The sequence below is a fragment of the Geospiza fortis genome, unplaced genomic scaffold, assembly GCF_000277835.1.
Source record: "Geospiza fortis unplaced genomic scaffold, GeoFor_1.0 scaffold12, whole genome shotgun sequence".
Classification (NCBI taxonomy): Eukaryota; Metazoa; Chordata; class Aves; order Passeriformes; family Thraupidae; genus Geospiza; species Geospiza fortis.
In genome coordinates this window covers 5,791,933-5,899,246 of record NW_005054323.1, presented here as the reverse complement: position 1 = coordinate 5,899,246, position 107,314 = coordinate 5,791,933, and the positions used below count along the sequence as shown (strand labels likewise).

The 107,314-nt window shown below is 39.3% G+C and overlaps 2 protein-coding genes across 6 annotated transcripts; both read right to left on the bottom strand.

Moving 5' to 3' along the window:
* Positions 1 to 8,679: 8,679 nt before the first annotated feature.
* CER1 (cerberus 1, DAN family BMP antagonist) lies at positions 8,680 to 10,411 on the bottom strand. Its single transcript, XM_005420869.1, has 2 exons — positions 9,884 to 10,411; positions 8,680 to 8,973 (listed from the first exon to the last, which is right to left on the bottom strand). The coding sequence occupies exons 1-2, from the start codon at positions 10,409 to 10,411 to the stop codon at positions 8,680 to 8,682; spliced, it is 822 nt and encodes a 273-aa protein (XP_005420926.1).
* A 6,353-nt stretch (positions 10,412 to 16,764) lies between these two features.
* On the bottom strand, positions 16,765 to 81,374 carry FREM1 (FRAS1 related extracellular matrix 1). Of its 5 annotated transcripts, XM_031056879.1 has the most exons (37): positions 81,217 to 81,374; positions 75,922 to 76,417; positions 70,757 to 70,851; positions 69,936 to 70,237; positions 69,237 to 69,433; positions 68,243 to 68,566; positions 66,756 to 66,864; positions 64,825 to 64,956; positions 62,995 to 63,339; positions 62,190 to 62,332; positions 61,425 to 61,621; positions 60,201 to 60,291; positions 59,003 to 59,170; positions 58,238 to 58,446; positions 57,552 to 57,645; positions 56,913 to 57,165; positions 54,992 to 55,189; positions 53,601 to 53,786; positions 52,419 to 52,615; positions 51,418 to 51,646; positions 49,698 to 49,842; positions 47,444 to 47,585; positions 45,992 to 46,187; positions 45,002 to 45,266; positions 39,663 to 40,077; positions 38,344 to 38,545; positions 37,748 to 37,892; positions 35,432 to 35,561; positions 33,993 to 34,065; positions 32,976 to 33,125; positions 31,552 to 31,790; positions 30,791 to 30,838; positions 30,358 to 30,513; positions 30,041 to 30,166; positions 29,258 to 29,373; positions 21,933 to 22,018; positions 16,765 to 20,564 (listed from the first exon to the last, which is right to left on the bottom strand). In XM_031056879.1, exons 2-37 carry the CDS (start codon positions 76,147 to 76,149, stop codon positions 20,365 to 20,367), a joined length of 6,531 nt encoding a protein of 2,176 aa, XP_030912739.1. In that variant the 5' UTR covers positions 76,150 to 76,417; positions 81,217 to 81,374; the 3' UTR covers positions 16,765 to 20,364. The 5 variants fall into 5 exon arrangements, with proteins under 5 accessions (XP_030912739.1, XP_030912742.1, XP_030912741.1 ...); XM_031056880.1 differs by lacking the exons at positions 16,765 to 20,564; positions 21,933 to 22,018; positions 29,258 to 29,373; ... (7 more) ...; positions 37,748 to 37,892; positions 38,344 to 38,545 and having other exon boundaries at positions 40,067 to 40,130; XM_031056881.1 differs by lacking the exons at positions 16,765 to 20,564; positions 21,933 to 22,018; positions 29,258 to 29,373; ... (8 more) ...; positions 38,344 to 38,545; positions 45,002 to 45,266 and having other exon boundaries at positions 39,755 to 39,929; positions 46,075 to 46,187.
* Between the last annotated feature and the right edge of the window lie 25,940 nt (positions 81,375 to 107,314).

Below are 107,314 nucleotides of genomic sequence, written 5' to 3'. Positions count from 1 at the left end.
GGCCGGCACGGCAGGGGTCTGTATGCTGAGTGTGTGCAGCGCCGGAGGAGCCGCTCTGGAAGGGTGGTCGACCCTGCCCGGTGGGAAACTCGATCAGCCGCATTTCCCCATGGCTGGAGCTCGCTGTCACTTGCTCGTTCCCGAGCACGGGCTTCAATCCGCATGAGCTCTTTTCCGTTCTTCATTTTTGCAGCGTCCCTTTGCAATCCCTGTGAAAAATGAGCCCTGCAGACAAGGCTTCTGCCTCAGTCTCCAGGCTGCTCCTAGGAGAATCTGGCAGCTGCCCCAGCTAGGCCTCATAGCTTGAAGTTAATAGTATAAAATAACACTAGCTTCCTTAAGAGACACTTTCTTTACCTTGTATACCACATAACCATGGTTTCACGGGGTAAGTGAAAGGCCCCAGCTCACTGCAAGGAGGAGGACGCCCCCCAGGGAGGAGGACACCCCCCACCTTGCAGATAAGGACCTCTTCTATCTCGTCTCTCAGAATCATAAAGCCACCCATGAAGAAGAAAAATGCCTCTGGACTATGAAGGAAACATCAGAATCCCAGTACTTTCAACGCCTCTGCCAAAAGCCTGCTGTTATCTGGTATTGGTGGTTGTAGCAAGACCAACTCCCGGGACACCTAAATCAAGAAAGAGTCAGCTGGATAGTGACACCATAGATTTATTGCTGTTTTCTAGAATAGCAGCATGAATGTGGGTTATGTGCTGAGTGCTCGAATCATGTTGTTTATAAATGCGTGAAAGGGATAAGAACCATTTGTTAAACACAACCATTTGTTAAACACAACTTCTTCATGCTCATGAATGAAGAACTACTCTTGTAATTCTCTGCTTTGCATCCTTGCCTCTCCCCTCAATCATCTCAGACCAGTTGGAACATTTTTATGACATTCAGGTCGCCTGCTGTGCTGTGTCCCTTGCTCACGTAGAGCCCTTACCTGTCCACAGAAGCCAATCGTCATTTTAAAAAGATAATTCAGACCTGCAAGGAATTACCTTTGGGTAAGAGCCACAGACAGCTTGTAACAGACAAAATTTTCAGTGTTCCCAGCTGGGAATCATGCCTCAAGCACCCATTGCTGATGAACATATATGATCTTTTGGCTACCTAAAGGTAGCCCATCTGTCTGAATGGCATAGTTCCCATTGTAAATTGACAGGCTCTTACCCTGGAGCAGTTTTCCTTCACAATGATGGATGAAATGGATGGAAGAGTAATGTTGTGAAGACTACCAATGCCAAAAACTCACCTTTATTACTGATCAGATTCTTCCTAAAACTTAATCATTATATGATTATTCCAGGGGGAAAAAAAAACCAACAACAAAACAAAAATTAAAAAAATATATTACACAGGGCAATTGTTAACATTTCAATCTAAAATTGCTGTATTTGTAGCAGAAACTGGAGGTTGTCTAGAAGAAGAAAGAAGCATGTTCCAGGTTCAGAGAAGATCAGGTCTTTCAGAACAATCCATATATGTCAGTAGGAGCAGGTAACACTGAAAATAATGGACTTATTAATTGGACTGTTAATATGTCTATTATAAAGGGGAAAAGAAAAACTGAAGTTGTTCTTTTAAAAATATTTAAAAATAACAAAAAACAGCCTCTGGCTCTATTCCATGACAAATTTCATATATATATATATTTATGTCTATATATAAAAGACCTAATAAGCTGTGAAAATTTTTCACTGATTTGAAGAATTAATTTCAATGGGGAAAAAAAAACCAAAACAAAACAATCAAGAAATTTAAAGGAAACTGTGTTCTTGGGAAGTAAAGTGGAAGTATAAGAAAAGAATAATAGTATGATTTCATATGGAATGAAAAAGAATCAGTCAGTAGTATTATCTTCCATTTGAATACCAAGCATTTGCATTTCTGCAGCGGTGCATAGGTAATGGCCAGTCTTTAGACCTGTAGTCCTGCCAGGCAGGTTATATTTTTGTCTATTCAGGAATGGGATGTAAACCTAGGTCATGGAACAAGGGCAGTGGTCTTTTCTGGCTTAGTCATAGCACAGCATTCCCCTTTTGTTAATGTTTTTTTTTTTTTGAGAAAGCACTTTGCAGGAGGAAAAGCAGACAGTTGTGTGCTGGACTTCCCAACTGAAAAGTCTTGACCTGGGGATATTACCTGACTCTTTTGCCAGAATATCAAATCTAAATAGATAGATAATGAGTCTTTGTGATTAACTACCTTCTGTGTGGAAAAACATGCCTATGAGTCCTAGCTTTGCATAATATGGATTTAAATAAAATCCAATATGGATGTATTACAGAAAGATCATTAGAAGTCTGCAAAATTATTCACCGTCTTCAATGCTGAATATTGCACAATGGCATAGAATTCCTCTTGGATTTTCTGATGTCTGTGTTGTGTTGTTATTGCTGTTTATAAATTACCACTGGAGCCACCAGCTGTCGTCCTATAAATTTTATTGGCACTCTGTAAATATTAAATCAGCCTGCTAAAATCAAGCCATGTGCAGTAACAGCTGAGGCTCTGTTATGGGGAACACATGCAAGAAAGAGGTGTGCGCTGTGACTCCCACGGTTCTTACAGCTTACAACCCCTTTGCCTTCTTGAGGCTGTTATCCAGGATTCATTTTTAGCCCAACTGTGCCACTTGACCAACATGCAGGAGGGACATTTTCTGTGCACAGATACATACTGAACTGAGAAGTCAGCCTTCTCAGCAGTATTCAGTTTCCTGGGTCCTTCTAAAATTTGTTGCTACCACATTTCTGCAGCAGCACTGCATTGCTCACTTACTTGTAAACCTTGGTGACATTCATAAAAACAGTTGTAAACTCTAAAATGGGAGCAGAATTCTTGATGTCATGAAGATCTACATCATGAAGAAAAAAGTCTGTGTCAGAGAAACAGCATGCTGAAACAAAACCTGTTGTGGCCCACAAGTCACTATGTGACATATTTAGGATGAGGCTGTAGATGTTAAAGGAAAATGTGTCTCAGGCTCCATTTTCTCTTTTACATAATAGCCAGAAAAATCAAAGACAAGGTATGTTTTCTGATCTGCCTGCCTCAATTGTAGACGTGGTGAAATCTCCTGATCCTGCAGCCCAGATAGATTAAGGGAGTGCTAAGGTAGACCAGCAGTAGTCTAATTTAGGGAGTTAATTTTCATCTTAGTTTCATCCTCACTCCTCACTTCAGTGGTGTGAGGAGTTCTGCTCAGATAGTCTCCATCTGCAGATGTCCTAGTATTAGTTCTTCTAATGACTCTCTTCCTCCAAGAGTTGCTGTTTAAACACCAGGCAGGGCAACAGACTGCTTGAATGTTCCACATCTCCGCAGTGAGGTGAGTTTGAAAAAGCTTCAGCAGATACAGCCTTGTTCAGAAGGCAGCTTAGGTACATGCCTGCTCAGTTTGAACACTCTGACTGTGGGCTGCAACCACCAGCAGAATGTCAGATTAAATGACTGGTAAAAGCCGTAGTTAAACCAGGAAAAATGAAAATGCCTCATAGAAACCCTTAGAGAAGTATCAGGCTTGTCCTTTTTTATTTATTATTGTTGTAATTATTATTTTTATAATTGTTATTATTATTGTTATTATCATTACCATTATCATTGTTAAATTAGTAGTAGTAGTAGTAGTAGTAGTAGTAGTATTTAGCTTCTGGTTAATTTTTAATTTTCAAGTGAAAATGCAATTTGCTGATGCCTTGGAGCCTGAGGTGCTCTAAATAGGACAATTTTGTTCTCAATAAGGATAGCTAACCTTTTATCAATATTCTTGCATTAGGGCCAGCTACAGAGTCTTTTCATCCCCATTCTTTCTCACTTGAGCAGAAGGATTGTGCACAGCTGCCAGGGAATGTCTTCAGGTGAGCTGAAGTTGGTGGTTACATACCAGATATTCAAGGAGTTAGGTTTAGCACAACAGAAAATGCAAAATATTTAGAATTCATTACTAATGTTTCCTGTTTCTACTGGTAAAGTGTCTGATGGAGGACCCAAAGTAGCCCCAGTTCCACACCTCTTAAAAATGCACCATCTGGCACAGCAGATACTTCTGAGTACATTGTGCAGGATCTGCTGCTCCAGATGGATCGCTGCAAATCTATGAGATGGGATTCATTTGAAAATCCTCACAGAATTAGCTGATGTCATTGCAAAGCCTCTCTCAATGATTTTTGAGTGGTCTTGGGAATCCAGGGCAGTCCCAACTGACTGGAAGCTGGAGAACATTGTCTGGTTTTTAAGAAGGGCGAGACAAAGAACTTATCTTGCAGAAGACAGAAACCACAGGGTCCTGTCAGTCTCACTTCAGTGCCTGATTATGGTGATTTTTCTGAGGGGTATTGAAATACACCTGAAGGACAACACAGTCATTGGTCACAGCCAGCATGGCTTCATGAGGAGACAGTCCTGCTTATCAAACCTGATTTCCTTTTATGACAAGGTAACACACACAGGTGACCAAGGAGAGACAGCTGATGTAATCTTTTTGGGCTTCAGCAAAGCTTTTGATGCTGTCTCTCACAGGATCCTTCTGGACAAAATGTCCAGCACACAGCTGGATAAACACATTATGTAATGGGTGAGCACCTGACTCACAGGCACAAGGGGTTACAGTGAATGGGGTGACATCAGGCTGGGGACCTGTCACTGGTGGGGTTCCACAGGGCTGCATCCTTAGGCCAGTGCTCTTCAACATCTTCACAAATTACTTGGCTGTAGGACTGGAAGGGATACCAAGCAAGTTCCCAGCTGATACAAAACCAAGAGGAGCTGATGCCCTTGAAGGCAGGGAGGCCCTGCAGAGAGGCCTTAACAAATGAGGGGTCTGGGCAATCACCAACCATGTGAAGTTCAACAAGAGAAAGCAGTGCCATGGAAAGGGACCTGGGGGTCCTGCTCAATGAAAAGCTGAACGTGAGTCAGCAGTGCCCCGGCAGCCAGGAGGGCCAACCCTGTCCTGGGGGGGCACCAGGGACAGCATCACCAGCCAGGCAAGGGAGGGGATTGTCCTGCTCTGCTCTGACCTGGGACAGCCTCACTTCGAATGCTGGGGACTGGTTTGCTCACCTCAATATGAGAAAGATACTAAGTTATTAGAGAGCATCCAAAAGAAGCCAGTGAAAATAGTGAAGGATCTTGGAGGGAAGGAGCCCTTATGATAAACAGCTGAGGTCACTTGTCTGTTCAGCCTGACTGACGAGACTGATGGGAGACCTCATTCTGGAAGACAACCTCCTTGTGAAGGAAAGGGGAGGGGTAGACATTCATCTCTTCTCTGTGGTGACCGTTGACAGCATCCAAGGGAATGGCCTGAAGCTGTGTGAGGAGAGGTTGAAGTTTGATATTAGGAAAAGTTCCTTCCCCCAGAGTGTGGTTGGGCACTGGTACAGCTCCCCAGGGAAGTGGTCACAGCAGCAGCCTGATCAGTTCCAGAAGGGTTTGGACAACCGCAGCAGTTCCAGAAGTGTTTGGACAAAACTCTCAGGCACATGGTATGACTTTTGGGGATATCTTATGCAGGCTCAGGGGTTGGACTCAATGATCCTTGGGTGTCCCTTCCAGCTCAGCATATTATGATTCCAGACATGATTATGCAGCTGGCAGAGAGCTTCTGTCTGAGTAAGGAGTCGTGTTTTGCTCTTGCAGCAAGGAGCAAGTACATTTAGGAGAAAGCACTGCAAGCAATTTCACTACCTGCCAGTAAAAGCTAGTCAGCTGTGGGGTTAGTTGTGAATGTTTCATAGGCGGTGAAAAAAGTACGAAGCACAGTGTGAAGTGCAGCTTCAGAGACTTTTCCCTAGAATATATGGTTGTGCAGAATTCAATAAAAGTTTGATGTAAACATGGTATTTGATGTATTTACAGGCATTAAAGCTGGTTGCGTTAAATGCACACTTAAAGGAATAGCCTGGATTGAAGATTTATTTTGCTAAAGCAGTAGGAAAAAAACAGCACTTCACTTATTTTCTACACAAAGCACACCCATTTGAAAAAGAGACAGTGGAACAAATAAAAGGGCAGAAGTGTAGAAACTCTGCTTGGAATTGATTAGAATTTTCAGAGAGCTCTGCAACTATAGTCTTGTTCTGTAAGTAAGTTTGCACAAGGAGTACTCTAAAATAGATGACGTTAGCAGCACTTATCGGCATAGCTGCATTGGAAAAGCTTTCATTACAGAACGCATGCAAGCTCTGAGCAGACACAACTAGGATCTGTTGCTATAATATTACTACTGAAAGCATCCACATAGTGATATGGGTCACACCCCTCACCTTTCTAATACGCAGTGTTCTGCTTGTAGAGGTAATCATTATGCCCAGAGAGCAAAATCTCTTTAGGCCCTGGATAAAATATATTCCTAATTTGGAATTTTTAAACGCTGAGAAATCTGATCCAATTAACACGTTGATTGATTTTGCAAAATACTGTGCTAATTACATGCAACCAGTCATTGCTGAGTTAATTAAACATGCATCCAAAAAACCTACAGCACTAATCTAATTAGCAATTACTACAGCTGTCATTACCTCTTTTCACCTACTTTTAAGCTGTGCAAATTCACACTAAGAATCTCATCCTGCAAACTCCTTATATGAATAGCTTTCTTTGACTGCTGTAACGCTTCAGCACAGAGAAGAAGCTTTAAAAATTAGGCTGAATACTTTGCAGTCCACAATATAGCTTCTATTCAGACATCATCATAATAAACTCATACTATATCCGTCAGTATTGTCAAAATTACAAGATTGGAAGATTTTTCTTTTTAATGGACATGTGATTTTACTGGGAGTGTTTGTAGGTCCTGCCTTCAAGTGATTCCTGCAAACCTGCAGGAAACCTGCAAACCTGCATTTCAGAAAACAACAAAAAAAAAAATTGGATTAACATTCTTATATATTCAGACAGCTTTAAAACATGTCAAAATTCTGAGTAAAACATCTCAGAACACTTGTTTTTTCAGATTAAAAAAATCATCAATAAAGAGAAAAAGTTTGAGAACTTTAATGCTGTGGGTTTCTTCCTTAGGCTTGATTTAAAATGTACACCAATTTTCACACACAATATAGGGATTATAAAACCTTGATATCTAGTTACTTGGAATGGCATCATATATAGGATATAAACGGCCATATATAGTTTTCACATCAGTCCTTCATATAAAAGAATAGAGAGAAGACTTGCTTGAGTTTTAGTACACAATTTTTATTATTTAAAAACAGGTTTATATGTAATGAGAGGTAACTGTATACTAATCTTTAGTTCGTTCACTGCAAGTGACCTGCAAAAGCAAACAGCTTCACATCCAGTATCAGAATATAATTCAGATGCAATTTTTAGTAAATATTCAACATGGGCCTTGGACTCCAAAGCCATGCTGCACATGTTTTCTGAAAGAACATTAAGATATTTCTAATTCCATTGCAGTTCAAGTACAAGGAATCATTTACCCCAGCCCTTGAATTTGACCTTGAATAAGCTAAGTCGGTAGTGATTTCCAATACCCTAAAGAAGAGCTTGGACAGTTTAACAACTGCGGCCCAGATCTGAGAGCAGATTTTCCAGAGGACTGAAAAAACTGGCATAGAAATATGCTGAACTCTTCTGCTGGAAGCTGATCTCTGTCAGGTGTGCCAGGTCTGCAAGAGAAATCCAGGGAGAAGCAGCTGGAAAGAGCCAGAAAACCAGCAGTTCAGCTAATAATGACTATTGCTGTGTTGCCTAGCATTAGACTCCAGTGCTTCCTAGCAGGGCTCTCCCAGCTCTTCCTGTAAAGTTGTTAAGGTATTGCTATAATGATAAAGCCCTCCTCAGATCTTCTATCACACAAATGCCTTTTCTGCTTTAGTTTAAGAGTTGAGAACATTATTTAAATTTTATCTTAGATTCAGTGACAATGTAAAAATTCATCAGACTGGAAAATGTGCATTGTCTTTCCACAGTGAATTTAAATAATAACAACACTGTATTTATCTGGGATGTTTTCTGTAGGAGTATGGCTTTTTTTTCTCTTTCTGCAGTTGAACACTTTAAGTAAAAATAAAGGTACAGAGTGAATGCAGGCATGTGGAAAAGAGAGAAAGTGGTTTCTATGGCAAAATACCCCTTGCCATTATCTGTTGGTGTAAATTGCGTGGTATATTAGTTTTCAGTGAGAGCTGAACTCCAACTGAGATCAATCAGCATGACATTAACTAGTCGCAGCTTTCTATGTACCTCATGTCCATTTATGTTTTACACTCTCCAGCCATTATCTTGCTGAAAAAGTAGACCTGGTTTTGTAGGAAACAGACTAAAATCTCATCTTTGTTGCCAATAGAGCTATATTGGCACTCCTCACAAGCAAAGGCAAAGAAAACAAGTCAACTTTCAGGTTTTGCACAGATAAATCATGTTAATTCAGTCTTTGTTGACTAGCATCCAAGAAACAATGACAGGAAGGGTGGAAAATGTTTGAAGTTTTCCCTTGTTAAACACCTTTACACATAAGCCCAGTAATTTCACCTCATTTTCCTTAACAGCCAAGGAAACATTTGTTACACTTCAGGTGAAGTTATTGTTGAAACAGAAATCATGTAGAAAGTCAACATTTTTAATGTTTTTTTTGTACTAGAGTGATGACTTGTTTTTCATTAGCAAATTCTTACGATCAAGTTAAGAGGTTCTTTGCGCAAGTTAATTGTGCTCATGTACATTTTCATAGAAGTCTGACAGTAGAGATCCGATCACAGGGTCTTTAATCTTCCGACTTTCACATTTACACTCTTCTACAATCATGATTTCTTTGACCACTGGAACAGAATCAGTGCAGTTGAGATCCAGGCGCTTCATGGAGAACTTGCTGGGCAAGCAACGAGAACAGAAGGTATAAAGATGATCTTCTGAACCAGGAACATGAAAAGAACTACATTTTCCAAAACACAGATTATTCTGCACTGTCACCTTCTCACAGTTGTTATGAGTAACACCCTGAAACAGAAAGCAGTTTAATGTTTTAATGCAGAAATGACCCCATGGACTTTGCTAGAAGGCATGAGCAAAAAAAGAAAAGGAAAAAAGGCGTGAGCAAAAAAAAAAAAAAAGGAAAAAAAAAAGCTAGTGCACTTTTTCCTTCTCAGAACAAATAGTACTGGTTTCTAGGCAACATCTGTATGTATGTATGTCTGTGTGAAATAAATTTAGTTTTGGGTATGAAAAGACATGGTCCTTGACAGATCATGGTTACAGAAACACTGAGAATTGATGGTGATTGATGGTGATTTACATGGAATACAGCACTTTTACATATAATGTTTGCTTGTCTTAATGTTTCCATGTGACAGAATGGCTTCATCTATGCATGGGACAATTTACCAGTTTTCTGAAATTTTTAGCATAGAGTTAGACATAAGCATCAGTTTTCTAATTAATACAGAAGAAGACAATCCTTGCTTAGGTGTAAGAGAACAACCAGTTTTTTTCTGTAAATACTTGTTCTGAGTCTCTATATGCATGCACACACACACACACACACGCATATATCTATACATATATATATTAAAAGAGAGAGAGGTCATAATTCAGATGTACAAACAGTTGAGATATATATTTATTGAATGGATAATTACTCATCAATTTCCTTCCTGCTTAGACCATGTCAAATATCTGTGCATAAAAATAATAAATAACTCCATAAAAATTGAGTCTGCGGCTTTCCAGTGCTGCAGTTCAGCAATTTGCCTCATCAAACTAAACTTTTTCATCAGAGTCTTTCAGCCACTTTCGATCAAGTGTTCTGAAGCCCTTTGACTAAGCCACTTAAAAACCCATGTCCCTTTAGTTGCTGATTACAAGAGACGGGGGAAAGGTGTGTTTGTTGATCTTGGATATTTGTTCTTACCTGGGCAAAAGGCAGGGTTCTGCAGTTTTCTTGGTGCATTTCATTGGTCTTGATTGGCAGGACAACCTCTTCAGATGCTGAATTTTTCTTTAACATGAAATGGTCCCAGAATTTCTTGGCATCTTTTCTGTAGGGAACTTCAGACTCTCTCTTGCTGGAATAATGTGATGGAGAGAGGTTTTCCACAGGAGAGGTCTCTCTGGATGCAACCCAGGTTCTTGAGTTCTGGTCTGCATGGAGTCCTGCACTGGGAAGTATGAATCGGGACATTTTTTTCTCCTCTTTCTTCTCACTTCCAGATGCTGTCTGTGGAATTGATACAAAAAAGCTTGGTACTTTCAGGGTCTCTTCAACTCCTACTGGGTTCTCACTTAACCCCTCAGGAGAACTTTGACTTTCAAACAGATTTTTGTTCAGGTAGAGAAAGTGCTGAAATGGCCCTCTGCTTTTCCTTTGCTGTGAATTTCTCTGTAGCTCTGTGGCTCCAAGACATGAGAGCACTAACATCTGAAGCAGAAGCAGTGACATGATCCTGGAAAGGGCAACCCTGTAGACCTGCTGCTTTTGCAGTGAATGTAGTATGCTAGCTTTATACAAGAAGAGATTATGGCAGCGGAGAGGAGGGCTCTGGGGGGACCCTGGGGGGGCTAATTGCATTCATTTACTGTAGATTACAATTATGATAGGGAAGTTTGTGCTAATGAAACTCTGCTTTCAATCTGAGTTATGTGTATTAGAAGCTCCTATCTGAAATCTAGTAACCCAGGATGTTGTGGAGGACAGAAGGAGTCAACAGGGGGAAATATTTGGATAAGGTGTCTAGTTTAGGCTGAGGAATTAAGTAAACATTTGAGGTTGTGTATTAGAATGTTCACTGTGGCCTCCATTGTTTATTTTGACTTTCTATTCCATACAGCCAGAGACTGTCAAAACAAGGAGTGTTATTTCATTACAGTAGGAAAAGGCAAGCTGATTAAAGTTTGCTGAAATCTGGAGACTGTGTTTTCAAAAGTTAAGTCTAACTTTGGACTTTCAGGTTTAGGATATGACCCAAGGTCTGCATGACTAACAGACTGCTGCTCAGACAGTCAGAGGAATCTGTCAGGAAGCACTAGTCCTCACTTCATCTTCCTCACAGCAGGTTTGCGGCTGCTGGAGTACAGACATGTCACTAGCACAAAGCAGAAGGTCTCAAGGTGAAGAAACTCTGCTTCCTGGGTTTTCAAAGATTCTCTTACATCCTGTTCAGGCACCAAAGCCACTCCAGACGTCCTGTCAAGTGATAATGATAAATTAATATTTAAATGAAATGTGTTAAAAATAGATATTTATGATTCTAGCTATCAAAGTCTCAACAGAAATACCTAAAAAGTCTACTAGACCTTAAAACAAAGGCATCTTTTGCATAATTACCATGTTATGCAACATGTAAGAAAAAATAATCTGCTAGAACAGCATATAGAGAAAAGCTTTGGGAGGAAGAAAAGTTATTTTCAATAAACACTGTAAACAGTGATCCCAATATTAAAATACAAAAAAGAAATTCTGCTCCAGATAATTTGCCATTTAGGTATGCTAATCTTCACACACTCCTGTTTCTATGAAACGCTATCAGTAGACTCTAAAGTTTGTATTATTCTTGAAAAATTGTGTGTACTAGATGCATGATGTTACTTTACTTTAATTTTCAAGGAATTAATTTATTGCTTAGAACTGCACTTTGATTCCACACATCGTATTTGTGTTCGCCAACAATTTGAACTGAAGCAGTTGACTTTTGTAGCTAAAATACATTTTATCTGATGTGAACTGGTAACAGTCACACAAAACTATTCAGCAATGCCTTTCAAACATTAAATTTTTGAAGCAAGATGCATATTTGCAGGTCATCTAAGGATGTCTCTGATGATGCACAGATAAAAATTAAGTAAATTTTAGAACTGGAATGATTTGACTTCCCAGACTACCTAAACTAAACTGGCCTGGGTGCAGTGCAACTGCTAACAAAGAATGTATAAAAATCTTAGTATTGACATGTATATAGAGATGTTTTGCTGCTAATGTTACATTATAGTGCAATGGCAATGGAAAAAGCCTCTTCAAGATCAGAATCCACTCCTGGTACATACCATTCTGTCCTGTAACATACAGCAAGAAGAGAAGCCTTTGAGACCTTCAGATGTAAATGTAAAAATTATTGTTTACAGAAGGGTAGGGAAGAAGACCAAAGCAAAGTGGTGTCAGCAACTCACTCTGCAAGCTGCTTGGCCACCCAAAGGCTGATAAAAGAGCTCTCTTCACTACTAGGTCAAGCCAGTTCTAGTTCCTGGGGTCCCGATGGTGTTCCCTAAGATCTGATGAGACCAAAAAGCAGCATGCCAGCTCTGGTTCTGCTAAGAAAGTCTAACACTGTTCCTTCATGCCTATAATAATATCTATGGCTGCTTTCCACGAGGCAAAAGTGGTAAGATATGGGACGTGGTACATCTGGGCATGGTTTTCAATATCTAAATACTACCATAATCCGTTTTGAAGTCGGCTGCCTATATATAACTGTGTAGAGGTAGCAGGTCTCTCCTTAGCCTCTCTGCTTAGGCTCTCAGGAAGGCATCGCAGCTCAGACAGCAAGCTCAGATAGTCATTCTGAAGTTAAAAATAGCACGCATTTGCAAGTCTCTTTGTGGTGACATTGACTGCATAGACCAATAATTGACTACTGGCATTACACTGGACACATAACCATTATGTTCCAAATAGACCTAATCTCAGCTTTCTACAAAAAAAAAACTGTTTCTTTTCTAAAAACTTGTTTTCCTGCCTGATTACCCTTTCATATAAGCATAACATGTTTTCACTGTTTCCTAGTTATTAAATCTTACAGCTATATGCAGCAGTGTCTTTCAAGCAGGCTTTAGTTTGCCTTCATAGTAGCAATTTATTCAGGACATTCTGTTTTCACTAGAAATAGTCACTGTGAATGTTTGCCCATCCTTTTAAAATTGTCAGGTCTATAGATGATAAGTGCTATGCAAATGCAAAATTGTATTATTCATTTGTTTCAAAGCTGGAGTTTATTCAGTCATTAATGGACATTATCTACACTGCTAGTTGATGCCTAAAAATAATTCTTGGGCAGTGCTTGAATTACTTGCCTTCTGTTGAGCTAAATAGTCTCATCATACCATGATTGATGATAAAATCATTAACATGGATTTTATGTATACAGTCCAATTCAATATCTTGTAATTTTCGAAACACATCTGATGTAGACAAACTTGTATCCAGATATATCTTTCACAGACCCCATATGAAGATCTCAGAACTAATGAATTATCACTATGCAGTTTATTCTCCAATAATTGTACTTATCAAAGAAGGCCATCTGTGGTCTTTGTTTTACTGAGTTTCAGGGAAGCAGATCACATACAGGCCGCATGGGAAATTTTTAATTATGAAAGCAAGAGTCTCTTAACAAGGTATGAGATGAAGGAACAGGCAATAGGTTTGTTTAGTTTTGTACTTCCAAATTAGTTACTCTACACCATGAACTCCCCTATGTTTGAAGTCCTCTGTTGCTCTGGTTCTTTCTCCGCTCATTTATGTTTTCCTATTAACATTTCTGTTTCTTTTCTGTGTTCTGGCAACAGAACTAAGAACAGCATTAAGTTTTCATATGGCAGCCAAAATGAAGGTGCTCACACTTTAGAACATTTTTTTATGGCTTCAGTGGGGCTAGTCCTTCCACATGTGTTGGACCATGTTCTCCTGGCTGTAGGTACATACAGAGGACACAAAGGGTGGTTCTGTCTCTGAATGGTACTGGCACATATGTACTGCCTATTTGACAGTGTATCCAATTCCAGACCCAGCCTGATGAGTTCTCCTGGGTCTGTAATTAATTGCAGCAGATTGCTAAGGCGTGGGACAGGGAGAAAGACACTGGGAAAACCTGTGGGACAGGGAAAAAGGAGTTTGGGCAAAGACACAAATCAGTGTCAGGAAGATGCATTTTCTAGATTGTTGTGAATAATTTGAGAGAGACAGATTATTCACTGAAGAATTTGACACCACCACCAGAATTTTTGTAATATAGTCCAAGGAAGATGCACACAAGATTTTTTTAGTTAATACAAAAATATATACAAACTTATCTTAAAATTTCTTCTATATGCATAAAATTATATTCTTTTGCTCACTCTGATTACATGCAATTCTTCAGATACCAGATTCTTAATCACAGAATCACCCATTCAGTCATTAGGGTTGAAAGGAACCTCTAAAGATCATCCAGCCCAAGCCTCCTGCCAAAACAGGGTCACCTAGAGCAGGTGACAAAAGAATGCATCCAGGTGGATTTGGAGTGTCGCCAGAGAGGGAGACTCTGCAGCCTCCCCAGGCAGCTGTTCCAGTGTTCTGCCACCCTCAGTGTAAAGAAGTTCTGCCTCATGTTGTGGTGGAATGTCTTGTGCTTTAGTTTATGGTCACTGTAGTTAAACCAGTTGCTAGGCACCACTGAAAAGAGTCTGGCGCCCTCCTCCTGACACCCACCTTGGTCTATTTCTATGTATTGGTGAGATCCCCTCTGTCTTCTCCAGACGAAACAGTCAGAGCTCCCAGAGTCTCACCTTATGAGAGAGAAGCTCCAGACCCCTGACCATCCTTGTGGCCCTCCCCTGGACCGTCTCCAGTAGCTCCTTGTGTCCCTGTGCTGAGGAGCCCAGAACTGGACACAGCACTCCAGGAGTGGCCTCACCAGGGCTGAGCAGAGGGGGAGGATCACCTCCGTGACCTGCTGGCCACACTCTTGCCAATGCACCCCAGGATGACATTGGCCCTGCTGGCCACAGGGGCACTGATGGCTCATGGACAGCTTGTGATCCACCAGGAGTCCCAGGTCCTTTTCCACAGAGCTGCTCTGTAGGAGGTCAGCCCCAGCCTGGCTCGGCCCCAGCCTGTGCTGGCACTTGGGGCTGCTCCTCCCCAGGTGCAGGACCTGGCACTTGCCCTTGTTGAGCCTCGCCAGGTTTCTCTCTGCCCAGCCCTCCAGCTGATCAAGGTCCCACTGAATGGCAGCAGAGCTTTCAGGTGGATCAGCCACTGTCCCCAGTTTGGAGTCACCAGGAAACCTGCTGAGGATGCATTTGATCCCTTCCTCCAGGTCTTTGACGAGTAAGTTGAATAAGTTTGGTCCCAGTATTGATCCTTTGGGAATACCACTATCTGCAGGCCTCTTGCTGGACTCTGCTGCACTGATCATGACCCTCTGAGCTCTGCCTTTAGCCAGTTCCTGATCCACCTCACTGTCCATTCCTCTAACCCACAATTTCCTAAGCTTACCTATGAGGATTTTATGGGAGACAGTGTCAAAAGCCTTGCTGAAGCTCAGGTAGACAACATCCACTGCTCTCCCCTCATCAACCATCCTGCCATGCCATCACAGGCGGCCATCACATTGCTCAAACATGATTTGCCTTTGGTGAGTGCTAATCCTGACTACTCCTGATGACCTTCTCTTCTTTTATGTGCTTGGTCACGGCTTCCAGAGTGATCTGTGCCAACACTTTTCCAGGGATGGAGGTGGGGCTAACTGGCCAGTAGCTTCTCAGGTCCTCTTTGTTGCCCTTTCTGAAGATGGAAGTGACACTAGCTTTACTCCAGTCATCAGGCACCTCTCCTCCATTATTTTTCAAAGAAGATGCAGTGTGGGCTCAGCAACAACATCTGCCAGCTCCCTCAGCACCTCTATGTGCATCCCATCAGGCTCATGGATTTGTGGTTTTGTCTGCCTAGCCAATCTCCAAACAAACCTTCAGTGGCCAAGGGCAAGTCTTCTTTTCTCCAGCCTTCCTCTCTTACCTCCAGGGTCTGGGATTCCTGAAGGATGGCCTCAGCTGTGAAGTCTGAGGCAAAAAAGGAATTCAATTACTCTGCCTTCTCTATATCTTCTATCACCAGGATTCCCACAATATTCCTATAGGTCTCCCGTACAGCGTCTCTCTTTTTCCATGTTCCATAAATTTCTTGTTTGAGATTTGCTAGAAGCTCTCTGCTAATCCCTGTAGATCACCTGCCACCATTGTTTGATTTCTTGCTCATGGGGATACATTTGTCTTGAGTTGGGAGGAATGCTGAATACTGACCAGCTCTCCTGGACTCCCTTGTACCTCTAAACCATGGGATTCCTCCTATTAGATCCTGTTGATTGGGACTACTTCTGATTGAAAACAATACATTACCTCAATGCAAAAAAAAAAAAAAGCCTTGGAAACAAGAGCTGTTTTGTTCATATCATTTAAGTGTACTGATACTGAGAACAGTATTTAAGGGGCACAGAGTTGTCCATACTACAGTCAGCGTAGCTTCTGAAAGGGTAACAAGGGAGGACAACTTCCTCTGAAGAAGACTGAGGTTTCTGAGGGACAAGGACTTTTTTCACATCCTTCTTTAAATCAAGAATCATATTGAAATAATTTTTATAGAGTCACAGTCTTGCTTGAATTCATTCTTCTTCTTGTATATCTGCTTGCAGACCTATACCTTTTCGTAGAGTTATTTCTCAAAATAAGCAGCATTTTGTCTTTTATGTGGGGTTAACTTATGGTACAAATGTCCTTATAGCATTCACTCAATAATAGGTCCAAACAGAAGAAAAAACTGATCAGAAGCTGATCAGAGTAAACAGTAGGTATATTATGCTTAGCTATAAAGTCATTTATATTATAAATTTATATTATTTATATATAAAATATAATATATATCATATATAAATATAATTTATCTTATTATACATTTATATTATTTATATTAATAACTAAAGTCATTATAAATAGAAAATAAGTTTTTGTGCAATTTTGAAATTAAGAATTTCATATTCAATAAAGTATATTGTTGGGTTTTTATTAACACACATTACAGAGTTAAACATGACAATATATATAGTGTTTTGAATGGAAGAATTACCATAGCACCAATCTTGCGATGTAAATAATGCAGAATCACCAGCAGTCACTGAATCTTATGCATAATTCTCTCAAAGTTATTTTGATAATTTCAGTGAATAAAGACTTGAAGACATTCAATAAAGTATCCATATGTAGGAAGAAGATCTGGAAAACTTTTCTAATACATTTCATACTAAATACTTGATAAATATAAAGTTAGTAAAAACTCAAGTGTTTTAGAATACTTTGGTTCAGAACAAGTGCTCCTGTGACCTATTGCCTATCCATTTTTTCCACAATCATTGGCTTTGAGTTAACTACCTCCCTATCAAATTTGTTTGAAATATTGACATATTTAAGAGATATTTGACAGGGAGTGAAAGTGGTTAAAAGTGACAAGCACACACAGTGCTCACACAGCCCATCCCTTTATAGAAATCTAATGTAACTGCTAGATTCTTTTCACTTAGCATCTTGGTTCTGTTGCTCTTGGGTATGGATTTATGGATAGTTCTGGTGAAGTAAATCCTTTGTTTATCCAGAAAGTGTGGCATCCATATGTGAACACCAGAATTTATGTGCTCCTTTTTCTTATTTTCAGCCTTTTGAAATACTCCTTATATCACTCCTTATAGTGCTGATCCCCTAAATACTGATTTTTCCAGGAGTTTACTCAGCATCTAATTCAAAAATGCCGAAGATGAAAAAATCCCCAAAACTCCTCAGAACTGTAGGCCCATCCATTTCTAAACTTCTTAGAAGCCATAATTTCCTATGTAAACAGAAAAAAAAATATTTGTGCCTTCTCTGATTTGAGTATGTTTTGTTCTTTGAACTCTAGTATCTAACAATGAAATTAAAGATGTAAAGATCTGTGAAAAAATACCTATTTAAGGACAGGAAAAATAAAATTTATTACTTAAATGTTTGGAACAGTTAATTGTATTGGGAAAAAAATCTGCAGCCTTTCAGGGCAGAAATATACATGCTCTGCAATATAAGAATTTTAGTTTCATTAGTGTATTGTTTTAGATAAAACTAAGCCAGTAAACTCATGCAGTTTACACAACTAAAAATCTTGTTGTGTAGTAAAATCATCATGCACAGAAATCACTATAAAGTAGTTCAAATGAAGTACAGAAAAGGGAAAATTTCCCCTACTCTCACAAAAGCAAACCTGAGGTCACTGTTGTGTCAGATGACATGAGTCATTTATTAGTTACTGATCGAGTAACAAGCACCTTTGTCAAAATCCCCACTCTGTTGATATCATTAATGCATTAAATAATTGGGAGAGGTATTTGAATAATCTCAATAGGCTTTATCAAATTAGCACCAAAAAATTCTACATCTTTTATTTTAAAAAGGCCCTAAAGAAATAAAAGTTTATGTCTCAGTCAATTTTCACTGAAATTCCAGAATACACCACTAAAAGATACTGAGAGTGCTTTTTTAGATGCTTTGTTTTTTTCTGTAATGAAAAATTTCAGGAATAAAATCAGGTCTAAAACCAAATATTCAGGAGTACTTGGTTTGGAGACAAGTAGCATATCTATGTTGACCTAGAAAATTCCTTAAACAAAAGAGTTTCTATCTAGCAAAAGTGTCTAAAAACTTCTCATAATTATTATCTTTAAAAAATTTTAAAAAGAGAGAAATCCTGGAAATATTTTTGTCTGCATCTGTTAATAGCAAGAGAAAAGGTGAGGAGGTTCTGTCCCCAGTATGTTTTTTCTCTGATTCTGCAATGCACCCGTATTTATTGGGAGCAGTCCTTTCAGGGAGGCTCTTTCCTATATACAAAGCTGCTCACATGCTGATAAAACTTGTCGCAAGCAAGGAGGAAGGATGAGTAACCCATGCATGACAAAGGCAAAGAAGAGGAAGATATAACCCCTGAAACAGTGTCCTTTAGCTCAGAAAGCAGAGGTGATTCTGATCTGTCTGTCCTTTGCAGGACTGAGAAATTGCTATGAGTAACCCAAGAAGGAGGTTTTGCAGTTCTATTGCAAAACTGATCCAGAGGCTGGCTGAACAGATGAGCAAGGGGGGGATCAACTGCCAGCAGCAGGCAGGCAGATGGGAAGGATGAGAGTTCATAGGTGCAGGGCAAATTCACCCTACTCACTTCCAAACCAACTGCCACACACTGGCTCCCATTGAGAGGACCTTTATTTTTTTTCTTTTTTTAGGAAGCCTATGCTTGGATCCTCATTTCATTTTTGTTTGGTTTTTTTTTGATTGGTTTTTTTTTTGTTTGATTGGTTGGTTTGGTTTGGTTTTTTATTGTTGTTGTTGTTCTTTTGTTTTGTTTTGGGTTTTTTTATTTGTTTGGTTGGTTTTGGGGAGTTTTTTTGGTTGGTTGGTTGGTTGGTTGGTTGGTTGGTTGGTTGGTTGGTTGGTTGGGGGGGTTTTTTTGTAATTTTAAGGCTGGCAGTAAAAGTTTCCAAAGCAAGCTTTTGACATTTCAAATATAAATCTACTATAATGTTACAAAATGTTTATAGTGCAACTATATTTTTCTAAAATAAAAAGTTCTGGCCAGCTGTTTTTTTCCTATTAATTGCTGAGTTTTAAGCCATCCTTAGAAATAAATCTGGATTTTTAAAAGCCTCAAAATCCCTAATAAGGACTTAGATTAATACTTTTCAAAAGCCATAGCTTCTTTACTACAAAATATGTCTCATGATTACATTGGTTTATACACACATATAAATCCTGTTGATGTTCATGTATCAGTGAATATCCCCAGATAATATCCTAGGATTAAGTTTTCATGGTTTTTTTTAAATAAATCATCATTTGCTGTAAGATTTGATTTAGAGATGTCCCATTATTTAATTATACTAAAAATTACAACACCATCCTGTAGTTCCGGGGAAAAAAACCAGAAAATTTTTGCTTAGGAATGTGAAACAGATGCAACTCTGTGTGAGCAGATCCATTAGGTTCTCAAGCTGGCCGTGGGAGGTAGAAGAAATACAAGGCTTTGCTCCTGTTAGTACTCTGTCACCAGGCAATGTCCAGCCATTGGTACTTTTGTAAGATGTACTTGGGTATCCACCAAACAAATTCCAGTACTTACATGATATCACTCACATCATCACCCAAAAGATCTGGTTTTAGGCAACAGTCTACCCTTATTTCCAGCCCCAGCAGCATTCCTCTTTGTGTGACTGTAGAGTAAAACTGCAGTTCATAACCCTTCCTTTAAGAGCCAAGCAAATCAATTGACAAGGTACTTTCTTTAAAGGAAAAGTACATTTGAACAGAAGTGTGATAAAAGCCTTGAGACCCAGCTCTTTGGTATAAAAATACTCCTAAGTAAGTGACAGATCAAAGTCTTTGGGGAGATTTCAAAACCTTAACCTGGGCTTACTTTTTGCATCTGATCTCTATACCTTCATTAGTTGCCAGTGCATCTGCACCTCTGGCAGCATGTAAAATAAGCCTTGCTGATGATTAAAATGGTTTTCTAACACAGCTAACATACTGAAATAGCCTGAATGTCCATATTCTTTCAGAGGCATCCTCCATCCATTACAACTTTCTTGAACATATATAGCTGTTTGGTTTGACCTTCTTGCAGTCAGTTGCTTGCCATTTTCCTCGCTTCTGCACAAATACACAATTTCTTCCTCTCACTGAAAAGTGGTAGGAGCCTCTTCTCCAGTTTGTGTAGGTTACAGGCTCTCCTCCATTCCACTCCCAGTGTCCAGGATTGACTTGGTCATTCAAACCTGTGTGAAATCAGTAAGATCAAATCAGTGATGTTTATTGTCACTGGAGCCAGATGCCAAGAGACTCATGCGGTTCTATAAGTTGTTCTTCATTAAAAAATGCATACAGTTGCATGGTGAGAGAAAAGAAAACATCTGATAGAACACAAGCACAACACAATTAGGATTTAATTAGTCCACTTGAGTCACAGTTAGTGCCATATGAATAAAGGAAAGTACACTTCTCTGCGATAGTGTGTATCTAAAATGTTTTTTTCTCCTTTCATCTATTGCATGTCTATGACCTCATAGGCTTCTCTTTCGATACTTGAAATAGCAAGGAGTCTGGGCAGCATCAGATGCCTTCAGATTTCTTCTGAATATAAAATTCTGCAGATCTTTATGGACCTGATTTACACTGTTTAAATTAACAGTTGTAAAACTAGTTTGTGTTAATTAGTACAATAGAAAACATATCTTTTCCCCTAGCCTCTGAGTTACTAAGACCAATAGGCATGGCATAATTTCAGACATTACTCGTCTTCTTATGAGACCATAATTGGCATAACAACCTTGTACTCTTTATCTTGGTCAAATAAGTTTATTTCTTTCAAGTTAGCAGAATTATGATACCATTAAACATGATCCAAAACTAACTGTATTTTTCTAAATTAATTTGGCATACCTAGTAGGTCCATCTCAGCAAATTACTAAGAGATGATAATCACAGTTCAGAATCAGAGAGAAAGAACAACACTGAGGACAGTGTAGCAGAAACAAGGTTAGAAAAAAGCAGTAGCACTAGTATATGAGCTAAGGCTGTCATTCACAGAAAGGAGGTACTAAGAAGACCCATCCAAATTCTTTCCATTTCTCATTAAATATTAAGTGCCTAATAAGAAGTAGCTAAATCTGAAATGATATGATGAAATATTCTTTAGCTTATCATCTAATTAATTCATAAGATTTCTAACACAAGACAACACCATTAAATTATGAGTAACACAAATAATCATCTAAGTTAAAACAAAATAAAAGAAAAAGCTAAATTAGGGATAAATAAAGTAACAGTTGAAAGAAAGACAAGATAAACAAAATTGTAGGAGCTGGAGCTATTTTCATTAGCTTGTGTCAAAATAGGAAAGATTTCAAGGCAAAAACAGTTCGGCAACAGACATCATGATAAACACATCTTTTTGATAAAGACTTATAAAAGTAACCAGGTAAATGATGGCTTTTTGGTTTATGCCTTGCACTGAAATAATAAAGCAGCAGAAATATGAGAACAATACAGTGTTTGAAAACTGGGCTTGAACTGCTACAGCAGTTTCTGCTTTTCAACATGCACAGGAACTGCAATCTGCAGAGGCTTGCAGCCAATATACTTGCCTATCCAAAAGGGCATCTTCCCACTGAAGTCCCACAGCCACTGCATGTGTTGTTCATTAGCTACACTTGTTAGACTCCCCAGGTACCTAAGCTCAACGAGAGAGGGCAGAGTAATTAGCATTCCACAGAGTGACAGACAGCTCCCATCAACTTATCAACAATGGGTGTTGATTCTACTATAAAGTAAATAAATAATGAGTCACAGGAAAACCACAATTTACTGGCATGAAGGAATAATTACATGAAGATGAAGTTTTAAAATTATGGATTACCTGGGGAGGAACTAAAGTCCTAATCTGGTTTCTCTAACAGAAAAATTAAATCAGTTTAGCAACTGAAGGAAATGTATGCAGGAAATATGTGCCTCATACTCAAAAAATGTGTTTTAAACTATTTGCACAATTATTGATACCTTACTTTCCATAAAATAATAAACTTCCTACAATGAAATCCAAGCCGCTGAAAGATACAACTTCATCTATTTGGTAGTAGAGCAGGAGATATCTTTTTAAAATCATATTTTGACAATACTGAAGCTTTGAATAATACATTTAAGTGGTAATGTGGTTCTGAGAAGTAATGATAGAATCACAAAATCATAGAATGTCCTGAGTAGTAAGAGACTGACAAAGACCATCAAAATCATGGCCCTGCACATGACAGCCTAAGAACCACAAAATGAGCCTGAGAGCATTGTCCTAACGCTTCTTGAACTCTGTCAGGTTGGTGCTGTGACCACTTCCCTGGGGAGGCTGTTCCAATGCCCAACCACCCTCTGAGAGAAGAACCTTCTCACTATGTCTAATCTATATCCCCTGTCACAGTTACACACACATCCTCTAAAATCAACATTCGGGTTGTTATATCATTCCCCCCCCCGCCCATTTCCTTCCTCTGCCTCTATCCCAACCCTTTATTTTTTTGCATTTTCATCCTTTTCAATTTTGGGTTTCAGCTGAGGTGTTATGTTTCTCCATCCTCCTGTGAACCTGTACTCAGTAAATGCAGGTATCCCGTGGGTTCCCCCAGTTGTTCATCACAAGAAATTTAATTTAGTATCTGGAAAGCAACACATTCTTTAGAGGATTGTCTGCAGTGGGTACGCATTTAGTTCAAATTGGAGAGAAGTTCTGGTTTGTATTAAGCAGACTAATTTCTGAATTAAGTCAATACATAAGCTCTGCTCTGCATTTGTACTTATAGTATGCCAGCTCCAAAGGAGGATTTGCAAACTCTAGCCACTGAGTGGCCTTGCCACTGAGAAGTCTTGCAACCAGTACCAAACATACAAGCACCAGCAGGCTATTCTTAAGCCATTTAGAGATCAGGCTAAATCTTTAGGCATTAAGAGACAAATGTCATTCTTCACATTTGCTGGGAACTGTCAGCCATCAGTGGCTCCACGTTCTTATTTATCCATCTTTGTGTCTGCATTGATATATCACCTTTTTACATGTCACACCTGGTGTTGCCATCCCTCTGATGCTGAACATCTGGTGCTGACGTATATTTTGTCCCATGTTTCTGACTGCTGCTCAGTCTAAAAGTGATGCCAACCCCTTCAGCCTCCCCGAATATCCTGGCTGACAGTTGATAGGGCCAGAGCAAACAACACTGTTCATAAAAACATTTTAAGAGAGGAAAAACAGACTTTTCTAACATCAGAATAAGTAAATGGTATTGTAAGGATTTTACTAATTTCATTACTTTTGCCAGATAACAGAGACAGAAGATCACTATTGCTCCAGATGAAGTGATAACTCTCTTCTTTAGGAGCTGGGGCAGCAACCGGGCCTGAAGAATGGCATGGCAGACTTGAGCTCACTGTGGAGACCATGAGCAGATATTAGATGGAAAGCCCACCATTAAGCATGCTGCCTAGTTAAAGATCCATGCCTGGAACTCCATTCCCCTTATTGCCCTGTATGTCTTCTAAGAGTACTGATCCCATGGATTCCATATGATGCCACACAAAGGGAGCAGGAAAAATTTACATGAGAAGAATCCAAAGTAATAGTCCGCAATATTCTGCGCAGTCCATACTGCACAAAATCTGGACCATTCCTTAATCTGGGTCCACAGGGCCAGGACATGAAATAAATTCATTGTGTTTCTGAGGGGGGATGCTCCTGCTGCAAAGTCCTCCTCCATTATCCCTGCAGGCCAACCAAAGCAGGAGGGGATGGAGCTGCCCTCTACTCCATGCTGCACAGTGCATCTGCCAAGGCCAGCAGGTCAGCTGGGTGTTGGCCCTTGCCTGTGCAATCACAGCTGCCCTGGGGCAGGCACTGTGCAGTAACAATGGGCCCATCAGGGGCACTCTGAGTTCCTGGGCCACCAGAGAACAGCATATAAAGGTTCACACTGACACCTGTGTGCACTCTCCTCACCTAAAGGTGCGGCAGAACAGCCTCACAACTGTCGTGAAGGGGTCAGTATTGTGCAACCACTGTGGTAGAGGCCCCCAAAACTGCACCCAGTGAAGGTGTCAGCTGAGCTTAGCTGTGCTTGTCATCAGGGTGAGATGTGCCTGTATGTCCCAAGGGTTCCACCCTTGGGGCAGGCTTCCACCCTTCTGGGCCAATCTGCCAGGCACAGAATCTCTGGTGAGCTAGGAACAAAGCTGTTACACTGACAAACACTGTCAGTAATTTTTGTACTTCATCTTCTTCTACAGACAGAGTCCAGGAAAGCAGGCATAGCTAATTCAGGGTGTCCTCCCAGGCTAACTGCTTCAGCAGCAGGATTCCATTCTGCCTGCCAGTGACTGTGGCTGCACTGACCAAATGGACCTGAGAAGAGGTTTTCACAGCAGTTTCTGTGGTATCACTACTAGGTGAACAAGAAAAAAAATAGAGCATTTTATCTGAGTTCTGCTTGAGGACACTCAAAACCCAAGAACTAAGTAATTTACTTTAGGTGAGCATAAAGCATCATGCACCAAAAAGCATCAATATGTGTCAGTAACTGCTCTATCATTTATGACATACAGGCGTAGTCTGAGCAATAACAGTTTCAGACTTCAATCCACATACCAGGGAGAGACTTTATCACTGGAAAAGGAAAGCACTACAATAATTATAATTTAACCTAATCTTTTCTCTATAGGAGTGTTTTCTAAGTACAGCTTCACAAACACATTACTGAAGAGAGAACAACTGTTCTAATTGTTTTACCTGTTTAGGGGGGTTGTGTATTTTAGGGAAATGCAAACCATCCTGAAAGAACAGAGCACTTCCATAATGTTACTCACTGAACCTTGAGGCATAGGATCAGACACCGGAAATTACAAGATAATGTTATTAATGGAGTGTGCATCTAACACTTCCTAATGTAAATTAGTCAAGATAAGGAGTTATTATGCCTTATTAGGGATTTCATGCTCAGATTGGATGACATTACGTACCCAGGGGAAAGAAAAAAAACCAACAACAACAAAAAAAACCAAACAAAACAAAAAACAAACAAACACCAACCAAAACAAACCACAACAAACCCACACACATCACTTTTCTCTGTTCTAAACCATCTATTTAAAATTGTTCCTGCATGCTTTATAATTTTTGTTATTGAGCAAAGAGCATCCTTTATCTTAGAGCAGTTGCACAAATTAAGGAAACATTTTGGATAACCATTGACCTTGAAATATTATATGGAAAATACTTAGCACAAAGACTTTACTGATTTTCTATTAAATTGCCTGATACATTTAAGAGTCTTGTACCATTTTGGTAAATTTAATATTGGCAAAAGCACACTTGACTAAGTATGAAGGTCTCCATGGGACATAACATTTTATTTGAACTGCTGTAGTAAATCCCTGTCCTATAGTGATGTTGAAGGGTGTGGGGGTGACTGAAAGACTGTGCTTATCTCAGTCTTTTGTTTGGTCACCGAGGGAGTCATCCTGATGCCTTGAAATAGGTGTCTAGTGTTGCTTACAACACCTCCTATCATTCAGAGCATTCAGATGAAAGTGGCAGACATGATGCAGAGCTTGCAGGAGCCCTGCACTTCCAGACTGAGAGTTGAAAGCCAGACAGCATACACAAGGCCTTTAAAATTACTCTAGGTACCTGGATTCCTCTGCTGGAGTCACACACAATAATATGAGTTAACCAGTCACTTAGAGAACCAGTACTAGAAGAGGACTGATGTTCCTAGGGAACACTGAGCCATCATGAATCTATTACTTTAGATATGGTTCTGCCTGTAATTCTGAAGGACTGGGGCCACATGTAGCTGTTCAAACAAAATAGCATGTGCTGCCTTACACAGCTAGCAGTAAAGGACCTGAAACCTAATAACATTTGAGCTTTAGTTAAATGTTCAACTTCAAAAAAGATAAAGGTATAATATGACTAACAAGGCAAAAGACGCAACTGTGGGTTCTGTCTATGCAGTTCTTCATCCCTTCAGTGGCCGCAGTGAAACCATCTCACACACAAGTGAGCCCTGCTGTACTGACCCTTGGGGAGGACATGTTCCTACTGGATAAACAAGAGCTGTGGCATAAATCATCAAAATTGCTTCTAAATCAGACTGCTGTGGGATCACTCAGCCATAATATCCCCCAGATGCTTCTCTTCACATTGCCAAGAGTCTTTTATGCATACAAACAAAGCTAGAGAAATGAGTTCTTAAACCACCTTTCCACTGAATTTGAGAAGGGTTAGAAATAGTGCAAGATTTTCACAGCAATTAACTGAGATTTCCCTGTCCCCCATCCCCAGTTAACACTGATATATAGAAACTTGCATCAAGACAAGACTTATTTTTGTCTGCTTCTACCCTTGAACATGGAAACTAAAGAAAAGGGTTGTATACCACCTGTAACAGATGGATACAATGAATGTCAATATAAACTCAAACAGGCCTGCATTAGCCCATGCATATGTAGTTATGTCTAGACAACAACTGCTTCCCCAATAAATAACATTACTGTGATGGAATAGAATCATAAACTCTCATGTTGGAAGGAACTGCAAGGATGATCTGGCAAAAGGACAGTCCAGACAAGATGGGCCAGCACTCAGTCTAGTTAAACCTTAAAAGTGTCTGATGTTGGGGATTCTGCTATCTCCCTGGGGGGAGTCTTCTAACGGCTGATCTCACAGTAAAAAAAAAATCCCTTGAGTGTATTTGGAATCTTCCCAGGAATAATTTGTTCTCTTAGCTCTTCATCATTTCTATGTGACTCCTTGTAAAAAGGGAGTCTCTATCCTCTTCTTAGCCCCTTAATATCGAAATACAGTGATAAGGCCTCGCCTATGCCTTCTTCTTCACATGGCAGGCTTTACTGTCCTTTGATCAACTTTGTGGCCCTTGTCCAGACACTTTTCAGCCTGCCAACTTCTGTATACTTTTTGTATAGCCTGTTCCTAAGTCCATCATCTCAAGATTGCAAGATTGTCTCAAAAAGGGTAGGGCAGGAGACTGTTAGTGAATCGACTTCAACAATGCTTGGGCTCTTTTTTCTGTTCCACATAATAGAAAAATTCTAGCAAGACAAATGAATAGGATCTTAAAATTATGCCAGTTTTTGTAGTAGTAAAAAATTATTCTTTTTTTCATGAAAGTTGGCTGATTGACTGAAAGTCAATTCTAATATTTTCATTTAATATCTAGTTTGTTTGATCTATTGAAAATTGAGGGCTGACCTCCATGGTAGTTTTATTTCCCTGTTGGAAACATTTAAATGTCAATAGAATCGGTATTAATAACAGAAACACCACAATTAATGGTGGTGATGATTGCCGGAGGAGCTGGGGAAAAGCACAAAATAAAACTTAATAAGTTATGTTCTTTTAACACATTTTAGCATGTTCCTGGAGCTGTACTTTTGTAAATTAGTTCCAGATGGAGGCAAGGAGTACTCCATTTACTGGGATAAATCTTCCTTAGTCAATGCTAGCATGGCATTAATTGAATTACCACTGCCCTAGGATTCATTTCCTTGTGGATTCAGTGATATGCCTTGATTTTTTGTGTAGTTTTTTTAACATTGTCCTTTAGTTACTGTTGTTTACATTTATTTACTTTTCTTCAGTTTAGTATCTACATTGCATACTATCAAGAAGCTACCACCTACAAAAAATATGGGTCACAAAGACCACACTCTTTTAGAAGATAGGAAACACCTCCCAGAAGAGTGACATATGGTTCCAAGAGATCAATTTACTGTTGAAGCCTTCAGAAAAAAAAATTGCAATTTATAGGATTGTTTATTAACAAGTCACATAATAAAAGCAGATAATAACAAAAAAAATTAGGAGCTGAAATTGTAAGTAAACCAAATATTAACACAATATTTAGGATCAGCTCACAAGAGGACATAACATTTACACTTTAGTAAAGAATATCTTCCATCAGCTGGGAGGAGGTAGTATCAAAACTTTTCTTTTGCATGTTGCCAAGACAACATAATCTGGCATAACTAAGTGGAATGAATCAATGCTTGTTATGCATGCTTGGCCATGATTCACTGTTCAGCATGTCCATCCATTACTTTTGGAACATGCACTGTTTCTATCATTTCCCACTCTTCCCTGTTTCAATTTTCCTTTGGAGTAATGGAGAGGTCTGGAGTAATGGAGAGCTCTGTTTAAGCCCCTCCTATTTTTCAGATTGGTTTTCAACCTGGTGCTCACAATTCAGGACAAGGTACAAAGCATGCCTATCCTTGGACAAGCTTCATGATACCATGGCTAACATTTTTTCCAGGGCTAACCTAATACCCCTAAAGCCAAAATCTCAAACATGTATCCAGAAAACAAGACTGACAGGTTTTTTGTCTCCTACTTTAAGACAACTATTATTATTATTACTGTTGTTGTCGTTACTGTTGTTGTTGTTGTTATATCCTTAAAAAGTCAGAAATGCACTGTTAAACTGAATGTAAAAGTTTTCACTAGTTACAGAATCTTCAAAGCTGCATCTTCAGAAGAATGCAGTGAGGCACACAGGAGTTGGCAAGATTTTACCATTGTTATATCAAGAGGAGGTAGTGCCAGGGAAGTAGTGGGTAAGAGAGGAATAAATTCTGAGTCTCTACTGACTCTGAGTTTCTCTTCTCCCAAACTAACTCTCCCATTAGGAAAATATCCTCACTGCAGATGGACAGCTTTGGGAATTCAACAACCACCTGAAGCATTGAGAGTAATATTTCTATCATCCACTGTGTTTGAATCCCAGGATTTGTGCAACTTTGGGGGGAGCTGTGCAGAGCAGCCAAAGCTCGGCTTATCCAAATAAATTTGGTCTCAAGAGCAGCATTCGTCTCAGGGCCAACAGCACTGTACAGCAAATGCATGATGGTCTCTTACTGTTCTCTGCACGCCCGAGCAGCAGTGTTCCAGGTGACCTTGTGATTCACTACCAGGAAGTAGCAGCTGCCCTCATGATAAGTCCATCCAGAGGGACATTTCTTCATGGTTACCTCCTAAAATAAAAGAGGAAGAGGTAAAGCAGACTTCTGTCTATACACAGGTAGTCTGTGCACTAGTGTCCAGAATTAAACCAAGCATGAGCTTTGGTGCCTATAAATAAAGCTACAGCATTGCTTAAAAGACTTAAAGAGATAATGCCTGACAGAGGATCCTACAGTTTATAATTAGTAGCTTTAATGGTGACAGCAGGATTCACTTCCAAAAATCTTCTAAAGATTTTCTATTAGTTTGGACACCATTTTCTGACTGCAGTACTCTGTACAGGGAAAGCAGTGCAACAAAATTCAGCATGACATCTTAAGTGCTGGGGGGAATGTATATTTACAGAATACCTAAGTAAGCTTATTTTACTAAATTCCACCTATTCTCCCACAGACTACATTCACTGACTGTGTTATGTTCCCATTGTCCCAAGCACCACAACACTAGTGCTCATGTGGTTTGTCCAGGAGCACCTGTGGATGACAGAGAGAAAAGGCAACCACAGCAGTCAAGTCCTCTTCATATTTCTGGGAAATTTTTGTTTTTGCTGAAAGCAAACCTGAATCTGGTTAACATTTATGCCCTGTTCAAGTAAATAACAGGTCCTCTGCTTTAGGGTATCACCAATCCTAGACTCCATGCTCTGATGTAGATACCTACATATGGCTACATTTTTACCTTGCTTTGGGAATTCCAGAATTTCCATGATATCCCATCACACTGAAATAACTTCTGTGTGCTTTCTTCATAATGCAAGAGACCCTTTAAATCTGGTGTACAAGCCTTTTGAAAAGAGTTTAAGTCCTGGAAAGAGAAAATGTCATTTGAATATTTGAAGGAAAATAATTACACGAAACAAGTGAAATGAAACAGATTAATTAGGTCTTATATTAAAATTGTATGCCATGAAAACTCTTCTAGGTGTTAAATCATTTTGGAAAACAACACGACTGAAAACAGATGGCGAAAATGCCCATGGAAAAAATATTTCATACCTTATGTCTTGATCTTGGTTCAGCTGCAAGTTCTGCCTTATCAGACAGAGGGATTTCTGTCTTCCTAGAGATTACATTTATCTGTTGTTGTGCTTTCTTGTTGGTTTCAGCTGAGGAGGTGTCATCCTCTATTTTGAGTGATACAATCCCATGATACTTCATTTTACAGTATCACACAAGAACAGGAGAGGAAAAGAAAGGGTTAGTACCTACAAGCAGCTCTTTAAATTCGTTTATTTAAACTAAATTAAAAATAATAAAAATTAATTATTATATAAATTATCATAAATAAAGGGAAATTACACCAAAGAAAAAGAAAGATAGAAAAATAAAGTATTAGACATAACAAATTATTAGGAGTGATAAAGCCTGGAAAGAGCAGAATCAGAAAGAAATCATGGAAATATCCAACCAACACCCATAATACTCTTACTTTGAAAACCACATCTGTTTCATTTCTATATACAGATGAAGGAGGAACCTGAAAGACATAGAACAGCAGAATCAGATGGGTATGTTCATGTATTATAGAAACAAGAAGACTTTGTGCAACATTTACTACTAGGTTATACATCATGCAGAGCATGTCTTGGTTTAGTTCTTTCTCTTTTAGTATAGAAGCGTATCATTTCTGAAAGGAGCCATTAAAAAGCACAAATTACAAGTGTAATGCTCAGTGTCCATAAAAATAGATTCCAGTCATTTTTAAGGTCACAATAGCAGAAGGTTACTGAATACCTAGCTAAATCAGTATAACTTAAGCAGGAGAATCAGTGGAAAAGGTTTCAATAACTATTCTCTGTTTAAGCTAACAGTATTTTCAGCTTTATAACTTCAGTACCAGATGCACAGCTTCTATACATTTGCCTGGTTCCACCAACTTCTAACTTTCCCATAATTTTTATAAGATTGGAAGTTTCATAATTGCTGAAGTTGCTTCATGCCTGTTTCCTCCCTCAAGTCTTGATTTTATTCCTCTCTTGCATACATGGATCCTCAAAATGTTTGGTTTGTTTTTTGCTTTTTCCTTACAGTTTTTTTAAATAGCCCCAGGTCTGACTCAGAGCAAACTCATGTAGTTTATAGTTATTGTGTGGTCAGATAGAATTGCTACAAAAATGACAGTTAAATGAAGATGTCACATCACAATAAATTCACAAATCAGTTCATCACTGAACTACAGAAGTGTCTTACTATTCTGCCATTTCCAGTTACTTTCAGCCTGGTCCTTGACCAATTCGCCAAGCTGTGCTCCTGCCACAGATCCCCTCCATGCCCTCTCATCCCTTTGGAAGGAGGCAGTGGAATCCTTTCCAAGGAAACATTGCCAGGCCTGGAAGGTGATGAGGAGCCTGAGGAAACTGGAAACAGCATGCCTCTCCCCCAGAAGTCGTGCTTGCTTTGGCCAGAAGAATGAGAATAGCTGCATTGACCTGAAAGCATAGAAAATGGCAGATGGTCAGCTTTAACTGCATGAGCAAATAACTGGTCATGTTCACATGGGTACATAAACAGCTTGTCCTTAAAAGTTGGACGATTCTTTCACTTGAAGTAGTTGATTTGCTGTTTGTTCAGTCACCCTCATTTCTGGGGTTATCTGTGACTATAACTGCAACTACTATCTCTAAAAGTAAGATCTTATATGTGATGCATCTGTCTACCCACAGGTCAGAATTCAACTAAGCATCTGCTGAAAACACCTGCTTTCATTCTTATACTGGGCTTTGAAGTGCTGGGGTTTTTGGCCATGAATATACAGGTATCTTTAACCACCATTGAGGAGACTTCCATCACATCCAGAGAAGCTTCTTCTTGGAAATCCAGGATATTGTTGTTTCAATGAAGTCGCTGCATCAATTAAGTCCTGATTTACACTAGGAATATTTAGAAGAAGACAAATCTGAACTTTCAAAGGGGCTTTTTGTAACATGAAGCCTAATTCATTGCAATATGGGTATTTAAAATTGTTTCACTAAACACCAGAAGAAGAGACACTCTTCAGCAGTCAGAGGCTGCAACTGCTTTTCTAGTTATTTCTATTTTTCTACTGTTATGATTCTGTTTCTACAACTGACTCCTTTTTGTTCTGATTTCAGACACTCCATATTTGGTCGCTGAAAAACATAATGATAATGCAGTCTTCGAAGACTAAACTATTTGCTGTGAAGTTATGGACTGTGCTTTTTAAGTATTGGAAAATATATTGTTAAGAGATGGATTAATTTGCTACATTTCTTTTTTGAGAGAAAAGTAAATCTCTTTTAGAGGGTATGTGATAACTAAATAATAACTGGGGGAAAAAGTCTAATGGATCTAAACCCAATTTTTCCCACTTTAGTAAATGCAAACTGAACACATGTTGTTATGAAAAGTGGTTTCTTTCCTGGCATTTTTCTCATTTTGTACTCATTGCTTTTCTCATGCTGTGTTTCCTAAGAGGATGCATATGATTTTGTGAGAGAATAAAAGGTCTGCAAGTGTCAAGCCTGTTTTCTCTGAAAATAAATTAGGCAGTTTGGTCTAATGGTGAATGTTAGAAACAACTCGTGGTTGAAAATAGGTAGCTATTCAGCCAAGATTGTCCCACCTTCTTAGTCACAAAGATCAAAAAAGAATACCTCCTTTTGAGTCCAAAATTTTCACTACAGCTTTTGTCCGTGTGCCAAGAACAGCATTCACAGGGGAGTTCAGAACTACTTCAAAGACTTCATCATCTTCCTCTAATCCGTCATAGGTAATTGCTATATTCCACATCTTCGTTGACACTCCTAGCAGAAATAAACATTTTAATTACTCTTTAAGTGCTATTTCAATCAATCAGGGTGTCAAAGAAATAGATTAATTAACATGTCTGCAGCTAGAGCGGAGTAGATTATGTATGCTATTGTGCTCCTGCTGACTGACTGGACTCCTGCTGTTCTTCCAAATAACATTACGTTTGAATTTGTTCCTGGGCAATGATGATTCAGTTGAAGTGCATACACTGTAACAAAATGCTGATGTAGATGTGCGAAATTGCGCTGCAATACATTGATTTAGGACTTCCACTGATTTTCAAGAGAAAATGTATCATAGAGTTTGTATCTGAAAAGTTTAACTTTAAAGATGGAACAGTTATTTAAAATACCTGCAAATGGATCAAAAACCATGTTAGATTGAAATGCAACCTTTTAGGCAAATCTTACCATTGTTTTTTCTTGTTTCCTTGTCTTTACTTGGTATGTGAATGATAAAGGGCCTTGGACATCTTGACTAACCTATGTTGTTCTATGTGTTGTCTAAATTTGACCTGTGTCCTGGGCTTTACTTATAATGACTGAAGTCCTTAAAGCATCCCACAGATCAGCTCAGGGTGAGTCCTATCCAGCCTAGTTGTTGGGAGATCAGGAGACATCATTTCAGCACTTTTGGTATTTTAACACCAGTAAAAGACCGTGGGCAATCTCATGCTAAATAATAAGGATACAAATTCACTAAAGAAGCCCACAGCACTTCCAAAAAATAAGCTCAAATCTTAAATACTATTCAGCTTCTCTAGCTATAGATATGTAATAGATTTCACTCTCCAAAGCAAGAGGTTACTCTTCTAAAATCAGTGAATTCATTTTAGAATTACTCAGTACACTATTTCATACCTGGATCAAACTGAACAAGTTTGGAGGGAGTCACCGTGAAGTCCTTTCCCAGCCTAGCAGATATTTCATTGACCTGAGAGGAAATCAAACAGTAAATAATACACTGTGACTCTTTTCACCAAGACACTGCACTCCGCTGCATGCTGAAGGTACTTTGCATGTCTCAAATAGACAAGCCAATCCATACATATACTCAGACTGGGAAAAAAGATAAAGAGCTGAAGAATAAACCTTCTTATGTGCAACTGTCATTCTGTTCTTGCTTATGGCTTACAAAATTAATCATTTAAAAAAAATCCCTATCTTATTGTTTTGTTCATTCCCCTCTGAGATTGCTATTTGACACCAGGTAACACTGCTGTTCACCATGCCTGGGGACCCTGCCATACCTGGCTCCTGGAAAAGCACATCCTGTCATCTCATAAGAGCAGTAACAACTTGGCCATGTTTTCCTATTTGGCCCTTTGTGATATCTTGAAATAAGCTATTTCGCACAGAGCCTTCTGTCACTCCCAAAGACTCATTAGGATAGATGTGAACTGTACATACTAGCAACTCCCTGAAATTTCATAAGAGGCACTAGAGGACACCAGTTTCGCACTGTGTATGTTTCCAGCTCTTGATGCTGGAATCAGTTTCACTGATCTGTTTCTGCAAGTGACTGCTGGAGTAGAATCACCAGAGTTTGTGGAGGGTAGGACAAGATATCCCCTGAGGGCATCATTAGCAAAATTCCCACTAATTTCAGTAGAAGAAAAATCAAAATTATGTTTCTCATTAGGGCTATAATCCTGAGAAACTCTGAGGGGAAAAATGGTATTTCTCTAGCAAGAAGAGCTTATAAAATACTGGAATTTCCATTTTATGAGGAAAGATAAAATTTGTGAAGGCAAGTTGCACAAAACCTGTTTTACAAAATTATAGCCTGCAGCTTTCAGTCTAGTCTTTTTGACATAAGACAGAGGCAGTCATTGAAGGTGCAGGGGAATTTCCCTTGGCTATAGGCAGTAGGGGGTGAAATGGAGAAGGCTGCCATGGCTGTGTAGTTGAAGTACCTATACTTCCCGGGCTCCTCCAGCCTGAGAAGGCAAAACAAAAGCCCCAAGGCCCCACATTGCCCAAAACATGAATTTTAAAGTGGCAGATCCTGGAAACTAAGCTTCTGAGCACAGTGCCAGAGGAAACTGCCTGCTCTGTTTTTTCATCAAAACTGAAACGCTGCTCCAAAACATTTCAGGTTTGGTTAATTAGCATTTCTACTTAAAGCCCAAGAAATTTTGTCAGAAGTGTTTCAGCCATCTGCAGTAGCAGAGACAATGTCCCAGTAAGTATGGATTGAATCACATGGCCTCTTTGATGATTATTGAATTATATTTACATCTGAGGAGTAAAATAACAGGCTGCACTTATTAAGTTAGGTTGTTGGCTTTTGGCTTTACCTTCACGGTTATAAAGGCAGACTCCCCCAGGTGTCCTGCCCTGGTGATTTTCAGAGACACCACTCCTGTGTTTTCACACACCTCATATTCAGTCTGTAGCATTTCAATTCGAGACCACCGTAGCTCCAGCCTGTGGGAGAGAAAGGAACGTGAGTTTAGAGCAAAGCCACCTGGCCAGCCGCCCCCAGCCTGTGCTGCTCAGGGGCCGTGTGAGGAGCCTTCTCTCTCGACTGCTGATTTAGCCAATACACATACTGAGTCTTTGTCTCCAAATCAACATATTTGTGTGATTTAACTGATTAGGAAGAGGGAGTAATAAATCTTCCAGGCTAGCCCTGACGTACCCTAAGCCACACTTGAGCCTTGTTTTACAGAGGGATTCTGCATTAACTTTGAGAAGACCAGTTTGTCCATTACAACAATAAGCCAAGACAAGTTATCACTGTTTGTTCTGGTTCCCTTTAGCCTTGCAGTTTTATTATACTCTCAGTCCCCAGTGTTTCCTCACCAATATCCTCCTTTCCACCCATCTTCCTTCATGTATCCTCCATCTCTCCTCCTGTAGCACACAGAGTATGCTCTAGGACTTTTCTGCCTCTATGCAAGGGACTTCTTCCCTTACTTTAGTACTTGGCACACTTCACTCTTCAACCTTTCCTCTATCTGATTCCAGGTGTCTTACGCACTGAATTTTAGAATTTTTTATGGAGGATGGGGGCAGTGTCTGAACCTCAGAAGACTGTGTGCTGCACAGGATCACCAATAAAGATCTTTCCTTTTTTAAAGCTGTAATAAAAATTAGTAAGAGTCAGAGAAGGATGAATGAGATTGCAAAGAAGGAAAATAAGCTGAGCTATTTACAATTTGTACTTTACTAATGCACAATTCTAGGCCTTTCACAGCTGACTAGCTCTATCACCAGTGGAAGTTCTCTCCTGTCCTCCTCTACCCTCTGATGCTGATTTTGCGAGAAACCCATTTGGAAGCTGATTTGCTTCATTTTTGCTAAAGAGGATGGATGTGCCAGATGTAGTCCAGTAGCATTCAAATAAAAGCTGGGACATGAACAATAAATTATGTCTTTTGAAACTGTTATCATTAGGTGATAACTACTTTAAATTGAAAAAATACCTCACAAGGTTTTAAATCCAATATTAAAATGCTATTTTTTTCACTAAACTTCCCCTTTGGTCTACTAGCAGATAACTTCACTGAAACACCTATTTTCTGCAAAACAAGAGTTTTTTCTTTGCTCTTCTCCTAAAGCTGTGCTATGCATTGTCATTCATTTAAAAGGAGTTGCATTTTCCCATTTGAAGTGGTATCACATAATGGTGATTTTTCATCTGCAAGCCAGTACAGAGCAGCTGGGCTGTCCATGCTCAGATGTGTTTGTGTATGGGGACATCTTTTGGCACAGCACATAACTGCCTAAATGCTGCCTTCAGCTCAGCTCAGTCCCTGTCCTCCCTCCAGTGTGCAGAGAAGTGGTCTGCCTCTGGGCATAGCTCTCTGTTTTTCTTTCTTCACAATGAATCTGGCTTTGTAAGTAGCCATATTAGCCCAGAAAAAGCATATTGAGTTTTTGGGTTTTTTTTTTTTCAATTTCTTCTGATTAAACAAGTTGGTTGAACACTTAGCCCTATTTTCAGGAATAAAAAGAAGCATTACCTCTACTGAAGAGCTACTTGCACTTCTGGCTTTTATCATCAAAGCCCAGTTCAGATGACATTCTAATTTTTCTACATGAGGCTTATGGTATGTCACAAGGAGATATTGCATGGTATGCCTAGTACATGCAGTGGATGACAAAGAAGGTGCTGTGTGCTCTCCACCTTCTTTCAGTGCTCTTTTGCAGAAATATGGCACTCATTGCTTTGTCATTTGAGAGCATCCCCTCCACTGTAATCTCAAGCTTGTGAAAAATGCGCTGCCATCTGCTAAGGGCAAGAGTGACCTGCAGCTACAGGACCATGTTCATGAAGTGGTAGTCCCATCCTTCAGCATACAGCATCTCAGATCTCCAAATGCCCAACCCCACTAAATGCATTATGTTTCCTGGTGAATACTGAAGGCGCTTGAGAACTGTGACACAGTCTAACCTGCAGCTCAAGACTTGTTGAGCTTCAAGAAGGCTTCAAGAAGGCTTCACCTTCTTGAGGGGAAGAAGTCTTCTCTACTCTTACAAAAGCAATGGCAGGCTTAGTTGCAGCTATGTCCATGTCTGCACGGCTTCAAGCCCAGCATCTGTTCATTTGCCCCAAGGGGTGGCAAGCACAGTGCAGCACAGCCCATGTCACCAAGGAGTGGAGCTACCTTTGGGGTGCTGCAGAATTTCCACTGGCATCTGTCACTTGAAACTCCAAGTTGTCTGAATTCACTTCTCGTGATTTGTTGATGACATAAAGTATGATTTTGCTATTTAAATCCTTTTGGCTAAATCCTTCCTGAATGAATCCACCTAGGAAAGACAAGTTGTATGCAGGTGAGCCAAAAGTCTGCTAATAAGAACCATGTAGATCATATAGACTCTTTTCAACTTTACTTTTAGTTGAGAATCTGAATTTTGAGAAATGCAGGTTTGTAGCTAAACAGCAATATCTGTTCATTATAAGCCCTGCCAATTTCTTTATGTGTAACCTGTTTATCAAAAGGCCAAGTTCAATATTAATCTTTTTTTTCTTGATAGAAATAAAAAATTTTCTCAACAACAGCTATTAAAATTATCTCAAACTCTTTGAGGATTCATAACAAACTTAAGACTCAGGTTTCATTGTAAAAGTTTTGTTATTACAGTCAAACTTTGTGCAAAGTTTACTAAGAAATTTTGATTCTATCAAGCAAACATTAACAAGGTAGGGTTTGGAGTCTGGTCTGGTATGGCCCAAAATAGAGATTATAAAAGAAATCACCTGTTGTTATATTTTCCAGGTAGCCATAATGAGGACCCCGCAAAATCTTAAAAATTATTTTGTCATCTTCTGTATTGGGGTCAGATGCCCTCAGGGACCTGGCAGTAATATAGATCCCATAATTGCCATTCTTCAGCAGTTCCACATCAGAAAAACAATGGAGATGAATAATTTTTGGTGCCATTTTGTCCAAATGATCCACCTAAATCAAAGTTAGACATTCATTTTATAATATATTCTCTGTCCTGCTTCTGCTAAAAGAGCAGTAGTCAGATCAGGGCGGCAGTAGCCACTTTGGCTCGCAGTCTGTTGCAGACCCCTGAGTTCTAGTTAAGTTGTACTTCACATAAAAACTTTCCAGGTCCAGATTACCCATCACTTGCCACATATAGCAGGGTATAGTACACTCTGGGGAGTGAACCACGGATTCTATATACCTCTGCCCTGATGTCCCACATTCTCCATAGTCCTCATTTCTTATGTAATTTTCTTCACAGCAAAAGATAGCTGTGGCAAAGGTTTGTCACCTCTTTTTTATAATAACAATTCCATCTTTCACAAATTCTGGTGAAAATTCTAGCAGTCCACAATGGTTGTTACTATTCCCATATATCACCCTCTGCTGAAATAGTATTCCTCACTGGTTGTATAACTTGAAACTTTGTCATCAGGAAATATTAACAGTCTCTTCATTAGCATCAGGGTTTTGAAACACAGAATTCTGACATGCAGTGCAACCAGACATACTTTGTGTACTGAACCATGCCACATAAATAGATAGATACAAAAAATCACAGCAAACAAATCTGAGCCTATGACAAAGTATGAAGGACTTGAAAACACAGGAAATGGAAAGCGAACAGAAAGATTCTAGCAAAGAAAGAAGAATCAGAGCATCTTACACAGAGAGGACAGATCAGAGAGGACATGATGTCTAGGTGGGGAAGCGAAGAGGCTGTAATTCAGGATTCCTGTGACATGAAGATCAGCAATCATACTCACACCCCCATATGTGCAAATCACAGGGTCAGGCACCAAGTGGGAAAGCAGAGCAGCAGAAAGTTCTATCCTTTCCATAGTGGAGATTCCTATGTAAAAATTTTAGCATGCAAGTATTAAGTATTTACTTTCTTATCTTTATGCATTTTGGCAAGTAGTTAATTCCCCAGGTTAATTATTCGTGGAACACAAAAAGCAAACGTACAAGCTGCACAGTTAAATCAGAGACTGCAGTAAGTACCAGCTGTCATCAAAACTGCTACATTTTTGGCTTTATCATACTATTTATCTCTCTTAAGCAGGTCTGTGGTCACACTTGCCTGAATGGTGAAAGTCACTGGCTCGCTTTGCACCCTCCCATTCACGATGAAGCCTTGGTTAGTCCTATCTGAGGCAACAAATGTAAATCTGTCAGTCTGGAAATTCCCGCCTCGGTGCTTGTATGCAACATCCCTGTTGTCCACATCTTGCTGTGTGAAATTGTACTGCAGTAGCACAGTCCCATTATAATAGAGATGACCATACTGGGGGAGCTGAGTCAAGAGGAAGGTAAGGTTTTCTTTCGCAGTATCTGGGTCTGAAAGCTGCAGTACATCTGGAGTAAGAAGTGCCATAGCTCCTTCAGTTAATCTTAACCCCATGTTCCTAGATAGAGTGGGCAAAACCTGGTCAGCTGCCTCCAAGGCAATCTTGAATGTCCCATGCTTAGTCCTCAGTCCATTGCTGATGATGAATCTGGCAAAGAGAGGCAAGGCAGTCTTCAGCATCTGTTCTTGATTCAGCATGTACTGAAATGAAATGATAATGCAGACCTTTACTACAGGACTTGCCTGTGTTGATACTGCAAAAGTAGAAGAGCTGGGTGGAGCACAAACCCAGACAATGAGTGGAGTGGATGTAAAACATAAAAACGTGAAAGCAGACAGCCAGGTATATGACAGCAGTTACAATGCACTGCCAGAGGACAGGCCTTGAACATCAACAGTAATAGCAGAGCTGATCTCAGCTTCTAGCTGAGATACAGGTGGAACAGATCTAAAAGGAAAGGCTGCCAGGGGGGCTTATTGTAGCTTCTGGTGTACATATTTTACACATCCTTAAAATTTATCTTCACTTGGTTACCTGGCAGTAGCACCTACAGCTTACAGAGAGAGGTATGTGAAGTTCATGACCTGCCAGGTTTGGTTTAGTTTGGGTTTCTTTCTGTTCACTGTTACAAATCTTTTCTACCCAATGCCCCCAAAGCTATCTGAAAAACCAAACTGGAGAAAGATTCAGCCTTATCTCACTTCATGGGTTTGTTTAGGCACTAACTCTATCTTTAAATTTTCGTCTATTCAGCAGATAGACAATAGATGATTTATGTTTCTTTACAGAAGTCAAGTAAAGTTTCGCTGAAATGCTAAGATATTGAGTAGAACTGTACAAGTTGATAGGATAATGTTAATAACATAGATATCCATAGCACAAATTTGTCAAATGGTCATATCTGTCAGCACTTCTTCCATGCTGGGAATTTCTATCAATAGGCACATAGTTTCTTGTAGTTCTCTGTCAAGTAGTGATGTTTCTTTAGATACACTAAAGATTTGATTATTCACTACAGATAGTTTTCCTTTCAAAACTAAGAGAAAGGTGCCCAAGGCTGTAGAGAAAATCTGTTGGAAGCTCTGCTGTTTTTGACTGGGGTAGAGTTAATTTTCTTCATAGTCATTTGTACGGAGCTATGGTTTTGATTTGTGCTAAATATAGTTAAATAGTGTTGATAATATAAGGATGATTTGGTTACTGCTGAGCAATGCTCATACAGCGTCAAGGCTTTTTCTGCCTCTTACACTGCACAGCCAGTGATTGGGCTGGGAGTCCATAAGGAGTTAGGAGGGGGCACAGCCAGGGCAGCTGACCCCAGCTGACCCAAAGGACATCCCAGAAAATCTGGTGGCATGCTCAGTGTATAGAGCTGGGGGAAGAAGAGGGAGGGAGGAGGAGATGTTTGGAATGGTGACATTTGTCTTCCCAAGTCACGGTTGTGCATGATGGAACTCTGCTTTCCTGGGGGTGCCTGAACACCTGCCTGCCCACAGGAAGCAGTGAATGAATTCTTTGTTTTGCTGTGCTTGTGTGCACAGCTTTCAATTTATCTATCAAACTGTCTGTATCTAAACCCATGAGTTTTTTCACTTTCACCTTTCCAATTCTCTCCCCAGTGCTACCAGGTGGGGAGGGAGCAAGCAGCTGCCTGGTGCTTAGTTGCCAGCTGCAGTTAAGCCATGACAGAAGCCTACCAGCTGGGTATGGGCTTTCGCCATACGTGTGACAGCATGGTCTGCAGAAATTTATTACTAAATTTAGTTGTGGAGAAAAATAAGGAGAAAACCAATCTTTTAGCCTTTAAAATTCATCTTCAATTTCATGGGCAAGATCATTATTTATATATTTTCTTCTGAAAATAATTACATGGAACAGTTTCATGCCTGTAACAAAAACTTTTGAGGGTATATGAAACTAAAAATTGCACTGAAAATGTTTCACGATCCTCCATGTCCCATCAACTTACAGCATGTATGAGCTACCTGTCTTTCTACATAAATTTCAGTGATTATGCTGCACAGTACATGCAAAAACATTTTGTAAGGTGGTTTTTCACACAGGTCTGTTCTACCTGAGTCAGAGCAGAGTCTAGTGTGCAAAGAAATTTGTCTGTACTAGAATGGGACAGTTGTTTCAGACAATATGAGGGCCAGCCTAGCTGGCTGCTTTCCATGTAACACTCTTCTACCATACTTAAGTGAAATGGGGAGTGGCTGACATTTACTCAGTTATCTGTTTCCCCTTGATCTCTTGACTGCAGACCTTGAAGATGTACTTTTAAAATTACAGGGTCAACACCTAGTGTATTTCTGCGTGACTTGAATGGGAGTGACTTTCAGTAGGTCATGGAGCAGCTTACTGTGTCACAGAGACTGTCCATCTAAAGCTCCTCATTGCCTTCACCAACACTGGATGATTAGAGCTTGATCACTTGTAAACTGGCACTGTGCCATGAAACAGATGGGAATGAGCATAGGCAGACTGGGGACTATGTAGCAGTTTGAAATATATTTACTGAGGATGGTATTCCCAGCTGGGAACCCAGAGACATCTGCCTACACTGACCTAATGCTATTGTGCCAATGGTAAAAGGGTTGTGCTATTTGCAAACGATCTGAAATCAAATACAGAACTAGAATAATGATGATAAATACTGTGTTAGGAGAAAAAGGGTAAAGCACCTTCAGTCAAAACCTTAACCTTCTCTCAAAACACCTGGAGCATTATAGCAGAAGTGAATTTTTTTCATTCTTTTGATGGTGTAAAATCTTTTGGATGATGTTTCAAACAATATTTAGAGAAAGACTTAGATAATTCAGTTCATTAATCTGAATATTCATCCAGACTTCTCCAGAATGCCAGATAGGAACAAAGCTCCTGCATGGATACATCAGACTGAAATTTACCATGAATTTCATTCACTGCTTAGTGTCACAGGTGATGAAACTGCCTGTGTCCAAGATGTCCTTCTGCACTTTGGGAGATTTTGGTTATTTATTTCTAGTTTATATCTGCTTTGTAATTTCCTCAGGAATGGAGAGCAGCCAGTATTCTCACTCTGATAAAATTTAGGATACAATTCCCAGGCAAAGTTTGGAGGACATGTTGCATGGTTTGATTTCACAACTACCAACATTTCATGCTTTCTGCAATTTGATGGCAATGGAGTTGGCTACAGGACCTACCATCTGTCATGGTATTTAAAAGATAAAAATGGAATCATAAATAGTGCCAACTCATTACAAAATCGAGCCAGCATGTCAAAATGGAGGACATTAGCATGTTCTTTTAGCATTCTGCTGCCAGCATCTGATGTCAGGTTGCTAATCACTTGAAGTCATCTGTCCAAACAAGCACTGCCAAATCTTTCTTCCAGGCCAACAGCACCAAACAATATAGGTAAATTTACGCCTGAAGGAAGTACTTTAGTGGGAAGTAAAAATCTGGTCAGTTAATTTCTCCTCCTCCCACAATTACCCATATAATTAATTCCTTGTTGGAATAATAATACTGTTCAGCCGGAATATTTATATGTCTACACAAAACCAAATTATTTTCCAAATGATAACATCAAGGAATGGAATTATTGGGATTAAAATATTTATCAAATATCAATATTTATTAAAGCATCAAAACCTCACTTTAATAAGACTGACTTTCTGGTTTGTTTCTTAGCCATTGGCCTAAACAGAAAACATTGGGTTTATACACACTTTCAATTTGCCTAGAATTGTTTGATCTGCTTTTGATAGTGTGATATGGGAGTCATACTGACACAAGCTACTATACTACACTGCCCAAACTAGGATTTGCATGACTGTAACCTTACTCAGATAATCTAATTCTAGTTTTGGTGAACATGTTTCACAATTAAGAAACATAAAACCAGGGAATATTTGCTCACTTTTTCTGTAGTGAGTACAAATGAATCAGACAAATCTCCTAACTAGAATTTCCACCACACTAAATGCAGTGGAAGGGATGGTTAAAAATGTTTCATCTGAAGAAAGTTTCAGAATTACTTTTGGGTTAACTCTTGACAATGCTACCTGATCCAGTATCACAGGGAGATTTATTTAACATCTCCATGCCCCACTTGATTGACTTGCCTGCAAAAAAGTTGTCAAACTGGGTGATGCAACATGTTCTTGTACTTCATCATGCCTCACAGAAAAAGCCATTCAGATCAGAAGTCTATTCAAGGAGAGTGTAAAAAGGGGTCTTTTCTGAATTGCAGCTCTTAAGAGCCAATTCTTTAATTTTTCATAGTCACAAATGAAAAATAATAAGCTCTTAATTTTGAATTTTACAGTAAGTCCATCTTCTGTCAAAAGCTGTTTTTAGAGAAAATTACCAATATTAGCAAAAAGTAAGCATTCTTCTTTTAGAAACATTTTATTTATTTTTGAGCTTTTTCTTTTCCCTGTTTTTGGCCTTTTTTACAAAACTGTCCACAGTACACAGAATGATTCATTGCATCATTCTACTTTATAACCAAGAGAGGTTAATTTAAGAACAAAATGAATGCACCTAGTCTAAACTGTTCTAAGTGGAAAATTTCAGAAATAGGTGAAAATAATTATCATTAAGCTGCTGAACTGGGCCTGTAGGTAAACCTATGGATTTACCTCAAAATTTCAAGAGTCTACATGAATTTCCGTGTCAAAATAGCATGCCAATGGTAGTGTCAAAGTAGATTGAGTACATCCAGCTGTAGCAAGAAACCAAAGGAACATTCCACCAAGTATGTCCTCAATCCTTCTCTCTCGCTTAAATCTTAACAGCTGTGTATGTCTGGGTGCTATAATAATGTTGAAGCTGGTATCGAGTAAATGTGTCTCTCATTACGTTTTCAGAGTCAGAGAAAATTCATTTATTACCAAAGCATTCCCAACTATATTTGTTGCAGTAGAAATAGATGCGCTGTTGGGAATTCACACAGAGCCTCCAGCTCTTTTAGTAAACTATTTTGGGGGGTTTGGGGTGGGTTTTTTTGTGTAGTGCGGGTTTTTTAAATACCTCAAAAATTCAAGAGGAAGAGGTTGTGGGGTGGGATACTACCCCTTACCTGAACATATCTTCATGAACAACTGCCTTGGCTTTGTGAACATAGCAGACAATCTGTCGTGCTACATCCATTTGACTGAAGCTTGTAATAGGGATGCCAGGATAGCTGACATACTCTATTTGTCCGTACTGGGGCGGGGAGGTTATCACATAAAGGAGCTCCTCTGGCCTGTCAGTACCGTCCAATGCAAGGAGGATATCAGTTGTAATGTAGCTGTGATCTCCTTTTGGCACTCTAAGAAGTTTTGTAAAAATAGCAATGTCTCCTGCAGAATAGACAAAACAACACTAAAATAGTCATGTTGAACTGGATGATCTCTTCTGCATTGTTTAGCCACAGGAAAGCCGTCACTGGTAGAAAAATTAAAAGACTTAAATATTATAGAGAAATTCAACATGGGAGGGACTTCAGGATATCTTTATTCTGACCTTCTGCTCAAAGCAGGGTCAGCCATGAGATCAGCCATTGCCACATTGCTTGGGCCTTTATCCTGTTGGAACCTGAAAACTATTACCCTTTTGAGGCCAAGGATGAAGAGACCACAGCCTCTTTTGACACGTCTTCCAATCCTAGCATTGTCAGGTAAACCTTTATGTTTCTAATAGAGAGGAAATAAAAAAGGAGAGACCATAAAACTGTAGCATAACCTGGAAGACAGAGCTGTTTCTGAACAGTCTTTTGCCTACTTTTTATATTCTTGACATTTTTCTGTGCTGCTTTACTCAGACATAAAGCTAGTTTCAGAAAGATATGTTTAGCTCTATTTGCAAAGCAGCTGGTAGTCCTGGGAGGCAAGGTGCAACACATTGTATTCAGCAGAGCCTTTTCAAATCCCAGGACCTGGCCAACAGTGAAATCCGAGCAGTTAAATTTACAGGATCTGCAGGGACATTGGCCAGGGCCTATATAAGGAAAGGATCAGGACACACACTCAGGTATCTTGGTTTCAGAAACAGGCACTGTAAAACATCAAGTTTAGTTGATCTTTACCCTTTTCCAAGTCCTTGATATTTATGTAGAAGTCCACAGCTGGGGATCTGTTGTACCCATCCCAGAGGTAAAATGTGAAGCTGTCTTTTTTCTTGGACCCCACAGTTCCTGTGTGGACGTATCTCACAAGGTTCATATCCAGCTCTTCCTGAGTACAATTCATTCCAGTTAGGAGAGTAACCCACCCTTGTCCTACCTAGAAAACACAAGCATCCTTTATTAACTAATAATCACCCATGCATCCTTCTCAGTTAATTGTGTTTCTTTGTAGTTATATAGGTTGTTAGTGGCAGCTACCTGGCTTTCTTTCTATAGGCTCTTTCCTCATAGTATGTTTTGAAGGGCAGAAAATAACTGGAGTTTTTTCCAGCAGATATAAGGCTGGAGAAGATACAATGATCCTTAATAATACAGAGTAATATGGAGTTTAGCCACTTTTACTCTAGGAAATCATTTTATGCACACTGCTCAGTCAGACACCAAGATGAAAATTAAATAGTTCCTGACCCAGCTTATGTTTTCTATTTCGTAATTTCACAAATCTGCTCCTGATCCTATCTGAAATCATAGCTAAAACAGTATGGGAAATAGCTTCAGGGAAGCATGGAAATTTTAAGCCCCGGAAGTCCTCAGCTGCAAAAAGAAAAACCCAATAAAACCAACCAACCAACCAACAAACAAACAAACAAAAAAAACCCCACAAAACAAAACCAAAAAACACCTGACTTACACTATAAGATTCCTTGCCTTTCTGAAGATAGCCTAGTACCCTAAACTGAACTGGTCCATGAAGTTCAAGTCTCATGTGATCCACAGATTGATGTTAAGATCCAGCATCAAAATGCTTTCCAAGTTCACAAGATTTAGAAACAGAATTTTATTTCTATCACATATGCACACTATTTAAAAGAGGTATCTTTTTCAATCTTTGTTTCTTTTTCTTATTTTAGGTCAACAGATTATCATCTTGCCTTCCATTTCTAATCTTAATTTTTGTGATTCCTCTTGACACATCCTTTCTATCATCTTCCTTTTCCCTTCTTTCCCCCTGTGATTTTCTTCTAGTTGATGGGGTATTACTCACTCTTTAACATGCAACTCCTTCCATGCTTTCTGAACCCTGAAGTAACTGAAGTAAGGGTTGTTTTTTTTAATTCCCCCCAGCTTGATTTTCCCCCTTTGTGGGATTATTATTCCAGAATCTCTCAATTTTCACCTCAGATGGTCTGCCATGGTTTTTACCTTCCATCTTCTCCTGTTCAGGATCTGGGTTTTAGTGCCAAAGCCTCTGGGACAGCATCACTGTTGTTGCTCCTTCAACAACTAAACTGACCAAGCTGTCTACTTCAAAATATGACAGGCATTTGGGAGAAAAGGAAAATGAACTTCATTTTGCCCTAAAAAGAGAGAGTTCTTTGCATGCCTGCTTTTTGTTGAAGTACAAAGACTAACCTTGAGCTGAAGCTGACCATTTTCTGGAAGTCTTTCAAACAAGTAGTAAATTCTCTCCCTGGGGGTATCTTTATCTTCTGCGGACAGAACAGCGCTAGAAATTATATGAGTTTCACCTATGTTCACCTCTATATCGTTCTTCCTGAAAAAATTAAAAGTCACATATTGATGCAATAAAGGAACCTTTTCAACATGTAATTTCTCTGCCAGGAATGTGGTTTAACCAAATGCTAAAAAAAATGACCATTTCAGAGAGAATAGAAGAAGGGTGCCTATTTCAGTTCAAAAGAGTAAAAAAAAACAAGCAATGCTTCCTTCTCCTTACAATGGTAAAAAACAACAAGAATACCTAAAACACTAATTTAACACATCTCTCATTCCCCTGTGCCCTATTCTGCTTACCTTCATACAACTTATAGGAATAAGACAATCTAAACTAGTAGATTGCATTATTACTGCCAATACAGCGCACAGCAATAGTGGCTCTAATGAACTGATTTCTTATTTAGGAAATGACTGTCTTTCAAACAACTAGTCTCCAAGGCTCACCTTTATCTGTAGGAGACACAACCATATCTAACTGGCTTCTTCTCTGTGCTCCTTCTAGAACCCACATCTCATTTTGGGAAGAAGCTCTCAAGAGGAATGTGTGAAGGCTTTACATTCCCCAAGGGCACTCTCTGCTACAGGATGCAATCAAAGAGGTGACAGATTGAGGTTTTGGCAATCACTCTGAATAAGAGGAACTCTTTGCCAGCCAAAAACATCCCATCACAGGTTCTTCAGTCTGTTGACCATAACTAATGGAGATGAGAGCTGAAAATCCCTGGGGTGGACAGTGACCCAAGATCAAAAGGTTAAGAAAAGCTTTCAGGTACTGCCCAATATTCAGCTGTAAAACTGCACTAGTATAAGGAACTCTGTACCCTATAGTGAATATGTAGTGACTGAATGTGTCAGCTAAATCACCTCAGTGTCAAACTGAACATTTTCTTCAAGCACTACTGCTTAAATACTGGCCACACATCGCATCTAAGTGGAGGAGTAACAGGTAAGAGGCAGTAACTTGTAAATGAATAGCTATTTTGGGAGTAAATGTTTCAATCTATGAAATTGTTCACCACAGGAATGGCAAATGGTGAGACCTAATATTGCCAGACAAGGAAGCAACAGTTTCTGGATCTAGCTGGGCAAAGCTAAAAACACTTGACTTCTTTCACTTCATCATCTTCTTTCACAGAGAAGGGGTGGAAAACGGCATATCAACAAGCTATAGCATGTGAGGAACAAATAGGTATTATCAACAATTATCTGTATATGATATATGCATACATAAATTATACTCTTTATTCTAACTGAAAATTCTCTCATGTTAGCATTATGTGGTGATTGAAAATCTTTTAACTAAGAAACTGACATTTGTTATTGCAGGAAGGTCTAACTGGTAAAAAAATAATAATTACTCTGATCTGAAAGCAGGCCAAATACCCTGATGGATCAGAAATTCCCTCCTTAGTGGCAGTTGTGAGTCTGAAATACAAACTTTAGAGTTTCAGAGTTATACCCACAAAACCTTTGGACTCTTAGCTTCCTGTCTGTCGGTCTGGGGCTGGAAAATTGTCACAAGTATGGAGGTCCTGATGCTTTGTGACAGTCATCAGTTGGAGATCCCAAGGGATAAGGTCCTTTTTAAAATACCCAGGAGGTTTGGGTCTCTTGCAGCCAGCTGCCTATCTATAAGTGGTCTGCCAGGCAATTTCTTATCATGTCTAGTTCATTTATGACTCCTAGCTTTGAAGTGTAAGGGAAGTTAGTGTGTACTTTCGCAGCAGTTGAACTATGGCAGAGAAAAGTTTTAGAATATAAAAGAGAATTATTATTGGAAAGCCCTTCCCCTGCTTCAGCCTTGTGGATCCTCCCATTCCAAAATCCAGAGCTGCTTTCAGAGAGGTACTTTAGGCAGGTCTTGAGAAAAGCAGTACCATGGTGGTCCATGTTCAGCAGAGACACAACAGCTGGCAAACATCTTGAAGAAGCTTATGAAAGAAACAACCAAAATTTTTCCCCCCACACTTTTATTTTTCCTCTATTTGCTTAATGCAGAGCAACACTAAGCAACACTAAAGCTCTCCTTTCAGTAAAAACTTTTTTTGTTAAACAGGCAATGGTATGATTCTATGATTTGGTGTTTCGTTCTCTTTTCCATCATTTTGTCTAAACATCCCACTGTCAGGAACAGGAACATGTGACTTACTTGCTCAGCACTGGTTTCTCATCATTAACTGGAATGACCTTTACTGAAATGGTTCTGAGGACTTTATGTTTTCCATCTGATAGCTGAATTTTAAAACTGTCAGTGAGATTTTCAGAGTTGTCATGCATGTACATCAGCTTCATTCCTATGTGAGGCAGGAAGGGGGAAAAATAAGAGAGAAAGAGAGGGAGAGGGACAATGGGTGAGATAAATGGAAAGAACAACTTAATCTGACTCCTGCAAAATCCCTCTCATCATTTCACTCTGCTTCAATCACCTTTCTTCCATCTCCCCTTCCCATATGCTAGGGTAACAACAAGTTTGCCTTAGCTATCAGAAGATGAGTTTGATGAGCCACTGCTGATCAGTGATCTAGCAATGTAGTATTGACTCAAGGTCACCAGCCTGACCTAAGTAAGGAGTGACTCTCCAAAAAATGAGTCTCTGTCAATTTGAAAAAGGTACATTTCTTCTCCTCTCCTTATTCCAAATCACTTTGATGGGAACCATAGAGAGGATGAAACTGTCAGGCAACACTTTCCTGTGCTTTAAATAATCCTCATGGAACTTTGCAGAAGCCTTTGGAAGGACAGCTGGCCTTGTGTTTATGACCATGGACAATCAGATGTTCTAGGCTAAAGATGGCTCATTCACAATTGTGGATAACAACAGGAAAAAGCCAAAAAAGAAAGTCAAAACCAAGACTTGGGAAGGCAGAAGAATTTGGAATGGGCCCCTGATATTTCTGGAGGTTCATATTAGACAGGCAGAGAGACAAGAAATCTTTTCTCAGTTTTTGAGGGCTGAAGTGAAATTTGAGTGACAGTATTGAATTCATGCTCCTCTTAATACTGATAGATTCCATGTTGTACTAAATAGCCACAGTCAGGAGGGATTTTCCTTGCACTGTTAAATACACTTTTTCATTACAGATTTGCTGCTTTAAAGCAGGCTGACTGCTCATGCTAAGCTGTGGAGTCCCAATTTGTATGCTTATTGCTAGACATATGGTATATTGCAGCCTTTCAATGTCTAAAGAAGGTTTGTGGGAGACATAGAGAGACATTACCAACGCCTGTAGAGACATAACAAGGGGCAGGAGTAGGTTTAGGTTGGACATAAGGACAAAATGTTTTACAGTGAGAGTGGTGAGACACTGGAACAGTTTGTCCAGAGTGGTTGTGGAACGCTGGAAGTGTTCAAGGTCAAGTTGAATGTGGCTTTAGGAAACTTGGTCCAGTGCAATTTGTGCCTGCCCATGGCAGGGGAGGTGGACTAGCTGACCCCTAAAGGTCCCTTGCGACCTAAAATGTTTTACAATTCTGTGAGCATTTGAAGAAACCCCATGATCAGTTAATGTGTTTTTAAATCAGTCTTGCTGTCTCTCTATTCTAGGTACTGCAAAATATTTACAAATCTATTTGATGATGTTAAATTATGTTACATTATTCCTTTTATTTTTTTTTTTTTTTGGAACAGATGATTTTCCTACTCGTATTACTACCCTTTTTGATACAGAGGTCTCTCAGAATGGTTTTATAGACAGTTCCTAAAATCAATAGATAAGCATAGCATTAAATATGGACAACTTCCATTCCTAAACATTGTCTTGAAAATAAACATAAAGCAAGCAAATAAACAAATTATGAAGATTTCTTTGGTGTGCCACTTGCCTCATCAAAATAATGAAAGACCATTGTAAGACGAATGCTGCACCTACCATTCCTTAGTAGTCCCATGGAAAAGCCATGAACAAGCAACCCATGGCTGTGGTGATCATGGTTAATTAACTCTTTATAGTGTAGAACATCACTGCCGTGAACACCATTAATAAGGAATCCATATGAGGGCCTCTGCACAACCCCAAATACCAGAGGATCTTGAGGCACATCCAGATCAACTGCGTTGATAACAGACAGATCCAGCTCTTTCATCTCCCCTTCTTGAACCTGAACGTGAGAGAAAAAACATCCAATTCTTTTACATAAAAAGAAATCATAGAATTCTAGCATGGTTTCATGAGTATTTTTGTGTACAAGTGTATCTCTTGATTCATCCACCCTTACCCAGTAGCTTTTTAACCAGCTACTGATTTCAACCAGTTTAAGAGACAGAGAAAGTAAGTGGTTACAGTAACGAAGAGAGAAGTTGCAATAAGGAGTTCATGTTTGTCCAAATTAATAGCAAATGCCTTAAATCAGTCCCAAATCTAGGGCTCAGAAATGCACAAAGGAGAAAGCCTTTTAATATATAAAGGTATCTAAAAATGTGGATGCATATAGATTTATACATCCACTTTTTACTTTACAGTAAGTTTACACTCTGCTCACAGAGTTATTTATATTCATGACAGTCTACAGAGAAGGGAGAAGCTAGGCCAGAAATATTTAAAAGTACTCTTTTAAAAATGTGAAAGCTCTTAGGAATGCAGGAGACGAAAGATCTCAGTGCTTTCTAGATCACATATTTGTTTAAAGATTTGATCACTTCTTTTTACTTAAGTGCAAATTTCCAAGATCTATGCACTGCTCCTATCCCACTGAAGTTCTATCTTATAGGTTTACATGGGATTTCGCTGGGCTGTTTCCTGAAGTAGGCTGAACTACACAAAGTAAGGGAAATATGCAGAGGAACAGGTATCAGGACAATGTTCTTATTTATATTAAAGAGTGGTTTCTGGTTAAAGTAGTTCTATGACAGGCATTTTGCTTATTTCCTTACAGTAATATTCCTGGCTATGAACTCTGGAACTTCATCATTGGTTGGGCTGATTAGCACAAAAAATGGAGTCTCTGCTGAGAGATGCAGCCCATCAGTGACATAAAGTACAAATTTGTCTTCTGTTGGCTCCATTCGCACATGCCTGGCTTGAACATAGTTTATATTCATGGTTTTCAGGTGCTTCAGCTGAAATGAACCTACAGATTTAAAAAAGAAAATTAGTTAGTGCAATATTTTCATGCCTCCAAGTCTTATCCATCACTTTAAAAATTGAAACTATGTCTTTTTTCAAAGAACAAATAACTTGAATTTTTTAAGTTCTTTGTCATTTTTTGACTGTAAGAGTTACATTGCACATGTTACTCCAGGAAACAAGCCCTTTTCCCCCCCCAAAAATGCATAATTTTGCCTCAGGTGGGATTCTGAACCTTCTCACTTTTCAGTTCAGACTACAAAACTGAGTCCACATAAAACCACCTCAAATAACAGGTAGGAAAATATCTGAGGTCCAAGATTCCTTGATAGTGCTAGGTTAATTGCTGGACATGATGCTTTTTCCAAGCTAAATGATTCTATGATTATATTATTCTAGTTATACTTTGACTGACAGACCACAGAAATGAGAACTTAAAGACTCAGTGATTCCAGCTGAAGACGCTGGTAAAAGCTGATAGCATTACAAAGCATGTCACAGTCTGTTCTGCTGAGGGTGAAACTGCCTTGCGCAGTTTGAAAGTGGCCAAGGGAAGTCACCCTCTAAGTCAAACGCCACCTCTATCACTTTTTCAATTTGCTTTGGAAATAAACGTTGGACCCAGGCTACTGCATTTAATTGGCAGAGGTGTAGGTGAAAGGACACTGGAGTCTTTCATGGGGGACTGAAGAGGAAGGCAGGGAGAGCAGATTAGTATCTCATATCGTGACTTCTAATAGATCTCAGCTGGATGCATAAAACAAGGTTGCCTTTTTGCTTCAAGGGCCAATTCTTCATATTTGCATTGCTTCAGTCTCCCTTTGAACTCCTCCACAAAGTCCCACTGCTCTTCATTTGTCAGCACCTGCGCTCCTCATAAGCCCGTATGAATGCCCACACCTGCATCTGCACCACTAGAGCCCACTGCAGAGTTTCCACAAGCCCTCCAGATCTAATCTGCTTGATTATCCTAAATTGTTAAGACTTACCTATGCTTATTCCAATGTTGCTCTTCTCAAACCCAGGAGAAGGCAGTATGTTTTCAATGTAACCAAACTGGGGAGGAGAAACCAGCACAAACTCTAAGTCATCTGCAGTGGTGTCAGGGTCAGTGGCAAACAAATATTTGGTAGTAAGGGCTGCTGAGGAGCCCTCCTCCACCACAAAGCTTGCACCTGTGCACAAAAAACATGCTAAGCATTATTGATCATGAGCTGATTTTACTGTTGTTTTTGTTACTAAGAATGGAAATAATAACGAAGGGTGGAAATAAAACAAATATTGAATTACTGAGGAGTTTTGTTTTAACGGTTTTTTCTCTGCTTTCACCAACATCTCTGCTTTTGCCATCACAGAAGTAGAGAAGAAGGGGATCATGAAATTATTTTACTGGTTAAGTTATTAGCTAAGGTTTATATACTGCTCAAAAACAGTTGTTACCTCTGTTTGTCAGAGCATTAATTACATGAGAGCTGTTAAGAATTGCTCGTAATGAACAATTTTTCATGCATCACTGCCTAATTTCCCTGCTGGGACAATGCTTCATTTCCAGAACATTACTTGGGTGAGTGCCTGCAAATTACAAACTACTCATACATATGCTTAAATAGTCTCTGAGATACATAACATATACCTGATATTTACAAACAAATGACATTGAAAGAGACAAGCATATAGAAAACATACTTTCATCATGTATACCACAGACCACACTAAAAAGCCCAGGAAATTGATGGAAATTTCACATAATGGGTTGCAGTTGGACTAGATGTACATGATGAACTCTATTTCCATTTTAACTGAATTTCTTAGATTCTGAAGACTAGTTGTGAAAATGTGGCTTCATATCTATTAATGTATAGCTTTTGTCTTTATTTGCTAAAATAATTAAATATAATGATTCTGTCCCAAATTTCTTTTTTATGCTCTACACACAAAGGTAAATAAATATCTCTATTTATGTTTATGCTTTTGCTCTGTATAAACCTGATACTTGTTGAGCCATGAGTTCAGTTCAGGGACAAGATATAAATCATATTAAATCACTTTTATCTAGACATAGCTTACATATGCAGCAATCAGCATGTAGACATGGTAGGAAGCAGATCTGAGTGCTCTTATCTCTAGCTGCATGCTTTAAACACGCAGCTGAAGAGCAGCCAGCTCGGACTTGCACTGGCAGCTGGATTGGGCATTTGCACTGTACAAGGAAATGAAAATAAAATTGACGAAAATTCTGATACAAAACTTTTGTACGCTGATCTCAACTAACTATTTCTAATGCTAAAAATCAAATAACAAAAAAAGCCACTCTGAGTCTTGAGCCATTACAGCACTGGGTAGCCCCCTTTGTACTGCTATAATGAGAAGAAGCTTTCACCGGTTACAATTGATGGAGGCTGGTTGTCCACTGGAAGTACAGTGATGTTAAGGTCATAGGTAGGAAAGGGATCATCACGTGAAACTGGGGGAGAAGGAGGTCCATCATAACAGCAGCCTTTCACATCTAGGCCAGCCTCGCCATCAGAGACAATCAAGGTTAAGATCTCAATGCAAGGAGTCAGACCAATCTCACCACCTGGGAAAAAAATATTTAGAAGAAATTATTTACCAAAACTTCCTGAAGACTAATTTTTATCCTGCAAGGACAGTCTTCAATATCAAGTCAGAAGAAAAAGAAAGCAGCAGCAAAATTACTGGAATTCTTAATTCTGACTGGTGGTGTTTTGCTTGGTTAGAGATTTGGTTTGTCGTTAATTATTAATTTTAACCAGCTCACTTCTATGATATAATAAGAGGGTGTAGAAAAGAGTCTTATTATTTTTATAGTAATTATAATGTTATAATTGTAATGTTATGATATTATGTTATATGGTAATAACACAGCTAATAGTCCTCAAGATTCTGTTCTTTGTACACTACCATACGTACAAAATTTATATTGTGTGAGAAAAGTGTTTTTTCTGCACTTCTCAAGGAATGTAGGAAAATCTTTCTTTTATATATGTTTTCCTCTTTGACAAATGGTAATATCCATGCTTTTTCAAAAGACAAATTTTAATATAGCAAGTAATGCATGTATTCCTATGTGCTTCTTATCCTTACAAAATGGATATAACAAGGGCTGTACTTTATCACTGTACTTTATTACTGTACTGTATATTATGCCTATATGCAATCACAGTTAAAATGTGGGCTGATACTGGGAAGCACTGGGAACTGCCACCCCTTGCAAGAAGCATCTGTGGGCTCAGAGCATTCCAGCTGTCAGCACTTCTGGCAGCCTGTGTCTTACATTGCTGCAAGATATCATTAATATGCAGCCTGCAAAGGAAAGTGACTCCCAGACTTCTCTTGTGATACCTACTGACAGCACATTTAATGTTAGAAATTTGGAAGTGAAAACCACAAACATGACACCCTTGAAAGTAAAACTTCATTGCCTCTGCAAAATATTGTCTTTGAAATACAGTTTGTGATGTCTTTAGAATGAAGAAGAAAAGTTTGTTGTTGGTGGCCACAATTAAGTACTTCCTTTTCAAATATCACCTGCTCATTTTAGACAGTGCCAAGCTTGAAAATTCCACATCTATTCTCCATGCTAACACAGAATTACAGAATAATTAAACAGAAAACCAGAATGTTTCTGGGGAAAAAAACCACTAAAGCTGTTATTCAGAGATGTAGAAAGGATAAATCAATCCCAATGAAAGGATAAATTTAAATAAGAAAGGGAGTTTATCAGCCCTCAATTTCTGCCAGTAATTAAATTTTTTTTAAAAAGGTACTAACAATAAAACCACAAAATAAAGCCTTTTAAACATTTTTTTCTCATTAAGAAAGTCAGAACTTTCTTTATCTTGTGGTATGGAAAGACTATGAGCTGTTCAAAGTAGATAGCCTTCTAGATTGGAAAGGCAAGCAAGAAGTAAAAATGGGGTTTTTATTGTCATAAAACACATCAAAATACTCTAGTTTGTACTTAATAATAATTTTGTCAAAAAAGCCCAAGATATTTTGTCAGCAATAGTGAAAGTGTTCCTCCTGGATTATGGTGCTTTCATATGCTTGTTCGAATATAATTTTCAATTCAGGCAGGGATTTGGAGAACATATTAAAACATTTGGTAGCTGTCTATCAGAGAGCTCTTTTTTAAAACCAGTTTATTTTTTTCCCTAGTCACAACTCATGGTTTCTAAGTTCCTACTGGAACTGCAAAGGTGTGGACTCAGGTTAAGATTTTTTTTTACTAATACTTGTCTGACCATCTTTCATTCTAATTCTGTCCTTAGCTCACTTACTGGTGTGCTTGTATGTGACTAAACCAGCAATGACATCAGCCTGGGAGAAACGATCCACGGCAGTGCCAGCTCTCCTCACTACCCCGTGCTGCGGCTCGTGGGCCAGCATGAACACCAGCTCCATGTCATCGCTGTCCACATCTGTGGCATAAATGTACTCCGAGGAGAGGACTACTTCTTCACCCTCTAGGCAGTGGAGCACGGGAGCAAGGCCTGTTTGCATAACAGGTAGCTCATCATTCACGGGCGACACCTAAACAGAAAAATAATTTAAGATTTTCTTACTGTTCCTTTCAGTAGAAGCCAGATGTTTCAGTACACCGCTTTGCAGCTCAAACTAACAGTTTGATGCCACTGTCAGAGTACACTGAGCTTTCTCTATGAACAAAACGAAACCAGCTGAATTAAGCATAAAAGACATAAGTAAACCAAACTAGATAATTATAGTTTAAGTACGAAGTGCAAGTCAAAGCTCCTCCTAAATTTGCCACATGAACCTGAAACCTAGGGTTGAAGTGGAAGCCTAGTATATCCATTTTCTTCCAGTTTCCAAGGTAATGCAAGGACTTTCATAAGTCAAGCTTTGAACCATTTGCCTCCACACAGAAAATTGCTCTCAGAAACACACAACACACTGACCTTGACGTGCAGGATGAACTCTACAAAATGGATGCCATCTGAGGCTGCAAAGAAAACTTCATCAGTGAGAGTCTCAGAGCCGTCATGACGATATCTGTGGAAAAAAGATTACAGAGCTACACAGATTTCTCACAGATAAAAAGAATCCATGTTTTCTGGTCATGCCTTACAATGTGTATCCCTCCCAGTATAAAAAGCTGTTCCCTATATAAGTGTGTACACCTAACACTGCTGATTCTGAAGCAGAGTTTCTCCAAAGGGCTTTTGGGGTCTCCTACAAGAAGAAAACTCCCAAAGAAAGCCATTCATCAGTCAGGAGAAAGGTTTCCCTAAGGATTTGTCATGTGTGTCCTGGCTGCTTGTGAGGTGTTTGCTAAACATGTATTTCAGGACTGTGGTGGGTGCCTACTTTCTAACAGATGGAAATAGAGCAAGAGAGCTCTAATTCTGCATGAGTTGTGTCTTGTTCTTGCCACAAATAAAGAAGCAAATTTTCTTCTTTACATTAATTAATGTTAACAAAAGTTTTCTTGTAAATCCCAAGGTTCAGCCAGCAATCTTGCTCTGGAGCAGCTCTGCCAGAGGTATAGTGAACACTGCTATGGTGAGTCCTGCACCACTTCAGGCTTTAGCTCACTCGACTGAGAGCCTCAGCTACCACAAAAGACAGCCACCACTCCTCTAACCTGACTGCCAGGGTACGCAGGTCCTCGCAGGAAAGCCTGTCACCTCCATTCATGGGAATGTTATCCAGCTCCACTACCCCATGCTGCGGCTGCCTCTGCAGGAGCAGGAAGAGATGCTCTCGTTTCGTGTCTGAATCAGAGATGAGAATGTGTCCCTCTGTAATAGGGGTCATGCCACCCTCTTGCACTCTCAAATGGGTTGCAAAAACCTGCAGGGAGGAGAAATGCTGAGCTTTCCATGCTGCTGCACCTCTAAATACACAGCAAACAGGGTTAATCCCATTTGCTGTGCTATAAGGATGTGTGACACAATAAAAAAAAAATATGCCAAAGGATATCTCTTTTCTGCTGTGTTAGAAAAAGCTAAGGAAATTACCAACAGTGGGCTATAATAAGTGCATCCTAGTTCTCATCCAATTTCTGGAGGCTTCTGACCTCCTAAGGCAATAAGCAACACAAAATAGGGATGCAGTTTTGCTAACCAAGATGCAACATATATGTTTTGTACATATATATAGATGCCAAAGGTAGTCCTCTGCTTATCAAGAAAAATGACATTGCACACTCGCCAGACTTCACTAGAGAAGTACTCACCAGGTACTTCTATCCCAATGCAAGCTGTATGCAAGACTCTGAAACCCTGATACTGCAGAAAATTCATTTTTTTATCTCAGTAAAATCAGAACATTTCTCTTCATTTTGTTTCTACCCAAAGCAATTTCCAAATCCTTCCTTCTCACTTTCCTACCCTACACACCACCCTACCTCTGGAGCTCGATTATCCACAGGAAGAATTGTAATATTGAAGCAGATCCCATACAAAGTGCCTCCATGCTGATTGCTGACAGAAAAAACAAACTGGACTTGCTGAGGTTCGGGTCCGATGTCCTGCAGGGGTGGCATATAAGCAACTTTCATATAGTTCACAGCATGCTACAAAAAGAGAAGAAGGGTGCATGTAAGAGGAGATGACGGGGATATTCATAATCCATGACATTAGGGATCTTTATCATCCCCTGCTTAGGGGCTATCCAGCCATCAAAACAAACTTTAGAAATTTTGTATGTGCACTTTAGCTACTAGCCATACCTTGATTAAATGCATCTTTAGATACAAATGAGGTGAGTATACGTTCAAGTACTCAAACTTCTAGCAAAAAAATACAGATATGGTTTAGAAGTGATAGCAGAGGTCATGGCCTGAACTTCTTTATGGATCCCTTTCAAAATGCTGGTCCAAGAACCTTTTCTAACTGTGACTTTAAAATAAAAAATTCATAAAATCTAACATCTCCCATAGCAGCTGAATTTGCCCTCATTAGTATGAATAGTAAATGCGTGCCCTGTGTTTCATGGTGAGGACAGGCCAGTGATAGAAATATTAAAATCTTGCATCCAGATACCCATATTAGGCACATGGTTTAGGGTCTGTAGGGTCAGAGCTCTCATTATGGTTCTGCAATGATCATTATGCCACTTTAACCATACAGCAGGATATAAAACAGGACACTTTAGTGATACTTATTTGTCAAGCTACAAAAGCATGAAAACTGAATTACAAAATCCTGAGAAAGTCTGTTCCAGCCTGTTCTATCCTGTACTACTGGTATCTACTGGTGGAGACACTGAGATGAAGCAAGAAACTGTTCAAGATCTCATTTCCACATTATGCATACTTTTTCATTCCTCTTCCATCATGTGAAGCCAAATTCAGCCTACCCAAACAACTGTATCCCCTGCTGGTTTTAGGACATTTGTGTTTACAGATTGCAAAACTGAAACATGATAGAAATTTGCTTTAAAATCTATTTTATTGGAATAGAGTCTTGAGCTTCTTAAGCAAAGATTGTGATAGTACTGCTCCTCAGTTTTCACCTCTTGCTTTCCTGTCAAATAAAATCTGTACACTTGTAACTTTTTTAAATTGTTTAGAACTCATTATGGTATCAGGTAGCATAACAAACCTGAGTAAATGACTGGAGTGCAAGAGCAGCAGGATCCTTGACCAGTTTGGGGATGGTGTCCACCATAAACAGCTTCCCAGCATCTGAGTAGCTACACAAAAATATATGTGTCACATCTTGCATAGCAATACCAAAGAACAAGAAAATCTTGCATTTCAAATTAGCTCAAACTTCCACCTGCATTGAAAGGAAAAGTATTTTCCTTTCTTCCATCCTTGTTATCCATTTTAACATTACCACAGAAAACTGACCAAAAGAAATACTTTTCAGGATGATCATGAAAAATCATATCATAAGCAAGCTCTGGAATTACTGCGAGTGCATCTCTACATACCCCAGATACTATTTATATCACCTGCAAGTCTAGCCCATCACAGTGTTATTATTATTACTTGCACACCTGCATTTATCTTTGAGTGGAAAAATTAATTATTTCTAGCTTCATGCATCTTATAAACTCTGAAATTAACCAGTTTCCAGCAACCCAGCTTTCCAACAGCAATAACCAGCAAACTGGATGTGACTATTTGACTGATTAGGGAAACAACCTTCTCTCCCAGCTACATAATGATCCTTTGCTGCTTGAGGTCAAAATTGAAAGTGCTAATCTTCAGCTTAAACCATGCAATTTCTGGATTTAAAACTTTTCATTTAGCAAATTGTTGCTGATGTTCTAATGAGATGACAGCACCAGTGACGTAAACTGCTACTACACCCATTCATTCCATACCTCCCTTGCTCCCACAGTGTGTTTTGCCTGTTTCCTGCTCCACAACTTCCTAGTCCACAATCAGGAGTGTCTGATACATATTTTTGAAAAAGCTGCAGCACCTCCTGGTCTCAGTCTGGGGCAGGCACAGGTCAACCCCATTTTAACAGTTAGAAGAGGTGCTGTGACTTGGGCTTGAGGCTGTACAGAATCCCAAAAGTCAGTGGAAAATTCATATCAAACAAAAGGAAAGTATTTCACAAGGTTTACTCCTTCTTATTTCTAGTTCAACTATGAGTTATCTATTTTTTATTACTCTGTGTATTACTCTGTTGCTTCAGGCTCTAGCTTACCCTTAATCATCAACAGGAGAGCTGCATCCAGCTATTGTCACTTGGACTTTCAATAAACAGAGGAAGAACTTGAGGCACAAGTATATTACTGCCACTGAGGCTGCTGCTCTCACATGGGTCATTCCCCTGTCCCATCTGAAATGTTTGTCAGGTTACACCTACCCATGGGTGCAAGAGAAAAATGGGGAAGTGGTTATGGTGTATGTGAGCTCCCTGTCTTGCTCTTCCACATCTATGAAGTGGAGATGTTTCTTAGTTAGGTGAGAAATCTCAGTCTCCTTAACAACCAGGTGGCGGGTCACTCCTGGAGCTTCTCTGGGAAGCTGATCATCCACAGGGATAATGTGAACCATCATCACCTGCAATTGGGAGACAGTAGAATCATCAGCCATTGCTCTCAGTAAGAGAGCGTCCCAAGTAGCTGTTTGCCAACAAGCACACAGAAGTGGATCACTGGACTGTGAGATACACATGTGGCTGTCATGCCATATCATCAACACATGATTAATGGAGGTATATAACAGTTAAAGGCAAAGCTTTTGAATCTTAGAGGTTTCCCCTTAAATTAAATGCAAAGTTAAATTCAGTATGCTGGGCTCTTGCATGAAAAAAAATAGTTTCTTCTCAGTTGACTTCAGGATGGTTGTTTAATTTGTTTGTACTCTCCCCAAATATGATTTGTTTTCAACATTTTGTTTTATAGCATAGGAAGAAGTGATTTCGATGAACTTGACTCTATTCAGCCAGGGAGAGAGTTACCCCATTGAAAGCAAGAACAAGAAATAGCCCTAAAGAACACTGTTTGTGGTGATGACTGTCATCAGAAAAAATCTATACCAGTTTTATTTGAAAGCTTGTCAGAACATGGAAGATATCAGCATTTGAAGAAAAAATTCACGAGACTGCAAAGATTCTTCCATTCCATACCTGTGGCTCTGAAAGATTTGGAGGGTCATGACTATCACATAGCACAAACTCAAGGGAATCTTCAAATACTTCTCCTCCCAAATGATGATAATAAATCATTCCATTAAATAGATCCCTCTGAAGAAAACTGTTGACAGAATATCCTGTTGAAATGAAGAAGTCATCGTCTATTGAGCACTCCATTATTTTAATGCTACATTAAAGTTATGCATTAGCTGTCCAAGTAACTGGGGAAGTATAATGTCCTCTTTTTCACCCTAGCTGGAGCAAGTCCTTTGAAATGTTCTCTCATTGTCTTCCACATTCTCTGAAGATCACCATCAAATTCTTTTCTGTGTCACTTAAAGATCATTCAAAAATTAAGCAAACAGGTCGAAAGCCCTGTTCAAAAGTCAGAAGAGAATTTGCAGGACTAGCAGCCTCTCCAGCCTAGCACAAGAATTTCTGGGTTGTTACATGGAAGAAGAGTTTTCTTAGCATTTAGCATAATTAGGATCATATCTTAGCTCTGACTTTGTCACAGATCTTTGCATGTAAACTAACTCACAACAATACTTTTTCCAGAGTAAAGAACTGCAGGAAAATGGGCTCAAAATGGAAAAATTACAGTACATATTGTATGGGACAGTTATGCTAGTGCAGAGACCAAAATTAATTAGTGATGGGCTTTTACACTACAATGAAATAAGTCCAAATCTGCCATTATTTGTCCTGAGCCAAAATAAGGTGTCTGAATGTAAAATTTACTGTATTTTTAAAAGGAGGGGACAAAGAAAAATGTACATTCATGGATGTGCCTCATTACCTAGCAAGTTTGGTCCTGGTTTCTTCAAGATTTCTCCAGCTTGTGGTGGCTTGGTAATATTGAATAGTATGTAGTGATCACTGGAATCCATGTCCGAAGCATGGAGCATGGAGCGCTGAATCAGGATTGTCTGTCCCTCGTGAACTTCAATGACCACATTGCTGATCAGAAATGGAGGGTTATCATCTTTAGGGAGGATATTTATTGGAAACTTATGACGAATACTGTGGGAGCCATCAAAAATTCTAAATACCACAAAGTCCTTAGTAGAATCACTGTCATCATGATGGTAGCGGACAACTCCAGCCTGAATGTCAGAGACAGTGAACATGAATCCTTTCCCTCCTGTTAAAACAGTGGAAGAAAACACATCAAAAATGTGTGGTTCAGGCCATAAAAGTATCTTTCCACTAATATGAAGATAATTGAGGGAGATAGATTAACAGCATGTTGCTAACTAGAAAAATTAAATGCAAATTCACCTATCAAAGAAAAGGTTGTAGGAGTTGGAATGGCTAACAAGAATGCAAAATTTGTAACTGTGACAGCAGAGAAAATCCTCCAAATGTCACTAAAGGTAACTGGAGACATCAAGGATTTTTAACTGTGATTGTTTCCACTTTAATTTCAACCTCTACTTTCTTATCAGAGCATTTTACAGGCATTTAAAGCATCAAAGAATATATCAATATATATATATTTATAATTAAAGATCAGGATTGCATTTCAAGTACAATATAATGATGTAGGGATTTTGGTATATTGAGGTTATGGTCTGTAATAAGACAGTTTTATACCTCTGCTTCACTGAAATGTTATGCATACAGACAAATATTCATGCAAGCTAAAGGATTCAAGAACTGCAAGCTGGCACTAAAAGTTATGATCTCCCCAGGGCCACCAAGAAAAGAAGCCAAGCATTCCTCTGTGGTTTTACAAAAAAAAAAAAAGGCAATTTCCAGAATTTGTGGTGATGTTTTCCTTGGCATGAGGAGAGACAAAAGAGAATAAGGCACAGTCACTGGAGATAAAATACCCAGCTCTGGCTGGTGCATGGTAGCCTGAGAAACCCTCAAACTCAGTATGCACAGGCAGGATTGCCACCAGGAGATGGGCCCTGACTGGCTGCACAGCCTCCCTAACACTGTCTCTGGAGAGAGACAGCACTGCCAGCACTGCTACAACCCACCTAGCACTGCTGCCAACACACAGTTCCTGTCTGTAGCGTTGTAGGAGGATGATCTTGCAGACACTGGACTACTTGTCAGGAGTTTTCTGGAGTTAAGTTTACTGCTGAATCGTTTCTATGTCTGTTATATTCAAAACAACACCTTTCTTTATTCTTTATTCTTTAGGTTAAGCATTTTGCATGAACACATTCAACTATCAAAAAAACTCAGCATTGATAGTGGCAACATGTTCCCACCCTGCCAAAGAGCAAAGTGGTTTCCATTACATAACCTTTTCCCCAAGCACTGTGGTGACTGATATGCTGGAGAGTAGAACTAGTGATACTGATAATGCAGAAGGCTAATGAGTTAGAAGTCTAATTTAATTAGCAAAAATGTAAAAACTGAAAATATATTGACTGTGCTTTTCCCAAATCATGTTTCTCAATGAAAGCATAGCTGATTTCTCTAAAATTTTGCCTTTGGAGTGTAAACATACATTAAGAAAATAAAGGTTTAAATACTGAATTTTTTGAACATTCCTGTTTTAATACACATGCCTAGCATGGTTGTAGCAGGGGAAGGTGGTCAGCAGAGGGAGCAGAGCTGTTGTTATATCACAGAGGAGATTTTTCCAGTCTCTGCAGTTGAAATTACCTACCTCTGACTAAGAGCCGCCCGTGCTGTAAGCCATCAACTGTGACCAAGCGAACATTTTGGATGTCATCGTTGTCTACAATTTGGAAGTGCTGCCATGTGATGGGTCGGGATTGCCCCTCTAGGAGGTTGAGTCCTACAAAGAGCAGAGAGTTACATCACTGTCAGCATCTAAAGCTTCTAAAGGTGTTTCCAACCAGGAAAAAAGCTCAGAATATTTAATTTTATCTACACATCTGTGTATGAAAGGCATCCCAGTGGAGGTTTAGATGTTAGGAAAAATTTTTACACTGAAAGAATAATTTAGCTTTACAACAAGCTCCCCAGGGCAGTAGTGGAGTCGCCATCACTGGAAGTGTTCAAAAAACAAGCAGACAAGGCATGTCATTATATAGTTTAGTGGGCATGGTGATATTCAGATGAAGATAATTTTGGAGGTCTTTTTCAACCTTAATACTTCCAATAATGCTATGATTGTAAGGCCGCCTAAAAGTCTGACAACAACTTCTGACATACTTGAATTTTTTCATTGTCTTTAAGGAATCTTTTCCAGAGAAATAACCAATTCTGGTGTTGTAGAATGCACCTAGTGCAGGTAGCTTCACGTGCAAGTTGCACATTTTGTCCTGGGTGCGGGAAATATCTGGAGCCCCAGGCAAAGAGCCATCAATGAGCATGGGGTGTGTCTGGTCACCCAGAGACTGCAACAAGAACAAATATCACCACTGGAACAAGTATACACAGACTGTGGGGGTATAAAAGTCAGGGATTCCTATGTTTGGGGTCCCTCCCTGCAGACACCCAGTTTGAGCTAATTTTGTGCTGCTGCACCACAGTTAAATTACATAAAGGAAACAGCCAGGATTCCAGTAAGGGAAACCCAGACCGAGGCAGTAACAGAAAGTTGTCTGTGTGTGTGTGGTGAGTGTGGGAAGTCAAGCAGGACATCCATTGGGTCACTGAAGCCACCTGCTGTGAATGGCTTCAGTCCTTGCAGTGCAATGGCTTCAGTCTTGGCTACTGCAATTGTGACTCACAGAGAAGGGTATCTGAAAGGTAAGGCAGGAAATTTCCTTGACATCTGGTTTCTAATTATCTGATAATCTAATGAGGCACATTTCTGCACATTTGCACCTACAAGAGCATTGCACTTGAAATCTCACAATGTCTGAAACTGGGCATTTAGATTTTTTTGTGAGTCTGCAGTTAAAAACATATGTTGATCTTCCTGACAGAGGACAGTGCTCCTTCTTAATTAGTTAGTAATTTCAGGTGAGGTTTCTCTGGAAGACATGAGGTGCTTTCTTCTCAGAACCTTTCCTTTTCTACCATAGGAAAACTGCGCTTTCCCTGGTGTTAACTTCTAGACGTGTTTGATCTTATATTTTTTTCCTTTTGATGATTAAATATCAATGCACTCTAGATGAGAGACTCTGTTCCCTTTCCAGTGCAGGCACTATAAATCTGTTTGAGTTAGACCTAATCCTGTAAGGTTTCCAGGCTTCAAATGCTGGTGGTATATCATGCCCTTTTTCCTAGTTGTTAATTTTTCGACGCTTCCACTTTAAACAACACCAACAAGCCTTGGTCTTTCCCACATGTTACCCCACTCTTCCTATTCTATAGGAATAGCCCTTAATATTCATATCTTTTAATGTACAGTCCTTTATTCAAGAAAATGCTGTATAAATAAATCACAGTTTTCCTGTAACTATTTTTTCTTTATTTTTCATTCCAGTTAAGACATTAGATCTTTTTCAAGTTGTTGTAACATGTTCCCTCCAAAATGGATATAGGGGAAAATACATTTCTACTCCTTCAGTTTAATAATCCTTAGACTCCAGGTGTAAATCTGATTTTTAGAGCTTTGTCAAATATTTGTGTCAAAATGTTATTGATTCTGAAGCAAAATTAACTTAGCATAAGAGATCTCACCTGTATTCCACGAAACCCGGGGGGCATTTGTATCTGTTGTTCTGATAGAAAGATGCACAGTGAGTGGTAAACTCCTTTCAAAGTAGAAATCATGCACCTCAAACTCCACCTGTTGTGAAAAGAGATAAACTGCTTATTGAAAACTGGAAACCAAATGTATTCCAAAACACATATAGCGCATTCTCTTCTGAGAGATCTTACAGGCATCTGATAATATGTTAATAAACAAAACTTGATTTAGCTTCTAAAAAGAACCACATAAGTTCTGCACAAAACTGAGCTTTCTTTGCTCTTTGCAGTGAATTCTGTGAAACTTAGTTTGTAGTGTGTGTAATTTTCACTTTGTTTGGGGTACAGTTAAATCATCAATTAATATAGAGCTTTTTTTAACTAGCAGTAATAAAAAGCGAGGGAGACATTTCCCGCTCTTTTAAGATGTGTAGGACCAGAAATAGATATGACAGAAAATATATGCACTAGTACAGAAAAAATGAAATTTAAAAAAAAAATCAAACTCTTGAATTTTCAGATTCCAGAACAGTCAAAATCTTGAACATGCAATCAGATAATGCTGAAAGCAGAGCAGAGATGAGGCACTTAAGGAGCAGATGTTTTGGTAGGATGTCTGGTCCTCACTTTAAGGAAACAGGGAAATGAGGTTCCTGTGACAGCCAAGAAAAAAAGGGTGAGACAAGTCAGCATCAATTGCCAATTACTGTTGCTGTTGCTCTGCTTTCCAGGCAACCATTTACTCAGCTTGCCTTGCTCTGATTTCCTGTTTATTCAGTTTTATTACTTCAGTACCAACCATTTTGCTTTGATTGATAAGTCCTTAAGTAACTTATCAGACAGTTATTTCATAACTTACTCAAGAACCTGCAGGCAGAAACCTGACCTCATTCATCATTTCCATCATGCTCTCTGTGTTAGTTACATGCTTTTACTACTCCCAGCAGGAACTGTTGGGAGCCCCTTTTTGTTATCCCTAAAGCCTCATTATCACAGCAGGTAGGCTGTAAGGGCAAAGAGCATTCCTGGCCTTTAACTGGTCTATCTTTCATGACTTTAAATATGTCACCTCTGCACAGATCACAGGGATCAGTAACATCATGCAGGGATAAGAGCTGTGTGGAAAAGGCACCACTGATCTTTCCAAAGCCTCTTGGGTAGAAGTACAAGCACTGTTATTTCACTATTCCTCTTACTAAAAAAAAAATCCTGTTTAGGTATTCCTCAGTCAGAGGGGATAAAAGGTTTTCAGTACAAAGAAATTCTTATGGAGTGAGCAATAAACATCTATTTTGTGTTAGTTAAGATGATGTGTCATAGGAGAAAGTGGTAAAAGATTTTGCTTCTGCTCCTGTATTGCATATAGTTTTAAAAAATTTTCCCCTGAAAATGTCCATTACATACGATTATGATTATTTCCATTTTACTTAATCTTAAGGAGGTGAAAACCAGCAAATGTTCACACATCCTACTGTTACCTCATAATTCCTCCTCTCTGTGTGGCTGTTATTTGGAGGCTGATAAGCAATGAGCATGTCACTGAGATCCTTCCACGTGAAGGAGCCAATAGGTTTTGTGTGGTCAGAGAGGTGAGTGATAAAGCCTTGTGGAGGTGGCTTGGTGATGTTGAATATAAGCAGGGACTTTGGAGTTTCATTGTCTTCAGCATCAATGGTTGTGGTTGTAATAGGCGTTAAAATAAATTGATCTACTTCCAGCATGAACTTTGCCATTGGAGCAGCTTTGGGTATTTGGTTGGGAACAGCACCTCTAATCTGAACAGGGAGCCATGCATACTCCGTCTACAATAGGAAAAAAATGAGACAACTGAAAAGGCAAAGTAAAGTGAAAAAATAAATGAAATTTCTTCTAGCTTCACATAGCAAATCAGGGTACATGTTAAGAAATAATTATTTTGAAAAGAAAAATTAAGATATTTTAATTAGAAAATGCCTAGACTAAATATTGAGACATCATGAATATGACTTTCAGGTTCACTAGTCTTATTTGTGTCCTTAATTTGAGGCTGAAATTACTTACTTAATTTGATGTGAGTTTAATGAATAACTTTATCTGACAGAAACATGCACAAGCTATTAATTATTATTAACTGAATATGTTCACAGAGCTCTTAACTTATAATTACTGTGTATGCTGAAGTCAGTGCAGATCTCGCTGTACGAAAGTTGTGGAATTGTGCCAGAATTAATTTTTCTCTCAGGATAAACTACTTATGTCTGAGAGCAATCAATCAGAAGTGTTTCTCTGTAGCCATAATGGTCTAATCATAGAGGCATGGAGATAATGCCTTTCTTTAGCTTAGCTGGCAAATTTCTAAGAACTGAAAAAATTTAAAGGCTCCCTATCGCTTTTCAACTGTGACAAGGAGGAAAAAAATTGTTAAAAAAGAAACAACAATGACAAAAACCACAGGATGACAATAAGACCTTATAAACTTGCATAAAAACCTACCTTGTGCAGAGTTTTGCTTCTGCTGTCTGAGAGATCCAACCTCACAGGAATATAATCAGTGTCGGGTGAAGGGGGGTCAAGGTGTCGATACTGAATTCCCATCCTCAGAAATTCCTCACAGCTCATCTTTTTCTTGTTGATATCTCCTAGTCCCAGTGCACAGCTCCTGTTTCTGCACTGTTGGCCCAGGCTGTGCTCTGTAACCCAAAAGCAATAGTAAAAGTTATCAGAGCAGAAACCGCCATGGGGAACCTACCCATGTAGCTAAAGCAGCCCTGAGAGAGACAGTGTGATGAGAAGTAGGGCTCCTATCCTTAATTTCTCCTACAGGATTTTGTTTTCAACTGATGTCTTCCAACTCCATCCTACCTTGGTGTTTTGGTTAGGTGCTGCCTCCAGCAATTACCTGTGCTGTTTCTACCGAGTCTTGGCACACACAAGCTGTCACATTGGTCCACACATCTATGGGCCAGAAACATGGCCAGAATCCAGGCAAGGAATTATTGACCCAGATCTGTGATCTGCATGGTGCCTCACAAAAACTTCATGTCCCTTTCAGGCCCACGATAGCTCAAGCTGTTCATTAAACTTCACACGGTACCCACTGTTACACACACGTCTGAAACAGCCCACTGCTCCAGACTTAATCTGCTGCATCTCTCTGAAGGTGCTAATGCAAACAACAAAAGCATGTCATACTAGTGCCAGGGAAGAAGCTCCATGGCTGATCTCCACTAAACTGCCCTTGCTGCACTTTCCCGGCAATAAGCTGGCCATGAGCAGGCAGGTGAGTTTCTGAAGAGATTATGGAAATGGTGCACTCCAGGTTTATCTTCCTGTCATAATCAAAGGTGAGGACATTCTTGTCAATCACCCTGGACAGACCGTAGTATTCAGGGACCTCCAACGCATGGGAGCGCATTTTTATGATGTTACAGTCTGGCTCAAGTAACTGCACATGAAGGGTGAATGTTTCTACAAAGGTTTCCGTTTCTGTAAACCTGCAAGGGACAGAAGAAAATTAGTTATGCTTCGTGCCATCTTCTGTTGCTTTGTGATTTGGGCATTTCTCTCTTGTGTGCTCAAGCCTTGAATCACCATAACATAGATCCTACTGCCCAAATTCCCCTACTTATAAGGATGTGTGTGTGTGAAAGAAAGGGTTACTCTCTGTGTGTATATGAGAGCGTCTGTCCCTATCAGCAGGGCAGCAGAGAACATGCAGTATTCTGAAAGTGCTTTGACTTTCCACTTTCCACAACATAATGAAAAATCACTGACTGTGCGTAATAAGCCAGCAATACATATTACATGTTAAATGAGCGTATCTGCAATACATGGTGAGAAATGTTTCTGTAAACAGATGGTCACTTCTTGACTAATGATGCAGATACTGGATCTAAGTGGTTACATCATGTACAGCAGAACATGCTTTAACTGTAAGAAATTGACTGCTTGCTCTTGCTAAGGTCAACTGGGTTCCTGGTGACAGTGAAGAGTGATCTGCTGCTGCTGCTTACCTGTACAGCCTAAGCATGACCATGTCTTCATCTAAAATCGGACATCCGTTGTGGGTATATTTGACTTCATTAGGAAGGAAGTGGCAGTCAAAAACCTATGAAGGAGAAAGAATAAACTGGCACCACACTGCCAAGGATGTTAACTTTACAGCCCCTGTTCTACTTCTCTCTGAGTGCCTGGAATGCACCAGAATAACAAAATGTTTAATATGTGGTTCATTTCTGTGAACAGGTATTCACCTGTACTGTGGTCCCCCAGTGAGAGTCAGAGCAACCACTTAACATGGGGCTGCCTGTGCTCCACAATTAGAAGGGTAAAGGGCCTATGTGATTGTTTCAGGCTGCCAAGTCCCTCCTCAGTACAGCAAATAGTTTGACCTCACCTTCTTTACCACTGCAGAGTTAAGGGTGTAGATAAATCCAGCAGTATGTACAAGTGCAGTGGTGCTGAAAAGCCAGCAGTTCCAGCATTATAATTTGAGACCTATTGACTTTTAAAGTTGCTCATGACAATAGCTTGATTATATAGTAAATCTTGCTTTATGTCCACCACAATTATACCAAAAAAGTACGACACAGCTAACTTAGAATTGTTCCCAGTTTTTGTGATACTGACTTTGTACAGTAGCTCTTTTCTAGATCAGACATCATCTCTGTGCCATACAAACATCCAGCCCCAAAATCAATGTAATCCACAGCACAAAAGCAAGCAGATACCTATGCTTTCCTACAGCTAATTCAAAATAGAATAATTCTGACAACATACCTGATATTGGCAAAATTTGTGACTCTGTCTGGCCACAGTTTAACCATCTAAGGCAGACACTTCTTTCAGGCAGATTGATTTATTTAATGGTTGGTTGGTTTGTGAAAGAAAAGCAATGAGGAAACACGCCTGACACAAATAGAAAAAGGATTGCTTTGACACACCCGTTCTTTGGAAAAGGGATTTGGATTACGAGGAATACAATTTCCATGTTCTCAAATACTGCAATTGGCAAAACTGGCAATTTATAATTCCCTTGCAGAATTGTTTCTTTACTGAATCACCAGCTGAAAGCTCCTAGCATTGATAGACTGTGTTAATCTTGTGATAAAAGGGAGTCCCTATGCAGTCCATGGAGGATGGAAGATGCTCATATTTCAAATCTACAGAGACAAAACGCATATTCTAGCCAGCAAGAAACCAAAATCACTGCATTTCCTAAGCATTTCACTGTCTAAACATAGTTTTCATTGCATTATTTGGGACAGTATTCACAAATGGTTATATGAACTTCCACAAAGTGAAATTTGTTCAACACTCACTAACAGACATAATAAGGCCATAACTAATAGCTGTTAATATATGTACATGGCTGACTGACTAACCACATTTTTTTTTCAAAAAAGAAGAGGTAATTTCTTAATGACAGTAATTTTTTAAAATATGACAAAAGAATCATGAAAATGATTCTTTGTGCCAACTCATGCAAATGCCTTGCATGAATTGTGTTCATTCCCCTAACCACTTTAGATGATGGTGAAATGGCTGAGGGACTTTAGTAAGATTCTAAAATTTTGACTGAAAGTGTAACTCACAGAGGAAATCTTTGGATGCTCTGACTTTAAGTGTAAAATTTATGTAATAATTTAATTCTAAATTAACTCTTAATTAATTCTTAATTAAATTAAGTTACTACATACTTAACTGAAGCACCTCATGACCACCTTGTGGATTTACATTAAAGGATTTAAGAATTATTGAACTTTTTTTCTTTCTAACCATTACACAAAATATAACTTACATCCTTCTCTAATGGAAGAATAGTTAGTTTCTCAGCTTTCATTATTAGTCAAAAGGTCTACTTCCACTGAAGTCATTCTCAGGTGTTCAAGCAATGTGATAGTTTTTCTATATTCCAAGCAATTTTAAAATTTATTGCCTGCTTTTAACTTCCGTCAAGAAGTGCATTGTACAGTCTCTCCTTTTTTTAGTTGTTTTTTGGGGGGTTTTTTAAGTGATGAGGTAGTTGATTTTCAGACATACACGGATTAACCTCTTGGTATAATCTGTGGTGTTATGGAAAGTACACTTGGTTTTATTTGTTGGGTCTACTTAGAAAGCAAGGACAAGAACAATATGTGGGAGACAAAATTACTCTCATATGATGAAAATTTTGACTATGTTGTGACTCCTCTGTTTTGCATTATTTACAAATTCTGTACAAATATGTGCTCTGCTTTTTTTTCAAACAAAACCAAAAAATACTCCTTTTTCTTACTTAATGTCCTTTCTTCCTTAGTACAAACTAACATAAAGGAACATGATGTTTAAGCAATAAAATGGATAGTCTTATGTGAGAGTCTGCAAAAATGGAAAATAAAATTAAGAAGTAGTTATGTGGTATGCTATCTTGAAGAAAGAAAAAATATATATTATATACAAAACCCACTCATATGGTAGTTTCAGAAGCTTAATGTTGTACACTGAAAGTAAGATTCTTCACTAACATAAATCAGTGTAGAACCCTCAAAGCCAGTAGGATTTTGGTTACATAAGGGTGTTGCGGGGGACAAGGCCAAAGGGATTACAGAAGTCCAGATAAAAGACATCTGAGCCCTTGCCTTGCCCACTGATGGAGTCACTCCCTCACAGAAAACCAACAGGTTGGTCAGGCAGGACCTGCCCTTGGTGAAGCCGTGCTGGCTGTCTTGAATCACCTCCCTGTCCTCCATGTGCCTTAGCACAGCTCCTAGTAGGATCTGTTCCATGATTTTCCTAGGCACAGAACAGAGGCTGACAGGTCAATAATTCCCAGGAAAGATCTACCTTTTTATAGTATGGGTACCATAGCCATCCTCACCTGACTGCCATGACTTTTCAAATATTGTGGAATGTGGCAACATCAACCAGTTCCCTTAGGACTCAGGGATGCATCTCACTGGGTCCAATCATATCAAAGAATTAATGTCCTTATTTTTAAAACATCCTTAGTTCCACATTTTAATTGGTAACAAGAGATTGGAAAATTTAGAACAAAGATTTGTTACCACTGACTGACAGTCAGTTTATATGTGTATTTAGACACAATCTACTTTGCAAAAAAGAAACATCTGGATTATGTTTCCTGATATGTTTTCCTTTTGTATTAACAGGCAACTCTAATTGTCTATAAATTCACTGGGTAAGACAAGGAAATCTAAATATTTTCCTAATTACTGTTGGGCTTTGGATTTTTCCTCTTCAACTGCTTTTCAATTACAATTTATAATTAAATTGTCATACATTCCTAGAACATTACCCAATTTAATGGAAGTAAACCAGATTATATCAGAGACATTTTCTGGCTGCAGAATTTCCTGTAGAAAGATCATGAGTGGCACAAGGAGATCTGGACTCTGGCACCTTTTTTTAGGAATGGTGAAAGCTCAGGCACCACTAGCAGGCACAGTCTTCATCCAGCCTGATGCCCTATGGCCCTCTGCCCAGCAGAGCCTGTCCCTCTACATGTGTGCCTGCAGCTTCCACACTCAGCTGCCTGGGCAGATATTCCGGGCCATGAAAGAGCAGGTGCTTAACAGATGTGGGGCTGGGAGAGAGGAGGTCGTTTGGAAAATAAGGTGCAGTGAATGCATATCTCCTGGGATCTCTTGAAAACGGCCTCTAGCAATGTGCTTGAAAGATGTTGGGTTACACAGGGCAAAGTGGATATTTCAAAATACCCGGGTCCCACTGCACATAGAAGCTGAGGCAGAAGTTAAAAGCAAAATTACTCCTCAGCCAGACAGACTGCCTACAGAAGAGGTTCACTGTAAGTTTCACATGTAAGTGCCTCTTTTCCTTCTCTCCTTTAGGTTGTATATCATGAAAAAATTCTTTACTGAAAGGTTGGTCAGGCGTTAAAACAGGTCCGCCAAGGAAATGGTGGAATCACCATACTTGGAAACATTCAAAAATCATATATAGGTAGGTCTTAAGGACGTGGTTTGTAGTGCACCTGGTAGTGCTGGGTTAATGGTTGGACTCATTGTTCCTCAAGGTCTTTCCAGCCTTAATGATTCTGTGTTTGTAGGAGTCAAGACCAACCTGTACTGGGGAAGTAGAGGTGGGGTACTAAGGTCAGTATCCCTGGCTGGCAGAAAACAAGCCCTGGGTAGTTTCTGCAGATGCACTACACTACTTAAGGCAGTCTCTAGAGAAGATCGCACATTGTCCTGTCCATCACCTCCTGTTTTCCCTGGTATGCCTCTGCTCCTTAGCAGTGCTGATTCAGCTGAAGTACTTGTCAGTGCCTTGCAAAAAATAATACTGATGACCAAGACAGAAGTTTTGAAAAATCTACTGAGATCGGTGCTCTTTCACCTATCTTCACATAAGCCACCAAAAACCCTGGAAAGGAGGTTAAAAACTATATTCATATACAAGCACACGAAAAGGTATGCTGTGGCACAAACCAGAATTTTTCAAACACCAAAACCTTCTTGGTTATGAACCATTAAAACCATGTATCTTCTGTCTATAACATTACATCTTCATGACAACTGTGTTCAACTCCTTCCTGCTATAACTCAGGTGGGCAATTTGTAAAGCAGATGAGTAGCAGAAATGTAATAGGTGAAATAAATTTCATTATTCCTACAAGCTCAACATTTGAAAAGAAAACAGGGGAGTTTTAATGTATTTGCCATCTGCTAACAATTTGGCTGTTGCAGAGCAGAACAAACAATGCTGCACACAATGTGCTTATTGTATGTGATTATTTTTTCTTAATTGGCCCTTAAGTAGCGGCTCCATGACTAAAATTGAAAATGCTGTAGTGTGGTATGCATCATTCGAGGGGCACTGTAGAATTACCCTCAATGGGAGAAAAAAAGCAGCTGAGAGACTGGAGGATATCTCCTGACTGGAAGTTTTAAAATACCCATTCTTCACTTGTGAAAGGAGACTATGACCAGACTCACTTCTGTGCATTTATGCTACTGAGCTCAGCTTTTGAATTTCAGGGTTGTAGTTCTCTGCCAGCTGTCTACTTCAGCAAAAGGCTGAATCCCACACATCATTCAGTTTCATGCCTTTTAGTCACTACCCAAAAGAAGAACAAAAATCAGTCAAGCAGCCCCTTTTTGTTTCTCCCAGACCTTCACACACTAACATTCAAGGCAGCAAAACAGAGCCCAAATACCTGTGGAGTAAGTTTCCCAACCCTCTGTGTTATTGGTTCATTGATCACTTCTACTTTGCAGACATCTTTCTCTCTGGGGATGGAAAAGTTGAGGTCTTCTTCTGACAGGAAGACAGACTGTCCCTTCATCACTTTCACCCCAAGGTTCACACTAATAAAGGAGGAGCACACAACTCTTAACATGACAGGCAGCAGTAGAAGCAGCCAGCCTTTCTCAAAGGGCTTCATATTATAGGCGGACGCAGGCCTTTTCCACCCGTGAAAAAATTTCTTAACAAAAGGAGTCTTCTTCCTCCACCAGCAGACTTTCACCGTGAAATGAAGGCATTATTAGTCATAGATAAAAAATGTATGACATGTTTTCTATTAATAGGTTCTCCTTGACTGAAATTTGGGCAGTTATTGGGCAGATATTTTCAAAATATCCTTAGGTTTTTATAAAATTCATTGGTCAAGCCTGACAAAATGATGAATGTGTTGTCAAGGTTTGTTAATCCTGAAAAAAAAAAAGAGAAAGAAGTTGCTATAAGGCATCAGGCAACTATAGGGATGAAAACAAAACAACTAACACATACAAAATACTTTCACCATTTCTGACAAATGCAGTTCATTTCAATACCATTCAGTGCACACATGATCAGAAAATAGCAGACAACCCCAAAGTCTGAGAAAAATTCAACGGAAATAAAGAAGACAAGATAATATAGAAAATAAATTATACAAGTTTCTCGTGCCCCTAATTACAGTGAATCTTCACCTTTCATGTTTATAACCCCATAAGAAAATAATTTTTTTCTGGCATCAAACAAGCACTATTGAAATCCTTTTAAAAGCCTTATTTCTACAATCCACCAAAGTAACTGAAATTGCAGCACAAATAGGAAGTGATATTGATTTAATTAAATTTGAGAAGATCATAAGAATTCCAAGATAGAAAAGTGTCAACATTCCTTTAGGTTTTGTAACTTCTTAATGCCCTGACCAATTATTTGCCACAACTTTACAACCAACAGTGAGGTTTCCTGAAAGTGAATTGAAAAACAAGTCCTTCTATGTCTTTATTTTCGTTATTGTTGTTAATAGGTAAGTGTTCACTCTACTGTTTCTGGCAGAATGATCTGAGCAGTCTGTAACTGAATCTAAATATCCACCCAGATTTAAATTTCACTGAAAAACAACTGGCAGTTCAGAAGTTCTGTAAAATTATTCACTTCCAAAAGTTAAACAAGACAGATCCACTCACTTTATCACATGTTTAAGATTGAAGACAATGAGTCTCACATACATACAAAGTTAGATGTAGGTTGACTATGTAGTCTGGAATGCAAATTTTTACTCTAGTTTTCTAGCTATTTATCTGAAAGTCTTTCCATTTTGGTTTAAAATATTGAAACCATACCAGTCTGAAGAAAATCTGAGACAAAATGTAGAATTCTAGCCAGTGGAAGAGAAATGAAATGCATGGTAGAAAATTCAGCTAAGAAAATAATTAGAAATTTTAGTTTCAGACTAGGACCTGGCAAAGTGCTAAGAGGCAGTTAATGAATCTGACACACAGACCTGGTGGCTTGCATCTCATGACAATGCCACCAATTCTCTGCTCCATAATAGCAGGCTGAGGCATAGAAATATGGTGAAAAATAGCTTTATTCACAGGCATTTTCTTACATGGTGCCTCATCAGAAATTATAAAATTAAAACCTGGATAGTTTTGACTTGCTCCACTCCAATGTGGATAGCTATCATAAAATGATGTCAAAGTTGAGAGATAGCTTCATCACCAGTTTGAAAATGATACTCATGCAGAGACTTCTGCATCTTGACTCTGCTACACCTGTTTCTGGTGCCTGCCCCATAAATCCCAGCACGGAATACAGCTGTAAACCTTGGGTGCAGGCAGTGGCTTCTATGCTGCCCTTTCCAGCGTCAAAAACAGAACAGAAAGTGTTCAAGAGGATTCAGGAGCATTTTGATCAATTTCATGGTGGATGTATGAGACATTCTCTGCTACAAATTTGGCCTATTGTCACTGTGTATTACAGTCTTGCTTTGACTGCCTTAAGGTGCAGACAGAGCTCCTGTATCACTGTATGTTTGCCCCAGATGTTGCAGCCACTGGCCTCTACTTGGATGCTGCAGGACTGTCTCCTGAGGTGTCCAAGTGAAGACCTTGGGAAGTACAACCTCACTTTCTCAATTATTTACACAATCACAGCAAGACGAAACGGCAAGAGATTCTTTCAACACATAATGACAATAAAAATGAGAAGGTTTTGGGGTGAGTGCCAAGGTATTAACATCCTCCCTATCTGTAAAGAAGGTCATTGCTTCAAAGAAGTCATGTGTGTGCTATATGGTATTTATACTGATTGACAGTGTTCTGCTCTTCAGCAGATACATAGCTGCTGGTGACACCACTGTCACATTTCGTGGCTGCTTTGAACTTCCTTACAATCTCCTTACTTCTCTGCCCTTAATATCACAGCTGAACCTGGTTCTCCTCTGCTCCTCATTGCCACGTCACCGGTGTCTCCAGAAGGGACATAAAACTAAGGGACTGTTTGATTCCAAGTGCACCAAAATATTTCAGATGTACCTTGTGACCTAATGAAATAATGGTATTCACAAACAACATAGAAGGAAATTGGGCTGAAATTAAGCTGTTTTCTCATCAGCTTTCTAAGGGTCTGTCTATATGCCAAAACAACTGAAACAACTGAACAACTCCAGGTGTACCATGTGAGTACAAGCTCACAGAAATCTGCCAGCTTTGGTCCCAGAAGCAGAACAGTCATGTCAGTTCCGTGATATATCATACACTAGTTGTTATTCCTTAGTGGGGATGGAAGATTTAATTTATGAAGAGGGGCCAAAACAGCTGGATTTGTTCATCCTGAAGGAGAATCCTTATTGCTTATTTTTAGACTTCTAACAGAAGAGTGTCTGGAGCACAAGGAAGAGACATACAAACCCACTAAAACAGCAAGGTTTATTTAATAAAAAACTAATCAAGGCCCGAGTTGCTTGATGTAACTTTGAAGCCAAATTTTCCATAAAACTGGTTTTTCTTGGAAAAGAGGTAGGCACAGTTACCTGCAGAGGTCCTTTTCACCCTAAATCATGTGCTGCCTCTAAGCTGAAAAAGCAGAGCCATCTGATTGCTAAGATCGAAATTAATAACCTGGTGTATTTTTGCAAAAACACAGCATTATACTCTGCCACCTGTCCAGCAATTCCCCTGAGATCAAATATAAAGCCATACTGGTATAAAAAATGTGGCAACCTGCAAGGAGATCTCCTTTCCCAAATTTAGAGGCAATTGTCCAAGCTGGCTCTGAGATTTGGAAGCCTAAAAGATAAGTCCCAAAGTTGTGCCCAAGGCATTGAATAAGGGACACTTGGCAAGGGAAGCTCCAGCGAGTTACTCATCTGCTGGCAGCTCCTGCCCACTCAGCAGATGAGCCTGAGGGGAGGGCAGAGGGAGAAGGGGCCTCTGAAATGGAGTGAGTGTGAGTCTGTAGAGCTGACAGAGGGACATACCAGGGACAATGTAGAGGATGGTTCCTCTTAAAAATTTCCTTCAAGTGCCAGAACTGGTTTTCTCTCAGGGCTGCTGGTGCACATGTGAGAAATGATGCAATGGTTAATTACAAACATAACAACTAGTGAGTCTGATTGTGAGCAGAGCTACATTGATGTAAGTAAAAGATTAATACAAATTATTTAGATAGCTATCTACCAACACAAACCAATTGAAAGTAAAATCTGACGCAGCACCAGTAAGTCTCAGCTTTAATAACTAAAACTTGACTAAAATACCTGTAATCACAAGTGGCTTTGAGCCAAGTCTCAATGACACCCAAAGCCTTCATTGGGATTTGGATGAGACTTCAAGAGTTTCTCGTATGTGATAAAATCTCTGGTTTCCTGGGATATTTCCCTCAGCAGATGGATCAAAATTGCCCTAATCTTTTGCAAAGCTGGAAGGGGATAATGGAGAATGATTGTTGTGGGTTGGAAGTTGGATTGATTTGTTTTAATGAATACCAGAAAAACTTTGCAAGAAACTTTGCAAGAAACAGAAAGAACATACAAAAAATGTTGAGGACACATTTAAAGAAAACAAGAAAGAGCTTTCCATGATTTCTAGGAAACAAGATTAATATTATTATAGCAATTAAAATCTGGCACAGGGAAATGAAAGTATCATGAGCTATTAAATTAGGAGAATGTGCACTTAACACGTGCACCCCTTGGACTGTTTGCTATTTAATGGTTCTCTTCCATGCACTACAAACAAGAATTACAGGTCACCAAGAAGCTAAGTATCTGGCAAGGTATTTGCTGCGTTAAGGAATGGCAGACAACACCCTGTAAGTAGTTACACCTTGGACCCATGCCAACGGCAGAGATGCATTTTGCCTAAGGTAAAGTGCAATCCTCAGTTAGCTGAGATTTTGACTAGTAGAATTCTCTAACTAGAAAATATGTAACTTTAAAAATCCCCTTCTAATAACCATTTGAAGAAACAGTGTATAATTATCTGCAGAATTTGCTGGAATATCTCAGCAAAACACAGTAAAAGCAACTCGTTTTTAAAAGGTGATGGTTCCAGACAAATACATAGAGATCAAGAAGAAATGTAAAACCTTTGTAAGCATATGTATTAAGAGACACAAACATTTATTCACGCATATGACTCTGCCTCTTTCAGATGAATCAGTTGTCTGAATGAAGAAGAAAACGTAAAAATGCTGACAGTTCCCTATTGCAAAATAAGTGTACAATTTTAAAACATGCATTTAAAAAATAAGTTTTCCCAACTAAATGAAATATATCCTTTTTAATGACTTACTAGTATCAAAAGGTTTTAGCCTATATTTCAGAGCTTTTTATCACATTTCTTCTAGAGTGTGTCATTAATAAGACAATTCTAAGCAAATAAATCTTAATGAGCTCTTCCAAGCTTTTAAAACCGCAAAGTTTCATTATATCTGATGAAAAAAAAAGCCAGCATAGTTGAGAAATTTATATCAACTTGAATATTAGGATAAAGTAAGCTGTTTGGAATCCAAACTTTCAAGTTAGCTTCTACTAAACCACTGGCAAAACCCAGTGCCTGCTTTCCTCAAAGTTAGAACTGAGTTTTCATCCATCTCGAGCTCAAAAATTACTGTCTGGCTGCTCTGCTGCAGCATTCAGCAACAAACTGAACTCTGCACGCTGCTAAGCACTATTACAACCACAAACACCACAGCATTCAGTGGGTACAACAAACTTGAATAAGATACTTACAGGTAGCAGAGTTTCTGCTGGAGGCTGAACATGAGATCATACTAGAAAAAGAGGAAAGATGTATGTCCCTGACCCAGTAATTTCTGTTTTAAAAGGCTGGCAGAGAAAGAAATCCAACGAGTGAGCGATAGAGAGAAAGCAGAGAGGGGGAGGGGAGATAGATAGATGAAATTCCAGTCTTTCTGGTCAGCTTGGCTGTAGTTTTCTCTGTACTGAAAATCCACAATAAACACTCCTTGTTTGCAAGACTGCTCCTGACTGCAGAATCACAAACTGCAAATACTTTCAGGCTCCGTATGATAAAAGCACTCACAGATGCCTTGTAGTGTTTACATGCAGCAATGTTTCTCTGCCAGTCAGCTCCAGATTTTCTTTTCCCCTTCTCCTAGTTAAGTCTGTTGGGACCAGAAGCTAAGCTGCTGTTGCTAATGTTTGCTCATTTTTGTTCTTTTTTTCCTTTTTTTGTTTTCTTTTTTTTTTTTGACCCCACTTTTGCTACTTTATTTCCTTTGAAATGCACACAAACACACCACTACAGTAGTATTCAAATTATAATTTTTTTTTCCCATTCAGAACAGCAAGAAAGACAAAGAGTATAGGCAAAATCCTACCAATTATTAAATATCTCATAGGATTCAAGATGTCTTTCCAGCTTTCTGTTACGAGATTCACATCAGATTTAACCAGCTGATGAGATTCTAAGTAAAATTTGCTATCATACAGTGGGTCATGGGTGCACTCTGAGGAGTAAACCTGACAGCCCTAACTTTCAGAGCACAGAGAATCAATTGCAAAGTCCCAGTACAGGGACAGACTACCCTAATCCACCTCAGCACAGAAACCTAAAGAGTTTTTTAAGTATACAGAACAAAAACATTTTCAGCCCAGCAATAGGGCACAGGGACAAGGGCAAGAGGGACAGCATGGGGAAGAGCTACTGACTTCCAGGTTGCTTGTGTAAACAGGAGTCAAATCCAGCACAATTGTAGTGCTGCAACATTGTCTCCCCTTGTCCTTCTTTAAATAAGCAAGCTGACTTTAACCCTCATATGGAGACAAAACCACAATATAAAAATGCAAAACTGAAGTCAATAGGAAGAAAGAAAAGAACCAGCAGATGTTCCTGTGGCATGACTTATGTACGGATGAAGAAAACAGATGACTGTTAAAAATTAAAATGAACTCAAAGCTACACAATGTGTAATATGATACAATCTGGCCTATATTTCCCTAGGGAGAAAACCACCACGCACAAAAAATTTCCTTGAGGTACATTGCTCTTATTAGAGTAATGTACTGTCCTGGATTTCAGACCACACATTTTATCAGGCTTCAGAAAAACTTGCAATAAATATTTGTCTCCTCTGAGTTGTGTAGATGGCTGTGGGTTAGCCTGTGTGTTTCTGGTTTTGCTTGCTGAAACGTAGTTTCTAATTCACTGTGATGAATGGCCTGTCTGTATTGTACAGCGGTCTGATTAGGAGCATCAGCATAACTGTCTTTACAGGCTGATTAAAACAGTGGCAGCTTATTTTAAAGTCTGTCACACATTAATCAATAATATCATTGCAGAAGCTGTCTTCAAACCAGTTTTATTACTGCAGCAATGAACTTAGCATTCTGTTTTTTATTGTACTCCTTAACTACAATTAATTTTTGCAATCTATCAAGGTCACATTATCTAAAGGATAGAACAAAATTACACAAGCTTTTCTTGATAAATGCCAGAGCACTGAAGAGAAGCCTTTTGTACAACACTCAGTCTTTCCATTTCAATGTTTGCCCACACAGGAAATTGTGTAGTTCTGTTTCCCACAGATGAAACTTAAGCACATTATATATTTTTTATCAATTATTAGTAAAATCATGCAGTCCAGATTGTTGATATGAAGATAATAAGTTAAAAGTTTTCTGCAAGCTTTTGTTAACAAGATACAGTCAAAATCAGCCACTTTCTTTACAGGCTTTTATTTGAAAAATTTAAAAAAACGACCTTACTTGAGGCACAAAGTAGGCAAGAGTAACCACGCACACACACACACACACGAGACACCTCACACACAGCCCCATCTCTGCTTTTTCATTTTGACTTACATTGATAAGTAAAGGCCTAAACCCACGTTGTTTGATATCTGCACATTCAGTCAACACTCCTGTAAGGAGGATGAGGTTCTCAAAGAAAAAAAAAGAATTGTTCCTGTCCTAATCTGAAGGCTGTACAAGAAGATCTGCTACATTGTGAGCGAAAAAATACAATTATTTTCCAGGTATTTACTACATGACATAAATTTTATTGTGTGAACAACAATACCTGATAGCAGCAGTCCATTCTTCATACAACTTTTAAAGAAAATATTCTAATGCATCAATGTCTTACATGGAGCACAGCTGTCAGAAGATCAAATGCACTGGGTCATTACTGGCTGCTTCACTGGCAAATACATGCAGAGAATCTATAAAGACGAAGTTCTTGACCAAAGACAAATTATTCAAATTTTTTGGCTGCAGAAGGGCATTAGGTATAGAGAATGGCATTATGGAAAATACAACAAGGCAGCACAAAAATATTTGGTTTATGTTGAGCAGATCAAAAAATCAGAATGTTGCCTGAATGTCTGAGACAAATATGAGTGTCATTTCCAGCATAATGAGTGGCTTCTTCGAGAAATCCCTATTTAGTTCTATTATCTCTAATTTTAAAGACTTTGATTTTTCCCAGAAGACTTTGTATCTTGGGCTAACCCCTCAGATGTTGCAGAGGACAGTGGAGGGACATCTTCAAAGACTTTGGCATCTTGGCAACCCCTGCAGTCCTTTGCCTGAATGTATCTAGAGCACATCGCCACTAGTTAGGTTTCTTCAAATTAAACATCCGTAGGGATTAGCATACATGCTGTAAATAGAAAAACACCTCTTCAAGGCTGTGGTGTTCTTTTCAGAGAAGTAAGAGGGACTAGGCATAGCTGGATAGAAAGCAGCCAAGTCGTTTTCCCCCCATGCCCTCCAGCCAAGTTTTCCCCCCATGCCCTCCAGGCCAGCCTCACTGCAGCATGCATGGCCACTGGGGCTGTGGGACTGTGTGACCAGAGAGGCTTGTCCTGCAGAGGAACAGGATAGTAGAGACCATAACAATTTCATAGGAAGAGAAACTCAGCTACCACCATTCTGCAAGACACTTCCTGCAGCATTAAAAGACATGCTTGTGTGTCTAAGCTTCATCATAGAATTTCAATTCTAGAAATCATGAGTGTTTGTATTTGTGCTCCCAGCACCTATAACAGTATTAATTCTTTGTCTTCAAAGCTGCTGCCATACCCTCCTCATCTGCAGTAAAAAGTTAAAGGTTAGGCGTTTCAAACCTTTAGGTAACATGCTATGAAATAGCTGGCAGCAGCTAAGATGACAATCAGCATTTCTAGCTTTTGAGGGTGGCTGGGGTCTGGTCTGTCACACAAATGTCACACATGAGGTCACAATAAAACATTTCCTACCTCTTCCTGGTCTCAGAGATCCTAGACAGGTTGAGCACCATGAAAATATTTAATTTGGCACCATTGGAGAGCAGCACTAAATGAAGACCTTGGAGGAATGGCAATATCCCTGTGGTAGAGGAAATAATTATATTCCTGCTAGAAAAGAGCTGGCCTGTTCTTTAATGTACCTAACAAGCGATAGAAAAAGCAATTGTTCACACATCAAGATTCATAGGAGGGAAAGGGTAGACACCATGTGTTCAAAAGGTAGGCTAAAAAAAGGTTAAAAATAATCCCAAAATACATGAAGGATTGGTTCATGCTGGCAGTCTGCCCACTTCTTGTAACAGTGCTCACAACTGGGCTTCAAAATGCATGTTCGAAATGCCCATGTTTTCCCTCTCTTTCTTTGAAGTCTGTTGTTACATGTCCAAGCATTCAACCAAAACTCACAGACCATGTGTCCTCATTAATGCAAAGGGGGAATTGTTTCAATTGCAATTTACTTCAAACTGAAAGATTTTTAGGAATATTACCTTATTGCTATTTAGGTAATTTGCACTCAGGAAAAGTTCCTTAGTTGTTTTAATTGAGATCAATCAAAGTGAATTTAATGAGACTCCAGTGATTTTTATCCAGTCTTTGAAAATTGAGCCTTTTGTGGAGCAGGGCCTTTATTTTGGCTTTAAACCACATATGGATTTAGACCACAGCTGCTACAAATGGATTTTCATCACAGTTCATGTCTCTTAAGTTTCACTGACTTTCCTTATTTAGCTCACTCTGCTACTGACTGTGAAAGATCTGCAAAAAGAGTTTTCCAAACAATGTACAGATTTTGTTTTTGTATTCTACAGAAGGGTGCAAGTTCTGCAAACGCAGAATGCATTATGCTCAGAAGCATAATATGGTAGGTCTAACACACAGCAGATACTGCTCCTGACCTTAAGCAGTAGTTCCAGAAAACCCATACTTTTTAGATTACTGAAATCATTCTATGCTTATCCTTGCACATCCTATCCAGGCTAAAAACCAGGAACACTGATCCTCATAAAGCACCTCCCTTGCCTCTGAAGTGTACATTTTTACCTACAGCAGTGCTTTAAGTGCGACAACATATTCCCAAAACCTCTGCAATCCCCAACTGTTCCGAAGGCACGCAGAAGTCTTTAAGCACAGAATGGTGCTTTAAGCTTCTATAATCCTCTAAAAAGATTACTTCTGAAGAATTTTCATTTCTTGGCATTCAGCTAAGGTATTATTAAGATGGGAGGTTAATTAAAGAAAATTGAAGGAGCCTTCTGAGGTAGGAGATGAAAAGAAACTGCACTGGTTTGCACCTGCTGAGGACAGTTTAGGGAATTCTAGGAAGATGCGTTATTTTAATTCTAACAGCACCAGATCTGACTCCTTCTTGTAATGAATGAAACATAGCAACGGGAAAAATGGAGATTCCTCTAGAATATCCCCACTGTACATGTGGGTATTCCTGTCATCTTTCTACTTTATTATCAAAGCCCAGCTGCAGCACAAGCAGTACTCATTGTTATCTGGGCAGATGCAGACCTAAGGAAGGTGGAACAGAATGGGCAACATGAGAGGTTTGAGAGACAAAGCCAAAAAGAAAAGAAGAGGAGGCCAGAACAAAGACTGGCTTGGAAAGGAGAGCCTGAAACCCAGACGCCAGCTATGGCCAGCAGCATCATCTCACACACCTTTGTTTCAACATTCTCACTCAACAGCACATTACTGTTAAGACATGATCTGTTGAGACCAAAGAAATGCTTCCTCATCCTGACACAGATCTGTATCTTTATGTGTACAAGCAGATACAACTCAGCAAGAATTTTATAAGAAATTATGCAAGTAATGCAATTATGTTTGGTCACGGGAAGCAAGGAATCATATTTTCCTTTTCAAGAACTCAGGATTACAGTAGATAATAAAAAGAGGAGAAAATTCTTAAATAAGAACCTCTAAATGTCTGATAAAGAATCTTGAATAGGTGTTTTGAGTTGTATTAACTTCATGAGCTTCCATATACAAAAAAGGAAATGGCAAAAGACATCACAAAACACCCAGACATGCTATGAAGAACAGAGACTTTCTAAAAATTCAGCACCTAGTCGGTGTAGTTGGTAGATTCTAAAAAAAAGAAAAATCAATTCTACCTTCTCTTCTTCTTTCACTATTTGTACTATTTTTTGCATTCTTTCTTTTCTAAGTCTGCAAATGGCCAAATGTAGGTCCATTTCAGTTTCACCTGGAACTGCCTAGTTTTTTTTCACAGTGTCTGTTTCTTTCTTGAACCATCCTTCCTGCACTGGTCAGAGGACAAGCTGAGTAAAAAAAAAACTGAAGGAAGTAAATATACTTCATTTAAAACCTCTTTCCAGCTGACGTTCTTTACAGAGTAACAGTGAATGATAATGTGAGATGTCTTTTCTCTTGGCAGGCCAAACAGAATTTTAAATGAGCCAGCCTAGGTCTGAGTGAAAAAGGACAAAGTCTCTTGAGGAGCGTAGGGTGCTGGCCAGAAAAACAGATGCCTGCAGAAAGAGCTGAGATATTATGAAAGAACAGAAATATGAATGAGGGACAAAGAAAGTTGTCACATTTTCTGCCTTTCCCAAGCCAAAGGTACCCAAGGTTAGACCCAAATTGAGAGCATTACAACACATATGTTGAACCAGCTGGAGAATTTCCAGGCCACCAACAAGTCTCATGGAATTCTTGAATGAGAGAGTGTTCTGGTTTGGAAGGGACCTTAAAGATCATGTATCCAAAACCCCCTGCCATGGACAGAAGTGTCCTTTACAAGACCAGGTTGCTCAAAATCTCATTAAACCTCATCTCATAGGATGGATTGGGGCACACCTCAAGTGTTGTTAGATTGACATTTACAATAACTTTATTAGTGCAGATAGAATAGAAAGCCAAAGAGAGCCTGGGCAGAGTGATTAGAAACCTACTTAACAGCATTACAGTGTGCATGGCTGTAATTAGGAAAATTAGAGATGCATGCACCTGTATTTGCATTGCGTGTCTCAGTTGCTCACAACTTTGGAAAATGGCATTTTCCAGTCTGAATTAGATGTCACATTGAATCATCTGAAAAAAATAATCTACCTTGAATTCAAGAATGCTAAGTTCTTTGAAGACATGTGTGACTGCCAGCCCAAAGGAAGCTTATCCTGTGGGACACCACCATGCTGAGCAAACTCTGCCTGGCTGGTGCAGAAGGGGTTCACTTTACACCTGCTGATGTGCAGCCAAATCAACATGGACCTTTGTCCTGGAGGATACAGCAGTACTGAGCTAAGGCACTTCACTATCTCTCAGGAGAGCTTCAGGGGCATCCGTTTGACCCCAGCTCCAGTATAATTACAATATAATTGTAATTATATTTCTCCAGAGCTCACTGGCCCTGAAGCAGGATCACCTGAGGAGATAGCCTCAGAGCTCCTCAACAACTTCAGCACAAGAACTGAGATGGCCATCAGACTGTTTTCAGCCACCAGCTGAGGATTTAGAACTGTAAAACAGCATGAAAGCAGGTAACTCTACTTGAATCTACAAAAAATGGATTTTGGTCTGATTCTGATTTAACCTCTACCAAAAAAAAAGTAGTATTTTGAGTATATACAGAGTTTTTCAGTGTGTGAATATTAGTTCATTTTCTAGTGCGACGGAACTTCTGAACTGAAGTTTTTATAGCTTTTGAGGAGAGGTAATCCTGTCCTCTGCAGATGTAAGAACTGACAGGATGTTCTTCCTAGCAGTTTAGCCCATCACTACCTGCAGCAACATTACTGGATACTTAAGGAGACGTCAAAACCTGAAAAAGACATATTTTAAAATACAACCTGGTTTAAAAAAAAAAAAGTTTTAATGTCACAAATGTATAGACTGCACTTCCAGTTGTCTGGGACAATTACACAGTTTTAAATTGTAAACAGACATATTTAAATGTGCATCATAGGGTCACCATTAAAAAGTGTACCAAACTTCTCTTCACTAAAGTTCAAATATTGAACCAGGACAAGCCAAAAGACTCACCAGTGGCACTTATGAACTATTCAGTCTTGCAGCAAATAGCTTTATTATAACAAACCAGTGCACACATCAACAAAAACCCTGTTAAGAACTCGGCCAAAAACTGTATCTTGATCCTTTTAAGTCATGTACTCAGATCACATCTGCAATCACACAGAAGGGAATTATACAGACAGTATCAAAGACCTCTTACCTGTGGTGACAGATATGATCTTGACTCATGGTCTTTAATGAATTTCACTATGTTGAGGCTATTGTATTCTGCTAATTGCTCTTCCATCCTAAAAAAAGGTAGAAGGAATGGTTTCAAAAAGTTTTATTGATGTAAAAGAGTTTGAAATCAAAAGATAAGTTTGCCCTATTTTTTAAATAAACAAACAAACATGCTCTTATCTCTCTTTCCATGCTTGCAACATGAGAAATTTGAGCCTGGCTGCTATGCTGAGGAGAGGAGAAGTATGTACATAAGTGAGGGGATTCCTCAGTTGAAGCCACTTGCATGGCCATGCATACACTGTTAAAGTTTGCAGGAAAAAGCCATGCTAACTCTGTTCAAGGATCCTTCTCTTACTGACTGTTTAGACCACAGGTGTGCGTCCATAGTGTACATCCTCCTTCAGAGGGACTTCAGAGGGAAGTAGCACTGTTGGGTCCCACTGTTGGGAGACATTTTCTGCGCTGCTTGTATTCTGGGAAAGCCCAGAACATGGGCTACTGGGGCAACACTTCAAACAAATCAGACAGAACTACTCTTCCCACATGTGCTGCATTGGCTCCAGACCAAAGTGAGAAATTCACTGTCTCTGTGTTCACCAGCTTGGGCACAGAGAGAGCTGGAGCCTTGTGATAAACACAGACATGATGCCTGCTAGGTAGGACCTGGGGGAGCTCAAGGTGGAGGAGCAGGATGCTAGCAGAAATCCCAGCTGTGGCAGACCTAGCTGCTGTGAATGACTGCAAACAGCTTTCCTTCCTCAGGCCCGGCTTGGGCTGCTCTGTCTCCCCAGGCTGACAGGAAAACATTCTCTTGTGAACTGGCAGGTCTCACTGGCATGAGAGGGGACTATGAGGAAACAACTAACCGTGCACACCTCTTTCCTTTCACCAAGCCTATTCCCACCATTCACAACACTGCCATAGCACTTCTGCAGAAAACTGAGGTGTCAGAGAGACGTCATCCTACAAACACTTAGCTCAGATGTACATTCCATGAAATTATATATTGGTTGTGGCCAAAGAAGGCAATGACTTCAACTATGTGCTGTCAACTAGCTTGTATTACGGTCTGAAAAAAATAGTGTAAAACAGCATGGTATTTAGAACCAAATACCAAAACTACTGGATGGAAAGGAGGGTCATTAGTACAACTGAGGGATGCATTGATAAACTGGTAACTACTGTACATCAGCAAATTTTGGGTAGTTTCCATATTTTAAACAAAAATTTATTCTTTACATCTATGATCTCTCTCTACTACGGCATCTTCCTAATATAGTGGACTTCCTCCCCAAAAGAGGGACTTGCAGAAGCAGGGAATTGCTTGGTCAAGCTTTTCTAGCCTCCAGGGAAGTATAGCCAATTACATTTACAAGCAATGTTTAGGGGCAGTTCTTGAAGTTTAAGGGCAAGTTCTTGACCAGACCTCAGTGTTTAATGTAAACTCTATGTTGACTTCAATGTTCAAAGTAAGTTTGTGTTGGCCAGCAGACACCCCTCACTTCCCTGACATGCCTTTTCCTTTTTCCTGCCTTTCCCTTTTTTCTCCAGCACGATGCAGGATACTGACCAACAAAACAACTGACAAAAGGAATCGTCTGTCTGAGAGAAAACATTGTCTTGCCTGTAATACTGTGCCTTTATTCCCAAAGTTGACCTTATCAGGACTGTTAAAAACCAGGGTGCAGGAAAGCTACAAAACCACACAATTCTGGTCAGCTTTGAGATGGAAGACCGTCTCTGCTAAAGTCAGTAAGACCTGACAATTATTTGAGTTCTTTTTTCCTTTAGGACCAGGATTTACTCCTTAGGATCCACAGATTTTTATTGTGCATTGAAAAGATAATAATGCAAATAGAAAAAAATACCTTTTATCCTTGACCAATATTTTTTTTAAGTCTCTATATAGGCCAACAGTCTTAGCCAAAACTCATTTTAGACCTCTATTTTTAAAGTATTTATTTGAGTAGACCAAACATGTTATACCAAAACCAGAAAGTCATTGTGTTTCAAACCAAAAAGAGAAGGGGAAGGTCTTACTGAAGTTATAATTAAAAAAAATAAAAAATTCTTAATCCAAATTGATGACCTGTTTCTTCTGTTTTAATGTGTTCAGCACATGTTTTCTCCTTCCCAATCTTCATTCAAGTCATGGATGAAATCCTCTGGAGCCTCATTCTTCTCAATCCTGAAGCTGTGTCCTGACAATTTTTAACATCTTCCTCTTTGCAGGAGTCTGTCATAGTGAATCCCTTTTAGTTGTGTCAGTACCAGACAGGGCCAGGAAATTCCCTTGGATATGGCAATTGGCTGCCCTGTGTTTGGATGTCCTCCTGCAATACACTGATCTGCAGAGGTGCTGAGCATCTGGCATCCCCCCCTTGCTGGTGCCAGCTGTTGAGGATTTCAGGTGACAGCAGCGCACCATCAGAGGCCTGACAGTAAGATCAGATGTAGTATTTTTAACAGTATATTAATTTCAACCCTATTCTATCAATGTGCTTCAAAACCAGGAAACTTAAGTTATCTTGATTTTAAACACTGGTCAAAAAGCTGCTTACCCTGCAGGCCAAGTATCCAACCTGTAATCCTGCAATAAATTATCATTGTCTAGGTGGATCTTTGAGCTCCCATAGAGCCTCACTGAAATAAATCTTGTTCTCCCTATTCAGAGTTTTTCAGGGGATCCCAAATTCATCAGTTATCAACAATTCAGTAGAAGTACTATTAGCAAACAAAGCAGAAATAGTGCCAGTGCCAAAAACCCTGCCAAATGGATTACTGATTGCATTTAAAAATTGGATACAAGCGCACAGCACTGTAAAACAGAAATGTCTACTTTCATTTTCAGAAGAGTGTTGAAGGATCCCCTCTATCCTACCTTGGGCTCAGCCAGGCCCCAGCAATGCAACAGTGTGTTCACTGCTCTCATTTTTCTAGGCTGTGAGATCAGGGAGGCAGTAACTTGAAACTGGAAAGGTCATCCCTTTCTGAGTTTGTGTTACAACAGATGGTTACAATCAGCTTTTCCCGGTTAGCACAAATGAAGAATGATGTTTAAATTCTTAGCATCCTCTAGATAACATCTCATGTAAACAGAAGTAAATTGCATATAAGAAATGTCTTTAAATGTATTTAAAGGGACTACTGCTATTTCAGCATTCCTCTCTGAAACCAAGACCATGACTTCTTGAATATCTGCAGTCCAAGGGGCCCCAAGTTTGTATTCTGCTGTATTAGACAAACCAGGTCTTGCTAAGAACACTGCCAAATGCTGGAGACAACAGGATATGGAGCAAGTATATCACCCTTCATAAACAAAGTAAATGCCAGAGTTACTATTCCTACTGGCTTTGCACTATATAATTTAATTCTGTAATGAGAAAACTCTCTCTTCACTAACTATACCAAATATTCTTAAAATCAGGAGGCCTGTGTTACACCCATGTGACTACTTAGCATGCCATTCTCAGCCTTGCTAAAACAGGATACTAGGATAATGAAAAGCATATTTCTGAAAGATGGGACGTGGGAGGAGCTGGACAGGAATGTTCCCAAATAACAGACTGTTAATAATGGCAAGAATCAACATAGCTGACACCTGTTACATCATTTACAGTTTAACAGCAAAAGGAACTGTATGTTTAGGAAATTAAACATAATGTTACTCACTGCAAACACATTTCTTTGCTAATGCTGCTTTGTAACCTCCTGCTGGCTACATTGCTGAAGCATTTGCTTACTTTGGAAGAAATTTGCTCCTTCCCCATGAGAAAAGTGTTTCCTATAATTTTCGCCTTGAGCAGAGGGAGCTCAGGGGTCAGGGGCCCATCCAGAATATTTTTGTAGGAAAAGCCAAGTAGTATTTTGCCTGCTAGCTTACAACGTTATTTTCCCTGTCTCTTTGTTCTCATATTTTCACTCAAATTTCCTTTAGGGGAATGTGGGGGAAAAAAATAGGAAGTTAAAAAAAAAGGAGTTTTTGGATATCCTTTAACTAATACTGCAAGGGTGCAAGTGTACGAGAGACAAGTAAGTCTATTGCAGCAGAAACTCTTTTGTAATTAGTTTAGAACATTAAATCTTGATCACTTCAAATATAAGATATAGGGGAAACTGGGAAAATTGTTTTCCCACTGGAGTCAAGATAAGGAAGGTAAAAGATATGGAGAGCCTGGGGAAATTCTAAGGTTGGGGTTTTCTAAGCTTTTGTTCACAGCTTTTTTTTCTGATTTTAATAGCAGTTTGGCTAACATTTTGAGATATCTTCCCATCAGTCAAAGAATACACACAGAAAACACATATGTGAGCCTTTTTCTGTGTCAGGACATCCTTCACCTGAACCAGCACTGAGCAGAGCAGCTACTTCTGATGCTTATCAGAAAAGAAAACAAGCAAAGAGACTATTCTTTACATCAAAGATTTTAAGGTTGAGTAGAAAAGGTCAGCTCTTTCTAACAGCCAGAAAAGTCAAAAAAGCAGATTTGAAAGTTCTTTTACTGGTTATATTTTGGTCCACAACAAAATAATATAATAATTGTAGTGTCAAACCTTTTGTTTCCTGTTAAAAACAATTAAATATTTACTAGTCAGATTTCACTGTATAACCTTTAAACACACAAAAAAAATATTTTGTGTTTAAACACACAAAAATTCACTTGACTGAAAGATGCTTGTTTTGCAGCAAGAAGAATTGTAGGTGGATAAAGTGGCATGTTGATAACATGGCATGATAAAGTAAACATATCTCCTTTGTGTTCCTGAACAGTGGATGGGTCTCTTCTCCCATGGAATAGGAAGAGTGGTAAAAAACCAAAACACTTACTAATAAGATATCCAGTTTAAGTGTTGTACCTGCATGGTACATGTGTTTCTTTTTTCAAAACCATGAGTAATTTGAAGAAGTCATCATGCTGAATTATTTATTTCTATAGTAACCCTGGAAGTTTGAGCAAAATAAGCAGGAGCACAAACCTAAATCCAGGTGGTAAAAACACTTGTGTTTCACTTCCAGTAATGCTATTAATTGTTTCATCTTGATTCACTTTCCTGTGACTGGAAATTTCAGCTCCTGTTGAAGAAAAAGGCTCCTCCCATTTTTTCCAGTCATGCCCAGTTTGTGTGATGGATGTATCTCGCCCTCCCCAGGACCACGGTCTGTCTCTCAGGACATTAAACTGGTTGCAATATCCCCATCTAGAGAAATGTTTTCCTAAAAAGTCTTAGAAAGTTTTAGAAGTCGCAATGTAGACCATGACTTACCTTGCCCAAAGATGAAACTGTGAAAAGTCACCCTATGTACCCCAAGCTACTAAAACTTGTCTGTGATTGGCATAGCCAGAGACAGCTGGAGCTGAACAAACTGCACTGAGACCTGCTCTTACAATAGGCAGCCAGTCAGGCATCATTTTAGTGTTTCCCAGACAATTCCATGAAATACAGATAACCATGAAACATCAAGAATATCTCCCTCAGACCATACATTAATCTACTTTAACTGTTTTAATCCAAATTGGCGGTTTTCTCAGTGTGACTGAGCACATACGACTTCCCGGCATTGTTTTTAACACACTGCTCATTCACCATTTTCTCCACAGGTAGAAGCAAAGGCATGTGTTTGATAAGAGTGACAAAGAAACAGCATTACCACTTCTGGGGTAACTCAGCATACTGAGTCTGAAGGGAGTGAAAAAACTTCAGATCCTTTGTTTCTTCTGACAGATACCAAGACTCCCAAGACGGTCAAAAAACATAAGTAAAGGCTCCTTTAATAATTTTCAGTGCATTACATTTTATTAATAATCATTTGCCCCAGGCAAGCATTTCAGCATGCTGAAAAATATTCCACATTCTTTAAGACTTAACAGTATTTGTTCACAGCTTTGTGCATACAGAAAAAACAAAAGCTAAAGTAAGGTCCAACACAAATTAAAATAAACCACAAACTTATTCTCATCTAGACATTAATCAGGTAGAATTAGTTTGAACCTTAATCCTATATCTATAGAATACTGAAAGAAAGAAAAAGCCAACAGTCAATAAAATAATTACAAATTAACAATTGGTGGACTTACAGAAGACACACGTATGCTAATACAGAACACATACATGTATAAACAATTATCTATTAAAAGTAATACACAGGTAGCACAGAGACAATGCTGCGACCTTAAGGTTGCCAGAAGCTGCCAATACAAGTACTCTGCAATACATGGTGTGGTCATACCAGTGCTTAGACATGCTCAGCAAGAGGATCCATCATGATCCTCCATTAGCCTATGTGAGCAATTGTCTCTCTTCCCAAACCTCTCTTGTGGCTAAACATAAGCATGGTACAATGGCTGGCGGGTGTTCTACAAAATTATTGCTGGTTTCTTTCTGAAACAGTAGAATTTTTAGTATGTTGGATTATTTCTGAGCTCTTAGGACTTAGCTTCCATGGAAGTGGCAGAGGCTAATGGCAGGTCCAAGTCATGGAGTTTGGATCTGAGTCCAGTCTTGGAGAAAAGCAAAGCTCCTGTGGTCTCCAGCAGTTTTTGACTTACAGGGCAGAACTTCAGAAGGGAAGCTGAACAGGGAAGTAGTTGCCTGCTCTTCTGTCCTTGGGAGCTTCATATCTGTTCCAGAGGAGACAGCTGCTTTCCATGCCAACAGAGAATCTATTCACATGCAAAGATTTGCTGTTTACCTCCATGTATGACATTTTTAGTCCATTAAAACTTTAAAGGGGAGGAAAGAAACACAACAGAAACCACTTACTTATACACTTACTGAGGAATGTATTTGTAAAATATGGCTACACCAGCACCTGAGCTGTGTTTTTAAGGAGCTGATATGTTCATGCCCTGAGGAGATCACCACATAGGAGCAAGCACAAGGGCTATATTCTGCCATCAAAAGCTGCTAATCTACTTTGGTCATGTGGAATCTCAGTGTCTTCACTGGATCTCCTATTCAAGTGATTTATGTAGTATAGCACTACATAGATTTCTTACAGAGTTCATGCTTGTACAGAAATTCAACTTTTCTTTAAAGAAATTAGATGGAATGTTGCAAGTTTTAGTAGTCCAGCTCATTCTGACCCAAAATTACTTTCTTCTACAATGGATGATAAAAAATACTATCCATTCTAATACTAAAATGAGCACGGCTACCAAGAAAAAAAAAAAAGTTGACACAGGCTTCTCATTAATAACAAAAAATCCTGAGTAAGCATCCTGCCATATTCTATGTTTAATGATCCTGAAGGCCACTAAATAAATCTTGTGAACTAATGCATTTGCTTATCTTTCCCTCACATTTATAATTTTAAAAAAACCTTAGGAATACAAGAGTGAACCAAAGCTAATAGTAATGAATTGTCGAAGGCAGTTATCTTTTCATCCCCTTTCACGTGAATCTACATCCATACATGAGGTATTTCAGACATGGACTGTACAAAAGCATTTCAGGTTGACATCTCTGCCCGTAACTTGTCTGGTGCAGTGGTACAGCAATTTGTTCTGTGTCAGTAACAGCATTCATGGCTGATAAGGAAACCTAGGATGTGATTTATTCCTAGAGCAGCTGAAGATGAAATTCCAGCTGTGTTACATTCTCTTAGTTAAGCCAGCTGTAAATTACAGCCAGATCCCTGCAAAAGGCAGAGAGATACTGAAAAGATGAAAAAGGAAAGCATCTCCAGAGACACAGTACCTCACAGGCTCCAGGGCACTTGGCAAAAGGCTTGGCCTGGTTAATGATCTTCTGTGTGATAAGGAACATATGGCTTTCACACTTAAAAAATGTTTTTTAAAAAGCGTCTCAGAGAAGGGAATATTGAACCTCAAGCAGCTACATTTGGTGAAGGGCAAAGGGAGGGAAGTGCAGTATCTTAGCTGGCAAGAGCTAAAACAACACCAAAAATTCTTACTAGATCTGGAAACTGAAAATTACAGATAATGGAAATAAAATGTTATTGCAGTGGGCCATACATTCCCACCAGGGGAAAAATTCTTCCAGTAGTCATAGGGTTGGCAGAAAAAAGCCTCTAACCCTGTGGGTTTTCACACCTCCCCAACCTGGTGAACCCCGGTGTGAAATGATCATCTGTTTAGCAAAAGTATGCTGCCTTTGGGAGCTGCCAAGTATAAGACAGAATTTGCAGTTGTCAATTGTCCATGGAAAGCTTGTACAGAACAGAGGGCAGGAAGAGGAACAAAAAAGGCTGAAATGTATAGTTGCCTCTCCTTTCTACCCTTTTTCCTCAGCTGAGGATGAAACCCTTCACAGATCCACTGCAGATTCATTATATTTTTGCAATCTTCTGGAAAATACACATTTAAGATGAGAATGAGAATAAAACCAGCTCCCAATAATAACGTTATTAACAACAATTCAGTTCCTATTTTATTAGAGTCAGTGTTTGTTCTGTTGTAGAAAGAAGAACTTCAGCCTGTGTCTTCTGAATAAGTCTTCCTATTTTTATGGAGATACTTTACATCTGGAGACATAGCTGCAAAGTCGCATAAACATTGTCCAGTTGCAGTAGTTATCCAATACAGAACTTTAAAACTTTTTTACTCTCTGAAACAAAAATATTTAAAACAAACAAACAAATGAAACAAAACAAAAACCAACTAAACAAACAAACCCAAACTAACAAACAAAGTTAAAAAAAACCAACCAAAAAAAACCTGAAAAAACCAACACCACCAAAAAAAAACTCACAACTCAACTAAATTGCAACTGAGTTATTTAAAGCACTGCTCTTGTCAGTGTTTAACTGATTATGCTTATTTTCAAGATGCTTTTAGAAAAAAAAAGACAATTTCTTTCTCAATGTCTTGGTAATCTATTCGCCTCCATTTTCCAAGCCCTATTTCATTTCAAAAAATATCTATTGAGAGTAATTACAAGTGAAATCAAACTGACAGAAAATCGCTCAACTGTATCTACGGAAAGGTACACTTTTACATGCCAACCTGAGTACCATTTCTTGTCTCTCACCATTATTTCACCACTGTGAGGACATGCACATTTGCCACAGCTGGCTACATTTGACTAAAATTGCTCCTAAACATGAAGGATGCAGGAAGCAAATGCAAGAGAAGATTCTTGGAATCTCAACCCCACCCCACCACTCTTGTTCTCTGTTTTGTCGACACAGCCAGTGGTAAATAGATTGCAGTACTAGTTAAGGGTAATATTTTTACTGTAATAGGTTTGACTAACCCCAATGTATGTAAAAAGATTCAATGCAATTGCCTTAAGTGTTTCTCAGCTTTTCCAGATGTGTATCATTGGACAAGCTCTGAATTACAGGTACTATGCAAATACCTTGAAAACCCCAATCTCAAACTTGCTCAGAGACAACTAAGAAATTGCCACTGAAAAATCTTGTTGTCCTGAAAATTTCTGCATGAAAACTCCAGTTGCCACTTTATCTTCTGAAGTCATAAGTGAACAGTGAAATATCTGCCATGAAAAAAGAGCAACCATTGATGACAGGTCTTGGAATGAATGTGCTTTACTTGATACCATAAATTTTGATAGGCCCAATAACAGCTTCTGTAAAAGCACCTCATTGGAGGGCTAAGCTCACTATATAGCACAGATTTCATCAACTGATGAACAAATCCAAACAAAATTACAGTGCAGTTGCAGCACTTCCTAGAGGCATGCAGTGAACAAAGCGAGAACTCCCACAGAGAGGGCAATGATTCCCACCTTACCCTGGAATTGGGAAAATGTGTGAGAGAGTAACATCTCCAGGTTGCAATGAAAGAACAATACTAACAAGACTTCCTCCTCCTCCCCTCTGCAGACCAGAAAGCACTTTATTAGCTAATCAGTGAGACCTCCAGCCAGTGGGAACTGAGGGAGTAAAAGCTGTAAAATTACACTGCCAGTCTTCCTGGATGACTGAGCTTGACTGCTTAATAGCAAGTGGAATTCTGATTAAAAGGAATGAAAGACTTTCGAGTAAACAAGTTGAACTCTGGCAAACACAAGCCTTGTTGCCTATAAATTTTGTCTTCATATCATTGTTAAAGTATACACAATGGCAGGAGCAGTCAAACCTTACAAAGTCATTATCCTGCATTTTACTATGGCAAACTGGGTGCATGTTTTTCTTCATAGCAAATTCCAAGACAAATATACTGGTCAAAATCAGAAAGATGAATAACACTGAAACATTTTATCTCACCAAGATGCACAAGTTAAAAGCTCAAAAAAAGTGTTCATATATTGAGTATTAACTTGTGAAACTATGATTGTGAAGTTATTTCTTGCAGTAACTTCCCAAACTGTAAGTGTAGCTAGGCCAATCAAATTAATACCATAGTGCACCAACAATAGTTTAGCATTTTTTCCCTAAAAAGCACCTGTACAAGTCTGCCTTTTGAACAGTGATCCCTGATATACTTCACCCCAATACACTTCTAGTTATAAGTGCAACATTGACTCTATTCCCCAGGTCTTTCCATTCAAACCTGAATATATTGAAAAACTACTAATTTGAATAATTACTAATTATAATTTTTTTTAATTATCTAAATAATCCTAGGGAGGGTCACAAGAACTGATGCAGAGAATTCACACAAAGGTAACAGCAAAGAGTGCAACACAGTGGAAAACTGTAGCTTTTTACCAAATATGTGCTGAACAAAGCCATTCCTGAGAAATTAAGTTGCTAGAACAACCCCTCCTGGTGAAGAAATTACTGGTATTCATGGGAAGACATTTAATTATGTTCCTTCTGAATTTATATGTAATTCCTAATTCCTGTACAGATTTTCTGCAAAGCGAATTTTTCTGGTCTTTGTATGAGCGAATGAAATAATGAAATCCCACAGGCAGCTAGGAATGTTGCTTACAAGCTTTCGATCTTTTAAATGACCAGACAGGTGCCTTGTGAATAGTTTCATTACTTGAATGATGCATCTCTATCTCTAATGGATGAAGAGCAGTCAACTGAGCCATGGATAATAACTACAACTCACAAGAGAAATTATGACTAGACTAGCAATAAGTTACTTGCAATTGTGCTTTCTTGCTTTAAATAGCAACAATGTAACCAGATCAGATTTCCAAGCGGGAGAGGAAACAGGATCATGAAACCCCAAGAATGCCACAGCAAAGGACAGGAGGCATGGTTGAAATTCAGAATGAAAACTGGCAATCAGTTACTTGCTACTCTGAATTTGCAGAGCTCTGATATTGCACAGCTAATAGATAAACTGAAGGATGAGGATTATCTATTAAAGACACACAAATAACACCAAACACAATAAGCCAGACAAAAGATATCAGAGCTTCTGAAAGTCATATAAATTCAAAATACTACTTTGAAATGTATTTGAACAAGCACCATAGATGGTAAAAGGCAGTCACAGGTATATGAGCGTATTAATTTCCACTGTTTCTCTCATACAGTAACACAGAGTGGAAAAGAAGACTTAAATAATTGGGATATCACTGAGACATACATGAAAAGTCTATTTGTATCAGAGTCAACATTCATTCAGCTGTGTGTGACATTACACACTGCCAATCACATGGCCACAGTAAGGCAGAAAAAATCCTCATTGTGCTGTTAGTTGCATTTTCTGTGTTCAACTCCCATGGAGCCAGGGCTAAGCATTCCCTTTCTCCAGCATGGACCCAGTCAGATTTCACAGGATGCCAGTAAACACCCATCAGCATTTCTGAAACATTCATTCATTCAGTAAGCACATTGGCTTCACCAGGACAGCATGCAGAGGAAGGAGATCCTGGCCTGTGAGAGCAGTGTATATTGCTTCAATTTCTTCCACCAACAGGCACAGGCTGCATGGGCAGGAACCGCACTGTTGATGTCAGCTGTAAATACCAGCCCAAAGCCTGTGCCATGGTAAGGAGAGAGCCAGCCAAGCCGGCCCTTGTGAATCTCTGGTTGTCTTGAGCAGTAGAGCAGACCATGGCCAGCATGACAGGAGACACACCTAGACCCTTGAAGCCTGATATGGCTTCTCATATGGCAGGGAACACGGCACTTCAACTCTGGTGCAGTCTGGGTGAGCTGATGGCTCCTGCAGCCACGGGACTGTGCCATGAGGAGCTGGGGCTGCAGCCTTGGCACTGTGCACCTCCCCTTGCTCCACAACTGCCCCACAGCTGGCCTGTGTGCAGCTCAAGGTAGGCACATGTGGTGATGGTGGCCGAGCTTGGGTAAAACTCTAGTCAGCACAGTCCTCAGCCCAGCCCTCTGAGGGACCTTGGGTTGTGCCTGAAGGGACCAGAGAGGGAGAGAAACCAATTACTTTTGGTTGGATATCAATGGGCAGGTGAGTATACTTCAGCTAAATCCTCAGGAAAATGTTCTTTACTTCCCATGGTCCCCACCATCTCCTTCCACCCTATAAATCATGCTGTATTTCCAAGACACTCACAGCTGGGCTTCCCATGGGACATGGCTCTCTTCAGCATGAGCTCCACAATAGATGTTCCTCCTCACCATCATCCTTCTCAGCATTCAGTTTGACATATGTACCTCAATCTTCTTCCACCCTTCCCTGGAATTTACCCCAAATATTTTTCCAACTCATTGGCTTTGATGCCCATTTTCCTCAAGCCGCTTAAGCATCTGCTTCGTCTTCCCTGACAAACTGACTGCACGAGCTAAGTTGGAGCCAGATAGCCCACCTTCTTCTTCTAGAGCTGGCTACAAGGGATTGCCCTGAAAGGACAGTTTCCCTTCTGGCTTGGTGTCCCAGAAGCTTGTGGACATGTCAAGCCTTGTTATCCAGGCATCATCTCTGCTTTCCACCTTTTCCCCAGGTGGTGAGTTATAAAGTTCAAGCTTTCTCATTCTTCTTATAACAACAGTCAGAGGCAGACCTTAAGGACCATGATTGCAGAACCTTCCCCCATTTCTGTGCTTTGAGTCCTTCTTATTGATTAGGAGAGGAACATTTTCCTTACAGTAGTATCCCGCACTTGTACTTCACATACAATACTGTTTATTCCTCACCAGAATGCATCTTAGTCTTCCATTTTAGCCTCGGCAGAGCTAGTGTGCTAGCACAGACCCCTGTGCCTCCTCAGGAAGGCTATGAGCTCCTACTATTTTGCTTTGCTTTCTAGGGGATTGTTTTCATGTTTGTTAGGGGCTGGTTTACCCCAGGACATGTAACTGCCACATCCTAAACTGAGGGCATAGGTGAAAAAATGAGGAGTTTGTTGCATGCAGAAAGTTCATGGGGAAAAAGAGGATGAAACAATAGAGCCAGAATATGTAGAGAAAAATCTTACCTTAAACTTTGGGAGATAACATGATTAAGATAAACACAAATTCGGACAAGATCAAGAGGTTATGTGGGGAATATGCAGCATATAGAGAAGCACAAATGAGGAGATAGAAAACGGGATATTGTATTGTGAATATGATCACACCAGGTGATTATGTTAATAGATCTACTGAGCCTACTGGTTAAAGGATGAAGAAATCCATGGTGGGGGAGAAGGAGGGGCCAGGCGAGGGCTGCAAAGGAGATTAAAGACTTCTCATCCTTGGATCAAAAGTATTAACAGAGTTCTCCCACAGCAAGCCAATAGGCTTGCCTCGGTTTAAATATATGCTGTAAATTTGGGTCCTCCAGTTCAAAAAGCCGATGTTAGGCTTTAAAACAACTCTATCATTGCTTCAGGATCTCATGGCTGGAAACACAAATAAACGTGCACAGAGTAATGAAATTATCTGCCACTGGATGCATGGCTTTTCATCATTACCACTCAGAAGAGCAAATTCCAGTTCAGACCATAGCTCCTTTCCAATCTGACTGTTTTCAGTTTTTCCCCCCCAACACACTTCATTCTTGCTAATGAGGAAGCAATCTCTTTTCACAGACCCAGAAACATTCCCACAGAGGACTTGCTTGCAGAGGAATAGAGGGCCTTTGTTCTTTGTCTAAATTCAATGTCGTTAAAAACAAGCCGAACAGCTGCAACAACAGTTTCAACCAAACAGTCATCCCAGGGACTGAACCTCCCTGGTTCTTTTCAGATCTTCATTAAAATCTCTCTATTGCTTCTTGTTTCTTTCCATAGTTTTCTTCACTACCTCTTTCTAGTGAAGAAACACCAGAGAAAAAATATCCACAGAAAAACACGTGCATTACACACACAATGTCTTATACAGTGAATGTGATCACAAATATTTCCAGGGTGTTTGGAAAGAGCCAGGTCACAGCCCCGTATGCTTTCAGCTCTTGTGTTAGTGCCCCTGTGCATCAGATACCCACTTTTTTCTTTCCAAATGCTCCTGAGACATAAGTTCCTCTCCAAAGCCCATGGACGGTTAGCAGAAATGTCACTGGTCCATCCCAAGGCATATCTTGTTCTCTATTTCACCTACCTACTTACTCTGTGTCACTGCTTGAATTGGATTCCATGGTTTCTGAAACACTGGAGTCATTTTTGTTATATGCCAGAGGGACCTCTTAAGTTTCTTGAAGATGATCCTTGTTTCTGTAATATGAAGAATTTCATGTGCTCCCTCACACTTAACAATACAAAAAAAAAATGGTAGCAACAGAGGATACTTATTAAAAAAAAAAAAAGCAGTGCTTTGTTCTTATTTTAACTAATGCTTGATCTGTCATATCAACAAACCAACAAACCCGGCCTGTGTTTCATGGATACAATGTTTTTCCTTTTAAATAGCAAAAAGGGGACGTTTTTGCAGTTGCTTATTCACTAATCTCAAAAAGCAGTACAGACAGAGAGTAAATACTCCGCTGCAGCAGCTATGTGCTTTTTCACAGATCAGTTCAGAAAAGAAAATATTCGAATTAGGAGCAATAATGGCTCCTTTCTGGCAAGCGAAAGAAGGCAAATATTATTTGGATGAGGTCCAAGCAAAGCTCTCCCAGCACATGTTATTTTATCTGAGGTTAAAGGCCTGCAAAAAAAAAAAAATCCACCCAGCTACAGCTTGTGAAGCTTGCCACCTACTGAGGAAAGCACAGCACAGCAATACCAGAAAAAACAAGGCGAAAAAAAAATTTAATTGAGCTGAAGCTATTAGATGTTATAGACATATTTGTTCTCACAGACTATTCATAAAGGCTTCTCTATACCTCGTTACAGCTTCCAAAGGACCAAATAAACAACAGAAATACTTCTCCTCCTTCTCCTCAATACATAAAGATTTAAAGGCAGTGTTTTACTCTGAATCTGTCCTAGATTTTACCTTACAAACCCAGAAATTACTGAGAAAAATTATTCCCAGCTTCAGCAAGGAACATAATTTCTCAGCAATCTGAGGTGTTGAGATGTTCTAAGTCACAAACTGCTAGGTAATAAAAAGTCCTGCTGTAGCCATTTCTAGAATTATATTGGTAATTTATATTTACCTCATAGGTCCATTAGAAGAAGTACTGTTAAGAAACTAAGAGTCTGCCTTTACAGCAGGAGCATTGAGAAATACTACCTGCTAACAAGACCAGAAAGATCTATTGTGGTTTGCAAAGATCTCTCAGCATGCTTTAGTGTGAAACACATTATAACACGGCCCTGGAGCAAGGCAGAGGGTGTTCATACAGGATGTGGAGACATCACTGAGTGTGACAGGGCTGCTTTCATTTCACATACACTGAGGTAAAATACATATAAATACAAAAATACTATTAATAACCTTAATGGAGCCATGGAAAAAAAAAAAAACCAAACAGAATGTAAAATGTGCAGAAGACTCAGAGTCCATCTTAGTTTTCCTTAACACATGGTCATGAGGGTACAAATAAAGCCTCATCACAATATTACCTCCCTGCTAACAGATGAGTTTGCTGCCTGCCTAGCAGAGAGCAACAGCTCCACAGCAGACTTCATCTGCCTCCTGTTGGAGGACAAATCATTGGCCCTGCCTGCTCCGAGGTGAGTGTTGTAGGTGAAGTGAGAGCTTCAGACAAAGTCTATTAAAGAAGCCCTGCCACTGAGTCACAAGGTGCCAAGAAAAACCCCCTGCTTTATTAAATCTACCTCAGAGAGAGGAGTCTTGGGGAAGCTGGATCTCATTTTAGCCTCAGACTGTCAACAGGTTTTTTTGTAACCATGTCCCACAAGTTTTAAAGATGGCAAATCAGATATATTTATAAAAAATTAGTTATTTATTAAAAAAAATTAACACACAGAAGATCTGTATCAAAATTACTTACAGTACAAAAGCTAAAAAACTAGTCATCTATGACATAAAATGGAAAAATGCACTATATTAAAGCAACTATTTATTAAAGTTAGCAAAAGAAATTTTAAGTAGAAGTTTTGATGTATCTCACCACAGTTCTTTTCATGGAATACTTCTTTCCCTTTATATAAATCCCTGGGAAGCAACCATGAAGAGGCATCCCAATCCATGGGAGAAACTCCATATACTTCACATGGAAGAATCTAAGTGAATGAAAGCATGCTGGACTTCTATAACATAAAGGATTTGGCTACAAGACATACTCCTTCAGGTCAGCTTAGCATCTTATCTGTCAAACCTTACTTCAAAGGGTTTGAAGATGGTAAGCCAAGTAAGGCTTTTAGGATATCCAACACCCAAAATTACTGGCACCTCCACTAGTTCACCACAAATAGTTTACATTGTTGTATCTTTTGACCAGATTCCAGGCCAAGCAGGTAAGCTTTGTCAGGGTGAAGTATTCTGCCCCAAACAGGCACCTGTTGAATCTAGAAATCAGAGCTGGGTCATCCTGTACAGAAGCAATCACACCTCACCTACAGCAAATGAATACCTCTGCCTGAGCATGTGACAGTGACCCCACTGCCCTCTGAACAGAGGGAGTCACTGGGCTCACCTCCTGCAATAAACTCTGTGCTAGTGCCCGTGCTGCAGCTGCAGAGCAAGCATTAACACAGGAGAAGTGGTCTCCCAGCATACAGAAATCCATAATCCTAAGGTTGACACTGCTACATGAAATATGCCTAAGTTGAATAATTATTATTTTAAATACATGTTCAAATAGCATATATATTTATGCACACATTTTCATATGTATGTCTATATCTGCAAGAATGTGTATATATATATGCCATGGCAACCAATGTCAAACAAATACATTTTAATAGAGATGTACATGAAATACATGTACAATAAAACAAAGACGCTGAACAAAGTCCCAGGTTCTAGTAAATGAGTAACGTCATTCAAAGTCTTCACCTCTGACAGAAATGATTCTGCAGAATAATATCCACATGGAAAAATATGGAGATATATTTCATCATACACAGACAGAAAATCTTTGTTTGGCTGGTGCAACTTAAAACTCAGAAACACTCCTTGACAAAAAAATGTTACTACGGCAAGGCTCCAAGAATGGCATATGCAACTCTACCAATTACTGCACACTCCGTGTGCTTCTACCCCACACAAAGGCTAATTCACTATGCACTGAGCTGGTATCCACTACTGTCAATTTGTGTGTCAGCGCTCTCAGAGCCCCACAGTCATCAGGGCACTCATCAGGGCTGCACATGGGGCTCTGACACATGCAAGGCAAGACCAGTCTGCTTGTCAGAGCACCAGTAGAAAAGCGTAATTGTCTTCCAGAATGTAGGCTGAGAAAATGACTGGTTGAGTGAATGCCTTACTTTTTCAGGAGGCAAACTGAATCTCCTGCTGAGATGTTCCTAGTCAATCAAATTGTAATGCCAGAGCAAAGCTGACATACTCAGTTCTCTCATACTCATCTCTTCAGTGATGAAGAGAGCAGTGTCTTCTGGAAAACTTGCTTTAAGAAAATCTTATAACATTGGCCCCTAATATAAAAGTAATTAATTTAAAAATTATTGTTGTCAATGCAAGATTATGATATAGATTTGTACACGCTACATTTCTTTGGGTTTCTTCCTGGTGGGATAATTAAGTTAGGGGAGAATGTTTTGGCTTTCAAGTACATTAAAATCTTTATGTACAATTGGAAGTAATTTGCCACAGAATGTCCCATAAAATCAGCTGCATGCCCATCTGGCTGTAGTGCTTTATTAGCTAATATTTCTTGTACATCTTCTTTATTTCTTCCAAGCCGCACAGTTTGGTTCTCATAGCAAGAGCAGCAAGGAGCTGTCAGGAGATACCACCTCTCTGATTACTGCAATGCTGCCCTCCATGTTCACAGCACACACAGCTCTTTTCTCAGTAGCCCCGGTTTCACATTCCTTTCTCATTTTCAACATCTATCTGCAACCCCCTAGCAGGAAAATTGCAGATTTGAAGCTTTGCGCAATGCTTGCTTTCTCTTCTGTGGGTGGAGCAAGACACCCATGCACCAGGAACCTCAAGCCCAGTGACAGCACAAGGCTCAGTCTCTATGTGTCCACCACAGTTG

Coding starts and splice junctions, on each gene's coding strand:
- CER1 (XM_005420869.1), bottom strand. CDS start 10,411: ATGTCACTGCTTCTGCTTCAGATGTTAGTGCTCTCATGTCTTGGAGCC. Junction 8,974..9,883: donor GAACCCTGCCTTTTGCCCAG/GTAAGAACAAAT, acceptor TTTCTGTTTCAG/GGTGTTACTCATAACAACTG.
- FREM1 (XM_031056879.1), bottom strand. CDS start 76,149: ATGAAGCCCTTTGAGAAAGGCTGGCTGCTTCTACTGCTGCCTGTCATG. Junction 66,865..68,242: donor CAGAGAGGAGGAATTATGAG/GTAACAGTAGGA, acceptor TTTTCACAACAG/GTGGAGTTTGAGGTGCATGA. Junction 22,019..29,257: donor GCTCGGGCGTGCAGAGAACA/GTAAGAGACCAT, acceptor CGTTGAGCTTAG/GTACCTGGGGAGTCTAACAA.